At 38.6% G+C, this 125,859-nt stretch overlaps 3 protein-coding genes across 3 annotated transcripts; all 3 read left to right on the top strand.

Annotated features, from left to right (window-relative positions):
• The first annotated feature begins 4,703 nt into the window (after positions 1 to 4,703).
• Positions 4,704 to 59,824, top strand: MAP3K2 (mitogen-activated protein kinase kinase kinase 2). Its single transcript, XM_065637528.1, has 17 exons — positions 4,704 to 4,955; positions 24,675 to 24,744; positions 27,266 to 27,384; positions 28,883 to 28,923; positions 31,329 to 31,428; positions 33,480 to 33,593; positions 34,200 to 34,299; positions 35,262 to 35,392; positions 38,210 to 38,289; positions 40,180 to 40,247; positions 43,105 to 43,200; positions 45,880 to 46,086; positions 46,828 to 46,976; positions 48,440 to 48,571; positions 49,783 to 49,912; positions 51,076 to 51,253; positions 52,988 to 59,824. Exons 2-17 carry the CDS (start codon positions 24,741 to 24,743, stop codon positions 53,211 to 53,213), a joined length of 1,875 nt encoding a protein of 624 aa, XP_065493600.1. The 5' UTR covers positions 4,704 to 4,955; positions 24,675 to 24,740; the 3' UTR covers positions 53,214 to 59,824.
• Positions 59,825 to 60,355: 531 nt separating this feature from the next.
• Positions 60,356 to 81,938, top strand: ERCC3 (ERCC excision repair 3, TFIIH core complex helicase subunit). Its single transcript, XM_065638086.1, has 15 exons — positions 60,356 to 60,414; positions 60,526 to 60,731; positions 62,034 to 62,270; positions 62,924 to 62,973; positions 64,312 to 64,447; positions 64,655 to 64,819; positions 66,144 to 66,348; positions 67,297 to 67,611; positions 68,769 to 68,953; positions 72,076 to 72,278; positions 74,492 to 74,588; positions 74,774 to 74,891; positions 76,067 to 76,185; positions 80,180 to 80,332; positions 81,147 to 81,938. The coding sequence occupies exons 1-15, from the start codon at positions 60,396 to 60,398 to the stop codon at positions 81,279 to 81,281; spliced, it is 2,343 nt and encodes a 780-aa protein (XP_065494158.1). The 5' UTR covers positions 60,356 to 60,395; the 3' UTR covers positions 81,282 to 81,938.
• Positions 81,939 to 90,919: 8,981 nt separating this feature from the next.
• LOC135990458 (cytochrome P450 27C1) lies at positions 90,920 to 110,835 on the top strand. The gene is made up of 9 exons (XM_065638156.1): positions 90,920 to 91,240; positions 95,845 to 96,035; positions 97,689 to 97,888; positions 100,380 to 100,589; positions 102,315 to 102,478; positions 105,769 to 105,935; positions 106,737 to 106,815; positions 107,787 to 107,990; positions 110,719 to 110,835. Exons 1-9 carry the CDS (start codon positions 90,920 to 90,922, stop codon positions 110,833 to 110,835), a joined length of 1,653 nt encoding a protein of 550 aa, XP_065494228.1.
• Positions 110,836 to 125,859: the final 15,024 nt, after the last annotated feature.

The raw sequence follows: 125,859 nt of genomic DNA on the forward strand, positions 1-125,859 counted from the left end.
TGTAATACGCAAAGAGAAGAATGTTAGAATGACAGTTACTTTTCTATTAGAAATCTGTTTTCAGGTGTTTTAATATTTACCTCTGGCTAAACCTGTACCTATTCTGCCTACCCCTTAGTAGATACTCTGATAAATAGGTGCTCATCAACTGCAACTTTGCTCCACTGTCTGGTCTTATATCTGAATATGTGTTGTAGAACTTTATGAAAGCTGTGTAGTTCCATGAGGGGAGTTTTTATCAACTGTACTTGCCTGATGTTTTACAGATACTCTTTGTGTTAAGCAGAATATTGATTATTTGGGGTATTTATTTAGCGTAAAATGAAGTTTGATTATTCAGGGGGTTATTTAGTGTAAAATGGCACCTGTTTTGTAAAAATCTTCATTCTTTAAAGGTCAATAGTCATCATGTTTGGTAAAGGGAATACAGTCTGTGCAGTGTCATTCTGCAGTCAGGTCCATTGCCTGCCTTAAGATGTAAATGAACGAATACAAGGCAACAGTTGCTTGTTACAAGCTGTTATGGCTATGTTTAGTCTTCTGAATGGTTGTATAGAATATCCTGTATAATCTTTAAGAAAGCCAGGTAGTGTAATTTCATATACTTCTAATCAGTATCTCCTAGTTTACTCTTGCCATCTCGAATAGCAGACTTGTGTTAAATGGCTGAGTAATGTAGATATTAGGGGAATAATTTTATTAGTAAGGTCAACAGTGCCTGTGTTCTGGATTACTGAATATGGCTGAGTCCTAACAGTAAATCAGTTGCTTCATAAAGTTCAATGATGGGATGGAGCAGACAAACCTACCAGTGCTGCTGCCCAGTTTCTTTTATAGTGTGCTTTTTCTAGAGAAGCAGCTCCATACCTGAATGACTACTGTATTTTTTCCTATACTTCGTTCTGTTTCAAGTATTCTAGACAAGTCAATGGCTAGCTGCTCTTTATTTATTTTGTTCTGGACCTGAACTTAAATGTCTTGGGCAGTGGGAATGCATCCTGAAATGCAAAATACTAAGTTATGATGGGAGATTCCAGTCTGGGTAAGAAATACAGTTGCTGGGAGGGAAGATGAAGCCTCTTATCAGAGAGATGAGCCTGTTTGAAATAGAACTACAAACAGGATTGTTGATTTTAGCGTTTTTTTTCTGTATCTTTTTTTTTTTACCCAAGTCTCTTAGTTTTAAAGTGTTTGTAGATAAAGGCTTACTTAGGTGTCATCTCTTAAAATTAAGTCTGTCTGGCTTCTTTTCTCATTTTCCTGTAGAAGTTTAATTTTTTTCCTGCTTTTGGGTGATAAAGGAATTGGTTGCTGTAACTGCTAACCATAGCTCTATGTACTCTGAAGAATCCACTTTTTGCTTCAGATCTGTAAGTCTGGGGCTCTGGCTGGAAAGGTATAATGAATCTTCCAGCAGTGGTTTAGGGCTGTCCTCCCCCAGCTGTTTGCTCTTCCTCTCTTTTGACATCAGCCTCGCAGTGATGGTGCATTTGTATCGGGAGGAACTGGAACTACTGAGATGCAGGCACGTTTTCCTTCTGTCCTGGAAAGGCAGAGGAGCATAGCAGACAGAACTAGCAAGGGCTTGAAATAAAACTGTTGTTTGCTCAATGCATGTGACCTGGATTTAAATTTATGAACAGAATATTGGCCCACCTGCTGGTGAGGAAGGACTCTTGATCATCATATAGCATCCTTGTGTCACAAAATGTACTCTACTGCTCTTCCCAGAAGAAGCCATTTTGACTGCCCTTACCTGCTCTGTCTCCAGCAGCTTGTTCCTTTGCCAGTTAACCCCTCTTTTGATAAAAAAGCACTTATTTAATCACTTATTGAACTATATCCTTTTCTGGATGTAGTTCAAAACATGATAACATGGTAAAATGGTGCCAGCTATAGGGAAGAGTGGTGGGGAGGCAAAGAAACTTGAGGAGGAAAAAGAGGATGATGGCATGGCCATGAAAAGGGGCTGGTTTGTTCCCATTTGAAGTGTTTAGAAGCTGTGCCTTTAGTGTTAACTAATACAGGCACTTGTTTGCCTCAAGCAATAACATCTAGAAGGTGAGAACCTCTCACTGCAATGAGGTATTGATTCTGGAATCCGGGGAGAGCCATACTGCCAGATTTCAGTCAATTGCTTGAGTAGACTATCCTAAGATGTGCTTACCCTATAATTTCCACCCCCACTCCTCCCAAGTTTCATCACCTGTATAGGTCTTGTACTGAATGCATAAATAATATGCTTTATTGCAACTTCTGTCATCTGTACTCTTTTAGATCAGCAATTACACTTTTCCTATAACCTTTATTTTGCTTCAGTAGCGTGATACATAATGTTGGAACCATGCCCCTGGGTTTGGGCTGAGCTTAGTGTAAGCCAGCGTTGTAAGTGCTCGTCCCTGGTGTTGATATTTTTTATCTCAAAGTCAATATTTAGCTGTTTATCCTGCTCCTGATTCTGAAGATGCTCTGTTTTAGGGATTATGGCACAGTAATGCTGATGCCTGTCAGGATGTACGTGACCTCTGCAAGGCACTCTGGGGATGGTGCTCATAGTGCAGCAAGAGTGCTCCGTGCTGTGTGGGCTTTGTGCAGAAATACAAAGAGCCGCATGGGCAGAGGAATGTGGGATGATTTCCACAACCCTTCTAGCTTCTTGTGTAGTGAGGGAACTCCAGCTTCAAAAGCTGCTATTCACTAGCCCTTCCACCATCAGTGAAATCCATTTGCAAGATGCTAAACCTGACAAATGGCCATGAACTGGAACATTAAGGCAAGGGAAACACTGGATGTGTTTTCAAAGCTGTGTAAGCAGCTGTGGCTCATTGATCTTGCTTGATGGTGCAGGCGCATCACACAATGTCAGCATTTTTCTTGGCTCACTATCATTTAGCAGAAAAGGTCACCTTTTAAACTTTCTAGTTATAGACTTTGTCATGACAAGTGTCTCACGAACATGGCTGACAATTTTGCCAACTGTGGAACAAGGGGTCTTAGCTTTGAGCGATGACTACATCTCCTTCATGTTGGCTCTGGAGTTCTTATTAATCATTGTGATTCAGGGCTTTCTACCATTCTTGGATACGCTTCGTCAGTTGGTCTTCCTTTAGCACAGTCCTCTTCCATCCATTTTTTTAAAAATATGACATATTTTCTGCAGCGTATTTCAGTGGATGATCTCAAAGTACTCAGGTTGTGGGCCTTGATGTGCAAATTTTTAGTTTCATATGTGGTTCCCAGTGGAAGTTTACTTGCCTGGGTATGCAGCTCAGGGTTTTGTCCCACTGAAGGCTTGTCTGTTTGAAAGAGCTTACCAGCATAATTATATATGCATATAATAACGATGTAAGTCTTAAACTTCTGTTCAAGTAGGTTTTCCCCAGGCTTGTTTAGAGTGGCCAAAATAAACCCCCAACCCTTGCTTTGGATAGATTTTGAGGGCTTGTCCAGGCTTTACAAACCTCTGATTGTCTTAAAGATTAAATGCCCCTGACCACAGGGCCAGAAAACAGCACGTGAGTCACAGCTCACTTGGGATTACCGTGGAGTCCGGTGCGGTGGCACAGATCACTGCTCCCTTGGTACGACTCTGAACACGTGTTACCTGTCAGCATGTCCCTGGAGGGGGTTTGCTAAACATACACAGGTCATTTGTGAATCTTGTACACCATGGTTCCTGCCTGTAAGCTTATTTTAAAATCTGTACAAAACAGATTGCTATGATAGTATTTACAATGATCTGCTAGCTAGACTTTGAGGGCAGCGGTAACAGCTGTCCTGTTACATACTGGAGGGTGCTTCCTTGCCGATAAAAGGTGGTCCTGCAGAGAATGGTCAGCCTGGGCTGGGAGAAATGTGCAACCTGAAGTCAGCAGAGTGGCATTTTGGAGTGTCCCAAAACGTGTGCTCTGCCTCCTCAGTGTGGGGACAAGGTGGCCTGTCCTGCCGCAGGACTGTTGCTCTGAGCTTGGCAGGGCCAGGGGTTTTTTGAAGTAGGCAGTGGAGGAGACGTGATGGTAGCGAGGTGAACGTTCACATCCTGTCCTCGCGCAACGGAGATCGCACGAACGCAGAGAAGCAATGGGCTGGGCCTCAACGGAAATCGCCTGACAGAAAACAGCGGCTGCCCGCCGCTCCGATGGCGCAGGGCACGGAACTTCAACAGGATTCCCGGGGCCGTTTGCCCGCCGCGGTGCTGCAGAGGTCCCGAGCGCGGGCAGCTACCGTGGCTCCGGCTGCGTCCCCCGGTACCGCCGCACCAGCGGGCGGGGCGGCAGCGCTTTTCCGCAGCTGCACCGGGGAAGTCGGGGCCGGGCCCCGCCCCAGGTCTCCTCGCGTCAGCCGGGCCGCCGAACGGGCAGGCGCCGCCGGGCGTCTCGCAGCGCCGGCACCGGCCCCGCGCACCAGGGGGGCGGGGGGCGCCCTGCGCACGCGCCCCCGCAGCCCGCCTTCCCCCTCCTGCTTTTGCGCGTGCGCAGAGGCGGGCCGTTGTTCTCGCGCCGCCCGTGCGCCGTGACGCGGCCGCGGTGACGTTTCGCGCTCCATCTCCCGGCGGCGCGGGCGACGTCACGAGTTTCGGCGGAGGGGGAGGCGGAGCTTTCGGTTGGCAGCAGAAGCGGCGGCCGCCGGCGCCTCACGCCTGACGGGACCCGCAGCCCCGGCCCGGCCCCGCCGCGGCGCCAGCGCTCCGGGGGCACCTTCCCCGCTCCCCTTCTCACGGGCCCGCCCCGGCGCGCGGCTCGCTCCGCGCCGGCCTCGGTGCCTCTTGTCACCCTCCCCGCCGTGCCCCGGCGCGGGCAGGCCCGGGCCCCTTCGCCCCCTCCTCCGAGGGGGTGGGCTCCTCTCCGGAATCCTGGCCGCTCCCTCCGCGCCGCCTGCCCAGCCGGGCCTGCGCCCGCCGCCGCCGGGCAGCGCGGGGGGTCCCTCGCGGCCGCCCGGCCTCCGCTGCGACACAGGTCTGCGCGGGCGGGGGGCTCTGGGGAAGCCGGGCGGGGGGCGGCCCTCGGCGGCCCGGACGCGTGTGTGCGTGTGTCGGGGGTGGGTTTGTCAGCGCGCCTTGGAGGGCGCCGCGGGTGTGGGGGGGCGCTTGGGGCAGCCTCGGCGTCCAGGGGCTGCCCGGGCTCGGGGGAGCACGACCCGCGCTGCCGGGACCGCGGGGGCACCGGGCCGGTGCGGATGGAGCTGCGCGGCGGGGTCGTTGTTTGAGGTGTTGGGGGGCAGACACACGACGTGTTATTTGTGTTACAACTGCAGAGTCTTAAGGTTTCTACGAGCTTTACGAATATTTATATGTCGCTGTAAACCTTCCCGTGATTGCAGTACTGATGCTGTAGTCCCTTGTCTTTAGATTGCTCTGCAGTCATGGCAGTGCCATGAATTGGGTATGTGGGTCAGATGCTGCGAGATATTTTTGTCGAGGGGGAAAAAGTGAATGTTAGATTATTTTTCCCCTTATTGCTTTTGAGGTGCATTGCAGCAACCCACGAGTTTGGTTTTTTCTGGCTTCCTCTCTTGCTTCATAAATCTGGTTTGAGTTTTTGGCTGTGGAATTACTGAAGATCAAAGCGTTAAATAAGCTGAATGCTTCTAAGCTGTATTGTATCATCAAATGTCCTCTGAGAGGGTGGTAAAAGATAATAGAAGCCTGCTATCAAATAAAGGGGATTTCTAGTCCATGCAGAAAACGTTTCTCAGCTACAACATTTCTTTAAACAATGCAGCACATTGCAGAATGTAAGAGGCCTTCAGAAATGTGTTGCTATGTCTATGGCAAAGACGTAGTATCTGCAGAATGAATGTCTACATGCTTGTCTTGCACATCTTGGATTCTCTTGTGACGTAGCACTTATTAGCAGAATACCCTAGAAAGTGTTCTTTCCTATGGAATTCCCTTATGGATAGCTTTAAGGGAACGAACAGCAATGAGTTAGTACTTATGCTACACTGAAAAACCTTAGAAGAATTTTCTTGGTGTTTGTTGTTTTGGTTTTTTTTTCCCCCCTGTACCCTATGACTAAACCTTTCACTGTCATTTGAAAGTAACAGAAATACTGTATGAGGAAATTTTACTTTCATGTATGCCTTTGCATACTGCGGCTTTGTAAATAGCTGCTTTCCTCAGAAACATAGTAAAAAATCAGAACTTGCTATAATTCCTGTGTTCTTTACACTTTGTGTTCCATCATGGTTGCCACTGAAATGTATTGAACCAGAACATTGATTCAGATGATGAGGCTCTATATAATTAATTAGATTTTTTTTTAATCAGGGTTTTATTGTAAAGCAGAATAGCAAACTAACATTTGTCAAACTGGCTCGTTGCTGGAGAAAAATCTGTGTACAGTTTGTCTTGATGAACTCCGTGTCAGTGGTTTACCTGGCGCTAACAGAAGACTACGGTGAAGAAAGCAGATATTTCTCAATTGCTTGTCTTGGCTTGCTGAGATTTCTAAATGGTCAGATGAAACTTTTTCTAAGGTAGCTGTGGGAGTTGGTAATCTTCAGAGCTTTTATAGTATATGTGAGTAGGCAGGTGTCTGTGAGAAGTAGAATTTATTAACAGAGTGTAACGAGCATTATCTTGTTGTTTAATATCATGGTAGGGTTTTCTTTTTTATGTTGATAAAACTCTAGCTAATTTATGGTAAAAATAAATAACCTTTCAAATTGGTCATAGACTCATCAGTGGTTCATTGCTGTGGTTCTTAGGAAAGCCAGTCAATGGGCAGGCTGTGGAATTTATAGCCAATTGAGGCTAAATGCAGAAGACTCAATGTTTTATAATAAAAGATAAAGTTTTCTTCTGGAGAAAGCAAGAAAGTTGGTCATGCTCTAAATTCATGTTTACAGTTTTTACTTTACTTTTTTTTTCTTACAGTTACCTAAAATACAGAGTTAATATTTTGGTATTAATCAGAATTATTGTTTTTTAAAACCATATCATTATTAATAAGCATTTATGCAGAAGTTCTTGAGAAAAGCTCTGCATATTAGCAGTCTTAAGTTTAAAGTTTTTGTCTTTTATCTGTATTACTTTTACTGCAGACTGACTTTTTACATCAGCAAGCTAAGTCAAAAGTAATGAGTAACAGCTAATTTATTTTTGTGACATGTTGTTCAGTGGCTCTCAAACTGATCATTCTCTGAACTGAAATTAATGTTTTCTTATAAAATGCAACCTGAGAATGATAATAGAGTGATTTCCTTCATTGATTCCCTCTCCCCCAGCAGACACAGCCAAAGGTGTTCTGATCTATTGAGAGGTACAAATCTGGTCTGGAGTAATTAACGTATTTTTCTAATAATTCCCTTTTAGATCTCTGCTGTTAAGATTATCCTCTGTTTAGATGACTATTTGGAGAAAAATAAATGAATGATGAAAATATGGCTGATCAATGTAATTAAGTACATGTTACTTTTGCAGAGCTTATTTTCATACATATGACAAACTCATGTAAATAGGTATGTTGACTAGTGACTCTACCTAGGTTTAAGCTTTAAAAATCCTGAAGTAGAACTGACATGGTATTAAATTAAAAAAAAAAAAGTTCTATTAAGCACACTAATTTTTCCATAGGAGAGAAAAAAATCTTTTTAGAGAAAGAATCAATACTGCAATTGCTATTTTAATATTCTGGTATTTGTAGTGCTAATGAATAGGTCAAAATAGATCATGTATGCTATAATGGCACATTTCTTGCAAAATAACATTGTAAACACAATTGCTTAGTGGGAACGTGTTCAGAATGTGGTGTGTTGGTCGTGATTCTCACTTCTGGATCTTAGCATGAGGTCTTGGTTTACTAATACAGTAATAATAACAAATGCGGCTTATGGCTGTATGTTAACCTAATTTATTAGACTAAACATGCTTGTTTGCAGTTTTTTTGAGATTTTTTTAGTATATTCACCTTAAATGTATTTTTTTAGAAGCTGCAGAGGGTTTGGTGGCAATAAGTGAAGGAAAGATGGAGTTCTGTTAGGATATCTCACTGACTTCCCTCTGTGGGAACCACTGCTCTAGAGACACTTGACCCACAGATGCACATATGGCATAGTTCAGAGCCCAGCTTAATGAGGTCATCTGAAGTTGGACTTGAGCAGGGCCAAAGCAGTGGTATCTGCAGTGTGCTTGAAAAACAGAGTGGAGAATTGGTAGTCTAGGGAAGCCTGTAGAAATGTGACTTTTTCCTGTCCATTTACAAAGTCTCTTACTTAGGTTTACTTCTGTATCTCAAATTATTACATATTTTTGAAATTAGACCAGCGAACTGTAACTTAGTTTTTCACATGAGAAGAAAATAATTTTCTTTAGGCAAAAGGTGTTTTTATTTGCTGCAGTTTTGTTTTCAGCCACTTTTTTCTTTGAGTCCTTCACTGTTTTTCCCTCACTTGGTTCTCTTTCTGTATTTCAGTTCAATATTTTATCAAGTTCTGGGGATTATCTGCAGCAGGAAAAGATGCTGCTTTTGTGTTCTGAGATGTTTTATGCTAAGTATGCTAACAGTCTGACAACAGCAATGTAATAAAATTCAAATGTTTCAGACATTTATATTGCAAAGATCGTACTTTTGAAGCTCAGGTATGATAACAGTTTTCATTTGGATAAATGAAGAAATGATAGATGTGTAAGAAGGGAAGGGACTTAATTAGGTCAGTCTCTACTCTGAGGCAGGAGCAAATACACTGAAATCATGTCTGACAGACATTTGTCTGATCTGTTCTTAAAAAAAATCAAAAGAGGGGAATGCCACACCCCTTCACTGGTCTATTTATAGCTAGTACATAGCTATCATTATAGTTAGGAGGCTTTTCTTAATATTTAACTTAAGTCTGTTTTGGGGCTAGTTAAGCCAGTTAGTTCTTGTCCAACTATTATTACTCATGCAAGATTATGATTTCTGTAGTTTTTGCACCAACTGTTTGCATATGTGAAGACTGTTCCTCTATCTCCTTTTATTCCAGACCTCTCCTTACTAAACTGTGCAAACAGGCCTTTTCTTCACAGGTCATGTTTTTTCAAGACTTTTGTTGTCCTTCACTATCACTGGACTCTGTGTGATTTGTCTGTATCTTTTTTCAAAGTTCCCCAAAGTCTTACAGCAACAGATAATTAATTTACTCTGAGTTGCAGCAGAAGTGACATGACAGCTTTGTTAAAATGTCATTCTTGGGTGTGTGTGCGAAGGTATGGTTGGTTCTTGTGTGGTGGTTTTTGGCTCCTGCATTTGTTAACACTGGAGTTTGTGCTAGTGTTTGTTAAATCAGGTATCTCTTCATATATACGAGTTTGAGTTATCTTTCTGAAGAATAGAACACTACACTCCATTTATTTCAGGTTAGTTTTCTTATATTCAGGATTTCTAGATTCAACAGGATTGCTGTTCTAAAAGTGATTCTGCAGCAAAATATGCAGTTTCTGCTCTTCCCAGCACATACAGTCCCTGTGGCTTTTGAACATGAGCCTGCTCTACAACAGGAAACTTGATTGAGAACAAGTTTTCCTAGGGTTAGATGCAGCTTCTGTCAACAAAAATGTGTCTTTAGCAATATACTTTGTACATGTTCTGCCTTTGAAATAAGTAATATCACTGAGATAACTTCTGTCAGTGTAACTGTACCTGAACAAGCCTTTTGCCATTTTGAGATGTCATACAGTTCAATGACATAGTAGAAGAAATTCTTATCCTATAGGCATGCTTGATTGGAAGAATTGCAGAGCCAGCTATGAAGCAGATGTGTTCAACATGTTCACTGGCTTTACTCCATTTTATTTGACTTATGTAAATTATTTTATCCATAATTTTTGTGGCTAGATCACAGATGTGACAAATTGTGTGATTCTTTCAGCAGTGCTGCCTTCACAAAATACGAAACAGACACCAATAATGATTACTAAAGAAGGCTTTTAGGTTCTTGCATGAAGAATATAATAGAATACTGGATTGGAAGGGGTCACAAGGATCATCTGGTCCAAACTTTCCTGGTAAAAGCATGGTCTAGACAAGATAGCCCAGCACCCTGTCTAGCTGAATCTTAAAGGTGTCCAATGTTGGAGAATCCGCCGCTTCCCTGGGGAGATTATTCCAATGGTCGACTGTTCCTATTGTGAAAAATTTTCCTCTTGTGTCCAGTCGGAATCTCCCCAGGAGTAACTTGTACCCATTGCCCTGTGTCTTCTCCATGTGACTCCTTATAAAAAGGGAGTCTCCATCTTCCTTGTAGCCACCCTTTAAATACTGGAACACTGTGATAAGGGCTCCCCTAAGCCTTCTTTTCTCAAGGCTGAACAAGCCCATTTTTCTGAGTTTCCCCATACAGCAACTTCTCAGTCCTTTGATCATCTTTGTGGCCCTTCTCTGGACCATCTCCAGCCTGTCCACATCATTTTCATGTAGTGGAGACCAAAACTGAATGCAGTATTCCGGGTGTGGCCTTACATGTGCTGAGTAGAGCGGGATACTGACGACTTTATCTCTGCTGGTGATGCCCTTGCTAATGCTGCCCAGCGTGCCCTTGGCTTTCTTTTCTGCAACAGCACACTGGTCACTCACATTGAGCTTGTTGTCCACCAGGACCTCCAGGTCCTTTTCCAAAGAGCTGCTCCCCAGCTGGATAGATCCCAGCCTGTGCTGCTCTCCTGGATTATGTTTTCCCAGGTGCCAAGACCTTATACTTGTACTTGTTGAACTTCATGAAGTTCTTGTTAGCCTACTCTTTGAGTCTATCCAGGTCATCCTGCAGGATGGCTTTCCCTTCTGAAGTGTCCGCTTCCCCACTCAGTTTGGTATCATCAGCAAATTTCATCAGGATATGCTTCATTCCATCATCCAGATCACTTATGAAGATGTTAAAAAGTGTTGAGCCCCATATTCATCCCTGGGGAACCCCACTTGTGGCAGGCTGACAGTTTGAAGAGGAGCTATTTACTTCCACACTCTGGGTACAACCTTTCACCCAGTTCCCTATCCACAAAATTATTTTAAAATAATTTAGACAAGAGAGTTCTGTAAATGCCAGCAGTTTGAATGCCATGTTACCAAAATTATAACAATGGGAACTATAGTCTCACCTTTGAAAACTGGAAAACATCTGGATCAAGCTGTTGTTTGAATTAAAAAAAGAAAAAAAAAGATAAATACTGACACAAGCAGTAATTAAGCTTCTGAAGAAGACATTCTATTGAAGAATGTGAGAATTGTCACCCTAAATATTAACTGCTGAAAACTGATTGGTAAAGCTCAACATGTATTTTATTGTTGTTTGTCACAAAGACTGTGTATATTTTTAGCAGTGCCACAGATATTTTAACTTCAGCGTGAAAATTTGTATTAAAAAAAAAAAATGGCAAACCCTCAAACCTTCAGACACTTGTGTGTGTGTATGTGTGTAATGGCTTGATGATAACTGAATGAGTAGGAAGTAGAAAGAAAAGAGTTTATTGTGCTACTGGTGCCAGTAAGTGCAGTAACTTCTGGCAGGGATGAGGTGGATAGTGTAATGAATGACTTTTTAAGCTGCTGCAGCAAGTTCCTTTAGAGAATATCTATTAAGACTCTCTATGATATTGATGCTATCATGAATACCAAATGAGACTTTCAAGTGAAAATGAAAATGGTTTTGGTGAAGTGGCTGACAAGTTTTAGGTAAAATCTTAATCTGTAATGAAATCAGACAAAACATAATCCAATATTCTTCCTCTAGTGGTAAGCATGAATGCTTACAGAAGAGTGAGAACAGGACTTACATATATAATATGTAGCTTGAATATTCTTTCAATCCCTAACTATTTTCAGTAAAGTTCTGTTCTAAATCTGATCTAATTTCTCTGTAGCTAGTAACCTTTGGGTTTTTATCCCTCCTTGTGCCAACACCAGCTGTGGCTGTCATATGTTTTCTATATTTTAAGTGATTTATTCCTGCAAAGGTCTGTCTTTTTTCCTCTGCTGTGTCTACAAGAAAGCCTTTGGCGAGACTTTTCCAGCACTGAAAATCCAAGTAGACCGTGATACTGAGTTCAGCTCTTATTACACATGCTCAGAATGCACCAAGAGATTTGAAAGTGGGGATCTCTTACTGGAACAGCCATATTTATTCTTCCCTGCTCTGTCACAATTGTCCATAAGTCCATTATTTCTGGTTTATTTGTTACAGGTCACAATTAACTGTTTACAGTTCCATGGAATCCCTGCATTACACATGCCATATTTTAAAAAGATCCAAATCTGTGCAGTGGCCAAGAGGGTTTGTTCCAGCATGAGTTCTTGTTCCTTTCTTTGTGTTGGTGCAGTACAAGTGTGAGATCAGTTAGATATGCTGATGGTTAGTTAAAACATAAAATTATTTTTTTCAGCTGGATCATCTGTTTGCTCTATATCTCCTGCTTGTCATTGAGGTTCAGCTGGAAAGCAGCAGTTACTGTGGACAAGCAGGAGCACTCTCTTAATAGAAATGCAACCTTAGCAGTGGAACTGTGGTCTTAAAGATGATGATTAGATGTGGGCATGTGCATAGTAATCTGCCCTCTGGAACTTTTGAGTCTGTAGTTAGTTTGCTTTATTAGCTGTATTTATGAGGATTCTTCCATTTTTATCACTTGAGGGAAAAGTATAATTGTATAGCGTTGTAGAATGCCACAATAATGATTTGGTACCCACTGCTAAGGGATGTGCTATGGGAGGTGCAAGAAGGAAACCTTATGAGGATACATGTGTTTGTGTCTTTGCATTTGATTCTTGAATGTTATGACAAAGCTAGGTTTTTGTTGTTGCATTTTTGATTAAATATGAGGGATTGAGGTGTTGTGTGTTTGTGTTTGTTTGGGGTTTTTTGGTTTGTGGTTTGGTTTTTTTTTTTTCTGGTTTGCAGGAAGCTTAAGGTTGTTACCAAAACACAAAGTGAAAAAGAGCTTCTGTACTTGGTAGCTTAGCAATATCATAATGTGTTGGCCTATGTGTATTATCCAGTTTAAAAACAGTGCCTATTGAATATGGATAGCAACTTACAGTTTTGTATGTTTAGACCTCCTCAGTGAGACCTGCTGGCTACAAAAATGATGCACAATGATATCATACATGTTGTAAAAAAAAATTTGGATTTCAGATATCTTAAATATTCTGTGTTAGTGTATTATGAGATTCTTTTGCATTTTATGTTGTTATTATTGGTGATAGAAATAATTGAATAAATGTCTGAATGAATGTACAGAGTTAATTTGAGTTACAATGGGGAGAGAGCACATGGGGTATTGAACTAGAAATATTGGAGTGCAAGCTGGGAAAGGCATTTTAGGCAGGAGCTCCATGTTATGGTGTGTTAATGTGGTGGGAAAACTTGGTGGCAAGATAGTGGAAGAAGATGAGAAAAATCAATTATATTGTACTCTGGATTTCATCATTGTTTCACTGCTTTATGTAGTGTGCAGGAAGAACTGTGCTTTGAGGAATGAATAAGACTATGTATAGTGAAGGCTGTTAACTGAGGATTCCTCCTTGATTTGTTGCAAAATGTGGAAGATGTATAGCAAATGAGACTGAGATGTCTTCACAGTCAAGACACGAAAATGTCTCTAGAGAATTAGATTCTGTCCTTGCTGGTGTCACAGTAAGATAGCAGGCAGATCATGTTAATCAGAAATGTTCATATGTATTATATTCAGTTTATTTGGTACTTGATTTGAAATGATAGTAGTGTGATATGTGGCTGTGATTAAAACTCCCAACTGTGAAATCGCTCAGTTTTGCTCTGAATGGAAGATGCTGACAAATGTGATAGTCATATTGAAGAAAAACAGAGTTTCTCAGTTTTAGCACCTGAAGATAGATACTGAAACTGGCTGTAGAAATAGAGAGTGTGTTTGTTTCTCTGGCTTATTTTCCCAAAGAGTTGTCTTTCAACCCATCATTGTCATTGAACTGGAAGATGAACTGAAAAGGAAAGAACTGGTTACTGGAGTTTAAGGATGTCCTTTCTTCTGTATGTTCTCAAAAGCAGAATCTGACTGAGTTGTATGTAATTGCTCTCTTACATTAAGTGAAATGTTCCATTTGTTTACAGTAGTCAGTTACTGCTGGAAGCCTGCTTTTTGCTCATATATTTTATTTTTTGCTTAAAGAAAAATGTGCATAGATTGTAAGTGGTTTGTGATAGGTTTACTTTTCTAGTAATGGTTACTCTTAAAATTTGTCACTGGTTGTGGCATGGTCTTCCATTCTAAAGGTTGTGATGATTACAGGAATCACCAATGCCAGTAGTGCTGGTAAGAATAAGTTTGCTTACTGTGTACCATTAGTTCTTTGGCTTAACTGAGATCTTGAATTCTGTCACAAGGAAGAGAGAGATACTACATTCTTCTAAGGTATATGCTGTGGACTGTCTGTGATACAAAAAAAAAAATCCTCTTGTATCATCTTGGATAGGGGACGTGCAGTTACATTTGTAGTGGGGAATGGTTTTCATTGTAACACCTTTAGCTGATCTTCACAAATGTTTTGACTTGCCAGTTTTAAGTTTGGAGTAAAGCTTACCTTGATGCCACTTGTAACAGTTTCAGAAGGGGTCTCCAAATGACAGCAGCAGGTGCTGAGCTGAGAGCGCTGCTGAAATTTTTAGGAGAAACAGAAGGACCTAAATCCATCCGATTGTAACACTTGATGTAGTGCATGTTTCATTGGATTGTATGGATTAAAATTTCATACACCTGTTTTCTTTGGGAAGCCTTTTATGGGGCTACTCATTTCACATAAGATAGTAAATTAGGAAAAAGTTGTGAACATCACAGAAGTGTGTTACTCTGTGTGTTTGTGGGCACTATAATGTTATCTTAATATACTGAGTAAACCTTAAACATTTTTAAGATGTGAATAGCATTCATCAGTTTGTGTAGCATATAGCTTAGTTAATGGTAAGGAATTTGTTCTTCCTAGTATTGTGATGCTCTGAGATGTTCCACTACGGTGATGGTGATAAATTTCCAAGACTCCAGAGTGATTTGGAGGCAGTGATGCAGTTATTTGTAGCCCAGTGAACTGTGTCTATTACTTTTTAACATACTTTTGTGAGAAAATCTGGTCTTAGATAAGAGTAGAGGAGTATGAGCAGTTGATTTCTAGCTAGTATGTTCTGTTGCAAAATTGGCAACACTAAAATATTTTGCAAGGTGTCACTGTGGCATCTGTCCACAAGTTTCAGATGTTGCGACCCTTCCTCAATTTAAAATGCATGTGTTTGTTTCATAATATATTTTTCTTGAAACCATGAACAGATCTTAAGAAAGCATCAAGATTTTGAAGGCAGATTTGCTTGATGTATCAGCAACGTCATTGTTCAGCCAGGTCGAGCAATGGGCTGTCAGAAGGAGTGCTTTGGCTGCTGCTGAGGCAATAACAGATACAGGAAATTGAGAGGTTCTGTAAAACTTGAATTAGCTGAAGAAAGATCTTGTTGAGGAAGGTAGATGCTTTTTGGTTTTGAGGCCAATTACAGTCTTATCTTTTCTATGTACTTGAAGTGGAGTGGTCTTATGAAGGGTTAGCCAGTAGAGGCTCTTGATGCCATTTGGAAAGAAGAGGTTCATTCAAAGCAGGAAACTTGCATTTAAGTGCCTTAAAACTCTAAATATGCTTATCTCTCCCTATCACCTATAAAGGAAGTGTAGGGAGATTAGCTTTCCTAGACTACAGTTACTCTTTGTGAATATTGCTGTGTTAAGATATTTATCTCCAAAGCATAATTTTGCTATAAACTCATCTTGAACTAAATTATCTGCTACTTTACATTTTTATTAGAACAGTCCTTAAAACCTGTGTCCTTGCATTCTCAAACTTGCCAGCACATTTTAACTTTTTCAGGTCAAGATCATTGTTCATCAAGCTGATAAATGTTATATGAAAGTGTCAAATTACAGTTTATAGAACAGCAGGAACTAAAGATTTAATCTGAGTAGAGTGAAGTTTTACTTTTGTTACTGGTTGTGTTGGATCCTTCAGTTCATTCCCAAGTGTATTTCTCAAAGTACTTGGAGGGATAAGCTGCATTTATGGTGCTAGAACTGACGGCACTGCTTTTCAAGGTTTTATCCTCCCTGTAACTGGGAAGTCACCATCCATAATTAGAAGTTGTATTTTATGCAAGTCTGGTGTGGTTGGTCTTTTGGTATTGTCTTTTAACTTTGGAACGAGTACAGCTAGTAACCATTCTTTTCAGAAAAATAGACAAATATCAAATCATGTCTGTAGCTGTACAGATAAGGTAAAAAAATCAATGTGGTCTTGTGTGCTAAATTAGATATAAATTAACTTTTTTTGCTTGCAAGGAAGATTTTGATAAGTTTTCAGTTTAAGAAATTTCAAGTCTGCACGTTGTTGAGGTACCTGATACATCTCTAACAGCAAAGGTACTGATGCTTCAGCCATCCCGCACTTGCTGCCTGCAGTCTTTCTGATACTCTGCACTGAATGCTGTATCTGTAGGTAGTGTACAGAAGCAAGATGGCTTCTGCATACACTGCATTTTTATACACACATTCCATTATCCCTCTTTAATCTTGTATTGCACTTATGTTAGATAATTACACATTGCGATATAATAAGTCTTCTGAATTGTCTCTTGCTAAGACTGTCCTGTCTTGCAGCTGCAACTTTTTTCCATTTTCCTAAATAATCTTGTTTATGTCCAAATGCATTCCATGCAGAAACATTATCGAATACATGTAATAAAACACGGTATTTAGACGTATATAAAGTACAACTTCTAATTATGGGTGGCGCACTCTTGGTTGCAGAGAGTGTAAAAGTTCAAAAAGCAGTTCTGTCAGTTTTAGCACCATCAATGCAGCTCATCTCTTAAAAAACCCAATTATTAAACACACTAAAAATTAATATTAAATGGGGGAAAAATCACGATAAATAGTGATATTTATTTAAAAATACTTAACTGTGTTTAAATACATTTTGTTGGACTGTGACTGCATTTAAACATGATTCAGGTCATTTGCCTAAGCTGTAACTTGTTGCACTAGGAATCATGCTCATTATTTTTTTCTGTTAAATAGGAATATGGATCTCAAAATATTTTATTTTAATCTATCAATTGAATTTTCTGTTAGTTGATTGAAACTTTAAAACAAATAATTAAGATGTCATGATATTTAGGAAAACACGCTGGAAAAACTTAAGCAAGGTAATTTCTGTTCTGTTAACTAATCTGTAATTATTTCAAGAAGCCTTATTTTACTGGACAGTAATAATAATCTTTGAAATCATGGTATTTACTGTGTGTTTGCTTTTAAGTCCATGGTAGACACTGAGCTAAGAATTATATTATTTTAGTTTCAATTGATGTGGAGGTAAATAATCAATAGCTCTTTCACCCCTTCCTTTATCTTTCTTAGTTATTTATACAATAGTTAGAATCCACTAGAACCTTGTTTTCTAGGTATTTCCAAATATTTGCAAGAATGGTTCAGAAAACTGAACCACTAATTTTATGAAGAGACTTACTTAGGCTCTTAAAAGTCCCTGGATCTTTAATTTAAGATGTTTGATCTGAAGTATATTACAAATAGCGCACTGTATCTCTGTGTTGTTGTTGTGGATGGTGAAATTTCTATTCCAGTAACACTGTGCTGTGGTTTGGATACATCCTCTTGGTTTTTTTCAAAACCAGAACAAAAAAATGGATGCTGGCTATTTCTTCCTGTTTTTCATCACCACTTGCTATTTCACCATCTAAAGTCAGTAAAACACATGTATCAGAGTTTTCCCCGCCCCCTCCACCCCCCAATGTATTTTTATTAAAAATAAAATTTTTTATTAAAAAGTCTGCTAGCTTTGAACGAATCATAGAATATTTTGGGTTGGATGGGACATTCAAAGCTCATCCAGTCCAACCCCCTGCAATGAGCAGGATTATCTTCACCCAGATCAGGTTGCTCAGAGCCCCGTCCAGCCTGGCCTGGGATGTCTCCAGGGATGAGGCATCCACCACCTCTTTGGTCAGCCTGGGCCGGTGTTTCACCACCCTCATTTTAAAAAATTTCCTCCTCATGTAGCCTGAATCTCCCCTCTTCTAGTTTAAAACCATCACCCCTTGTCCTGTCATAACAGGCCCTGCTAAAAAGTCTGTCCTCATCCTTCTTACAGGCCACTTTTAAGCATTGAAAGGCTGCAGTAACGTCTCTCCAGAGCCTTCTCTTCTCCAGGCTGAACAATCCCAACTCTCTCAGCCTGTCCTCACAGGAGAGGTGTTCCAGCCCTCTGATCATCTTGGTGGCCTCCTCAATGAGTTGGATGACATTGTTTTATGAAGCTCATTATGCTGATAGACGTAGCTGGCTCATGCTGTTATCTGTGTAAGATTATTTGGTGTCTGTACAAGACGTTAAAATAACTTGGGGTTCTGAATAAACTGGTTTAATTACAAGAGACTGAGAAACTCAGGGCAAAGTTTAGAAGTATGTTGACCAAGCTACGTAAATCAGAACAAGACTTAAAATAAATAAACCCAGGAAATAAACCAGAAATGTTCTTTCTGCAAAGGAGTATTTTATGTGTTTATGTTCCTTAATCTGTGGTAATTCTAGTGGTAGAAGGCTGTAGTTCAGCTGTTCAGGATAGGATTGTTGAATGATGGAAAAGCAAGCAGTAAGGGGAAAACCAGAAGATAATAGAGTTTCTATCTGATACTGGCTAAGTCCAGGACAGGTAGTCAGTCCTGAATTACTGCCCTGGTTGTGAGAGATGCTGCTCCAGATTGTCTCTCTTCCTTGCTCTGGGGCATCAGCTGGCAGAGCTTGATGGGTTCTGCTGGTTTGCCAGTTTTTCCTAGCACAGCAGAATTAGGTGGACCCACTCAGTGTATCCTGTCCAGTGCAATTAATGTCCATATCACAATAAATTAAGGGGAGAACGAAGTGCTTCAGAATAGAAGGAGGCACGTGACAGAGGAAGAACCGAAGAGGAGAATATTAATGGTCTGTGGCTCATGCCCTTACTGTTGTGCTGTTGATAGGCAAGATCCCTCCCTGCCAAGTTTCAGACCTTAAGATTCCTTGAGGTGTGCAAGAAGGCTGGAATCAGATGTTAAAACATCTTTTTTCTAAGAATCTTTCATCTGTTCATTCCCCTCCAATATATTTTAATTTCAAAAGATCCCTTAGTACTGTGACAGGAAGAGTATTTGTTATTTTATTCACCAGTTAAACTTAATTTCTTATGTTCCAGATTTGAGTCACTGAGTCCTATTTTTTCATTTCTTTGTTTTACAAATGCTACCTTAATTTATCAATGTGTCATTGGCTTTTGATTTGGACTGATTTAATCTCTCCCCTTTCTATTTTACCTGTGAACACCTTTTTTATGTATTATTACAATATGTTAAAGATTTGAATGTTTCTAAAACTGAACTCAGGTCTGTGTTTTTATTACACACTAATTATTAACAGACCTTTCTGTTACCTGTGTAAATATTTCTCTTGTTACTGCACTTTCTTCTCTTTATTCTGTCTTTCATGATCTTGTGTTACTGCTGCTGCTTTCATACTCTTTGAAAGGGGTGGCTTTTTGTCTAGTGTTCATTTGTGCCTATGTCCATATGAAATCCTCTCCTTTATGCCTGTTTCTATGGAGTTACCTTATTTTAGGTATCCTCTAATGTCTCGTAACAATACTGAATTTTCTTCTATGCTTGCCACATTATGTTAAGTTCCTGTCATTTATGCCAACAATTGCTTTGAGCTTTGAAAAAGTCTTCTATAGAAGTTCAGGTTTAGGTATTACTGTTTGCTCTCTTGTTCACAGGCACTATTTTTATTTGATTTTAAATAAAAGACATGACAAGCACTGCTGCACATTATTTTGGTTAAAGGTTAAGTAGGTGTATTTGACTAGGTGATCACTAGAGGTCTTGTCAACGTTGCTTACTGTGATTTGTAAGAGGTTGGCTGCACAAGACCAGGCATTTCATTGTTTAACAGTAACATTTTTGGGGTTAACCCATTTTGTCTGGCTCATTCTTCTTGGTATGAAACAAGTTTTTATAGTCTTACTTTATATTCTCATTATCCATTCCACAGTCTGAAGAATTACCTGTGCGTGCTCACTCGTCATGTTTAACTGGCTCTTTGTTTCATCTGGTTTTGTATAGTCAAGTATGTCTCTGAGTAGCAATGCTAGCAAATTTTGATTTCCTGTCATTTTGGTTTAACTTGCTTATGCCTAATATACTACAATCTCCAATTTAACCTTTACCTGTAATTTGAATAATTATAGTGCATCTTAACTCTTTTGAGTTCACACTGTGTCATTTTACTTTGATGCAAGAATGGGGAACTATGTATCCTCAGACTGATTTATTTTAGTGAAAATTTGAATGGAATGAACATCATTAAGATTCCTGTCCCACTATTGGGACAAGTTTGGACTCCAAAAGTGTAAGGCACCTTTCTGTGTAGGTGAAGTGTTGCTGTTTAAGTCTGGTTTCCTTATGAAGTCAGGTTAAAACAGATTCCTTACTTCACTGTCTTTTTTTGGTTGATTTTTAACATACTGCGCAGCATGAAACCTGGCTTATGTTCTTGAGTGCTTTACTGTTCTCATCTGATTAGTTTATGCTCTCATTGTAGCCCTAGCTAATTTTACTCTTTAAGAATTGGACTTGTGTTATGGAGTTGGATGCTGTAGAAGCCATTTCATTTCTGCACATTATATGTCTCTGTATTCCACAGAACTAAACCCCTCTTTCTAGCACACTTAAAAAACATTCACCTCATATAGCATTTGCTTGCTTTCTTCCTCTGCTGTGTGGGAGTAAAGCTTGCTTTTTTTCTTTTTTTTTTTTTAATCTAGCTGGCAAGTTTTTCAATGTGACCAAGTCGGTCATGAGAGACAGTGTAATATGTGTGCTGGTGTTTGTGTACTGTAATCTCTTGGTAACTGACAGGCAGCTTAACCCTGTTGCATTTATTATAGGAGAAGTGTGTGCATATGGACAACTAGCTCGGAGTATTTGGACAGAGGGGTTATTGGCCACGTGACTTATTTGCCCTCAGGCTTCTGTTTCATTTGTCAGGAGAAAGCCAAAAACAATTTCCAAGAATTGCCTAGATATTTTCTTCCTTCAGCGGCTTTCTCAGATCCTGAAAGACTCTGAGGAAGGTGGCTGGCGGGAAGTGATCATGAATATGAATCAGCATCTCTCCACCCTTATATCCAAAATGCTGTTGCTAGGATATATTTTTCTTTGTTTGCTACTCTTATCACGTCATCACCTTTTTGAAATTCACCCTCTGTCATCCTTTCTTTAATTACATTCAAATTGAAGCTGCTTGTGTTTCTCTGCAAGACCTTGACATAATCTCATTCTACCTTTGCCTCTGCTCTTGTGTTTTGTTGCCTTTGCTTCTCCTGAATCTTTCTGAGTTCCAGATTTCCCTGTTGTTCTTTGTTTTTGTCCTGGATTGTCAGCTTCTCTGTGTGTGTTTTGCTAACGCTACTTTATAACCAGGGATTAGGATATGCTTTTTTCCCTGTCCACTGAGTGTATTTTGTTTTGTTGCTTAAAAAATGTTGATTTTTGTCATCTTTTTTACTCCATCACCCTGTTATTATAGTCCACTGCAAAAATAAGCAGTTAAAACCAAAAGTGTTTTCTCATTTCACAGAGGTCAAATCTTAATAAAGTTTGATCTGGGTCACCTGTTTAATTGAAGTTTTAATGCTGTTAGCTTGGTTTGGAAGTCACACGGAATGCTAGCCAAAAGATTGTTAAGATGTTTAGTTTGCGATTAATTATACTTTATACATGAACAGAAAGAATTTTAGTTAAAAGGGATGATAACATGGGAAGTCCATAAGTTATTCAGAGAAATTCAATTTTTCTAGGTTTTTATTTTCTTTCTTCTAATTAATAAGAAGGACATGGAAGAGAAAAGTGGTTGCTCACTCAGTAGCTTATGTTCTTCTAATAAGGGATGCCACAGAGTAATACTAAAGAATGAATTCTTGTAGCTGGAGGAACTTGCGGAAGATGTTTCCTAAGATATTTCTTTTTTTCTTCAGCTTGCCTGTCCTGTATCAGCTGTGTAGCTCAAATATCCTGAGCTTCCAAGTTTGGTTATTTCAGCTAGGTTGAGGAAGGACATCTGGAGTATTTTTGTTTGGAGATATAACTTGTTCTTCTTTTCTTAGTGTGGCAGAAGATTTAAAATGCTTCACAGAACTTTTGTATTTCTTTGAAATGCTTACAAGGAGGTATTGCAAAACTACTTTATCTAAAGTCATGAAACACATTTTTATGTTTAATGTATTAGACAGCTAATTAAATCAGACATTTATGAAAATAACACTAGCTCTCATTTTAAGACTGTTGGATCAAATACAGAATTAAAATGTTTTATAAGCACTTCAGTGAATAATTCTTTGGAAGATCCTCCAAAACTACTGCTGATACAAAAAACATGTAGGAAATAATTGAATATATATTCTGTTTAGCTTTTTTGACTCTTAGGGATGCAAAAGAAGTAAAGAATCAGAGGTGGGGGGAAAAGTTAGTTGTGTTATTTAAGGCTATAAAACTAGACCCAGTTAACTAAGTAAACCAGATCTCCTGGCATCTAGTGTGAGAACAAGGCCCGAAGATTGTGTCCCTATTTTGAGTGATCTTGGCTACTGTCATTTGGCAAATAAATGGAAATCCAGCCCTTGTTTTCATCTCTGAAGATTAGTACAAATCCAATTCTTTTGTATCTTCATAGTTTTCCTTTTCTGTTATGGAGCAACAGAAGCTTTTTCTTTTTTAACTTTTTTGAAACAGATTTTTCTGTTTCTTCCTGGGAGGAGATGGGTGGCATCGAAGGGCTGGAGACGATGTTAGCAGGAAAAGTTCGGGTTGTGTCTTGAGACTGCGAGTGGCCCTGACCAGATGCACTTCTCACACTTTTGCAGACTTTAATACTTTACAAAGCATTAGACGGGAGGTGTTTTCCCCACACTTGGAAACTGTTTCAGGTACTGTTTTGAGGCTGTCCGTAGACTTGGGAGTATATAACACTGAGTACACTTGAGCCATATTTTCAGCTTTTTTTTAGTTCTAATGCACTCTCAACTGATTTCTGATTGCAGAGTAAGGAAGGGACCTCTGAGTCGTCTTTAGAAGCCTGATCTCTCCTTGTTTGTTATGGAGCTCGAAATAGACAAAAGTAGATGAGCCATCTGATATATAGCTAAAAAGCAGTGTACAGCAGAGGGCTTTATATGGCTCTCAAGTCCAAATTTCTTTCTGAAAAATGTGCCAGAAGTACTTGAAGCTTTCTGGTTCTACTGGTGAAGTGAATGCTGATTAAAAGGTTACTCTCGAAATGAGTATATGAGAGACATGATGCTAGAAACATATGCCTAACTGAAGATGCTCAGAAATCCTTTGGAAAATTGTAATTTTTGTTAGCCAGAAAATTGGCAGAATATTCAAGCAAGGAAATCTGGCTGGTGCCGAAAGAGCTGGCTCACCTCTCCTCTGTTCTCAGCCATGTGCTCCCACATGTGGACCTGTGCTGGTGTCAGGGGTCATTTGACATTGGTAGGGAACTAAACCGTGAGAAAACAAATTCTGTTTAAAAAAAAGAAAATAATTAGTCATATTCTGTTGGTGTAACTCCTTCACTGAACTTGCAGAGAAATGGATCCATTTTATCAGAATGGGGTGGATCTTTCGGCTCTGAGGCAGGAAGATGGATGTTCCACTGCAGCCAGGGAAAGGGAGGAAGAAACAGGCTCTCCCTGCTTGGTGGCAGTGACGGCTCAAGAAATTAGAGAGTTTTCTTCTATGATCTTGCATTGAAAAATCCTGAATTCTTCTTGTGGTAACCTGTATCACAACAAATCTCATTGTCTATTTAGGGATATGTCTTTAGTTTTTTGCTGTTAAGGTCCATAATAGCATACTATAGAAAGGTTATTTTAATTGGTCCTTAATGATTGGGGTTTTTTTTTTTTCTATTTGCTGATGTTCAAGATACTATGATAAGACAGGGTTTGTTCATAAATGTACCTGCTATATTTCTGCTTTTCTGGTTAACTTATATATTAAAAGTTAACGCCTGCTGTCTACCAGAGGCATTTGCTTTCAGAGGTGTTGGGATATCTGTGTAACGGTCTTGAATTATGATGAAGAAAACTTATCAATTGAAGTTTTCTAATTTATGTAATCAGTAGGTATTGATGCCTCTTGATTTGTGCTGTGAGTATCATATGTATTTATATATATGAACTATATATATGTAGTTCTGAACATGGAACTTTGAGTGCCAGGTACAGGAACCTGTAGAAATAGAATCAGTTCTTAATAATCTGATGTGAGTATCCATGTAGTAGAGTGATACGGTTAATTAAGCAACTAACCATAATTTGGGAGCGTAAATAGAGACTAAAATCAGCTTAAGTCTAGCAGAATATTTAATTTGGGCTTTTTGTCTTCTGAAAGTGTATGTTGCTCAGAGCCTAGTGAGGCTTTGGGGACAATATCTGTTCATGTTGTATCTGCATAGGCAATCTTATTTGTAATTTTTATGCATATTTGATATGTAGAATATTAGAAAAAATGTCTGTGAACAAGGAAGAGTTGACTGTTTTGCATGGCTTTCACAACTTCAATAATTGTGTGTTTTTGGTTTTGCATTTTAGGAAATAAAAGAATGCTAATGAAGCAACCATTCCCCTGAAGTTCAGGTTTTCAGGCTCACTGCCATTATGGGTAAGTCTCGTGTGTAATGTGTATAAAAAATTTAATACAATACTTTTCATTTCTACTGAATACTGAAACCATTAATGCAATAGCATTTCTAGGAAATGTGCGCTTTGGCTGTGTAACGTAATGTGACATCTACATGAAAGGCAGTGTTCAGCTGCTTTGCTGCTATTCAAAATACTCCTGTTTTTTTCCATTGGAATATAGCTTTTCTCTCACTATGTGGTAGCTTAAAAATCCAAACATAGGAAATTGAAATTCATGGTATTAAGGTACTGAGCAATATTTACTGTGCTCTGGATGGTAGTGGCTATTGGGGGAAAAAACCCAAAATATATAGTAAAGAATTTTATCGTATCATCATGTGTCATTGCAGTGCAAAGCCAGGACTGTGTAGATTCTGTAACTGGTTGTGTGTGTGTGTTTGTTTTGGGGAGGGGACTGGCTGGTTTTGGTGTCAGTGGGGTTTTGTTTGTTTGTTTGTTTGTTTGTTTGTTTTTCCTAAACACATAGCACGTTTGTTTTACTTGAAATTTGATGTTGATTTTTCAAGTTGTACATGCTTTTTAATGAGTTGACTATGTCATTCTTGTAATCTCTTACCACTCTCAAAAGAAAAACCCCAAACCAACCAACAAAACACACACACACATTTTAACTTTTGTTTATCTTTTATTGTTATACTCGTTTTTTTCCTAACCTCATCCCTAATAATAAAGTAGCTGAATCTAGGAATACAGCACTGTTTAGATTTGTGATATTCTTCAACATTTTGTGTGAGACAGGTGTCTATTGGGTCATATTTGTACTAAAAACAAAACCCAAAACCAACCAAAAAAACCCAACCAAACAAAACCCCACAAACATTTTTTTTTTCTCACTGAGCACTAGAATAGGCTATAACACTATGAAATAGTTTAGCCTTTTAAATTGTGGCAAGTTATGAAGAGTTTTACTGCAAGAAAGGAATAACTGAGAGCTCCAAGAATGTCTTCGGTTCTGACATTAAATATTCCTATGAAAACTCACTTCTATAGATTTGCATATCCCAGTAGAGTTATGAATAATGATAGCATGAGTTGTGATCAGAGTTACTCTTTTTCAGACCAACTTTCTCGTCTGTTAGGAATCTTTTAAATGAGAACACTAAAATCACACCATTTCCTGATTTGACAAATATATTTGGTTACATTTGAATAGAGTGTAAAGGAATTCTCATAATTGCTGAATCCTGGGATGCTTGCTTGCTGATTTTAATGTTGAGTTCTTCTCAGGTCCATGTCTGAGAAATACTGTTCTTAGTAAATCGCAGCACTTAGCTATTGATTCCTCAACAAACATATCCATTGTGAAGTAGCATGAAGGTGTACAATCACCTTTGTAGATAAATTTTGTTATCCAGTGTTCTAGATGCATATTGAGCGTAGTACTGTTGCTGTGGCAAGGAATTAACACAAAAATATTGGTGACAAATTTCCTTTAGTGGTGGATGTACAGGCTTTTGGGCTGTTAAGTGCTTCCCTGTCTTAAGGAGCATCCGAATTCCAGGCTGACCTGGTCTAGCGTGGCCTCTGGCCATCGCTGCTGTGGCAGATCACCAGGATTTAGGTTTTTGTTTGAACTTGAAATCTAAGCTGCATAGCGCTCCTGCCCCTAAATTGTCCTCTGGGTTCAGTGATCCTGTTGCTCCTTGTGAATTACACCTGTAAGCCCTAAAAACCCCTATATTTGCAATCCTGGAAAAGCTCTGTGGTGTGTTGGTGGGGTTTTTTTTGGGGGGGGGGGGGCGGGGGTTGGTTGGTTTGGTTTTGGTTTGGTTTTTTGTTTGGTTTGGTGTTTAAAAAAAAAAAAAATTTTTTTTTCTTTTTTTTAATGCCTCTGTGGGGCATCAGCAGATGCTGTAACAGTTGAGGTGGTCCTCTAGGACAGGGGTGTAACTACTTCCGCATTTATACAGTCCTAAAATTACATTTGGCCCTTTGAAAACAACTGCGAGGCTGATGCAGCCCCCGGTTAAAATGAGTTTGACACCCCTGCTCTAGGAGTTCATGTGTGCTTCCAATGTGCATGACCATACCTGTTTAGGACAGAGGAAAAATAATTCCAAAGTACTTGCTTTTATTTTTCTTTACTTTACAAACTGGGGGGAAGGGTGTATGATTTTTAGTTAACATCTTATAGGTTGACATTATTTGAAACAAAGTAGATAAACCTTTTTTTCCCTTCCTTATTAATACAGACCGCAGTTCTGCAGAGCTGTCAATCTTTGTTATGATTTCAGTTTTTTATACCTGTCATTTAAGTGTGTTTACTGATGAAGTTTATTTCCTTAAGCACTGTTAATGATAAATAAAATAGAAATGTTTGCAACATGGCAGTAATCTTTTTAATTTGGCAATTATGTGTTGATGTGTATGGACTTTTAGATTTTAGAGTAACGCCTGCCTAATTGTGAAATGAGACAGTAATGCCTTTCAAATGTAATGGTCATTTACACTTCTCTTATTTGGTCTTTTTCTCTGAGCAGATGAGCAGCAAGCTTTGAATTCAATCATGCAGGATTTGGCTGTGCTTCATAAGGCAAGTCGTCCTGTATTGCCTCAGCAAGAAACAGGAAAACCAAAGTCATCTTCACCTAAAAAACAGGTAATTTTTAATATCCTTACTAACCCACTGAACACCGAATGTCCTGCTGTGACTTCTGTAATCACTTTTCTTGCCAGACCAGTGAGCATACCAGAATGAGCTATTAGTCTCCCACACGTGCTGCCATTTTCTTTGTTCATGTTCTTAAATTAGCAGCAAAATCAAATGATGGCATTTCAGACTATATCATAGTATATGCTTAAATGACTGATCCTGATAAATTGAAGATCATAGGGGTGTCTATACACTTTTTCAAAATTGTTATTATTTGATTGGTACTAGACTACTTTAGAATATCAAGGTGTGCAAATGTTCCTTATTTGGAATGCTTCTTTAGAATGAATTTTATAGGTATATTAGATTGCCCAGTTGTCAGCTATTCCATTCTAAAGAGTGTCAGGATAGCAGCAGAAAGATACTTAAGCTCCTTTACTGCATCTTTGGCCTCAGTTTTTTGTTTGTTCATGTGCTGGAAATGTGAGTTCTTTTCAGCTGGTGTTTTGGTTTTGGTTTGTTTTGTTTGTTTTGTTTTGGTTGGTTGGTTTTTTGTTTGTGGTTTTTTTGTTTGTTGTTTTTTGTTTTGTTTTCTGTGGATACTGAACATAGATAGAAAAGTAGTAAATACTTACTTTGGACTGCTATATGGAGAGGATGTGGATTTTTATCCGAATTGTTGTAATAGCCCTATTGACTTAACTGTATGTTTATTTGAATATAACAAGTGTTTAGAAAGTTAGAAGAAAAATATTTAAGCCATTTCTGGGTTTAAATGTGACAGTGGTGAGGGGGAAATACATGCCTGTTATTTTGTTTAAATTTGAGAATTTTGAAAGTAATCACTTGTGAGTAGAGTAATTCTTTTGGAAGATACAACATTATTATTTGGCTACAATCTCTGGTGGAATGCATTTTTTTCCTGCAATACTTGCTAATACAATTTTATTATTAAAATGATGATTTTTCTGAAGCAATTTTATTTCTATGTTACTGCAGATATTTACAGGTACTTTGATTGGATGAATGCTGCCATAATTACATGTGTGGGTTTCTATGGTAATGCTTATTAAACAAGATATGTTTCTTAAATCTGGGATGCTCAGCTCCAAGTGTCCATAAAAACCTGTTCTGGTAGCTAAGTCTATCTACCTGTTCATAATAAAGAAATCTTTGGTAACCAGTTCCACACTGAATTTGAAATCATGAATCTCTTAAAATATTAAAATATATTAATAGAAAAAATATTGTGTTTACTTACAGAAGCATTCATTATAGTTCAGAATATTTTGTTTGTTTGTTTTACACACTTTAAGCCCCTATCAAATACCTCAGCAGAAGTAGCTTGTTAAAATGCTGGGTATATCAGAAAGGACAGAAAATTACTATGGACCACATAAGGATTTTACTTCTAGTGTAGGATTATTGAGTGGGATTTCATGGCCTTCATTAAAGGGAGGTAGTAAGTAACTAATAGTAGTTCCTTTATCTCTTTTGTTTACAGAATGATGTTAGAGTCAAATTTGAACATCGAGGTGAAAAAAGGTAAGGTGGCAACACAGGAAACAGTCTTGTCTTCTATTTATAGAATTTTCTTGGGCTCCTATCATAAAGTTTCAAATAAACTGTTCAAAGTGTTTCAGATATCTGCATGTATTTGATTTGAGCTTAAATTTCATTTCAATATGAACAGAATTTAAGGAGAATTAATCTGTTTAAAATGCCTGATAATATATTGTTACTGTAACACCCAGAGGAAGAAGCCGAGGTCTTACAGGTCAGTATTGGATTGTACTTTGGAGGAACAAATCCAAGAACTATAATAGGAAGAATTATTAGAATTTACAATTGGATTGTTTTTGTTGGTAATTTTGAATAATTAGTTGAAATTTGCTTTCGTTTTGTGTGTGAGGTAAATTATGTACATGCTCAGAGTATACAACATTTATCTCTATGTATCTCTGCTCTGGTGGCTGCTCAGAAGCCTTCACAGAAGGCAGAACTAGTTTGTGGACAACTCATTTTGTCTGTATCTGTCTGAAAGCATAAATCTCTAGTGTACCTACACAGACATAGTTATAGAATAAGATCTTTGAAAATACTTAACGCAAAAGTAAATAATATCCTGGTCACGCTATTTGTCAATAGAAATGGTAAATTCCTTAAGTAAAGATTGCTTTAGAATGGAAGCTGTGCTGCTCCTTGGCAGTGCTCAGTGAGCTGGGCAGTAGATCAGTGTGTGTCCATGCTGTCCAATCTGTGCCCTCTCTTTACATGGGCTAGTGAAATAGCAGTAAGTGCGCTACCTATTAACATTTTTCAGCTTCTTTCCATCACTTTTCTGAACACCACTTGTAACAGTGCTTCGGTAATGGTTAAGTACTGTAAGTAATTTGGAGGAAATAAGTGTTTTCAAAAGCTTTGAAAATTGAGGACTTTTCTGCCTAGAGATTTCTTGTGAAATAAGCAGAAGACAGAGAACTGTTTACTTGCTGCTGGTTTGCAAGGACAGTTTTTGTTTTTTGCAGTTTGTCTTAATTCACTTTCATAGTGGACTAAGTTTTAACAGTTCAGAATGAATACAAGCCTAAAGTAAGCTTGTGGACAGACCCCTTTCCCAAGCTTTTATGCTGATGGGCCTCGCTCTGTTTTGGGTTGTCCCAAGTAACTTGAGCCCACTATCCTGGGGGGACTGGGCAACCAAGGCTCATTGCTCAGCATAAGTTATAATACTTCTGTTGCCTGAGCACGTAGATCTAAAGATAAAGTAATGAAATGGTGCAAGAAAAATAAGTTATGCAATGACTTTTTTCACTAGTTTTTAAAAAGGGAAGTGGAAAAGAGAAGTGATTCCAGAGTTTTGTTCGGTAGCGAGTGTTGTACTCTGTACCAAGGAGTGTGCGCTGTCATGGGCAGAGCTCCAGGCTTGCTAAACAAATTGTTAACTGCAGTGGGAATTGGTGTTGGGGTTGTTGTGTGGGGTTTTTGTGTTGTGGGGTTTTTTTGTTTGTTTGGAGAGCTTTTTGTTTGTGTGGTGGGGGTTTTTTGTTGTTGTTGTTGTTGTCGTTTTTAAAGGTTGTTTTTTTTAATAATTTTTAATTGGAAATGGCCTGGCTTCTAGCTTCATTTCAGGGAGAAATATTGTTCCCTAACCAGTGTACCAATTGAAACACTGATGAAAGGGACAGGTATCCTTTGCTAATTTTTCTGCTTCACAAAATTTGAGTGCTGTTTCTTTTTTAAATGTGAACAGAGCATACCTCACTAGATCAATTGCTTCTAAAAATGTTTTTGTTCAGTGGTGTTCTGTCACAAATAAGACAACATTTTTCTATAGTAAAAGGTCAGTTACAGACATTTTGGGCTATTTGGTTTGAGACATTCAGATGAAGGAAGATGAGTTGTTGAGCTACAACTGCCTCATTCTTCCAGGAGCACACGTGAAGCACAGTTAGTGATAGACTCAGCAGTTTGAACGTGTAATTCACTATGGTAAAGATGGTGACATTTAGTTACTTTCTCAGCTGACATAGTCTTGGATTTCCAAAAAGTGGGGACTGTAGGAGTAATTCCTTCCTGATGCTTATGTTTGTCAACCTGTGGTACTTCATTGTCTTGCTTAGTTTTCTAAAGGAGAAAACTTTAGAAGTTTCTAAGGATTTGCCTCTGGAATGGAGGCATGCAAAGCATTAGGTTAAGAAAGAAGCCATGGGCCAAGAAGTGAAATGGTCACAATGAGATCTAATTTTAGGCGTGATTATCCCTTATAACTTTTTCACTGCTTTTTTCTCTTTTTTTTTTAATGACTCAAAACATGGAGGACAGGGAATAAAGAGTAGCTTCTTACGGTCTTTTTAGTAATAAATTTATTTCCGAGAGTGTTCTTAAGTAATGAGTTGCCAGATTTTCATAATGGACAAAAATTCTTTGTAACTTAAATTGTGTTTCAGGATCCTGCAATTACCAAGGCCTGTTAAACTTGAAGATCTTGCAGCTAAAGCTAAAGTTGCTTTTGGACAGACTATGGATTTACATTACAGCAATAATGAGGTAATATTCTACGTCTTATAAATTCTCAGTGACTTGTACATTGATTACTTCAAGGCTGAAATTTGCGCTCATAAGGAGTGAGAACCACTCCTGTGACAAAACTCCAAATTTCTAATGTGTGTGTTCTCAAATATGTAAGACTTGTGTAAGGTAGGATAGGCAGATCCATGAAATGTTTTGTGAGGAGTCGTATCTTAATGCATTGCATCTCAGACTTGCCTGGGAATGGGTGAGTTCTGTTCCTGCTCTGCCACAGTCCTGTTGCGTGACTTTGGGAAAGTCATTACATCTTTGAAATTTGTCATGTTTGTGAATTTAAAATAACATTTATCCTTTCTTGTACAGATTTTTTTTTTTTGTCTTTAAAGGTTAATCCTTTTAGGTAATAGCTAGAATGCTGCATTTAGTAATGTTTAGATTGGAGAACTAGGCCTAACTGTTGCTCCTCTGGAAGTGGATGATTCAGAAAGATTTCTTGGAAACAGCGCTGGTGCCATCAAGCTACTGACAATCAAGATTACTGATCAAGAGTGCTTCCTGATAGAGATTACTTCCAGCTTTCCTCTAGAAGTAGAGATAGAATTATTAAGAGGATGGGTTTTTTTCCAGATGCAGGATCCATTCTTATGAGTTACTTCTGGTTTTTGCTGTGAGTCAGAAAAGTGTGTGGAAGATTATTTGTGTGTTTGGTTATGCACAACATAATTACTGTATCTAACTGCATCTTTGCAGAAGAAGATGCCTGTAATTGCGGTTTGCTGGTTATTCACTGCCTTACCAGGCACTTCTGTGAAACTGATCCTCAAAATGAAGATTGTTAAGATGTTTAGTTTGTGATTAATTATACTTTATACATGCACAGAAAGAATTTTGGTTTAAAGGGATGATAAGGTGGGAAGTCCGTAAGTTATTCAGAGAAATTCAATTTTTCTAGGTTTTTATTTTCTTTCTTCTAATGAATAAGAAGGACGTGGAAGAGAAAAAAAGTGGTTGCTCACTGACTAGCTTATATTGAGATTACTAGCTTATGTTGAGATTATTATGAGATTACGAAGGTCAGAAAAAATGGCCATTGGTGATGTTTTAGCCTCAGCTCCTTCCTCTGATAGATTTTTAGGCATTTGAACAGGTTTTCTACTTGTCTTCTGCACTAGTTGGCAAATCGTCCCATCACCTTTCAGAAATGTGGTGATAATAACCTGTCATTAGCATTAAAACTGCAACTTAAAATGGAGCATATTATCAAGATCTTCCTCCCTCATTCTCATTTCTTTTTGTATAAAAGTACTGTATTGCAGCTGATGTTGCGTTTGAGCATCACTGACTGATGTTTACAGGTAGAATAGATATTTTTTTTAAAGATCTATGTTGTGCTGTTCCTTTTTTACAAGAGAAGTTGTAATTTACACTCCTGAAACATAAGCTCAATTTTAATCATTATAGAACTCAGATCTCAAGTGCACTTTAATGGTATGTTTTCTGTTCTAAAGATACCTGAATGCCAAGTTAATTCTAATTAATTACATCAAAGTAAGATTCTAGTGAGGTCTACAGTTGTTCCATGTGGACACATCATACCTGAAACACTTCCTTAACAAATTCTGTTATTCAGTGGAGAAATTCTGTTAGTGATACAACTTCAAATAAATATAGTTGTAATATTGTGAGCTACAAAAATGTGCTTTATAATCTATAAACCAGAACTTATTTACTTTACAGACTTGCATTAATTTAGGCAATGGCAAATACCTCAACACTGTTGCACGTTTCTCTGAAACTTGCAGAATATTAAGTTGTTCATATGTAAAATGGTTCCTCCATTGTGAGGACTCGTTCCACCATGCTACACCTGTTTAAGCCATCTGAAGGAAGAGTTAAGGTTGAACTTCAGACATTTTGGTGGCAACTTGAGGCATCATTTAATTAATTTTATTTTCAAGTTGTTTGGAATGTAAGGAAAGATAGGATCAGTTTGTGTCTCTGCACTTGACTTCCTCATTTCTTTCTTGTGTCCTGTTTAAGACTTTTTTCTTTTTTTCCCCTTTTTGTAGCTTGTAATTCCATTAACCACACAGGACGACCTGGACAAAGCTGTTGAACTGCTTGACCGTAGTGTTCATATGAAGAGTCTCAAGATATTACTTGTAATACATGGAAATACAAAGGTACGACTTGTCACGCTAAATGTCTTTTTCCTCAGTTTTAATGTTGAAGTATAATTTGTATCTTTTCTTAAAGATGACATTTTTCCAATTGAAAATATTACTGATTGCTTCTTCAGTTCACTTTAAGCATGTCTTAAAATTTTGGTTTCACTCGGTTTTAACTTTTTCCTGGATACCTTTCCTGTCTCTTTGTGTGCCTTCCCTACAGTGCTAGAAAAGGGTTCCTTAGTAGGATGATGATGTAATACAAATTTGAGAAGCATATGCTGGTGAAACTCCTTTGTTGCAAGTTAAATGTTGTAATAAACTGTAGCAGTGGACTATAGGCTAAATACGGAATTATTTCGATATTATCTATCACAACACAGCCATGATGTTAGTAGGATTTGCATACTAGTACGTACTGAAAATTATTTTAAAACATTAAGAATGAGCTACTAAAATAGATGAATATAAATTTGATATAAATTTGATATAAATTGACAAGTTTATTTTTGACTGCTTGAAAAAAGGAATGTGCACAAAGCCTTGTAAAGTTTGTGAAGTATTTTCATTGTCAGGAGTACAAAGTAATAATTGCAGTTTCTAATATGTATGCATTTTCAGTCACCCAGTGTAAATAATGTGGAACCCTTGCCTTCACTGGAAGATTTAGATAATACGGTGTTTGGTCTTACAGACAGAAAAAGGCGGCTGTCTGTAATAGGTAAGCTACATATTTCAATAGCTTTAATTGTAAAAACTTCTGTAATATTCTCTTAATGAATACCTAGTTCTCAACACAGACTGTTTGAGTTTCTCTTACTCGTCAATGGCTTGCCTCACTGAGTTTGCACGCAGGGGCTGGATTTTGAATTTTAAGTCAAGGGTGGTTTAAAAATATATATATATAGAGAGAGAGAGAGAGAGAGTACAGAAAATTAACTAAAAAATGTATGTAAATAAATTTATGTAGAGTTATTTGAGGTTAACTGATGGGTATCCTAAAAAGTTGCTGTTAGTACTCCCCTTCATTTTCTGATACAGGAATGAGTTGCTGAAAAATCTGTTTATATGGCAATGAGTTTCCTTGCTTTGTTTAGGACTCCCATATTTTTTAATCTTAATGCGTGGAAATTTGTTTAAGATACTTATTTTGGCATTGATATAACATTTTTGCCTGTTCATGTTTTAAAGTTGGTGTGAAGTTAACTTCCAAATTTAATTATAACTAGATAGTTTTTCAGACAATTTAATTAATGTATTATACATTTATGGTAAATAGAGGTATTCATGTTCTTGCAGACTTAATGTTCTACAGAGAAAAACTGAAATTCACAAGAGCTGGAAAGGATTAGTTGATATGGGTGGAAGGGTTTGGATTTTTGTTGTTGTTGTTGTTTCAAAAGAAGAAATGTATCCAGTTAGATGTGCAAGCAAATTATATTTCTGTTCCTGTATAATGAAAGTTCTTTTTAATGCGATTGAAGCAACCTTGCCCCAACTCTTTCGTAATTCCTGGATTACAGATTTTGAATGCTGTATGTAAGTCTTGTGTTGCATAGGCATTTGGGAAATTTCTGAAGCACAAAGTGATCCAGACAGGCTCAGTGCCCAAGAAGTACTTGAATAAAGCCCCTGGATTCTGGGTTAGTGAAGAGACTCTGACTTGCCCTTTTCTATCCCAAGGTTCTAATACTCGTGACAGGAGTTCACCTCCCCCAGGTTACATTCCAGATGAGCTGCATCAGGTGGCCCGAAATGGCTCCTTCACCAGTATCAACAGTGAGGGTGAATTCATTCCAGAAAGTATGGATCAGGTATGTGTGTGATTTATTAAAATTAAAGGTTTTGTTAGATTCATTTATGAAATAGCGCAGTTCTAGAAGGATGTGGAATTGTTAGAACAGCTAAAGAAATAATGACAATCCTAGAAAACATGATCTGTGAGAGAAGGTTAAAATAATTATGGTTGTTTAGTCTTGTAAAACCTGTTTTTCTCTGTCTCTTCAATTACTTGAATATATTGCTACAAGGAGAAAGTTGTTAATCTTTATTTCCATGATAGCTGAGTGAGGTAGCGATAGATATAAATTACAGCAAGAGATATGTCTATATTAAAGAGCACAAAAACCTTCATTTTAATTAGAAGGATATGTAAGCAAGACCAGTTTTACAACTTCCCCAGAAAATCAAATGAGATTTTAAATAAAAGTTTGGATCTGTCAGAATTAGACTCAGTTGATACTGTGTTGGGGTAGAGGCAAGGGGGTGGCAGTGGACCTGGTGTAAATAAGCTCGGAAATACTTTCCACAGTCACGTGGGGTTTTTTTGTGGGAGGGGAGGGTCACATCTATTTTGTGTTCTCCATATTCACCTGCATTATTGGTGTGGGATATCAGCACACTTACCACGAATAAAAATCTTGCACTCGGAATATCAAAATTGCCCTTAAAAACAGCAAGAAAAGCTGGAGGAATGTATGGCTCACAGAACTGGCAATAGGGAAAGAGATATTTTAGGGAGGAAAAAACAATCGTGCTGCATACCCGAATCACTTCAAGTCCTTGTTGACATTGGCAGTGTATTCACAAATGGCAAGAAGCAATGGTTTTTATGAGCTGACTAAATGAGAGACAGATGATAGAATAAAAATAGAGGCAAGGAGATTGTGCAATTTGTTGCACAACTGTAGTGACTGAGCTGTGAATAGAGACCGAATCTCCTAATTTCCACCCCAGGGTGCTATTCATTATCATAGCCGTGTAGTCAGATCCAGCCCAGGCCTGGATTCATTCAGCGCAACGGTTACTTTTGACCTGGGTAAAGGCAATTTTGGTCACAGACTGGTCAAACAGACAGGTGGTCTCTGAGGCCCAGGATGTCCTTTCACTCCAGAGTATTCAAGAAACATGTAACCTGTCATTGCTGTGTAAGCTGTCAGCAGGGTTTAAACACAGGAATTTTACTTTCATAGGAAGCCAGGTTAGTTCAATCTAAGCAGCCTCGAGGGCCAAGTTGGAGCATTGAGAACTCGCCACGTCTGTTTGCTCCCTTCCCCAAGTTCCTACATCACTTCAGCAAGTGTTGGCCATCCTGCCTGCGTCTGTCACAGCCTGCCCCACAAAGACAAGAAGGGAATTTGGGAGTGGAGGGCTTTGCTTTCAGGACTTGGCATGGGAAAAGAGGAATATAATTACTGAACCTATGGTAAATGTCCTCCTTGATACAGAGTTAACTTAAGTGTCTGAGTCTGCAGAGTGCAAACTCACTTTCTGGACACTATTTCTGTGATAAGTCCTTGACGTGCTCAGCAAAGTATGTGCTCAGGACCTTTAAGATGCAGCACAGACTGTAAAAATTGGAAGAGCAACTGCTTAATTTACAGCAAAAGACTGGCATCCAATTCAGAGAAAATAATAGACGTTATCTAATATACCAAAACAAACTTTATTTTAGGAAGGAGCTCATTTTAAGACAACAGATGAGCTTTCCACTCCTTTTTTGAGAGGCAGGCTGGTAAAACTCTCACATTCAGTGATTCAGAATTTAGATTCTGTTTCCACTTATTTTGAAAAATAAATCTTCAAAATATTTCAGATTGCTTTACTGCAAAAGAGAAAGGAGTGATGTTTGCCTGTCATTAAACTTAGGACTTTAAGGGTGCTAGTGCAAGAGAAATGAAATTAATGTCAGCCAACAGAAATAGATGGTAGTCAGGAGGATGCTCTTTACTATCAATCCATGTCTTTTTCTCTGAATTAGAATTCGAGCAACAGAGAAAGTGTTGTTTGTTATTTTCTTTATGTAATAGATCTGGCTGAAGTAGTTTTGACTTCTTCAGACTGATGCAAGGCAGATTCCACAAAGCTCATGAGCATTGATTACTAGGTCGCCAGAAGTGTTTTAGGGAAAAAAATATATCTGTCTTCGGTGTTTTTGTAAACTTCGGTTTCAGATGAAAGTTAATTTTATTTTGGGTTGAGTGGAGAGTGTTTATAAATTTCTGCATTCTCCCTCTTTTCTCCTTCCATTTTCTCTTCTATTTAAATTATTCTATTAAAAGTTTTATTTAAAATTTTGTATAACTTGGTTGGAGCCATGACTAGAGATAAATATTTAAAAGCTTTTTACAGTATTTAATTTTAGCTGTTTTCTGTGATTTCCAGTTGGTCAAACTTAAACCATTACAGAGATTATGTAAACTGCATTCATCACAATCTGTGTCATGTTTGAGATTTTTTATTTGACAACAAAACCCACATTTTTTTTTTAACTCTCTCAGCTTTTTATCCTTTAGATGCCTTATTTTTGGTATTAAGCTGTTAAGCTACTGATATACAATATTAAGAGACAGTTGAAGAAGACTGTAGCAGTACAACTTGCTAGGTACACAGCATGATGCAAGGTTAAATACCTTAACTACATTCTAGTTAGATGTGAGAAAAATGACAAAATGATTTCAGGAAAAAGAACGTAATGCAGGTTCAACTATGGCAGCTAGCTTTTTTTCTAGTAATTAATATTTCTGGTTTGGTTTTGGATTTTATTAGGTGTTTTCCTTCAAAGGAAACCTTCAAGCATTTTAAAAACAAAAATTGAACTTGTTGGTCTTTCTCTGCTCGTTGTGTATTAGATGCTGGATCCATTGTCTTTGAGCAGTCCTGAAAACTCTGGCTCAGGAAGCTGTCCCTCACTTGACAGCCCTTTAGATGGGTAAGAATTATTTACGTTCATTATTTATCTTTATTAGATTGCATAATGTATCAGTTGTAACATACCTCTCCAGCAACACCTATTACTGAACTTCTTCCAGAAATTCATCTGTAAGTCATAGAACATTTATAAAAGCTTATTGAAACTTAATTCCTTACTAATGCACAGAAAATAGAAGTAGCTTTTTTTTTCTTTACAATTAGCATTTGAAACACAAAAATTTAGACTTCATATCCTACAAAAATGTACTGAAGATTTTTACAAAATTTTGCCAGTCTTACATATATGTGAAATATATTCCCTGGCAGTGAGCAGCCCCATCAAATTTACATTTCTTAGGTACTACTATATGAGCAAGCTTCCCCTTTCCAAGGCTGAGGGTACCCAATTCAAGAAAGAGGGTGGAATCATGTAAAGACTTGAACAGACAGTCCCCTCCTTTTCTTTGCAGTTACTGTCCATCCCTCTCCCCTTGTTGCCATTGCAGACTTTCTACTTTTTCTTGTTTAAACTTGTCAGTTAGCAAGAGGCAGTGTGTGCTGTGGTGGGTCTGGAGATCTGTTTTGTTTGATCTGTTAGGAGATTCATGGGTTTTGAGAGGGTCTCTGTCCAGTTTCTCAGCCACCAGGTAAGCCAAAGAGAACATATGATTGATCAGGCTAATAACCCTGGGCCTTACGTTGCTCAGATTGGCTACTCGTTTATTTGGAACTGCTCGACAAATAATAAGTATTTAATTGGTAGAAAGGTAAAAAGTTGGAAATAATTGCCTGCGATGATTAATCAGTATTCCATAGTACCATTTCATTTGAAAATATGTGATTTGAGGACACACAAAATCCAACAAATAATTTTTTGAGTTAAGTAATAAATCTCTATTTCACAAGCAAGTAAACAATAGACATGAAAAACATTTTCTGGTTGGAGTGTGATAGATTATACACACAGTGTTTAATATAGCTACGTAGGATAGAAATCCTACCAAATGCCTAATTTTTAGGTTTTTTCTGGGGTAGGTATGAGTGGAAGAAGGGGAAACAAAGTGATCTTAATTTGACTCATGTTTCTTCTTCAAAACTTCTTTTGGTGGTTGTTTTTATTTATTTCATTTGTCATGTCTACTTAGTTTGTTTTCCCTTTTCTTTTTTTTCCATTCACATATTTCCTACAAAGATGTAGGTTTTGTGTCTCCATTTAGCTTCTGTTACCCATTAGAGAAATTCTTACCAGAAAAAGGAGGACATTGTTTTGGCATGTTTTTGGTATGTTTATGGCAATATACTGTAATCGGTTGCTCTGACTGGCAATCCCATTCATTCCTTTTGGTGGCTGGGAGTTACATACCAACTGTAGGTAAGAAACAATGTGATCATAAGAACCAAAAAATTCTTCATCGTTCTATAACTTGAGAAAATTACTCTCTTAATCCTATGACTTTAATGGAGAGAAGGAAATACTTTGAGATGTTAAAAGGTTCTGCATTTCTTTGGTTAAATTTCCTCAAGAGTTTTTATAGGTTGTATAAGATAAGAGATTTTGCCCGTCTATAAACCTTTGTGTTTAGCAATAAAGGTGTTGAACATAACAGTGTTCCGTTGTGGCTGTACTTGTGATAATTCATGTTTTTACTTATATCATGGCTCATTAACAGAGTCTGTTGCTTTCTTACTGTGTTAGGCTCAATAAGCAAGCTTGTCATTGTTACTGATCTTGACTTGTTATTGATGCCTATTAGAGTTGATTTCCAGAATTGGGTTCCATATTTGTAAACTGTGACTTGTATAGCAAGAACTTCTCATCAGTAATAAAGAATTGTGAGACAGTAAGATTTAATGTTTAAGGACTAGATTAACAGCAGTTTTTAGATTCTGTATGTTTTTACACTTCCAGAGACAACTATCCCAAGTCTCGGATGCCAAGAGCACAGAGCTATCCAGATAATCATCAGGAGTTCTCAGGTATGCAAAAATCACTGGACATACTAGCTTTCCAAAACTTGTTCTCTTGCAAATAATAAGGCTTAGAAGGGAATTTCATATTGAGAGGTGTTATATTACACAAACAATATAGTATAAGAAAAAAAGTAACAAAATGTAATCCAAATGCACACAGTTAAAGACACAGTGAAATATAAGATCTTCCAAATATTTTCTTCTAGATTATTGTGCGTAACACCATTGTTAGTGTCCATAGTATAACTTATCTGCTTCTCTGAAAAGAACAAATGATGCAGTGGACAGGGGCACGCAACAGTTTGTTGAACTGGACTGCAATACCCATCTCTACTTTGATGCATAACCTTGGTTAATTTATTTAATTCTGAAGTGTTGTGGTTTAACCTCAATAGCATCGCACAGCTGCTTGCTCACTGTGGGTTAGGGGAGAGAATTGGAAGGGAAAAGTGAGAAAACTCTTGAGCTGACATAAAGACAGTTTGATAGGTAAAGCAAAAGCTGTGCATGCAAGCAAAGCAAAATAAGGAATTCATGCACTGCTTCCTATCAGCGGGCAGATGTTTAGCCATTTCCAGGAAAGCAGGGCTCCATCACACCTAATGGTTACCTGAGAGGACAAACACCATAACTCCAAACGTCCTCCCTTCCTCCTCCTTTCTTCCAGGTTTTGTTGCTGAGCACAACCTCATATTGTGTGGAATATCCCTTTGGTCAGCTGGGGTCAGCTGTCCTGGCTGTGTCCCTTCCCAGCTTCTTGTGCACCCCCAGCCCACTCACTGCTGGGGCAGTGCGAGAAATAAAAAAAACCCTTGATGCTGTGTAGACACTGTTCAGCAATAACTGAGACATCCCTGTGTTATCAACACTGTGGTCACAAATCCAAAATGTTAGCACCGTAGGAGCTACTATGAAGAAAATTAGCTCTATCCCAGCCAAAACCAGCACATGGAGCCTTTGTTTTCTCTTATGTGAAATGGGGATCACTTTGAAGTGCTCATGACTTCTGTAATTGAAAGCTCTGCAAAGCAGACAGATGAAGAAGAACCGTGTGCTGTGCCTATAAATTAATCATCACCACTGATGTTGTTTTCATACGATACTCTGGCTTGAATCCAAGCTGTTGTGTGTGGTTCAGGATACAAAGTACAGTGGGTAACCTTGACAGTGCTTTGAAGTCTCTCTCATGGATGTGCCTTGCTACAGAATTTTGCAGTTGAACAATAATTAGCTTCCAGTGAATTTGGGATATTTTATGGTTTTTGGTCTGTTATATACTTGAAAGCTTCTTTCTATTTTGTTTATGAAGCTTTATCTAGATAACCGTGTGGTGGTGGTTTTTTTTCTTTTAAGCGTTCTAGAGTGCTTAACAGATTGCACCATTTTAAAATGAAAATACAACTCAAACTGTTTATAAGAAGCATTTAAGTGGCAGAAATAAATACCAAAAAAGTTGGAAATGTCAGAAATCAGTTTGCCTTTGGTAATCTTAATCTAGTTTACTTGTGTTTGTTTATTACGGTTACTTTTCTAATAAGATGATCTTGCAATATCTTTTTTCCCTGTGGGATGCTCTGGTATTTTAACAATGGGATATTCAATATTTATTCTCATTATTTGATGTGTAACAAAACCAGAATAGTATATAGAGTCAGAAAAAATGTCCAGATAGCCTAATCTTTTCTTCTGCCATAACCAGTAGCAGGATTCTCTAGAGGAATGTGTAATATTCCTTCTTCAGAATATATTCCTAGTCGTGTATGACTTGCAAGATGCTCATCTGTGATTTGAAGGATTTTTTTTTTTCCCCTTCCACAATTTTTTTGTGTTTTATGACAAAATATGACCTTTGTGATTTTCTTTTTTCTTATTTTCTTTTTAATAGACTTCTTTGTCTCCCTTTCAGCTGTTGCTTTTCTAATCTATGGAGGCCTACATTCTTTATGGAGAAGCAATTTTGTATCTTGGGTCATCTCTGTACTTCAAAATCTTTTTCAGTTTTACTAAATCCTTTGAAATGGAGTGGACCAAAACTTAGTTTAGTATATCTTAATGATTTATAGCATTTAATTTTCTTTTTAGCCAATACATAGAGTTAGGCTGCTGCTTTATTGGAACTCTCTATCACAATCCTTCACACTGGCCTACACTGAATTTCATCTGCCATATTAATATCCCATCACTTAGACTCTTATGGGCTTTCTGTAATTCTTCTGTTGGCTTCCTTTCTCCAAATGGATTTTGTCACCTCACTAGTCATCTTTCTATCCATACAATTCATGCAGAATTAAACTGCATGAGTTCTAGCCCAGATTCCTGTGGAACTGTTGGCCATTTACTCCCATTTCTTGTATTTACCATCTCACGACTTATTAATGCATGAAGAGCTTTTCCCTTTATCTTGTGAATACTTTTCTCCTTTAACAGTTTTTAAAAAGGACCTATTGAATGTGTTTTAGTAATTCAAGCTGTGTCGACTCATTCACCAATTTTTCATATTCACCAATTTTATTCTTTGTAATAATTTCTGCCAATTTTCCTGATGAAATCTAATTTCTCAGAATTGCTCTATAAACTATTTTTAAAACTGCAGTAGGTGGCCATGCTGGAGTCCTCTGACATTCTTTTAAACAAGAGGTTACAAACCCTCGAGCTATTGAATGCTTGATCCTTTGGAACTTTTGGCTGAATGTCCTTTTAGATTGTGTGATTTGTTAGATTTGTAGCTTTAGTTCTATAATCTTTTATGTTCTGATGCTTCAACTGGAAGCATATCCTCTGATATGTTACCACGTTTAAGCTTGTAATACCAAACTGGTTTTGCCACATTTAAAATTTTTGAATGTATCTTTTTATTTTATAGTAGAGTATGATATCCCAATATTTGAGAAATTTGGAAAGGGGGGGACTTATCCCCGAAGATACCATATTTCATATCATCAACAAGACTACAACGACGGTAAGTGTGAATACTGAAAGAGTGCTGCTTTAGTAATCTGTTTTTCTCTTCTTAGAAGTGAACAAGAAAACTTAGATTGTAAAATCTTAATGAATGAAAATATTGAAGAAACTGAAGCTCAACTTCTTTCCCCAAACTCACTTGCTAAACTTCTGATGATTGAAAGCGCTGCTGAATAGTCTTGCCTCTGGTAAAGTTATAGATTACAGAGTTCATGACTCATGCACAGCTATTAAAATGTTCTCTATCTTTAGCCATGCACGAGTCATCCAGTGTAAGCTTTTGACCTTTTTGACCCTTTTCTGTCCAGTGTGGGTGTGTCAGTTACTTTGTCATTTCTTGTTTTGCTTAGGAAAACACCGAAAACATAAAAAGCCCCATAAACAAAATGAAAAACAACCAAAACCTACCAAACAAAAACCACACACATAACCCACAAACAAGCCAGACAAAAAATAAACAAACCCAAAAAACAAATACAGTGGCATTCCTGTTAACAGTTCCAGAAATTAAGAGAGTAAATAAAATTGAAGAGCAGTAGTTTAAACCGAGAATTAACAATTAGCTGGCAGAATCAATTGTTGGAATGCAAGACAGTGCCTGCTGATGTGGTCACAAATCTGATTTGGACAGTAATAACATTGATGTAAATTCAACTAATGTTAAATTTCCAAAGGAAGGAAAGAGGAGCAGCGGAAGGGTTGTCTGACTTCTGTCAAGCACTAGTTGAGAAGTGCTAAGAAGAAACTTCTCCAAGACCAGATAGTTTCCTTTGCAGTGTGGAATGAGCACAGCAATAAACCTGTTACAGAAATCACAGAAATCCCAAATTCAAGGACTGCACAGCAGATTCAGTCGAGTCCCTTGCTCCAAGGCAAGATGGAATAGGCAAAGATCTGTCGTACTGACTTTTAAGTAAATCTTTCTCTGTCTTCTAAATCATTTTTCCTGCAAATGAAACTAGTAACTATTTACTCCATTTTGACACAGTGTAAAATGGGTCACTGCCCATATATGACACTACATCACACACTCATCTGTTCTCTCCTTAGTTTTCTTCTTTCAAGCCTTAAGTCTTAATGTCAGACACTTTTGCAAGCCTCATTTTTTTTTCCCTGGTCTCTTCTCCATTCTTGTAGTGGCCAAAACTGAATAGAGTGTTCTAGCTGAGGCTTTTCTCATAGCCACTTTTTGTTTAACATAGGAAATAACCATGACTTGGTATGTAGTAGTCGTGTTAATACGTTCTGGAAGGACACTTCAGTTTTTTAACAGTCACTGTACTGACTGCTGTTCAGTCTGTGGTCTCTTATGGTTCCTATGTCCTTTTCCACGTGACTGTTAGCCAACCAATTACTTGACATGTTGTGGTTTCTGCATCTGATTTTTCTTTAAATGTGTATATTGCACTTCCTTACTGAATTTCATCTTGTTGATTTCTGAATCATCTCCAACTTACTAATATTGTGAATTTTGATTTTTGTCTTTAAATGGACTTTCAGCCATACTTTACTTGATGTCATCTGCAATATTTTGGTGTATTATGTTCCATCATATATACATTGTCACTTAAAGTAGTGTATGGAAGTGAACTGAAGGTAAACTGCTGTTGATGTCCACTCAAATTATTCTCCTCTTTGAGAAATCACTGATAACTGCTCTGAATCTGTCTTGGCCATACTCTGCATAGTAGGTTGGTCCGTGCAACGCTTGAGCTTATGACAATGTTCCAATGAAATGGGGAAATTGGATTAGCTACATGTGACAAACTATTTATGGCTGGTTTATCACCTTATTATCATCTCAGTGGTTTATAAAACTGGTTAATAATTTGTTTGCGTATCTTTCTTGGAATTGAAAGTGGCCAGACTAGTATATAAATCTGCATGTACTTTTGCAAAAATATTTCAGCTGCCTTCTTGAGTCCCCTGGGAACTCCTTCTGCAGTGTAATACCTAATGAATTAGACTCCTTCAGCTGTTCCTATGAGTTCTGTGGGATGAAACTTCATCAAGCTATGCTGACGTAAAAATGTTCATGTTATCTGAATATACTAACATGAATTGTGTTAATCATCTGGTTGTAAGTAACCTTTTTGAAGGTCAATGCCATTTTTATTCTAATGTTGTAGCTATCTCTGAATTATGCATTATTTGTGATTATTTTTTTATTTTTAACATTTTTGTGGTCTTCTGTTGATTCCATATGTAGGTCTTTCTTTGCATTCAAATATTATTAGTTTACAGGGTGAAGATACCAGCCTGGGCACCACTGGAATGTAAACATATCTCTTATCATATTTATGAGAAATTTGTTATTTACACATTAATAGAGCAATAAAAGTAGAGGCAGGATATTTTCCTTCCTTATCTCACAGCCCTGCAGGTTTCTGAAGTATGTTGGTTACATTTCTGAACAGTTCTAGAATTCAGTCCCAGTTTTGGTCACTTAAATGTAAACTAGTTTTGGATTCGGTCTAATTCTTACATACATCTGTGATGAATATTTTCTTCTTGTTGGAAAGTTCAACCAGTGAATTTCATGATCATTACATCATATCACATGCTGTGGAAGATTTAAACTAAATTATGTGAAGTCCATAAAGTAATTGGCACGCACACATTGCATAGCAGTACTTTTTTGTAGTGTAACATTAGTGTTGTTTGTGCATCACTGAAGGTCGTAAAACTTTTCCAAGAGCCAGAAGGACTCAGGGGAACAGCTTCCGATCACCAGTTAGTTTCAGTCCCACCGATCACTCGCTGAGCACCAGTAGCGGGAGCAGCGTCTTTACGCCAGAATACGAAGAAAACCGAATGAGGAGGAGGGGAAGTGACATCGACAATCCTACCTTGTCAGTCATGGACATCAGCCCACCCAGTCGCTGTAAGTGAAGGCACTTTGTGAACTCCCTGGTAAAACTCTTATCTTTCAAACACATCATGTCAAAACTAAGCATCATGAAAGTATCTGCAATTGAATAATATGTTTTTATCTCTCTGGTAGGAAAAAGTCAAGGCTGTATGCTCAGCAGTTTTCTCATTGCTTACTGTGCCCACATTCATGTAGATTTTCACATGGAATTTACATCTGTGATAACAAAACACTGTAAAATGCTTTTGATGATTTGTTAGACTCTCAAGGACCTGAGAAGGCTTATGTAGGTTGCAGTTACTATTTATTTTTGCAGATGTTGGTCAAGTTTTGCAATAAATTGTAGCCCTTAAGTGATACTGTTTTATATCTGTGGTGCCATTTCAGGAGCAAATATACTTTTAATGACTTTGGTTGACGGTACATTTTAATCATGCCTTGATTATTTAAAAAAAATAATACTAAGTTTGCTTAACATGCTTTGTCTTTTTTTCAGATTAGCTATTACTAGTTGCTTTAAGTATGTGTGTCTCTACCAGAAATTATTTTGTGAATAAATATAAGTAGCTCATGTTTTCCATCTTACATGAAGTTTTATTGATCTTTGTAACTTTATATGGGGAGGTTTAGGACGCACAGTCTCTGTTGTTGAAAAAGTAGTCTTTTAAAAAATTATTTTCTGTGTATTCCAGTTATTCTCGATCAGCTGAATAACAAGCTCATTTGAAAACCAAAACATACTTATATTTTCAGCACCACGAGCTCCAACTAACTGGAGACTTGGTAAACTGCTGGGTCAAGGTGCATTTGGCAGAGTGTATCTGTGTTATGATGCTGATACCGGAAGAGAACTGGCTGTTAAACAAGTTCAGTTTGATCCTGATAGTCCAGAAACCAGCAAGGTGAGTGATACCAAAGAGAGAACTCGTAAAGGGCTTCTGCTGAAGTGCTGTGTTCCAGGCTAGACTGTGGTTCCCTTCCTTGAACAGGATGATGTTTTAAAAGACGTTGTGGTTTCATGTCCTTGTTACAAATCTTCTTTTGTTAAAACCTCAGAGAATTAGTTTGGTTACCTGATTTTAGTGTTACATCCTATTTTTTAATTTTCAGACATATCCTTATGCAGTGAACATACATAAGTTAATTTGGTGCAGTCTCAGCCTCTAAAATTAAATGATCCATTATTAGCTGTGCTCTGAAATGGATAATTATTTATACTTAAACTAGTATAGGAATTAGAACGAGTTCAATTTATAAACAGAAAAATCTGTACTAATAATGTAAGTGTTCATGAAAATAAATTATTGAGGGTATTTTGTTTGGCTATGAAGACAGTTTGAGAATCTTGTCCTTTTTCTTTTTTTAAAAAACAAAACAAAAGACATAAGGAACCAACAAACCCAAACAAACAAACAAAACCAACAAACAAACCCACAACATTTTGGACATCAGGGCTAGCTACTGTTACTCTCACTGTATCTCTCTCTGAAGAGTTTAATTGTCAGTTTATTCTCTCTCTAAAGTTTAACTTGCCCTTCTGTATATACTAGACACTTGAGGAGAGAAACTTTTAAAAAGTAGCACCAATCTTCCATTTCTTTTTTCCCAAACCATACTTGCTGCTTTTTACAGGATGGAAAAAGAATTATTACTTTTCCCACATTAGGACTGTGTGCTGCACTGTGGGGAGCAAGGCCGGGGAGACAAAGGTTGTAAGCGTGATTGCGAATTGAGTGGCTGCCAGTTACAGTTGCTGCTACTAGTGATGTAAGGTCAAGGAAAAAGTCAAAAATCATTTGTGCTGTAGAATTCTAGTGTAGTTGTTGCTGCTACTTCTTGAAAATGTAACAAAACAACTGAATATGCCTTGAAAATGTTAAATTTAAAATACTGCAGTGTCTCCTATAGCAACAGTCTTGTGACCTCACTTGCCGTAGCATTTTGTAATGTGTGCCTCTCAGCATCAAAAAATCTGTTTTCCTTCTAAGCTCAGAAGTATAAGGGCATCAGTAATAGTCTGTGACGGATAAAATGTAAGTTTTGACAAGAGACTTCTTGGAGAAATTTGGAATCCAGTCAAGTATTGATATCTGCTGCGCTCTGAAACAAACATAACTTCAAAGTAAGAGAAAAAATGAAATAACAGCAAACTCTTTGCAAAGTCAATTTTTAGTAAAGCCATGGTGATATTTTCCTGTTATAAAATGTAAGCTTTACATAAGCTTCAAGAGTATTTTGTTACCCAGTTTACATGTCCCTTTAGTGTGTGCATACTGTCCTGCTTAAAAAAAAAACCCCAAATCTGAAACTTTATTATTACTACATCAAGCATGCTACTACATCTTGTCTGTTTTTTTCCTTTTAGGAAGTAAATGCACTTGAATGCGAGATTCAGTTGCTGAAAAATCTGCTGCATGAAAGAATTGTTCAGTATTACGGCTTCTTGAGAGACTCACCAGAAAGAACACTCTCTATATTCATGGAATACATGCCTGGGGTAAGCAAGAGAGCCAGTCCACTTCAACCATCGTTTCTATGCAATGTGATGAGCACCTGAGTAGACAGCATTTCCAGAGTGCACACAGATATTAATGAATTGTCCAGCTTAAAAACAGTAGCCAGAGATGGCTGCTGGCAAGCGCTTACAGTAGCCCATCTCCATTATTTGTTTGGGTTCTCAAAATCACAGTAGTTTGTACAAAAGTTCTTTGTGTTTCATGTTGACATGAGAAGTGCTTGGCAGTGCCTTCGAAAAGACAATATTATCATTAGTACACTCTTGAATCTTCCCGTTTTTGGGGTTTTTTTTTCCCTTTTTTAAATTTTTTTTTCCTGTGGTCCAGCTCATGCTGTTGTGTAGTCACCATGCCCATGCTGTTGTGTAGTCACCATCTTAAGTGCTCAATCATTTTGGGAAAACAAAAAGTAGCTAAAATGGGTGTGGGAATAAGTGCACACAGAAAATAATCTTAGTGCTTGCTTTTTTGTGTGGCATTTTGGTACATGCTGAACTGTCTTTCTACTGTTTTGTTAAGAAATATTATAAGGTCGGAAAACTGTAGATTTTCATTTTTTTACCAAGTGAGGTGGCTGCAGGGAGTGCTGCTTGAATTTTTGTGAGATTTGGCGGACAGTGTCACAGAAGTAATCTTAGCAGTTTGTAACTGTGTGACAAAGGTTATACAGAAATAGTTACAAAACCATGAATTTTTGATTTAATGTCATTTTAAGCCGAGACTTATCTATTAATTTTTACATAAAGCACCATCCTACCACGTGATGGTTTTTTTTCTTGACAACCTTTGTTTTTTCCAGAGTATAAACTACCCAGGATAAATGGCATGTGTTTTGTTCAACTTGAGTATCACCATTTAACCATCAAAAAAGTTGAAAGTGGTGGTTGAGTAAAAATACTGCTGTTCTTTTTCTGTACATCACACTGGAGCTATTCAGCTGCTTGACAGTTTTAAAGTTAACAGCTTAACATTTCAGTATATGACTTCTCTGTGAAGCCTCTTTTTTTGACAAAGTTCCTATTTTTCTCAGTGGAGATAAAACTATACCTGTGCTTTTACATTGATCTAGAGAAGTATTGCAACTTCAAATGTCTACATTTCAGGCATAAATCTCATTGAAGTTGAACTGTAGTTTAAGCCTACTTGTGATTATAGAAATGTTACAGTGTTTTATACTCCTTGTTTTCCATAGGGTTCCATCAAAGACCAACTGAAATCGTACGGAGCACTCACAGAGAATGTGACTCGTAAATACACGCGGCAGATTTTGGAAGGAGTTCACTATTTGCACAGTAATATGATTGTCCATCGAGACATTAAGGGTAATGATATGTTCCATGCACCGTTCAGTGCTCTTAGCTACAGATGATTGTCTAGTCTTGTGTGAAATGCTGAAATGTAATTAAGTTTGAAATGCCGAAATACTGACTTAAAATCAATGAGATTGCTTTCCATAATTTATTCTTGTCACGGTTGTAACCTGAGGTAGAAAAAAGAAGCATCTTTTTGATGTTCTAGCAGACTTCTGAAAATGTTTCTGTAGTCTCTCTCTGCAAAACAATAATGATAAATTTATTTCTGATTTTATTTTAATATTAATAATTTTGAATATATCAAAGGATGATGTCGTTACAAATAAATTCAATATGCTGAGGAAAGCATCATTACTCTGAAGTTTGTTTTTATGGAGTTTTGTTTCATCAGTTATATAGAAATTACCCAGCACTTCACTGGTACAAGGAATGACTGGCAGAGGTGACTTGCCTGACCAAATGACTCGGTTTTCTTCCATTTTACTGCCAGGAAACCTGAGGAAACAGCCCTGTTTATGTTTTGCAGATAGATACAGGTGACTTGCAAGTGCTGCATAAGTAAGTGACAAATATGTGGGAAGATGGTGACGTGCAAAATAGGTGTGTTGAACACAATGCTGTGGTATTTCCTAAAACTTTTACAATTTTCCTTTTGCTTTGTGTCAGTAGGATTTTGTTGCAAAAAATGTTGAGATGTCTCAGTCAATTTGTACATGCTTATGCAGATAAGTGTTTTAAACAAATGTGTAACACAGTTTGAGTTTGTGCTTTAATATAGTATGAAGACTTTTTCACTTGTGGGGAAACTTCTCTCTCATTTATTTTTATTTCCCACGTACAGTACATTCCTTATTTTGTCAGGAAGGCTTTACAAAGTGACTGGCACTACCTGGAAAAGGCCGAGGATGCAAACCAATGTGTACAATTCAAGAGGATGCTACGTATTTGTGGTGTTTTAGTAGCTCTTTGCTATTTCTTGTATTCCTAGAAGGGCACGACTCTGTAACCCTGGAATAGGGTAATAAGAATGAGTAGAGAAAGTAAATTCTCTGGCTTGAAATACTTGGCTGATCTTGCGTTGTATGACTGAATCCAAACTTTTGTTACCATTTTCCACACCAAAATGTTAACGGGCCTTTCACAAACATAACGCTGTGTTTCCTTCCTTCCAGGAGCAAACATTCTGCGAGACTCAGCAGGCAACGTGAAGCTTGGCGACTTTGGTGCCAGCAAACGACTGCAGACGATCTGTCTCTCTGGTACCGGAATGAAGTCTGTCACAGGAACTCCATACTGGATGAGTCCAGAAGTTATTAGTGGAGAGGGGTATGGCAGAAAAGCAGATATCTGGTATGTTAAAAAATAACTTCTCTACTGAAAGGGCTTGTTTTCAACAGAGTGTAGGTGTTCATTATCTGAAGTTGAAGTGTTTCATTCTGGGGTTTAAGCCAAAGAAGGTGGCAGGTGTGAGCACTGACATGACTTAAAACTGCAATATGGGAGTGTTGCATTTGACAGTTCCTCAGCCCATTGATTTAGGGATCACAAGAGAATCGTTTGAACTAACGTTGCATGAAGTTAGGATTACCAGACTGTTTGTTAATCATGGAGAGATACTGGGTGAAAGCAACGTGTCAAACTTTGAAGCATCAGTTAAGTCACTGTCCTGTAATGAAACTTTATCACTGCAATACCTTTGATGCAAGGCAGAAAATGAAATGGTAGTCCTTGAAAAAGTGAGCACATAAGAATGAATTAGCCAGATTAAAATGGGAGGTATCAAAAATTATTTGGTTTAAGTTGTTACTAAATATTTAAAAATTAAGAGGGAAAGGTAAATTTCAAAAAGGAATGTTTGTGGTACGGCGTGTAATGTGACATAGCTCCAGCTCAAAGGACAGGTGATTTTAGCGATTAGACACCTTGCACTGCAGGTGATCTTTGAACACACAGAATCGTGGGTTGGCATCAGTAGACATGCAGGAGTAGAAACGCTTCGTGTGTTTAAACAGGAACCGCATTATATCCAAGCAATGGCAATACTTTTAATGTCAGGGAAACTAATTTAGCCTATTTTAGATTACTTAGTAATTATGCTGCTATACTTGAGCAGCCTTATAGATTTCAGGCAGTTGACTTGTTCAACTTTGAAGCATGTGTATTGAGGTCAATACATGTTTTTGATGGCGAAAATCCTAGTTAAAACTAAGAAAAAATACTGAAGTTGGACTGTCATTCGGTAAATCATTATTGTATAAAGAAACATACCTCTGTCTAACCATAAAACTTCTTGCAAGCATCTCGAGAAACCATAAAACTTCCTGAAAACTGTGAAATTATTCCAGCTTATCCATTTTGCAGTATCAATTTTCTTGTTATTGGAAGAGGCTGATCTCACAGGACTCACGGAACGAAGTTTTTCTGGCCGTATGCGCGGCCTTTGGCCTTCCAAATCCTTTAAACATATGCCTTGTATTCAAAGATTGCTTAGGATCTTAAAATTTTGTTTGGCAATCTAAGTCTATCTTCCTCTTTTAGTTAAGAACACTAAAAATACCACTGAAGTGTGGTTTTAAACTTATCAACTTCCATGTTTGCACATTATTCATTGGTGATAACTTGTGCATTTTTAATGAACTAGCAGAACACTTGATATACTCTTACTTCAAAGCATTCCTGTTGCTTTGCATTTCTGTTTGGCCTTCATGAGCATGAATGCTTTCAAGTGCATTCAAATCCTGCAGGTCTGTGAAGAGCCGGGGACAAGGGTCGTGCGGCGCGGTCCCTGTGTCAGCCTGCTGGGCACTGCACAGGGCAGGGACACAGTGCAGGTGGTACCGCCCAGATAAATACCTTGTTGTTGCAGTAAAGTGAAGGTGTAGGCAGGGTTTGTGTAGCTTTGAGTTAAAGCATATAGCAGTACATGCAGTTTTTATAAACACCTGTTTTCCACTGAAGTCACTCTGTAGAGTTAAGCAGATGCTACTTATTTGTGGTGTTTTAGTAGCTCTTTGCTATTTCTTGTATTCCTAGAAAGGCACGACTCTGTTGTAACCTGCTGTTTCACTTCTGCCTCTGTTTCAGGAGCGTAGGTTGTACAGTGGTAGAAATGCTCACAGAGAAGCCCCCGTGGGCAGAGTTCGAAGCAATGGCTGCCATCTTTAAAATTGCCACTCAGCCAACCAACCCCCAGCTGCCACCTCACGTCTCCGACCATGCTCGGGATTTCTTGAAACGGATTTTTATCGAGGCCAAGCTGCGACCATTTGCAGATGAACTGCTAAGACACACGTTTGCACACTATCACTGACAGCCTGCCTCAACTCAGCTTGCATCTACTGCATTTATTTTCTATTTGACTGCACTTTTATTTTTTATTTTTTATGAAAAAAGGAGAAAAAAGACAAGAGAGAATATTCTCTTGAATCTTTGTTTCACTTAGATTGTAAACAGTCTAAAATTTTGTATCTAAAATGAGAATCTTCTCTCCCCCGCTCCCACCAGGACTAGAACTTTTTGTTTCTATAATGTACTGATGTGGTTCACGTAGATAAAGCACTTTAGTACATATTTGTTCCTTATTTAAAGGGAAAAAAAAAAAAAAAGACAAATGCTTGGACAGTCAGGAACTGTGTGACTTTTTCTGACACCGCTGACTGACTCAGGGTGCAGGGAAAAATAGACATGCAGCTAAAGAACAAGAAGGTTACTTCTCTGTGATTGTTCTTTATATTGTCGGTACTTGCAGCAGAGAGTTCTAAGTTCTTGTTATATTTTAGCATTTTAATTGGTTTCTGGATTTTACAGTTTAATCTGGAACATGTGGTTCTGAGAGTTAATGATAAAGCTGGAAGAACTTGGAACTCTTTGTGCAGCACCGTGTCTAACCGGTACTTCTATGTGACCAAAAGAAAATAACAGAAAAAAAAGAACTCAACACTGATGTACTTGTTAGAGGCTTTGGTGTAGATCTATCATGTTATCTTAATAGGAAAATAGTTACAGATAAGCAGATTATGGACCCAAACTCGTAGAAAGTACTATACTGCAAGGGAAAAATTTCCAGAATAGACAAGGGTCATCTGTGGGATGTAAATAGTGAGGAGAAAGTCTCCTGCTGTATCTGCCAAAGAGAACCTCTGTTGCATAAGCTTGGAGGGAGACGGTTATCTTAGATAAGAAAAAAATAGTGACACTGGGAGTCGGTTCTCCACAATCCCATGAATGGCTGGGGGGGAAGGGGAGTGACTAATCCTTGTGCAGTATATGAGTTACTTGATTCAGAATGAGCTGTAAGAAATAATGTTTTCAAAGCTGTCGAGAGGCGCTGGGATGGAATGTATGTCAACATCAAGTGCCTGAATAATATAAAACTCTTCCCATTATGCACTGAAAATATTGTTTTAGTAACACAATTCAGTCATCTAGGATGTGTTGAAAATTCCTGAAGTACAGTTAAACATCTTTTAACATCAGGAATAAGTCACTGAGAAAGATAAGACTCCAGTTATATTTTTAATAAGGTAGCGATGATGAATCCACATGAACAAGGAGGCACGGCACGAAAGACTGTATGAATAACAGGCAAAAAGCGCAAAGAGAGCCAACAAATAAATAACATGAGTGTGATTACTCCAGCCTGATAATCCAGATGATTGGTGTTTGTCAGATTTCCAACTGTCATAAAAAGCGTGTTGATCACTTTTTCCATTTCTTAAAGGGTATAATAAAAGAACAAAGGTAAAACTCTGAAATAGTGCTTCTCAGTCGAGAAGCCCAGGTACTGATCAGGTGTAGTGAATAAACTGACTTTTCACAATAGAAAAGTCAAACTATCATATTTTTGTAGAAAAACACAACATAAATAATTTAAAAGGGCATTTGGAAATAAACTATTGGACTACAGAACTGAAATAATGTATATTGTTTTGGATGATTCATTGCTTGCTTTTGTTGTTTTGTGAAGGCAGAGCGGGCTGGAACTGTGAGCCGTGTCTGCTCTGACTGGGCTCTACCTGTTTTGCATCTTTGGAGGACTATCAGAATCATGAAGTGCATGGAGACAGAACAATAAGCTTACCCATTCCCATGGTAGTTCACTCATGAGATTTCTGAATTTATGCTGCTAACTTGCAAATTTTGTGCCAGAGCATAAGCAGGAGTATGGATCTGTCTGAACCACTTTACCTGTAGTGGAGTCAGAATGATTTTTTGGGGGGGGGGGCAGTGGAGGCGCATCTCTCCTTGAGACTGAGAGTGGTGGCTTCTTTGGTTTATGTGAGTACTTCACCCAGCCTATACTTTTCTCAGTCAGGGTAACAACTGTGCAGCGTTTCCTGAGCATGGGAAGAACTAATCAGACTAGGGAAGGGTCGGAAGGCTGCAAGAAAAGTCACCTTGGACTGACTTGCATTTTTTCGCGTCTCTGCCACTAGGTTAAAGCTATGAACGCAGCCTTTGAGAGAATTGGTATACACTCTGCTGTAAAGGACCTTTGCTTTATAAACAAAATGTAGTGACAGCAGGGATGGGAAGCTTAATGTAGAGCCTAATAGTTTATGTAGGTAATTTAAAGATCATATAGTTTAAATGACTGATTTCAAACAGTTTAAGATGGTACCAAAACCAAGGTGAAAGTGAGTGTAAAACTCAATAGTGGACAGTGATAACCTGAAAAGGTAAGGAAACCTTATATTACCAAAAAAGGACATTAAAGGGAAAATGTAACCAGGTTTATCTGTAGTGTTCATAACATTTAAATATATTAATCTAAAAAGAAACTGCACTTCTCTGAAGCTTGAAAATTTTCGGAATCTAGTTTTCTTATAATGTGTTCTTTTTGTGAGACAGTGCTGGCTCATGTATAATGCAATATCACTTTCTCATTGTGATTTTTAATTACTGAATAATCGCTTTTGCTGCTTTTGTGCCTTTTCTAAAAAACGGCATTTAGTCATGACAACGGTAAGCATTTTCGTGCCAGGAAAAACAGAATTTGCAGAACGCATTTTCCTTAATTTCTTTGACATATCAGAGGGCTGCCAATGTAAAGATGGTACTTCTTAAAATTAAGATGAATTTGCCAGTTCAAATGATTCTAGTAAAATTGTATTAATTTAACAAAGATTAGGCTTGAGCTGGGGTTTTTTTTAGGTTTTTTTTTTCACCCTATGGAGAATTTGTGTACTGACGTAAGCAACTTAAAATAAACTAGATGGTTATTAACATAAATGTTTTGAGCTAGAAATAAATATGAAGGTAAATCAGACTTTTACCAAAAGGTTAGGTAACGTTTATCCCCTGTAGGGTAATGTAGTAAAACAAGTTGCATTATGTAATTAGTCCCTTTGTACACAATGTCTGTAAAACACTTACATTGACTTCTGGTATAATAATGAGTAAACCTTATTTCTAGAATTTAAGAGGGTTCATGGAATTGCATGTTTAAAGCTGTGTTGGAGGAGGGTTGCGGAGCCAAGCTTCCTGCTCGCAACTTTTTGTCTCTTACTAACAAAGACAGCAGCAGTTTAGAATCATGAATTATTCTTAATTGTTGAATCCAGTGACTAGAAATTGCCAGTAAAAAAAAACCCAACCAACCAAACAACAGCAACAACAAAAAAAACCCAAAACCAAAAACCACAAAACTACCCCAAACAAAAAAACCCACACAACCAACTGCTGCAGGATTGTTTTGCTTTTCTGTAAATGCAGCTGTGCTCCTGAAAAATAACGGTCACTGTTCACAGTGAGTATGCATATTTTCAAAGCACTTATCTGCTAATGCATTCATCACTCTGTCTGTTGCACGTATTAAGTAACAAAAGTTAAGCTACTTCTGCAGTATGGTTTTAATGGTGTAACTAACAGTCCTGTCAGAGCATGACTGAAAGTTTCAGTTGTGTTAGAGCAAGTTGTTTGATTTGGGTCATGGAACTATCCATGCGAGGACTTTAAAAAGTATTAATCTAAAAATTGCAAAGTTAAATCTACATAGACTTTTTTTTCTTGACAGTTTAAATAGTCTTAAAATTTTAACTTGATTTGCGATTTGATTTGTAGCCAATCTTTTCAGTATAAAAAAACCCGAAAAGTTGAGGTGTTTTTATAGCTCGTGCCTTTTATGTGTATGCCTTAATTTTGTTCATATTTGAAATATGTCATACAATTCCATGTCACCAAAACAGTCTTAAGAGTATGGGATTTTTCAAAGTGCCCAAACCAGAATTCACCTAACTGCATTGGAAAGTGTACTTTTGTTATAATCTGTTGCAGAGATTAAATTGAGAATTTTAAGTAGTGATCTTTTGGACCACTTCTTGAGGGCTCCCTGTGCTAATACTGGGTTGGCATTTGCAGTTTGGGGGTGGTGTGCTGCTGTGCATACCAGAAAAAGGACTTTTCTGCACACTCAGAAATCCTGTTAGTTGAGATGCAGCTCTGGGTACCGGACTCCGGGTTTGTGCAGAGATGGCAGCAGAGTTCTTAATGGACTCCAAGTCAGAGTCGTACATTTGTGAGCACGGTTCTGCATTAAAAGCTGTTTACTCACAGTACACAGGAGTATGATGTGTCTAAGGAAATCAACAGATTTCTCAGCGAAATTGTGCCCATTAAATTCTTTCCTGTGCCTTTTGGATACTCCTAATCCTGCCGTTGTCTTGACTGAACGCCTCACAGCGCCTGTAGGCACAGCGCAGAGCAGCCAGTCGTTCCTTGGGACGGCACAGAGCAACGTCTGACTGCAGCTCCACAGACATGAGCAAATTGGTCAGATCTACCGGTATTTATAACTAATTTCTTTTTAAATCTTGGAAGTCTTAGTCACTCATATAGCGAAGCATAATATGTGTGCTTGAACGCAAGTCCCTATGGTGTTTCTAGAAGAGCAAAAGTATTAACTGCCAGTATCATTTCTTTTTGCTGGTAACTTGCTGTCTTGTGTTAATGACAAGTCTGCAGTGTAAAATCACATAAAATTACCAAAGCTTTTCTGTGCCCATATACATGTAGCCAAAAGTGATGTTTCATGGATCGGTACTGTTACTTAGAGGTACATATATATCCGTCAGTAAGCTATTGCTAACTGGGTAAAGCAGGTACTAGTAAAAAGTGATAGACACTGCCCATATTTAAGAGATTTGGGTGTTTATAGTTGTTGTGTGGATGTGCAAAATTTATGCCAGCGTTAAAATGAAGACTTTGCTTTTTAAAACTCTTTTTAACTTAATCTTACTGTTGTCATTCTAAAATTAATGCATAAGCTTGGTGACTAAACCTGGTGACTTATATAGCTAGGTTTGAGCTTTGGGACATTTAAGGAATGCCATGAAATAGATCTGTGACCTGGGTTGCTGTGTGCTGTAGTAAGAACGTGTCAAAGCTGCTGGGAAGCAGTGGGCTTGACATGACAGCCAAGTGTCACCCACAGTTACCAGGGTGTCCATCCTGCTCTCAGCAGAGGGGACAGGCAGAATCACTGCTGCCCTGGGGCTTCCGAATCAAAATTCTTTATCAGAAATGAAGGAGCTCCTTTCTCTTTTTATTTCCCCCACTTGGCTCACACAGTCTTTCTTTCTAGTTGGCATAACTTAAATACTGCATAGGTGGTGGCCATGGATGGCTGCTGAATAAGATGTGAGTTCACGTACAGCTTCACGGCAGGGCTCCGTTGCTTGAATCAGTGCACTGCAGCTCCCCACTGGCTGGAGCAACCCTTGGGTTTTCTCAGGCAGTAAGTACATACAGGTACAGATTTGAGGGGTAGATGGGGTGGAGGAAACAAAATCTCTCATTTCAAAGCGCCGATGCTCGCAGTCACGCTTTGGCTAGGTCTTTGTATTCATAAACCTACTTTAAAGGGAGAGGAACTGGATTAAAACACGTTAAAATTGTTTCTGATGGTTCAGCCCTTACATTGAGTCCACCAGTGAGGATCACTGGAGGTCAGGGGTTTCTGTCGAGACAGAAGGACAAGGGCGCTCTAACTCCAAGAGCTGGATCGTCATGGGAAATATTTCAGAGGTTTTTCATGTCTTTTAACCCAAAACTAGACAATCCTTTTCCCCAGAGGTTATAGAATGTGGAATTAAAACCAAGGGTTGCGTTTTCTTTTCTGAACAGGCGTTAGACCGTTGGTTCCCTAGTGTTTGTTTCTCGTTGATACTCATATAAAAGGTGGTGTCATCCTAGAAGTGGAACGGTTTGTTACAGCGCAGGGACCTGGCAGGAGGCAGATGACAGAATATCACTGTAAATACGTGGAGGAGACTTAGGTGAGTTGGAGCGTAGGCTTTTAGTTTTCATGAAGCTATGGATAAAAATTTGTAAATTTACTCTTAATCTAATGTACATTTTTATGTAGCCATTAAATTCTCTATTTAATCTATCAGTTTCTCACTGTAAATGTTTTTACTCTCAGTTGGATGCTGGGCACAGTTTGTAATGTATGTACACAAAGGTGTTTTTTTTCTATCAACGTTGACTTTTTTGCACATTTTTGGAAATATTTAATTTGTACACTGATTTAATACTCTGACCAATTGTTGATGGATGTATGAGAATCACGTGTGTGTGCAATGTACTACTGTCTGGATGTATGGATTTTTTTAATTACTTTTGAGATGTTGCTGCCAGTAACTGCACTGCTGTTGCTGCTTTACATGGAATATCTTGTGTATAAAAAGATAAAAGATAAAAACAATTTAAAAAAATTAGCCTACGGTTATCTTGGTTGAGGAACTCAGGAGTTGAGCGTTGCTTACTAGTTCCATTGGTCTGACAACCTTACAAACCTAAAAAAAAAAAAAAAAAGGCAAAACCCCCTTGTAATTCTGTGTATGCATTGAATGTGTGCGTGTATATATATCCCAGTAATCTTATTCCACAATTTTGTTTCTACATTTTTATGAACTTGTTTTTTAAGGGTACTATGTTTAGTTAGAATAATTAAATATATAAAAGCTTTGAGAGATGATTTACTAGATAAATATATTTTCAGCTGGCTGATGTTCAAAATATTTTTTTAATTTTTGTTTTTAACCATTCGAAATGTATTTGTATTTCCAAAATCAGACACGAATTGTACTTAGAAATATATTAAAACACTCTGTAGGGACAACAGTGTGATTTCTCTTTTAAGAATTTTGTATTTTAGAACAATGTGGATTGTCAGTCTCATACCGGAGTTTCCTACTGGCTTTTTTTTTTTTTCATTTAAAATGTGCTTTTCCGGAAGCCTGTATTTTATTGGTTTTTTAACCAGTTTCTCCTCCTCGGCCCGTTCTTTCCCGCCGGTTCGCCCCGTGTCGGGGTGCTGCTGTCCGGTGCACCCCAGCCGCTGCTCCCCCGCCCGCCCGCGCGTTCCCCCACAGCGGGGGCGGCCCCGGGAACAGGAGATCGATGGCGGGAGGCGCTCCGTGCCTCCTCCCCTCCCTCGGCGGAAGTGACGCTTGGGCAGGGCGCTGGCCGCGGCGGGCGCTGCGCGGCGGCCATGGGCAGGAAGGAGCGCGGTGAGCGGCGGCGCGGGGCCGGGGCGGCGGGGCCGGACACGGCCCCTGCGGGGTGTCGCGGGCCCGGGGCAGGGCCCCGGCGCCTCCTCACGGCTGCGGCTTCGCTCGCAGATAAGAAGAAGTCCAAGAAGCGCCATTACGATGAGGACGAGGAGGATGAAGACGAAGCTCCCGGCAAGGAGTCGCAGGAAGCGGTGCCGTCCGCGGCGGGGAAGCAGGTGGAGGACAGCGGCACCAAGGTGGACGAGTACGGCGCCAAGGACTACCGGCAGCAGATGCCCCTGAAGGCCGACCACGCCTCGCGGCCCCTCTGGGTGGTGAGTGCGGCCGCGGGGCTTCGCTGCGCGGGGCGCCGGCCGTGCTGGAGCTGCCCCGGGCCGTGCTGGAGCTGCCCCGGGCCGTGCTGGAGCTGCCCCGGGCCGTGCTGGAGCTGCCCCGGGCCGTGCTGGAGCTGCCCCGGGCCGTGCTGGAGCTGCCCCCGGCCGTGCTGGAGCTGCCCCCGGCCGTGCTGGACGCGCTGCGGGCCCGGGCGGGCGGCCCGGCTGCTGCGCTCGGTCCGCACCGGCAGTGGGGAAGGGCTCACGGGGACGCGTTCGCTCTGCGGGTTTTCCCCTGTGAAGAAGGCGGGACGTTGGCGCAGGGCGCCCGCTCTGCTCTCCGGAGCCCGGCGGGGCCTCCGGCGGAGCGGGTTCCCGGGGCTGGCCCGGCAGCGGGGCGCTGCTGCGGGTGGGGGTCGAGTGCGGGTCCTGCAGCCCCGCGGGGGCCGGTCGGATGTGAGCGGCCCGAGGGGACGCAGGCGGGCCTGCCTGGAGCCCCCGGGGTGCCCGGAGGAGTCGCTCCCGTCCCGGCAGCTGCCTCCGGGTCCCCGCTCCATCGGGCACCCCTTCCTGTGGGTCTGCGGTGGAGCGGCCGGGGCGGTGGAGCACTAAAGCCCTAACCCGGGTTAGGGAGGTAAAATTGGTTGTGGATGTGACTGTGCTGGGTAACGACACGAGTGGGATCTGTTGTTGCGGTGACACAGCAATGAGGTTTGTGTGTTAGGATGGAGCAGCTTTAAACCAGGCTGGTCTCATCTTCTGGAGCTTGTACCGTTTGTTTTCTCTGCCCTGAAAGGGACATCGATAACCCTGTGCAAGACACAGCCAGTAGCACAAGCGCATAGAGAAGAGGTGGTTGCTGTTATTGAATGCTGTGACACGCAAGTGTCATCTCTCCTCCTCTGCTTGCTCTGCATGAGATGAGTGAGGAGTTCTGTTTTGTTTCAGGGAATAGGGCTGGAAGCTTGCTTCTGCTCAAGTAGTTTGCTTAACATTAAAAAAGAAAAAATACCGTAACATGTCAGTATGGAAAAGCTAAATCAATCTGGGTGTGGTTTCTTCTTAGTGCCATAGAAGGGACACAGACAAATCAATGTCTGGACCCTTTCAGAAGACTTTCCTATGTCGTCTTTCTTTTTCTTGTAACTTCATTGTTAGGGCAGATATTTTTTTCAAACCCTATTACATGTTACTATCTAAATAGTGGACTGTCTTTATGGCATAATACCAACTTTATAGGAAATTCTGTGTTTTTCTCAACTAACACTGTTGTCCCTTCAGCATTTCTTTTTGTTTCTGTAGGCTCCTGATGGGCATATTTTTTTGGAAGCCTTTTCTCCAATTTACAAATACGCACAGGACTTTTTGGTTGCTATTGCTGAGCCTGTGTGCAGACCGACCCACATTCACGAGTACAAGCTGACCGCTTACTCGCTGTACGCTGCTGTTAGCGTGGGCTTACAAACAAGTGACATCACAGAGTACTTACAAAAACTGAGCAAGACTGGTGTCCCAGATGGAATAGTTCAGTTTATCAAGGTAAGACTATTTTATCGGCATTGGAAATATGTTTTCCGCTACTAATGAAAGCCTTCTTTCCTGCTTCTGCTTAATTGATTTCTTTTTTAATCAGTAATTCATTGAGTTTGCTGTCTTATCTTGTTCTGTCACTGTTCCAAGAAAACAGAGGATTTATCTTATTTTTTTGTCTTTTTTTTCTGTAGTACATTATTGCACAAATACTGTTTCCACAATATACCTTGGGTGTGGTTTATAGCTTCTAAACAAAAATAAGTATACCACGGTGTCTCCGTACACAGTTTCAGCCAGTAGGAATGCTGTGTGAGGAAAGTTTCCTCAGATTTGCTCTGGAAGACTGAACGTGGGAAGCAGTCTGGAGTGGTCAGGCACTATGAAACATAGTTGACCTTGTCCCGTGAGTATGTTCATGCAGTCATGGAAGCAGATTGGAACTGGGTACAAAACCTGAATATCTGTGACTGATCTCCTGTGTGAGATGTGTGTGTGTTCTGCGAATACCTTTTCAGATTAGTTCCCTAAGCATAACGGTGTTGCAAGTAAATACTTTCTGATACCGTGCTTCTGAGACCCAAACTGCACTGCAGCCTTTGGTCCCAAATCTGGAATTGCTGTTTTGCATATTCCTAATGACTGCTCTGGTTCGTTTGCAGCTCTGTACTGTCAGCTATGGGAAGGTGAAGCTGGTGCTGAAACATAACAGGTAAGTGGCTTCTTCCTTAACAAGAGGGCTGGGGGGCTCTCCAGTGGCACAGCTGGGCACGAGGGAGCGCTCCCAGGAGCTGTCGGGTCTCACAGCTCCCAGCTGAGTGTAGCATCTCTCAGGACACAATCACTTTTTCAGCTGTTGAAAATGTTAGATACATTAGTCAATGAATGCAGTTTAGCTGTGCTGAGCTACTAGTGGTTATCATTACATTTTTAAAAGTAGGTCGCAAATTTGATATCCTATGTTGTTTCTTTATTGCTTTGACTTGTAAGGCTTAAGGCTTTTAGATAATTGTTTCATGTATTCATGCCTAATTTACGTGAGCCTGGTCAGGCAATTTTTTCTACAGCCATCCTTTAGTCATGTGTGTTCTGCCCTGTATTTCATTATTCAGGAAGAATAAGCAAATCCATTGGCAAGAGGTGTGTGCTTTTTCCTGGGTTGAATCTGTTTTGTTTTAAAGATACATGATAACATTGGAAGGGACCTTGAGAGGTCAGCAAGCTTAGAGTTGACCAGTTTTATCTAAACCTGTGATTCTGCAATAAGGAGAGGGAAGAGAGAGACAGCAGAAACCTGAAGCCTGTGTCTGCACCTTGCCTGTGTTTTCTTTTTCTCCCTTTATTTCTTTTGCAAAGTTCTCTGTTGTCTGACAGCCACAGATAAAGCCAGGGACTATAACCTGATGCTTCACTTGTGCTGCTGCCTTTTGAACCTGCTGCTTTGGATAAAACTAACACTAGTATTACAAGCAGGTGTTTGCCTTCTTCTTAACTGTTTTTTCCTTGTCAGTTCATACTTAAATCTCTTTAGGTTCACGTTTTTACTGTGATCTCCAACCAGCATCATTATTGATGAATCTTCAGGGAGATAAACAATTTCAGGATGCATTAATTTAAAATTTTTAGATGGTTTTCGGTTTTTGTCTTTTGGGCTTTTTTGGTCCTCTGGACAGGACTTTAAAGCACCATATACAGTGTTTTTACAGACTCGCCTTAATTCAATCTCAAAAAAATTGACTTATGTCACAAATAGGGCATGTATGTGAGAGCTCTGTCTCAGCAGTTCTGCTGGAGTTTTGTCACTCGTGTTACGTTAGAGAACATTTGGGCAAGATGGATGACTGCAAAGTACGTAATGCTTTTGGTATGAGGCATCTTTTAAAAATTTTGATAGCCATAATTTCTTTATTTTTAAATTACCATCCTCCAGATGTGATACTTGAGAGTGCACCTGGGGTAGCTATATATATTTAAGTATCTATGCCACTCTTTCTGTAAGTTATTCAGGTGTTTAATTCATAAGAGTGTTTTTCTTTGTTCTTTAATTTAGGTATTTTGTGGAAAGTACCCACCCTGATGTGATTCAGCAGCTTCTGCAAGACCATGTTATTAAAGACTGTCGCCTGCGAAATGCTGAGGGTGAAGAAACAGAGCTCATTACAGAGACATTCACAAGTAAATCAGTGGTATGTTTGGGCAGGTTTTAGCGTGATTGCGTGAACATGAGATAAACTGTTGTAGTTTGGACAGGTTATTGGTTGTTTGTTGTATCAGCAGTTGCTTTGAATTCTGTCAGCAATGATCTGTGTCTCCTTAATGAGCCCAAGTTTGGGAGGGGTTGGTGTGTGTCTCTAATGAAACCTGGGGTGAAAATTCCTGTCCATCTATTCCAGATTTCCAAATCCAGTGAAGGTGGTTCGGCTCCCTCAACATCGCAGGGAACAGATGCTCAGAATAAGCCAGATGTCCCAGCTGACTTATTTGAGTTTTATGAACAGATGGACAAAGATGAGGAGGAGGAGGAGGAGATGCAGACAGTGTCTTTTGAAGTCAAGCAGGTATGAGTATTTTAGTCTCTGCATTTGTTGCTTTGTGGGATGTGCCCAGGACTTGCAAATAAGCACAAGAACTTAATGTAGAGTACTGTGGCTCTTTCTTTGGTAGGGGAGATCACAGGGAGTCATTGATATTTCATAGAATCATTTCAGTTGGAAGAGACCCTTGGGATCATCGAGTCCAACCATAACCTAACTCTAGCGCTAAACCATGTCCCTAAGAACCTCGTCTAAATGCCTTTTAAACACCTCCAGAGATGGTGACTCCACCACTTCCCTGGGCAGCCTGTTCCAATGCCTGACAACCGTTTCCATGAATAATTTTTTCCTAATATCCAATCTAAACCTCCCCTGGCGCAACTTGAGGCCATTTCCTCTTTTCCTATCACTTGCTACTTGGGAGAAGAGACCTCCATGCTACAGCCTCCTTTCAGGTAGTTGCAGACAGCGATAAGGTCTCCCCTCAGCCTCCTTTTCTCCAGGCTAAACAGCCCCAGCTCCTTCAGCCACTCATAAGATTTTGCCTTCCAAAATCTTAAGATCTTCCTCTTCGGTACAGAGGGCGGCAGATTGGGCCTTGTTCCTTCCCTGCCTGCAAGACATAGTTCTGTTTGGGTTTTGGTGGGGATTTTTTCTCTGTTTTTGTTTTGTGATTCATATTTGCAGAAGAAACTCTTGATGGTTTTGATTCCGTAGCTGGAGGTTGGAGTGCAGGCCTGGCTTGACCTTCAGAGAGCTTTTGTAAAATTCCTCAAGTTGATTTTGGACTTGGTGATTCTAATGATGTCTTACTGCGGAAAATGGAAATTTTTTTAAAAGATAACTTAGTAGCTATTTTGTTCATTAAAAAAAAAAAAAAAAAAGACTAAACCAACAGCTTGGTGGTGATTGAATCAACCTGTCATTGTGGTAGAATAACTGCGTTGCCCACATATGGAGATTTTCCAGATAAGAGATGTAGAGTTTTGGTAGGTCCTTCTGTGTAACAACACAGAACCTTTTGTGTCTGTTATTGAGCTCTTTGCTGCAGCACTTCAGGGTGTGGTTTAGTCACTGCCAGATAAACAGCATATATGAGATAAATGCCTCATGGTCTTCCATCTGTCTGAATAGCCCTCTCTAATATTGACTGTTACTTAAAATGTTTGAAGGAGGTGAGGGTCATCACAAATAAAGATTTGTGGAACAAACTTTAACTCTAGCAGACTTCATGAGCATAAAAGATAAAGGTAACTTCACATGGTGCTATATAATGTATTTGTTTGGAAAAAAGAGAATTAATTCAGACTTGGAGAATTTACCATCTGAAGCTTTGTTTCCTCTTCAGGAGATGATTGAAGAGCTCCAGAAACGTTGTATCCATTTGGAGTACCCTTTGCTGGCAGAATATGATTTCAGAAATGATTCTGTGAATCCCGATATTAATATAGATCTGAAGCCTACAGCTGTCCTCAGGCCCTATCAGGAGAAGAGCCTGAGGAAGATGTTTGGGAATGGACGAGCCAGATCTGGTGTTATTGTCTTGCCATGTGGTAAGTTGCTGGGTTGATTTTTAGGGATTTTGTTCTTTTGTTTGCCTGTAGTAAAGTAACTTCCAAATATGGCAGCTGCTTAGCTTTCAGACAGAAGTGAGGAGTGTTCTGGGTACCAGGATTCAGACTCCTGTTGGTTTTTAGCGAGTGAGGGGTGAGGCTGTGGGGAGAGCCCAGCTGAAGAGCTGGCAGTGTCCCTGCAGTGACTGAAGAACTGGGCTGTGGTAGCTTCAGGTCACCGTTTGTGCTTCCACTGCTCCCTCTACATCACCTGTGCTGATCTTCCAGTGAAATGGAAAGCTGTTGGCATTGGAATAATTTGTTCCATGGTTGGGAATAGAGAGACTGGGGGGAGCTAGGAATGCTAATGAGGAATGTGCAGATTTGGACAATCTATGGGAAGCAATGGAAAAGGGAGAGAACAGGAGACGGCACAGCTGTGCCCTCGGTATTGGGGGTGGAGAGGACGCACGGGAGATGTGGCGAGGGCCTGAAAGGCCATGTGAGGGATGCTGGGAGGAGTGTGAAAGAGGAATAGAAAGACCGAAGGGCTTGCTGTGTAGGGGAATGAACACAGCTGACAAGGGCAGCAGGACAGATCACATCTAGGGGAAGCTTTCTGTAGCCACCTGGAATTTAACATGATTTTGAAGTGAAGAAAGCCTTAAAATGATCATTTCTAATTGGCAAAGCCATTGTTTACAGTGATTTTCTTGAGAAAATACAGTTCTGTGTCCAGTAGACAATTCAGCTGTTTTTTCAGAAGTGAATACCGTGTTTCTTTAAGACTACTGTCATAAAGAACCAACAAAGAATTTGCCCTTACATGACTTAACAAAACCTCTCATGGTTTTCCTTTTTTTCCTTTTCTGTTTTTTTTTCTTTTTTCCTCCTAGTCCATTGATACCTGAGAGATGACAAATGAATATCGCTGCTCTTCTTCTGCAGGTGCTGGCAAGTCTCTCGTTGGAGTGACAGCTGCGTGTACTGTCCGCAAGCGGTGTCTGGTCCTTGGGAACTCCGCCGTGTCTGTAGAGCAGTGGAAGGCCCAGTTCAAGATGTGGTCCACCATCGACGACAGCCAGATATGTCGGTTCACTTCTGATGCCAAAGACAAGCCCATTGGCTGTTCTGTTGCCATCAGCACATATTCCATGTTGGGACACACGACAAAAAGATCCTGGGAAGCAGAAAGAGTAATGGAGTGGCTTAAAAGTCAAGAGTGGGGCCTTATGATACTTGATGAAGTACATACTATCCCTGGTAAGGAAATGGTTTGCAAACCTTTCATGTCATGTACACGTTAATGTTACTCTTTTAGAAGTGGTGGGGGTTTGCTGTCTTTCTCATGTTTAATACAGTGAGTAAACCTGTGGCTTAGGGTTTTAAGACAAGTAAACTGCCTTGTACTTTAAATTTTTTTTTTTTCCTGATGCTACAGAGTTTAACTGATCTTTAGTTTTCTGAAATCCTTCAAATCAGACTCTGTTTTCTATAGTGGCAGTGTAAAATACAAGTGCCTTCTCCTTCTGTGTAGTTTGATAAAGTGCTCTTAAGACACCTGAATTACATCTGTATAATTTTGCTGTACACAAATTTGAACAGGAGAGCAATTCCTCTGCCTTCTTTTCTTTTGAAATGTAGTGGCACTGCAGACAGGCTTTTAATGTCTATTTCTACTCAATAAAATATGAGTAACCATAGTGATTACTGTCCAGAAATAGCTACTATATTTGAAATTACTATGTAATTGAGATCCATACTGTTGGAAAGCAATAATGTAGTATTGAAGTGTCTATGGAATAATCCTGGCTAAAAATACTACCCACGATTCTCTTAGCAGCTCTACCTTGTTCTCATTATTTCATTTGAATACAGTTTGGTGTCTACAGAATTGATGGATTTCAAGAGTAGACCTTGATGTTTTACTGCCATTTTATCAAGGTTGCATATTGTTGCCACTGTTCTTTCGCTTTTGTTCTTTCTTGTTTTTATAAAAAATTAAGGTATAGAATCTCCTCTGTGATCTCTAGCACTACTAAAGATGAGTAATTCTGCCATACGCTAGAGGGCCTGAATGTGGCAGAGTCAGCCAGGAGTCCTTGTGTCATAGTTCTTTCTGTGAAATGCTGTATGACCTAAAACAGGACATGTAAACTCTGAGTATATTGATTTTCTAACTTGGGAAATACCGAAGGTTTACTGGGATTTTCAGAGTACAATGAAGATGTAAAATAAAGCTTCAATCAGTGTGAAGTTTTGCTGTAGCACAGATTTGTTAGAAGTGTGTGTGAAATGGGGTAAAATTTCCCAATGCTGTGCTTGCTTTGTGTTCGGGAGTGGTTTTTTGTAAGTTGCGGCTATTTGTCTTATAAGTCCACTCAGGAAAGTAAACAGAACATTTGTCTTGCATTTCTTAGCAAAAATGTTCAGACGTGTGCTCACTATTGTGCAAGCTCATTGTAAACTGGGGCTGACTGCTACCCTGGTCAGAGAAGATGATAAAATTGTTGACCTGAACTTCCTGATCGGACCAAAGCTCTATGAAGCCAACTGGATGGAGCTGCAGAACAGTGGCTACATTGCTAAAGTCCAGTGTGCTGAGGTGATGCTCTGCTTTTTGGTACTACTAGTGTTTATTTAGTATGCTTATAACTTTTAAGAAAGAAGTGTAAAATTTGAAGTATTAATATTTCACTGGGAAAAACAGTTGCCATTAGGGCTTTTAATTTACTTTGTAGCTTAGGCAAGGCTGGTGTTGGTCAAACCCAGTAGCTACATGTTCTTCAGAGTGGCTTCAGTGCTCTTTCTCTTTTCGGGGATCGTGGTGCTTGATCAGCTGTCTCTTAGTCACCGTTTGGAAATGTGAGCAATGGTTGCAGCACTGTAGACCTTGTTCGATGCAGTTGACATTTGTGTTGTCTGACTTGGCTTCGTACCTTAAACTCAGTTCTCTGTGGTAGCGTCACGTCATGTTACGGTGAGTGTAACATCAGGGTATGCTGAAAGCTGCTTTTTAGAGACTTCAGCTGGTAGATGGTCTGTGGTCATTTAAGGAAAATTCTTGTAACTCTTAAAACAAAGGAGGATAGCAGAAAATTAAAAAAAAAAAAAAAGAAAACACCTGCTTATTTCCAGCCTGAATGCACAAGGGTGAAAATTGAAAACATAAGACTGGATCTTACTATTTCTTTCCAATGTATTGATGTGAGCTCTTTCCAGTATATGGATGAGAGAAAAATCTGATATCAGAGAAGCAGAAACCTTTCACACAGGCACATTAGAACATTAAAGTAACCTTTCTGGGTCAAGCTAAAGCTCTAACTTGATAGATTGTCTCCAGTAATTGTCAAGGAAGATACTTAGGGAAGAGCATAAAAACAGGACAAGCATATCTGTTGCTTCTCCTGATACTTCTCCAAGCACTCAGTCATTTATGAGCTTTATGTGGTTCCTGTGTAACCATCAGTTGGTTTCTTTTTCATGAACTTGTCCAGACTCCCATTGAATGGAAGTAAAATTTAAGCAGCTACAACTTGCTATGGTAGAGTTTCATAACTTAATGCCGGAAAAACCCAAGAGACAGTTGTTTGGGTTTGTGGGTGTGTGTTGTTTGGGGTTTTTTGTTTGTTTGTGTTGGTTGGTTGGGGAGGGGGGGCATTTTTGTTGTTCTTTGGTGGTGGTTGAGTTTTTTTAAAGACTTGTCCTGCTAGTTTCATGGGCTTGTTCCTGGCTCTGGTACTGGAATAAAAGATGCAGATACAGGTCAGCAGCTGTTCTCCTTTTGAACTTTGTGCAAACTGGAGGTTGTATAAGGAAAAAACCCAACACAACTATTTTTAAGTAATAGAATGCAAGTGAACAGCATCTAGAAAATAACTAGGTTGAAGGGAGAGTAACCAGTCTGCAAATTCAAATTTGACTTTTCAGGCACTTTGGTTAATTCTGCCTTGGGAGCATAATTCTTGCAGTCCCTGAGCTGCCCTCTAGACATTGAATAGTGAAGCATGGGCGGCCTTTCTTCTGAATGATGTGAAAATTCTGCATGTTTATATTCTTTAGGCCAGTGTTTTGAAATAACATTCCATGGGCCTACCAAAAGCAAAGAATCATAACCAGCAATGTTGATGGCTGGTAAATAACAGTCTAATACATGCACAACTGCGTTGCGCATTTGTTTGGATTTTCTTGCTGGGTTGTTGGGAAGTAGCATCTTTGATCACCCTGCTTTATTGCCCTGGTTTGCCCGTTGGCTGCGGTTCTTTGCAGGTGGCCAGACGGCAGCGCTGCGGCCGGCCAGGGCAGCTCACGGTCACTGCAGGGACTCCAAATAGAACAGGCAGCACAGCTCAAAGAAGTTTTAAGAAAAGAGAACAAGCCTGTTCTCAATTTTCAGAGTTTTGTAATTTACAATTTTTTTTTTTTTTTTTGGCCCGCTGCCATGCAAAGTTTTTGGCTTGGAGTGCATGTCTTGCAAAATGTAAAAATGAAAAGATCATTGGGGTGAGAAGTAGATTTTATCCATTTCCAAATCCAGAAGAGAGTGCAAATACCAATCAAATATATTCAGTTTCCCATGTAGTCAGAGGCATTGAGCAATAGATTAGTTGTTTTACTACAATCAAATGTTCAGTATTCATATCTCATTCTCACTTTGAAATATTCTCTTCTGATTTAAGAATTTTAAATCTTCCGTATAGACAGTGTACAATAACAAAGCAGCTTCTTCAGTGCATAAATTTACTGTTAATGTAGACAAGGGATGAAAAAAGCCTCACATAGCATTTAACTCACTGGAGAAAATGTTTTTAAACACAAAATTAGTTCTTAACAGTACAAAACAATTCAGGTTGTTTGAATAAACTCATATAAGTTGTCACATAACTTCCTTAGCCAAACAGTGGTTATGAAAGAGACTTTTCTTCTCAGTGTTCTGTTAATTTGTACTGTGCAGTGGATATGGGGGAATCACCCATGTACAGCAGAATGAATGTCTTCTAAATTATATACACTATAGATTATGCCAATGCAATGAGACTAACTTTTAAACTTCATAATACCTTCTTTTTTATGGTACAGTAGAAAAAATATCTCAGTGAGCGTAGCCTGTGCAGTGCTCTGATATGTATTTACATAAGAAAACCATTGTTTAGGGAAACCTAGCGAAAACTTCTAATCAGCCCTAGTCTTTTGGAAGTTGTAGACTCAATAGCTGTTAAAATAAAGGTCACTGTGAGTATATGAAAAAAAGACTAGTAAATTTGTTCTGTCATGAAGACTAAATGTGTCTTTGAGCTTTCAGAATGTGGATGAAAAATAATTTTTATGGAAAAAACTTTGCTGTGACAGGGCAACTACACAGTTCATTCTATTAATTATTCTCTGTAAAAAGTAGTAACATTCAGTAAAATTATTAAGTATGAAACACAAAGGAAATATCTTCCAGTCCTGTTCCAATCTGGCTGCTTATTTCTGTCCTGGATCTCGCTGCTAAAGCATTTTGAAAAGTTACATTAATGAGGTTAAACAGAGCTGGGCAGTGCCAGAGACTACACCAACCTGTAGCTTTCACTTTAGTATAGAAATTACTGTGTTAAATTTTGTAGCCTGTGCTATACAGAAAGTTATAATGCGTTATCATCCCCCCAATGTCTTTTCAGTTCCCATGGGAATAAAATAAATAATCGAGCATTAATTTTTTTGTGTGTATGTATTTTTTAATTCTAGGTTTGGTGCCCAATGTCACCTGAATTTTATAGAGAATACATAGCTATCAAAACAAAGAAACGGATACTGCTGTACACCATGAACCCAAATAAATTCAGAGCCTGCCAATTCCTGATTAAGTTTCACGAGCGACGAAATGATAAAATCATCGTATTTGCTGACAACGTGTTTGCCCTGAAGGAGTACGCAATCAGACTCGGGAAGTAAGTGTTCACAACCAGCGGTGGTGCTGCTGTTTTCCTCCTTTCTGCAAAACTGCCTCATAATCTCACAGCTTTCAGTAGTCTTTAGATACTTCTTGTAATACTTTGATTTAACTCCAGTCCTCCTGTATAAAAACCAGTGCATTGCCTAGAACTACTGTAATCATTTAATAAATGAAAGGATATTGCTCCCATGAGCTCCTCAGCTACCTTGAATGATTCTAAAATGAGTGTAGCTGTGGCAGGTGGTACAAACAGAGTTCCATGAGGAATTTAGCATCAGTGTGTTTGTAGCACTTGGGGAGGGATCATCAGGGAGAGTGTTTGCCAGGATCAGGCATAGAGAATTGTGCAGAATAAGCACAGAAGCTGGCCTCGTCCTTTCTTCAACAAGCCCAAATAACGCCTTGCTTGCTGCAAGCTGCAGGGCATTTTGACTGCACGCAATTTCACATCGAGGAATTTCAGCCGTGCTTCTTAGCAAAACCACAAACGAGCCCTGCTCTGCAGAACTCGTGATCAGTTTTGACTGTAGTTTAACAGCCATGTTGCGCTGGCGCGCTGTGACATCAAGTAGTGAACAGAGCTAATGGTGCTGGATAAATTCCAGCACCCATGATCTCTTTCATCATTTTTTTTTTAAAATCTGTCTGGACAGAGATTAGCTGTAATGATGCCTCTGGAATGTCACTAGCAGTGTTCAGTGCACCACAGAAAAAGCCTTTAGCAAAGGCGATGCTGGGAAGGGGGTGCTTGCTAAGTAGGAAGTTCTAGGTTATTCTGTTCTTAATAAAAAATGTGTTTGAACCCCTTCTTGGTGGGTTTAAGAAACAGAAGGCTCACAAATGCTTTAGTTTCAGTTTAAATCTTCCTTGGGGATTAAAATTATCATAACTTAAATATTAAAAGAAATTCCAAATAAGGCTTAAAAATACTACTGAATGCTACTAATTGAATAATAATGGTATTGTTTCAGAGTTGACTCATTTGTCACTTTTATTTTTAGCTGTGTTTTTTCTGAAAATCCGGTTAAATACACTAAATAGAAGAATTAGATTAGGGGTGACTAGGATTATTTCATACATGAAAAACTAGAATAAAGTTTGTAGTGAAGAAAGCAGGAGGAGCCAATGCACAGGAATTGGTTCAATAAGAACAGCAAACCTTAGTACTGTGCCATGCATGTTCGTGTTCACCTGCTACCCACACATGTGCAATATTAAAAGTTAAATGAAACATTTGAGATTGGTTCCTTGTGTTAGAAATAATGTATGGAAATGTGAACAAAATAGAAATTGTATTTGGAGAAGCTTGTTAACGAGCATTTGGAAAAGTAGCGCAACAGATGGAAAAGCAGTGGCTGTGCACTCCTCATTTTTCACGTGGGCTTTTCCATTTCTAGCTGGCTTGCTGGGGGGTTGGTTTGGTGTTGTTTTGTTTTGTTTTGTTTTGTTTAAATCTGCTTAGATGGGAAGAAAACAGCCAGACTCTAGGGAGCATCTTGGAAAATTCTTAGTAGCCCAAGTTACCCATGAAGTCTGTGGATGACTGAGAATTTGTGTGAGCCGTCTGGATTGAGACATTAAATGTTCCGGGTGATTCATTGTGATTCATTTCACCTTGGGTGAAATGCCCCTGTGAGCTGCTCGTGGCCATGGAATGTTTGGGACCTTGTTCTCATTTCAGTAGGTCCAGAAGGTATTAGGAGGGGCAAGAGTTCAGCTGCAAAAGCAAAAATAATTTTCCCAGAACAACATCCAGCAACCAGTTTGTGACACTCAGCACATCATTGCTAGAGAAGCCTGGCTTTTCAAGTGTTTAAATAGGAAGCAAAGGTTGCAGCTGTCAATGTGCTAACTCAGTGGATTTGAGGGGAAAAAAAATCTCTTAACAGCTGCTTTCAGTCTTTTCATGTAGGCTTAGCAAATGTATTCAGTCTGTTGATCTACAGCTTCATTGGTGCACGTAATTGCAAAACATTTATAACTGTCAGAATTTCGGTCTGGTTTGCTGCAGAGGGTTCCACAAACACTGGGTAGCTGCCATAAAGAGCCAAACAAGCTAAAAGTAAAATGTAAGCTGTACCAAAATGTTTTGGGTTTTTACCAATTCAAATATGTGCTGTGCTGTGCTCCCTGCCATGGTGAATTAGTACCTCATAAGGAATGACTGAGAAATCTTGAAATGATTTAATTTGTGTATGTTCTTTTCAGACCCTATATATATGGTCCTACTGCACAGGGAGAGAGAATGCAAATTCTACAAAACTTCAAGCACAATCCAAAAATCAACACTATTTTCATTTCCAAGGTGAGGACATTCAGTGTGTCATTGTACCCAGCTTCAGAGTGAACTTTATTTAAGAGCGAGCTATACGTGTGTGTTATGCATCAGATGTCTAAATGTCGCAGCTCACAAAGGTGTACTTTGTATTAAGTCAGTCTTTATGATATATGGAGATAAGACGCTGCTCAGAGGCTGCTGCTGTGTTGCAGGTTGGTGACACGTCCTTCGATCTGCCGGAAGCCAATGTTCTGATTCAGATCTCGTCCCATGGTGGGTCTCGAAGACAGGAGGCTCAAAGACTGGGACGAGTGCTGAGAGCCAAAAAAGGTAAATGAGGTGATTGTTGGGCTCTGGGCCTTGGGTCATGGTATCATGTTGCTGTGGAGAAATTGGATGTTCGTTATATTTCTCGATATTGGCCTTGGACTATGTTTTAGTCAAAGAGAATACGCCTATATACCAGTGAATGAAAATGAAGCATGTTCTGGGACAGTAAAGCTTTGTGTTGGGAAAACTTCCAAAGGGCAAAAAAAGCTGAAGGAAAATGAACTTTATGTTCTTTGTTGGTTTCTTCACTTTTTAATTCCTTGATAATTTCCTCAACATTAAGTAGTTTTAAAATCCCATAGTATTACTCTAAACAGCAAGTCTCTAGAAAGCACATTTTTGATACTGCTGATTATTTTCTTTTAAAAATAGGACTTGGTTTCCAACTAGTTTTGTTTTTGCAAAACATAACCAAGGAGCTTTTTGTTTAGAAAAATGATTCCTAAAACACTTTCCAATTGCACTTAAGATCTGCATACACTTATTTTCTAGTGCAATTTGTGCTTGCTACAACTGAGGCTTCCTTTGAAAATGCATACAAGCCACATGCTATTAACAAAGTCTTAGTGAAACCTTGGCTTTTAGAACAGATATTTGGGTAATAGATCTTTAGGACTTTAAGTTTAAAAAAAAAAAATTATACGCAGCCTGGTATATCCTGGGCTTCAAGTAGTGCTATGAATTCTTAGCTGAATATCTTTGTCTCACCCTTTTTTTAATGTCAAAACACTGCAAACTCTGGTTTACATTGATAAAACTTTTCCTTTGTCTTTTTGTATTGAACTTCTCTGACATGTGTTGCAATCCTTGCTCCTGGCTTTTTACATCTTCTTCACATAACAGGCTTAAAAATAATTTTATCTTTCACCTTGCCTAGCATAATAAAGAAGCAGGTTCTTCTCAGAGCATCAGTGTAATTGTGTTAGTCTGCATTGCTTTTTCCATTTTTTTTTTCTTTTTCGCCCATTCTCAAGTTATTACAAACAAGAGGAGAAATTTCCATGCTGTGTGCTTTGTCAGTCAGTTTATGTACGGTCTGGGTGCAACTAAACTTTGCAAATTGTTTTTGTGGAGAGACAACTTATTTAAACACCTGTTTTCAGTGTGCGGTCTTTTTTTGTTCTTGATTGCAGTGTTCCAAATGGAACTAATCACTCAGTGTCTTTGTCTCCTAGGCACGGTTGCAGAGGAATACAATGCCTTTTTTTATTCTCTTGTGTCCCAAGACACTCAGGAAATGGCATATTCAACAAAGCGACAACGGTTTCTTGTGGATCAAGGTTATAGTTTCAAGGTAAATTGTAAATTCATAATTCTTGTGGCCTAAGAATGTAACTTTGATATTCGTTCATGTTAGTATTAGGTCAAATACTTGAGAATTCTGGTTGTGGAATGTATTAATGAAGGTTTTGCTTGCAAGCAAGAACTGTTCTGTTGTTGTTTTATCATCTGTGTTACTGTGAGGGTAGATACAAGTAGCTTAGTACAGCTTTTAGGAAGGTAAGGATTCTAACTTCTAACCAAGCACTCACTGGAGAGTGAAGCAGAACTTTACTTGCATGGTTGGGTTATATTCATGCTCTTCAGTGGTCCACCCGTGCAGGGCTCCTGTTGCACATTGTCATACTGGTTGCGCATAAAGCATTGTTGATGGGTGTTCGCGTTGCAGTGGCCAGCAGCAATTCAGAAAACTTCTCAAGCATCACAAGTCACAAATAATTTCCAAAGAACTCCAGTCTCAGACCAGTATTTCACTATGGGGAGAAAATATTTTTCCTTGTGGCTGAAGACAACATATAACAGGCAAGATTCATCTGTCCTGCATTCATCTGTATGACTCTGGGAATCATCAAGTTAGGGGTCTGAAGTGTCCAGCAACCCCTTCCAAAACAAATACCTTTCAGGGATCTTTGTCCACACACTAATGTTGTGGACCATTTCGCTGCCCAAAGCCTGCAGTGGTACAGAAAACCCGTCAGGCTGACACGGTGACTCTGTGTTAGCAGATAGAGGTGTTCAGACTGTGCTTACTTAGCCTTCACCAACAGTTTGACCTTCCTCTTGGAATTTTCTCTGCACAGAAGAAAGTAGATCACCAAAATCACTGGGTTGAATGTTAATTGATTAAGAAATGACAGAATACTGCAGGAAAAGACTGTTACTGCAGACTAGAAATCTTCTTACCTACAACTACAACATGCTCCTCAAAATAGAGAACATTTTCAGTGTTGACAATGTAACAGCGCCATGACTTGAGAGTCAGAAGTCTCCCTTTTGTAAAGGAGTTAGTGCTTTCTCATTTCTCCAGACATACCTGAAGATTGATCGTCCCTTGTACTTCAGTTTATTATGGATCTCTGTGTGTCATCTTCTTCCAAATATAAAATCTCATTCCACCAAAGCTCCTCTATTTTATAGATTTCATGGTGTATCTCATTTATTTTTCTTTTAATCTGTGGGCTGCCCTATATGCTCATCTGTTTGGTTGTTAAAGGCAACAGAGGTCATGACAGCTCTTGCTTTTAGGTAAATAATTCCTTTACAAAACTGGAGTTTACTGCTCTGATTAGAAGCCTTGTCAGTAAGTAACATGGCATAGAAGAATAATAACAGATACAGCTCCCATAGCTGGATCAGGGAACAAGCTCAAGCTGATGTTGTTGACAGACTCATGCAAGGACTGGACGAGGCACAAGGGCAGGCGGCTCCTCTGGGTTGCGCTTGGGCTGGTTAGTTCAGAGCTTTTCCTCCTGAGGCACACGGGGAGTGTGGGACATCCCCGGGGGTAAAACCTCTCTGAACTGCAGCCGTGCTGAAGTTAATAATTGCTCTGTAATCACTGGCCTATTAAAGAGAGCTTTAAGGGGGTCCTTACACCCTGACATGTCACAGTCTTTATAGGTAAAAACCTTGTTTTGCTTTGTAGTGAATGTATTTTGACAAAATTGTAGATCAATACTAAGCTGCAGCTAATTGCAGCAAAGGCATCTATGTGGGTATAGCCAAGAAGATTAGAGAAATCCCTTTACTTTGAATGCCTTGGACTTTAAAATTAATAAAGAGGTTAAAATAGAGGGATTTTATTTTGCAAGGAAGACCAAGTCCTAGGAGCTTTGGTGTAGTACAGCAAAATAGCAGAGCAAGTGGCAGCTGAGATTCTGGAGTGACATTGTAGCTGACCACTACCAGAATGTTCTTTATTTGCAATTTAAGAATAAAATATTAGAATGTCTATTTTCTTCTGTTTGCCAAACTTTAAGCTTTAGTCATAGCTGCCAGCAAAGAATAATAGGGCTGGAAGAAACTTCCAAGAAACCATCTATTGTTTCTTCATTCCAAGCCAGGGTCAACTGTGTATGTCAATCTCTGCAGATGTTTGCCACCTTATTCTTCCAAATATGGAGACTCTACCTCATCTTTAGGTGATTATTTCAGTGCCGATGTCCTCTCCTTCTGAATTTTTGTTCCTAAAATACTAAAAATTCATTACAGTGTGTTTTTGTTTGGTTTTCCTAAGACTTAACTTTCTTTTTACCCATTTCTCAATTCTGTGACTTTCATCAAAGAGAACTGAAATAGTATTTATTTGTTAAATCATATTTTGTCTTTGCTTCTTAAAAAGGAGCCTTGTCATCACAATTTACTGCTTGGAGTCTAATTATCTACTGCGCTTGTTTTTGTTAGATAACTGTAATTATTTACTATATTGCATTTTTATTTAGAAGTTGAATGTAGGATATATTAAATTTTAAACCAATAGCGGAAGAACTCACTACATCAAAGAATTGGGGATAACTTTAAACTTGCCATCTGTTGAACAGCTTAGAAAACTGACGATGCAGTGGGAATTCTTTCTGTTCTATGAATCAGTTAGCACTGTTACGCAACCACAACTAGAAACAGGCTAATGCAAATTCTAATTTTTTTCTTTTTACTCCTTTTTCTTTATTTTTGAGGTGATCATAGCACATGTGCTTCTAAATAAACTCAAAAATAAGGGTGACCATAGTGTTCCTTAGCTATATAGGTTGCTTCCCTGAATGGATTCCTAAAGCAAGGACATCTCAGAAGCACGTCCATTTTCCAGTTAGACATTGCCATTGACAGCAGCCCACAACTCTGGTTATTTGTTCTAGTGTTTTACTACCTTGTTTTTAAAAAGTGTACTTTGTGTTTCATGTGGATTTATTTCACTTTCAGCTGTATTTATATTGTTTTATCAGCCTTTGTGATCAGATCTAGCACATTACTGGGGTAATTAGTTTCTAATTGTATTGACTCAAAATAAGCTGAAAAAGGCAGATGAGGAGGGGAAACACGACATCATCAAGTGAAGTGGCCGAATTAGATCAAAACCTCTTCAAGTTGGAAGCATAGTGGGAAAACTGAGGTTCTCATGTACAAACATGTTTAACAGAATGCATTTAACTGCAGGAAAAATACTCATGCAATTTTCAAAATACCTCTAATTGAGAAAGCAAGCTGCCAGTTGTAAGGCTTTATAACAGAAGCTGGGGAGCTTTTGAGTCCTTCAGAAGAGGCTTTTCAGCTAGTGGGGTTTATGGCATTGTATTGCCAGTAGATGGCATGTGCCCTGCATCCGTGGTTGTCAAATGAGCTACTAAGAATTTCAAAAAGAACAAACGGAACAGCAAAGTTATCTTGTGTCTAAGTACACGGACATGGAAAGAATCCTTTTGCTTTGCTCCTGATGCTTTGCTGCAGGTTGCTGCACTGTCTCTCAACAACTGATCATACATCTCATTTTTTTAGGTGGTTTTTTTTTCCCATATTCCTCAATATTTGTTGCCAAAATTCTCAGTGTCTGGAAAGCTAGTGCATTGGTTTTGTTAAATATAAAGTACTAATTCTTAAACTAGGCAAACCTAGAGCCCACAGCAGGAAGGTGACTTTGCAGTAAGTTGAATGTGTGTCTGAGCTATTTGGGCTTTGGCCAGGTTCTTGGTCAAGCCCTACAGATAGAGTTTGGCTGATATTCTCTGTCCAGAGCTGCTTTTTTGTTTTCTTTTTTTTTCTATGTTCTTTTTTTTTTTTTCCTAAAGGTTTGTATTTCCAACTGTACTATAACAAGGGATGTGTATATATGTGTACACAACTTAGCAAGATTTTATATGCATCTTTGCTATCTGTAGTGTTAAACTGTTCAGACCATTAATAAAAGTCGAAGGCAGTTCCAACATGACCTGGAATTAGAAATCCTTGTCTTGGTTTTGAATAGCTAACACTGAGCAGGAAGAGCCCTCACCTTGTACTGTGCTGTTTCCTAGGTAATAACAAAGCTTGCAGGCATGGAAGAAGAAGAACTTTCATTTTCATCCAAAGAAGAACAGCAGCAGCTTCTCCAGAAAGTCCTGCAAGCATCTGACCTGGATGCTGAGGAGGAAGTAGTTGCTGGAGAATATGGTTCAAAGTCAGCTCAGGTAATGAAGAATGCTTTGAAAAGGATGACCACAAATGCAACAGAACTGGACCATTCCATTATAATTCTAAATGCGATGCCATCATTGATGCCCTGGTATCTTTGTGAAACATTGAAGAACAGATAGATTTTTGTAAGCTGCATTAGCACTTAGCTATTTGAGTAATTCAGTTGTTTGGCACTAGAAAGAAGTTAGACGTGGAATTCATGTCCTCCATCATATTTGCGGGAGAAGATGACACATCTATTGTTACAGATTTTGAAGTAAATCTTCTAAGTCACAAGCAATGAAAATATTTTAAAACATTTTTATGATGCACATATGTCACAGCACATGCACCTTTGTGGTGGCACTGTGCTCCTTGAGTCATGCCCAGAAGACAGAAGCATAAGGGCCACTTCGGTTAATTTTCAAGAGAAGTACTGTTATTGTACGTTGCAGTTTGACATTTTCAGCAACAGATATGAGAAAAATAAATAGCCCGAAACGTTTATTGATGCATAAGTTAAAATCAATCAACAATGTGGTCATTAATTTTTATAGTTAATTTTTAGCTAAATGGCACTGTGCTGAAATGTATTAGGAATTCCCACTCTGAGGTATCTTTCCATATTAAACCTTACATGTTTATGTACTTATAGTGAGTGGCTGGCAGCAACTTTCTTTGTAGAAATTCTAAAGAGAAAAAAAAAACAACTTGGAAGGCTCTTTGGCAAATGAAGAGTGCTGCCCAGCAGCCAGTGGGCATCAGCAGGTTAGACTTGGTCTGTCTGATCACACACTAAGCTCATGGTTTTTCTCTCCTTACTTGCAGGTGTCACGTCGTACGGGCACAATGAGCTCCATGTCAGGAGCAGATGATATGGCTTACATGGAATACCACTCTGCACGGAGTAAAACATCTTCAAACAAACACATCCATCCGCTATTTAAACGCTTCCGGAAATGATGTCCCTCATCTGTGCATTTTGTTAAAACTGTGGATCCATGCACCTGTTTCCATAAATAAAAATATAGAGTTGAATTTCTGACACGTCCTTTAAAAGACTTTTTTTACATGCACCTATGTAGCCACATATTTACTTAGTGATATATGTGCTCTCATGGGTGAATGCAAAAGGAAAAAAGGAACTAAATCTTATCACAGGAAAGACATTATCCAGTAACTGGATCCTGTTCATACCTGTCTGGTTTTCAGGGTAATGAATAGAATTTATTTTTGTCAGCTGAAGACCCTTTTTCCGAAGAATTCCGGAAATGTTTTGTAAATGAAGTTTGTACTGATGTTTGATATATTATTTATCTGATTATAGTGTCTCCTCAACAAAATATTGTTTTGAAATGCTTAAAAATAATTCATTGAGCTGAACAAATCCTAATAGGAGCACTTTACATAATATTTTTAAACTGGGAGCCAATTTATACTTAATCTGTCTTAAAATTGTTTGGAAATACTTTGAAGTTCGAAGACAAGGAGAAAGAGGGACTCTGTCTCCAAAGTAAAGTCAAGTAAAACATTACTAAACACAAAAAAATTCTGTGCTGCATTTCCCTCATTTTTCTTGCCACTGCTGAGAAGTTGCTGAAATAAAAGCTGTTTCCCTTATCATTTGTATTCTATTTATTAACCATGCAATAAAACCATCATAACTGCTAAACAGTGCAATGTCACTACAGTGCATCAAAAAGCGTTTTGACCTGTCATAAGGTGAGTTGGAAGCAGAGGTGTGAAGGGACAATTTCTGAGTTTGAGGCTTTTTTTCTTTATGAAGACTGAACCACATTTCTAGAAAATTTGAGGAAAAGTGGTAGTGGTTTGTGGTAGTAAAATGCTGTTGAAATAACATCTGCTTAATATTGTAACAGTTATGCTGCTTGGTATTATGACATGGGGGTGTTTTTGCTGAGGGTTTGTAGAGGTTTAGGAACAACCTATGAATTAATATTGATGTTTTGATTCAAAATAGGTTATTAGAAATCTTTACCATACTGGAAGGAGTATGTATGGTAGAGGCATCCTGGTTATACGACAAATGTGCTTCAGCAAAATACTGATTCTGTTTCTTACGAGCATAAATTCACAAATTGAGAATATAGAAATATTGGAAGCATAATTCAGAACACATGCTTGTTTTTGGTCTCTGTATTGGAGTCAGGTAATTTTGAAAATGGAACTGATCTGGTTCAGTTTAAACTTACGTTTAGTCTCTGAGCCCTATCCTGTAACGCATGGTTCTTTCTCTTCTTCCGAGTCTTCTGCCTCACAAACTGGTACCAGCTGTGACAGTGCTCGAGCGGCTTACATGGAAGAGATGAATGTGCAGTACTCTGGTGCCACTTTCCCAGTTTTAAAGCATTATCTACTTCCAATAGTAGTTTGTACCAGCTCTTGTGGCAAGTTACTGGAAAAATAGTCATTTACTATGATGAGAGAGGTCTGTGATAATGGGATAGCCGAGCAAGTCAGGAAGCGTCCCTCTGCATAATTCTTTCTAACACGCTTTAATAATTGCTTTGGAACTGTTCTCCACTCTTCAGAAACTTGTAAAAAATACCCTACTAAATGTGAAAATCACGTAATAGTAATACTAATTGTTGCACTTGCAGTAGCTGGATTTAGGACAGTGCTCTAGTTCTCATGTAGTAAATCTTGGCTATGATGAGTAATGATCTTATCTGCTAAGTAATGTGTCTGTGGGATGTAGTACTTTCAGCATCAAGCAAAGCATAATAATTTATGAGGCGAGAATGACACTGTGCTTCAGTAATAGTATGTTGGTATTCAAACTTTAGATTTAATTACTTTGATATGATTACTGCAGTAATTACTGCCTGCTACTACTGCAGACTGTAGCCGTGAGTGGCAGACGCGCACGCATTTACTCACTACAAAACAGTTGCTGCTGCACATGGTGTAGCATCTGCACTGGAATATGGTCGGTTGGTTCTGCTTTCCAGGCAGAACTGCTGCTTCAGTCGCTGAGAAACACTCCTGGGGCTGTTGTGCTGGCCCCTCGCTGCTCCTGCAGTGCTGCAGGTATGACTCCTCATCCAACCATTGCAACAGGCTGCCCCGCAATCAGTCCGTAATGGATGGAGCTACGCTCTTCTCGGTGACAACCAACAGTAAGACAAGGGGTAATGGGTTCAAGCTGGAACACAAGAGGTTCCACTTAAATTTGAGAAGGAACTTCTTCTCAGTGAGGGTGACAGACACTGGAACAGGCTGCCCAGGGAGGTTGTGGAGTCTCCTCTGCAGACATTCAAAACCCGCCTGGACACATTCCTGTGTAACCTCATCTGGGTGTTCCTGCTCCAGCAGGGGGATTGGACTGGATGATCTTTTGAGGTCTCTTCCAATCCCTGACATTCTGTGATTCTGTGTAATCCCAGCCCTCTAGGAAAAGAAATTGCTTTGTTGAGCCACACAACTCAGCATTGGGTTTTGTCAGGCGGGTCAGTCAGTCTCTATTTGGAGCAGTACTGTAGACAGCAATCGTAACGCTTCACTGTGAGCAGACAGCGCATGGTGGGCTCTCCCTGCCCTGCAGCCTGAATCCAGGGAACCTGGGCCCCGGCTCTCGTGGAGCGCAGTCACGTCTTCGCACGCTTTATCAGATGCTCTTGTTGGCCAGTGCTCTGAACAAATAGATAGTGAGATCCCTGCTAAGTAGACTGTGGAAGCAACATGGCTGAGAGCTCCATGGTTGCCTTGAAAAAGTTGCACAAGAGGCAAATCTTGCTTTCTGCCATTGCATTGCTGCACACGCACCTTCACCTTTCTGAGACGCTGCCTTCCCACCGTGGGAGCGTCCCGGCGCAGCACCGCGGCATTCCTGCAGCAGCAGCAGCAAGGTGCCATACGGGTCATGGGTCCACGTGACTTGCAAATGAACAGTGACCACTACATGATTACCCAGACAGGACTCGTTTGCTGTCGGACTCTCACTAAACTGGGGGCAAAATAACATAGAGTGGTGTGCAGAACTGTGTTCCACCCCATGAGTGATGGCAGAGGCAGGTGAACTTTGGGGTAAGTACGTTATTTCTGGGAAGTCTGTGGACAGAGGAGTTGCGATTTTCTTGGATGTAATTCAGGTTTCCTTGCTGAAATAAAAGCTTTTACTCTGCTCCCTGGCCACCTTGTAGTTAGGCTGAATTCTATAATGAGGAAATTTAAGCTGCTTTAGGAATTGCAATTATTTAATAGCTCTTTCTTTGTGTTTCCAGTAGGCTGCAATACTGCAACTTACATTTCTGTGCTCTTCATTCTCATGGCAAACCACCAAGTGGCTATTCACAAAGGGATTAATTAATTCTCTGTTTCCTTATGCCCTCCTGATGGGCACAGTTTTTAGTAGTGCCTTCCTTTTTTTTCTAGTGTGTTTAAAAACTTGGGACTTCAAGGCAGGTAGGTCTCAGGATAACTTGATGTAATACACAATAAGAAGCATGGGATAAGGATCTAAACCTGCTACAAAAGCTCTGCCAGCAGAGCTGAATTTTTTATTTTTTTGCAGTCAATTCATGGGGTTTTTTGTTAAGGACTAAACAGTAAATCATGCACAGTGCTATTAACACCCGGATTGGCTAGTTTGCTCTGATTTAATTTTTTTTTTTGTACAATATTCAAGTAAGATTTTAATTGTTGTCACAGGATAAAGCTCCTTCAGTAGTACATTACCTCTAAGTTCTGTTCTCACCTCATTGCCTGTTAAGCTCAAATTTGTCCTCTTTTCAGGGAAAAGCCATGGGAATTTCGAAAGCATTTAAAATTCCAAAGAAGTAAATTCACAACTTGAAAAAGACAGGTTTGTGGTCAGTCAGAAAAGGCAAAAATCATGATTAACTGTATGGCTTTTTCAGTGAAGACATGTTTCAAACTACACTGAAATTTTTTGCTTACATTTCTGACATTTCAACACTGGTTTTCAGCTTTTCTTCCTTGCAAACGTTCTGAAGAGCCTATTTGTACAGTCCTAGCTGAAGGTGTTAACTGAGCAAAGTTAAATGCCTCTGATCAGTCTCTTTCATTTCCATAAATTATAATTATAGACGCATTAGGTATTTAAACAGTTATATAAAGCATACAGTACAATATTTATTATGCTGTATATCATAAAATTATGTTGACATAATTACAAGACAGATATAACTAAGACTGTTAAAAAATTAGAATAGGTCTAAGAATACAGAATTCCTGGTAAGACGATAATGTAACCATTGACTCTGAAGACTGATGTTATTAGGACACAAAGAAAGCTTCAGCTGAACTTTGTCAGAGTTCACGCGAAGAGGAAGGGACGTTTAAATTGGATTTAGAAATAACTAAGTGAAGGTAACAGAGTACAATTAATGTGACCCCACTAGGGTCTCTAGACTGAAAGAAGAGTATGACTGTGGATTTGGAGACAAATTACCACCCAAAAAAACCCCATAATCTAAATTATCAATAGTTATGTTTGGTTTTATACTGTGATCCTGTTACATATCAAAAGATAACTAAAATTGAAGCACTTCTATGAAGAGGCATGTGCTCCAACTTGTTTGAAATAACAGAAGTCCAAATGGACTAGTTACATAAAAATTTTTCAAACTCAGCAGACTGACAGGTCGGGACAAACATCATTGTTTAAAGAACTGTGAGCATGTTTTTGTGTCACTGTTAAGACATCTGATAAATATTCATGCTGGCAGATTGTAGAAGTAGGAGAAAAGATTCATCTTCCAAGCCACACAAATGTGTTTTGGTTGGCTGGTGCTGATGGCGTAACTTCTCCCTTCTTTACAGTTTAGTGGGTTTGTGTGGGTTGGAAGAAGGTTTTGTATTGTGGCTGCTACAATCACCATTATTCCTGGGATTTCTATGCTGATACTACTGTCTTCTGTTACTTGAAACAAGTCTGTGATCGTACTTGGGAGGAAAATGGGATCAGGGAATGCTGATCCCTCCACCAGTCTGGGTTACACCCTTAACCTTTCACTGTGTAAAACCCTCTGCTGCTCTTTCAAATGTTTGTTGGTGTCTTTCCGTTACTCTTCCATTCTCTTTTTCAGGTCTAGGAAACTGTTATTTCAGCTTAATCTATATTGTGTAGCATAAATTTTGGGTTTTACTCATAAAGTCAGTAAAGCAGCAAACTTAGGGGCACATCCATTCATTAGTAACTCTAATTCGAAAGTCAAACAGAACCACATAATTATGATCTGGCACAGCAAAAAGAAACAAATAGCTTAATTACACATCCTGTGCTGTGGTAGCCCACAGGTATTCATTCACGTTCATAAATATTCCCTTCCCATATCTGGCTATTTAACTACCATGCAATTTGGCTATTCTTGTTGGGAGTATTCTTTTTCTACAGTTTACGTAGAAAAACAAACTTGTATCAGCATTGATGGGTTACTATATTTTATTGATAATTATTGTATAGCAGTGCTGTAATAGCATATCTGAAGCCTGCACCTCCATTCCATCTAACAAACCTCCTAGAAATACCTATTATTTATAAATATTTTTGAATATTAAAACGAGGTTATTTGATGACCTATTTTGTGATCCTTCTGTAATCCGCTATTCACTTCTGATAAACTACAGTATGCCAGCCTTTTAGGTCCACTGGTCCTCAGACCTACTAATGGTCCATCACCTGCACTACATAAAAATTACGTTTCTGTGGAAGCCAATCCACTCAAATCTCCTTTTGTACAAGGAGCTCTCTACACAGATTTGCAGAACAGCATCTTTATTCTCTTTTAAATCCTCCTTCTATTGCACCCAAGAAATATGGCAACTTTCATCATTAATGCATTGCCACTTTGTGCTTTATTCATTTATTTATTTCTGTTATATTCAGCTAGTGCCTTTAACTTACTCTCGAAATTCTTCAGGATGGGCCATTTTTGGTTTTGTTTGTAAAGCACTGATGGCACTTTCTAATATAAATACAAGATAGTAAGTAGTAATGGAATTGCCTCGTAGGTGCTTCTTGGTTAGGACTCTTTTCTGAAATAGCACGTACCTTCCACCACTCCTTTAAAAGCAGATAATAAGTATAAAATCTTATTCAAAGTTGATTATTTACTTTGAGGTTTTCCTGTAATTTTTGTTTTTCTTTTTTTAGATTCATACATATTTGCATGTGAATAACACGAGAGACTTTCTTAAGAGACTTTCCACTGTTGAGCATGATCTTTAAAAAACAACAACAAAGACTATCCAGACAGCAGAAAGAGCATCAAATTTCTCAGGAGACTTAGTGCAATGGACAGCTAGAATTTTTTCCTGAAATTGGCTTTACTGTGATTGTATAAGCTGCAAAGATAAATGTGACAGCTGGCAATCATAGAATATTTGATTAATATCAAGGATTTGCTGAGGATTACCGGTAATTAGATCTGAAGGTCTGCAGCTATTTTACATTTCACACCAGGTGAGCTAGTAAACAGGGAATATATATAAACATATACAAGTAGCCGTTACATTGGGGGGTTCATTAGTGAGCGAGGTAACTATTTAAGAACAGCTCGGCAAGGTAGAAATTATGTAATGAATAACACTCCAGGGACACTACAGATGTGAAGGAGCATAGCTGCCTTGGCTGCAATTAATGACAAGACAGCTCTGCTTTATAATATTAAACTCATAATCCCGTTCTCTGTCCCGCATTGCTGCACTGCACATTGTGTGCAAGTCCTGTGGTTTAGTGTCTCCTGAAGTGAGGCTCATATGGATGATAGAGCTGCCTTCAGCTCCCTGTCCTACTGAAATGGTGAATTCTCTGTTTATGTGTTTATTTTAAATGGGATCTCTCTTTCAGACCATTTTAGTGCAAACAAGCAAAACAAAAATCTAACAATAAGTAAACTGCCTAGAAGACTGAGCAAAGTGAGTTATACAACAGTTCCTGTGCTGGGACTCCTGCCACCTCCAGAAATTCCTCAGAGGGATAACAGGTACTATTCTGGTTAAGTACTTACAAGGCAAAACTTCTGAAACTTTTCAAGTAGCTTGGCTGGAAACGCTCTCTCCTACGATGACTTTCTTGGAAAAGAAGTAATGGTGGGAAAAAAGTGAATGGCTAAATAGGGAATTAACTGCAAAAATGTACAACCGCAGAAAGCTACTGCCACTTGTGAAACAGTAGCCTTTACCGCATAATGTATCTGACTTCATCTCACCAGCATATTAATAGAAACAGATGCTTTACGCTATCTTAATGGTGTATGACTTTAAAATAACTTTTAAAAACCTACCATAGTAATAGCTGCAAGCAGCAGATTTTAGGAAGGGTGCATATATTCCCTCCATCAGTCTAGAAATTACAATATGAATATAATTTTTAAAGCTGGAGAATTGCATAAATTTTGGGAAAAAAAATCAAATTATTAGTACTGAGATTAAGGGGTTTTTTTTAAATACTGATACTATATTTAACATGTATAGCTAAGGGATTATATTGGCATTCATTACAAAGTGAATTCATATTCTTTCTATTCTATTTGTTGATTTACAATCTAAGGACATCTGTTGTTCAATAGCTTTAAAATTTTGTCGTTATTGTTCTTAGAATATGGCAAACGGAACTTAGTGTGGATAATTTAGATAGTCTGGATTGTTCTTTGCATGTTCTAGGACTTCTGTCTATCTTTCCTGTCAAACAAATAAAGGTTCTGGTTTAAAATCCATTTGCAGACATCTCATAGTGCATCTGCTTGCTCTGGGAGATATTCCTTGTTGTTTTTGTCCTCCGCTGTCCATAAGTGAGACAAGGAATTAGCCTTTCATTTACTTATGGTGATAAACTTCTTCTGAATCTCACACTTACCAGCTGTTTTTAATATTTTTCCCTGTAAGTATTTTCTGAGTAACTGTGTCTCTCAAAGCTTCTTTAGATAAACATTAAAGAAATAATGTAGCTAAACCATATAGAAATGGAGGAGGAAAAGGGAAACTCCAGAGGTAACCCAGACCATGATATACCCAGATGTGCCTGACAGATGTTTCTCAAACCTGTTCTTACGAAGTTCAGTGACATCAAATACATATGTTCTGAGACACCTTGGCTATCTGAAATATCTGAGATATCCCAAAAATATCTGCGATAGCAAGGCTACTTGAAAATCTAACCAAGCAATCTGTAGCTGCAAACGAAGCCCATTATTTTCTGCCTTCTCTCTCTAACGTGCATCTTTTTTTTAACCAAAGATGTACACACCTGTAGGCTGTTGTCATGCTCCTGGCAGCCATCTTTCCCAGATGAAATAATTCTCTCAATCTACTCCTTATGTAATTTGTTAAAAACTTCTAATTTTCTCTGTTGCTGTTCTCTTGAGTTGACTTTAAAGTATGATGAAGACTATTTTTAAGACACTATTTTACCTTAAACCAGTATGTACTTCACAGATTTTAAGACTGTTTACCATCTGCTGCTTATTCCTGTAGTATTTACTTCTGTATCTACATAAAGACTGATGCACGTGTCTAACTTCAGAGGCAGACTTATTTCAGTGGCGTTATTTGTAGTAAGATTAAGCATGTACACAAATCTTCATTGGATTGCAGCCTCAAAAATATAAATGTAGAAAAATAAGTAGAAGGAAAACAAAGGCAAATAACTTTGAAGCTCACTAGACTTGCTTTTCCAGCAGCTTCTTCATAACTAAGTTCCAGAATGTGGATCTTCCTTGAGACTTTCCTCTGTCCTCAAGTTTTGCCTGAGCTGATTCAGTTAAAACCAAGGTCAGCTCCTTCACATAATTTCTGAAACTAATCAACATTTTACAGGTTATTACTAACACCTTCAGAATTGTACAGAAATAGGTATGAAGACAGCACAAACACTTCTGAAATTGTGCAAAACAAACTGATATACAGGTTGGATGAAGCTAAAGTACTCTGTGTGTGATTATAGATCCATGCAGCCAAATTGAGGAAAAACCAGGGTTATAGGGCACTGGTTATTTTCTACAAAAATTGACCCCAGCTGCTTACGGAGTCTATCCTGTCCAAAAGATAAATCATTCTGCAATACAAATAACATCGCTGGATGTCGTGATTTACAGGAACTGTTTTGTAAGGTTAATGTGTAAAACCATTGCAATTTGTATGTGGATGCCCAAATGTTTCCATGTATGTTACAGGATGTTGAACGGCACTAGGAGTTCTGGCAGAAAATACAGCATTTTTTGACATATAGGAATGAATTAATGCCACAGAAAAAATAGCTCTAAACCCACCTTTTCAATGAAGGAGAAAGACGGGGATGATCCTTACGTGAGCTTTTTGCCAAGCCAATGGGGAAGGAGAGAAAAAGTAAACTTTGGCTGCATGTAAGCATGGGTAAATTTATCTGATTTGAATTATACAAAATAATAGGTTCGTTCTATTCAAGTCTCATCCCAGACCCACCCCCCTTTTCCAGCCCTAGGGGAGGGAGTGTTAAATAATGGTCTGTGTAAACTGATGCTCGTGCAGTAAGAGTTTGGAGAAGTGCTGCTTGTACAAGTCAAAGCAGGCAGCGAAAGAAAGAGCAACCAAATAAAAAGCAGCTGCAGGAGCAAAGTGGACCTTTCCGAAATTAAGACATGTCTTTCTTCACGAGAGTTTTGACAATGAAATGCAAGCGGGCGCTCGAATCTGAGAGGACTTACATTTACCATGCGGTTTTCGCCAGCAGGTTTCACCAGCTGCCCAACCTCGCCGGCAGCCAGACCCTGGAGCTGCAGAACGGGCCGGCGGCAGCGGCGGCGAACAAAGGCGAGGAGCCGGGGGCACAGCCGGGGCTGCGCACCCCGCGCCGGCGGGGCAGGGTGAAGAGCCTGCACGAAATGCCCGGACCCAACACCCTCTACAACCTCTACGAGTTCTTCTGGAAGGACGGCTTCGGCCGCATCCATGAAATCCAGGTACAGCTTACTCGGCTTCGTAACGTCGCGCTCGCGGCGGGGTTACCCGCAGCTTTCCTTTCCGCCCCTCGCACACGCCGCTCAGCCAGCGGGTGGCCGGCCCCGCCGCGCTCCCGCTGAGGGAAGAGCCGAGATTCGGAGGGTCCCCGCCACTCCGCCTCCCTGTCCTGTAGCACTTGGAAGTTTTAGCATTTTTCTGTCGGCGAGGAGCCCGCGAGGTGGTGGTTTGCCCCGCGGCCCGCCTCCCCCGCGCCGTGCGGTGCCTGCCCGCCGGCACCCCCGGGCTCGCAGCGCTTCCTTTCCCTGTTTATGCGTATTTTTGACTTTTAGATAGGTGCCTTCGACTGGAAAAAAAAAAAAAATCTAATCTCTTTTGAACTGGTTTGTTTCACAAACTGATTTTTTGGCGGGCAGAGGTGGGAAATGCCGCTCCCCCCGGGCCGCCGTGCGGGACTCGCGCCGCTGCCCTCCCTTCAGCTCAGCCCGGGGCTGCTCCGCTGTGGCCAGAGACCATTTTGCGTCTCCAGCCTTCACTTCTACCCTGGCCTCCCCTTACATAAATACACTTCGCATATGCAGGTCCCCTGAAGGGGCGGTAGATGCGCCCGGCCCCGCTGCCGTCAGCGCCGGCCGGCCCCCAGCCGCCGCGGCTGGGCTGTCCGCACGACCCCTCCCCTCGGCGGGAGGCGGGCGGTTTGAAACCTTCCCGGGGGAGGGAGCGGGGGGAACGGTGGCGGCTGGCGCTGCCCGCCCCTGCCCGCCCGCGGCCGCCGCCGGCCCGGCCGCCCCCTCCCCTGGCGGCCCCATTGGCTCCAGGGCGGCGGGGGGGAGGGGAGGCGGGAAGCGGGGCCCGATGGCGGCGGGGGGGGGGGGACAGCGGCTCCCGCCACCCGGTGTGTGGCAGCTCAGGGGTACGCGGTGGGGCGGGAGTCGGTAAAATAAATCTGACCCCGGGTGGAGGTTGGGAACTGGCGTCTGTGGTTCGGGCGCCCCCCGTGCTGTGGTGGGTCCGTCCCCCGGCGGAGGGAACAGCGGCTGGTGCGGGCGTGGGGGGGCAGGAGCCGGGAAAGAGCCCCCGTCTTCTGAACCGTGTTCCTGCGTGGGCAGCTGTCTTGCCGTAAGGCTGTTTCTATCCGAAGATGTGGGTTGTTTTTTTTTTGTTTGCTCGGCCAAACATGTGGGTCTCATTCCTAAAAAGTCACCGTGCATCTCCAGGGGCCCTTTCCACACGTAGTCAGAGTGATTCTGAAGCGAGCGCTTGTGTTTGTGGGAGTAAAGCAGCTGTTGTCACCGATCCTCGGCTGTGGATCCTGTGCATCTGTAACACCACTGGCAGAACAGATCTCTTTGGGAATGCCTCAAATGTGGCTTTTATTATTTTGCTTTCTGTAGTGGCCTTTTTGAGATTGTTAGCACAGGATTCACAGGCAACCCTAAGAGGTTCACTGCCTGAAAATCACAAAAAAAAAAAAAAAGTTAGAAAAGGGAAACCGATGAGAGCAGGACAGAACTTTAAATGGTTAGAGGATAAAAACTTCAAAGTTGGAATTTACGAAGGGCCTAAAAACACCAGAAAGAGGCAGGAAACAGAAAAAAACCCAAACCAAAACAAGACAAACCTAAACAAAACATGCAACTTGCTTGGTTTTGTCTGATTTTGTTGTATTTACCATTTAGATTTGTAGAAAGAAGTGTTTGGCTCCTCAGCGTGTGCTGTGTTCGTGTGCTGTGTTTGATGGCAGCCAAACTAGATTGCTAATGATGAATTGCTCAACTTAATTGCTTGTTAACAAGATACACGCAGATGAAATGTCATGATAGCTACAGCTGTTTGTTACATTGTATTTTTTCTTTACCTCTGTGGTGGTGCACAGAATTTGACTCACCATAGTTTCATAACACTAAAAAAATACTACCATTGAATTCAAGTTCTTTCACTGTCGAAACAGTGAAAGTTATTCAAAGTATTGAAAGGAATATAAAAAACCCCTAAATAATATATGCTTTTCACTACCGTTAGCTGATATGGATATTTTCTTCTTTAATGAATGTAATTCCTAGAAAGGAAAGCGGGAGGAAGGATAAGCAAGACTTGTAATGTGATACTAGTTTTTATTCTGGTTTGAGTCTCAAAAATCGCTTCACAGATCATGGATGCCCTGCTTGCATACACACTGAATGCATATAGGCATTAACCGGATTAATAACAGTCTGTTAAATTTAACAATACAGTGAACATCAGGAATGAATTAATCTGAAACCCTTTGGTAACAGGCACAGCTACTTAAACGATGTCCTTCGGCGCACACAAATATTCGTACGCTATATGCAGAAGGGGTGGGAAAGCTGAGCACTTTTTCACAAAGGAGGTTCTGTTCTCAGTAACATGATTCCGGTTAGTCCTGGCCAAAGCAGTAATGCCTACAGCAATTATGACAAAGAGAAAGTATTTTTAATTTGATGAGCTTGGCTCTCTTTTGTCTCATCGATGCTATGCAAGTATAAAGAAAAGAAAGGTGAGGGGGAAGGGTTTGGATGCCAGCAGTTTGAGTTTATGATGTGTGAAAAAATGTCTGGTGTGAGAATGGTATGTGAGACATGAAAGTGCAATATTTTTAAGGTTTGGAACAAGGGAAAGAAAATCTATGTTGTGATAGAAAATATAGAAGAGAAATTCTGGGCATTTCTTTAAACATGAGTTTAACACACTGAACACCACCATTCTGTTCAAAGCAAGAGATGTCCAAATATCTTGTCCTTGTCTATTTCTGGTTTAAAACTAGTACTTCATTTCATTTCATGGCTTGACACTTCCTTTATTTTCTGTTGGAGTGTATCCTCCCATGTAAACCTCAGGATCAGTGGAAAAAAACAAGCTGATACGTAAATAGCAAAATTTGTTGAAATTGTTTTCCTGTGACTGGTGACGTGCATCCCCCTCACTCCACCACTTTCTCCTTTCAGCACTTCATCTCCCAGCTCATGCATTCCTTTGAAGACACTTGCTCTCAATTCTCTCCAAGTTCAGTTTCAATATCTCTAAAATAACCTCCGGAGCAAGAGGTACTTTGGGTTTAGAGAGTGCTTGTTCGTATGTGGGTCTGCGTGTGGTGTTTGGTTAGCAGCAGACCAAGCAGAAATGATCACAGTTGAGTTCCTACTGTAGCATTTCCCTCATCAGGTTGACTAATACGTGTGGCTCATTTGAATCGAGGTGCTGATTTTTGAAAATGTTAAGAATATAGTTGTAGGAGACATTTAACTGTCTGTTAAACTTGACTGAAATCGGCCATTGTGTTCCAAAAGTAGTTAAGAGGAGCCTGACAGAGGCCACAGTTGCACAACTATTGTTTTATTTGGAAACCAGGCAAAAAGAGTTAATTTTTTTATAAGCACTTGGTTCTATATGCTGAAGAGCCATTCATGTATCTTAAACGTGCTGTTGGCAATTAAACAACTCATCATATAACCAAGACTGATTAAAAAAATCTTTCTCGTGAGTTAGTTGTAGGTCAACCGTAGACTTTCACTAGTGTAACTGTATCAAACATCTTTGATTTATAGTCAGCATAAGTCTACAAGCAGATGTCTTTAGATGCAGGTAGTGTGCCAAAGTTAAACTTTGGTCAGCTTAACTTGTTTTGCTATTTTAACCTGAAATAAAGGCTTTAAAAATTAAAGATTTCTTAAATCTGAAGTCCTAGTAATGTGTCTTTAACAACTCCTTTGCAGGCTTTTTTCTTTCCTAAAATGGTGATGTACCTCTACTCCAAGTTAATTCCCTGGGAGTTGGCTGTTTAATTTCATGAGCATTTCAGAATGAGATTTGTTTGAAATAATCAGTAAGATCTCATGGGACAGTGATAGCGCAATCTTACTGGAAATCTTTTGGGTTTCTTTTTATACATAATTTAGTGTTTTCCAGTCCTCGATCACCTGTCCCTTGCCTCCAGCTCGAATCACACAACTTGTGGATCAGCCATTAAATAAAGCTCACTGCAGGAATAAGAGCCCAACTTTTCCTTCCTTTTGCAGAATTGGCGTATACCTTTCTAAAGTTCTCTGCTGATGAGGCTGTCCCAAAATGCATTTTTTCACTAGGTGCTGTGCTGTCATCTTCCTCGATTAGATGTGAGAAACTTATAAGTAGTTTTTTGTAAAGAATAAAGTGGTAGAGTAAGTCTTTACTTACAAAAGACATTACAAATAAATTATATATTTGTATGATACTGTTAATTTCACCCTATTTACCTTCATGTTTTTAATTTTTCCAGATATTCTTTCTAACCTCTTTGATCTGAAAAGATGTGTTTTTAAGTGCCCCAAGTCCTTTCATCTTCTAAGTATTTGGTTTCACTCACACTTTGTGCTTTAGAGCTTTGGATCTTTTCAGTCAGAGGTCCTGGACAGTGTGACCTCTCTGTTTTCCTTGTGAATATTTCACAGTAATGCTTAGATGCTTTCTCCTGACACTTCAAACCATTCTTGACTGAAAGGCGGGGGACCAAGATTGATGCACTTTATGACAAATTGATGGTTTCCTTTCGTGTTATTTTTCGTTAGTAATGCTTTACTTCTGTTTCTCTTTGTTGGTGATATTGTAGCAAAAACACACTCAGGAATATGGAAAGATCTTCAAGTCTCACTTTGGTCCCCAGTTTGTTGTGTCCATTGCAGATCGAGATATGGTTGCTCAAGTCCTCCGGGCAGAAGGTAGAGCACCACAAAGAGCTAACATGGAATCCTGGCAGGAATACAGAGACTTACGAGGGAGAGCCACGGGACTTATTTCTGCGTAAGTGTTGTTATTTCTTAATTTTCTAAGTTTTCTTGTAAAAGCTTAGTGATTTTTCTGAAGGACTGTAGAGGTCATCTGGGAATTCAGGCTTTCCTGTGTGGGTAAATTTGTGTGTCCAGTCGGGGGAAGAGGGTAGGAATTTATGGTGATTTGTCTGTTCTGCTGTAAATTTTCAAAGCGATGGTAATGATGCGTAGTTTGAATGCGGAGTAAGCTACCTTGCATAAAAACATTCTTAGGGAATGTGTATCAATTAGAGTTGTCTGAGCTGACTCGCTGATCTGGAAGTGGTATTGCAGAACAGGGCTTGCCAACTTTGGCACAGCACGGTGCAAATGTGATTTTATTGCTTCAGATCTGGACTGTTGCATCCAGTTGCCAGTGTGCCGCGTGCGTTGGCTCAGGTTGACTTTAGCTTTGTCGTTCACCAAAGTGCCCCCCTAAGTAGATGAATGCAGAAAAGTCACTGTATGGTAAATTCACACTGTAGTGCATCCCTATGCAGGTATTTTTGTACGTGTCTGATTCTAGATGAGATACCTGTCTTTAAAGCTTACGTAAACTGGCAGTGCATGCGAGGGTGGTTAGTTGTGACTGGGAACTACTCACAGTCCTCACTGACACAGAATGTTTATTTAGAGGGAAGCTATTTCCTGGATTATGAATATGTGTTTTTAATATGTGTTTCTTTCATGGTGGCAAAAGGTGTTTTGTATTGCACTGCAGACTCAAATCTTCAGCTGCAGTTCAGAGTCAAACTAACAGTTCCTTGAGATCTTGTGCAACGAGATCTTAAATCAGGAAACAGAAAATATCTGCTAAAGATATTTCATTCTTTTGCTGGCCAATAAGTTTCTGTACCTTGCAGCAACATTCCTTGAGGTAAAATAATTTAGTGGGAAATAGTTACATAGCAATGTAAAATAAACTCATAACAGCAATTGCCTGTCTTCATAAGGAGTTGAAAGACATCCCAGCAACTACTGTTCCCAAATACTCCACTCATATGAAACATGCAGGTGCTACAATTCAGATTTTTAGTTTTCAGCACAAGATTTCAATACACAGCTCAGCTAAAGGAGAATCTAGCTGTAAATTGTTTCTCTATAGCTAGGTCTGCTATCCTGTTCCTTTCGAGGTTTAGAATTACGGTAACTGAAAGCGATGTATCAGTAATGGCATTTCTAGTACTGGCTCAAATTGTGGATTTGTCAGATCTGGATGTGATACCTTTGGTATAAGTACCAATCCTAGGTAAAAGCAATTTGGCAGACTATCCATTCAGATATTTATTTAAAGTAATTTTAATCAGAAAAGTTTGCAAATTTCTTGTGTTAGCTACTACTAAAATACTAGTACAGAGACACTTGTCAAATTCAGAACACTGAGTGGACAAGTTCAGTCACTCAGACCAGAGATTGACTTACATATGTACATCAGCGTTGCAACTCTGAAATTTAATGAGGACGTGCAATAAATACAGGTTAAAATGTAAGAGCATAATATCAAATACACATTATCATCATTTTAATTTCACCACTTGCTTTTATTTGACACAAAAAATCATAAACAGTTTCATTGTGGAACCCTTACCCAGCTAATGATTGTTAAGGAGAGTTGTGTATAGATGTTATTAATAATTTCTTCTAGGGAGGGGGAACAATGGCTAAAAATGAGAAGTATTCTGAGGCAAAAAATTCTGAAACCCAAAGATGTGGCTATTTACTCTGATGGAGTCAATGAAGTTATCACAGACTTAATTAAAAGAATCCACACCCTCAGAAGTCAAGAAGATGATGGGGAAACAGTGACCAATGTTAACAACCTTTTCTTCAAGTATTCAATGGAAGGTAAGCACAGATTGTATAACATCTCTAAAGAAAATGGATGTATAGCAGGGTGCTTGTGGTTGGGCATTTCTGTCAAATGGCTGGTGCCCCATTGTGATGAATCTTCCTACCTACTGCAGTAGATATCAGTAGAATTCCATTGTAGAGTCCAAAGAGATGGTACCTTGTAGTAAAGGGCAGTTCCTGCGGAAATGCTGGTATATAGGTAAAATGTACAACCAAGGCCTTGAGCAGTTTCAGTACTCCATATTTCTGTATTAATTTCTCAAGAATGAGGGTGTTGACCTTCTAGCAGCGTGACTTCTAAGACTTGTTAATTTAACAATGTACTGGCCAAATTCCAGGTAGGGAATCACTGTGTGATGGACCTAAATTGTGTTCATAGCTTAATGTAGGAAAAGACGCTGCTTTCCCCTCCCTGCACATGGCAAGCGTGGGATTGTTACACTTGCCTTAAAACCATCTGCCCCTGGCTGCCATTAATAAGGGAACGCTGAATGGAACTCCAGCAGAGCTAGCAAGGCGTTTCCTGTCTTTTTATGGAAATCTAATGGTGATTCGTGTTTTATGCATTCCTTGAACTGACTACATACAACCTGATCTTGTTATGTGTAATGCCTTTTAAAAACATTGGTACTCTTTGCTGACAGGCAGCTGAATAATTAGAGATTTGCAAGAACTTCCAAATTGCTCACCTATGAAGATGCCATATCAAATGGCCGTCTGGCTGTTTGGCAAACTAACCCGAGTCTGTTCTACATTAATAATGTCTAAAAATGGCATTCACCTAAGAGTTACCAGTTTTATGGAATTTTAAACTCTGAGCTTACAGATTCACTTTAACTGATGGGTTAGTTTAAATTCTTCACATTCTTGTAGCTTTTTGTTTTTAACTTGTGCCTGGCACACGCTTATTTCCTATATGAATTGCAGTTTTAATTAACTTACACTGTCAACTCTTCAGGGAACCAAAGTGTAAGGTTTTTTTGAAAAGACCATGTAAAGGGCAAAAGAATGCAATAAGAACTAGCAGTTGCTGAAAGAGGCACAAGAGAAATAAAAGGCACAGAAAAACATCTCCTCAGGGAGGAAAATTAGGGAAGGAAGAATGAGATGAAAATAGCTAGATTTTAAAATTATTTTTGTCAAAAAAGAAGAAAAATGAAGCAAAGAACAGGGAAAAAAGTTCCTTAAAATATATTTTTATATATATATACACACTTACTTGAGAATTTATGGAGATCAAGGTTAAATGTCGTATCTATGAACCTGTTTTTAATAGGCAGAACAGAGGAAAAAGAGACTAGAGTGCTATTAGACCAGTTACTCTAATTATCTAGTTAACGTTTTTTCTAATATTTCTAATAATATTCTAATATGATTCTATGATTCCTAGAAAGATGTGGACAAACTATTAACTAATGATTTAAAAGCACAAAATTTATTTAAAATAATTTCATTTGATGCAAATGCCTTTGAGAAATTACCTGAATGCCTTTTAAAATTACTTGATAGCCCCACTGTATTTTAGAAAAATCATTAAATAAGATTATTTTGATAATAGGAATGCTTTTTGTAGCGTACTATGAGATATTTCATAAATAAACTGGGTAATATGATCTAGATTTTGCAAGTTGGGGGGAAAAATTGCTAGAAAGCTGCATTCAGAAAGTAATAAAAAATGGTTTGCTGTCAAGCAGAGAACATTTGGCTCTCTCCAGTAGGGCAGTTTCTGGCTGAGTTTTGTCTAATATTTAATGATTTGGGTATGTTTATAAAAACTGAACTGAGAGATTGCAGGGACACTAATGGATAAGTAAGAATTAACTTGATAAATGGAAGAAATGGTCCTGAGTTGAGAAGAAGGAAATTTAATAAAAATATATAGAAGAGGGGAATGGTATTTCCAGTGGGGATCACTGCAATATTGCGGACAAAATATCTGAGGAAATTTTAGCAAGGCAGGAACAAGTGAGGGGTCAATATTGTAATTTTCAACAGTGTCTCACACTGTTTTTCAGGGCCACATGAAGTATATCGTGTGCAGCAAAATCACTGTCTAGTGTGCAAGCTCTTTAGCCATTTATGCACACTCATTATTCATTTACTACCAGCTTATCGTGACAAAGAAAGGTACAGCGGCTGCTGGAAACCCCTGCCTTATCACTGGTTATCAAAAATGTCTTTAGACGTGTCCCGCTGTGTTCCGAGGCCAGCAGGGCAGGCTCGGGGTTTGGGGCGCAGTGCAGAGCCCCCCCAGATGCGCTGCAGGGTGCTGGGCATTGTTGACATAGTAGTCACTGTCTCACTACAATATTGAGTTGGGATTTTTTACTGTGTTTTAGATTTCTGTTTTACCTGCTCTCAACCACAGTGGTAATAACCAAACAGTTTTGGAGAGTAGTTTCATTATGTTAGCATATTAATTCCTTAAATTATTAATATGTATATATGCATGTGTCTAGCAAATTCTTTGATTTCGTATGTGCAGGTGTGGCAACTGTTCTGTATGAATGCCGGTTGGGCTGCCTGGAAAACAACGTCCCACAGCAGACTGTTGAATATATTGAGGCTCTGGAGTTGATGTTTAGTATGTTTAAGACCACTATGTATGCAGGTGCTATTCCCAAATGGCTTCGTCCACTTATTCCAAAACCCTGGAGAGAGTTCTGCAGATCCTGGGACGGACTCTTCAAATTTAGTAAGATGTAGTAGTAGAAAAGTTCAGCTGTATTTCTGCAGGTTCTGTGTGTGTTTGAACAGGACTTGCTGCATTTCTCTTCTAAAATTATAACAACACATTGTGGCAGAAGTAAGTTTCATATTAAATGCAGACTGGCCAAGGGAACCTTTTTAAAAAATACTCTATTGAAAAATAATTTTACTAGTACACTTTAAATAGTCCCCTATTTTATAGTGCTGATTCTTTATTTATCTTCATTTGTCTCAGCACCCAGTCCTCACTCCAGGTCCGAGTTCTTTGCCAAAGCTTTATCTTAAGCCACTCAAATTTTAATGAGAGTAGTTTTGTTGACTTCAGCAAGTTTCAGTCAGGCACTCTAACAAATAATCACCACTAAAACTGACTAGAAGGTTTAATAATGACACTCTACCAAATAATTAAACTCTTTGTGAAGTTTATATATACACATACAAGCATGCAAGTTGACGCAGAAGTACACTGCTATATGGGGGTTTTTTGTGAATAAAGCATTCCAGGCTAATTTATCGATCAGCTTTCATGTAAGTAAGAAGTTGTCTTTGCTATATATATATTCTAAATACTCTGGAGTGTTTATAAAACCTGAACCCTCTTTTTCTGTCTGGTGTTAGAATGGTGCATGCATTTTTAAGTTTATTAGCACTGTTTGTTGAGGTAGGTCTGTATACGTCTTCTTGAAAGTAGATTCTTTAGTTTCTTAACTTTTAATATGCTTAATTTTTAATATGTACTGATCTGTACCTACCCTAGGCATTAGGGAATCCATTTAATGCTGATACAGGTGTGTTTTCTGTGAAACACATACTTTTTTACACTGCCACTTTTAAATTATTTCCCATGATAAGGCATTCTTGTTCCCTTTTGTGGGTTAAAAGCAACAGCAGACTTCAACTTTATCCTAACAGCAGCTGCAAAACTGTTCTTGAGGATTTTGTTCCATTTGAAACTTGTTGTTATGCTGCTTCTTTGTTTAATCCCTTTGTGAAAAAGGAATTAAGTGGTGAAAATTACTGTATGTGATGGGTGTGCTTGTGTAGGTTTCATAAAGGAACATGTTGCTTCTAGTTCTTTTTTTTTTTTTTTGTAAGCTCCTTCTGTGAGATATTAAGTTTCTGAAGAATTTTCCTCTTTTTCAAGCCCTCGTTTCACTGAAGATGCAGTTTGTAGTCACTAAAGTATAAATGAGACTGTGAGTGAAATTGCTCAAAATATCGTTAACTGAATTTTTCAAGTTTTGATATTACTTGATGCTCCTCGTCTTTGTCTTCAGTGTGATTCAGTTCTGTGGCTTTGACCTTCTGGTTGCTGCCAACATCTTGTGGCAGCTGCCGTGTGCTGACTTTCAGCAGGCTCTGCAGAGTTCCCCACTTCTTGCAGAGTCACCAGAAAACAAGCCAGGTGGGCATAAAAACTTGACCTTGAGCTTCCTTCACTCCCAGTCAGAAACTTACAGTCTCTCATGTCCTTCTTCATGCTCAGCATTCTCATGCTGTGAGCTACCAAGGTTCCTGTCAGCTCTGTCTCTCCTTACCATGAGTACCCAAGGACCTCCATAACTCTTTTATCTCTTCCCTGAAAAAACAGATTCAAATATTTTATCTTTTTATGGCTGTGTAGTATAGTGTAAGGGAGAAATGCCATTATTGAATGGAACCAGCAGAACAATAAAAATGGAGGCTTAACAATTTTTTTTGAATCCCAAAGGTCAAATCCATGTTGACAACAGATTGAAGGCTATTCAGTCTCAACTGGACCAAGGAGAAGTGGTGAATGGTGGGCTGCTTACATACCTCCTAGTGAGTAAGGAACTTACCTTGGAAGAGATCTATGCCAATATGACTGAAATGCTTCTGGCAGGAGTAGACACAGTAAGCTTTTTATCATTTTTCTTGTACGCAGTTGTTTTTGTAAACCAGTACCATTTGCAGCTATCTTTGGGGGAGGGGGGTATGTTATTTGTAAGGACATAATTTCTGGTACATTTAAGTCATGACCTCTTTAAAACAGTAGAAAATACGGCGCCGTGTATTCTGTCTACTAGACTGAAGTCAGTGTTGTTCTGTTCTAGCTGTGGTTTACAGGAACCCATCATTTGAAAGTCAGTTCCACGCTTTATTGAACAGATAACACAGCAATTGTCTTTACATTCAGCTGGAATTTCATACATTTTCTTTTCATAGTTTGAATATCAGGTTGGTATTTGTGCTTCTTTAAGTAAACCATAATAGGAAAGGCTGCTGAAGGTTATTGTGAAGAAATTGATCAATCAACTTGTATCTATAATTTGATAAAGGATTTTTACATATGGCTAATTGAATCAACTGGGACACACGTGATGGATCAGATACCTGGTTTGTGCTCCTCTATTAGGAGGGGGGTGTTGGGCCAGCACTATTGTGGGTAAGCCCTAAGTTCACTACCCTGCTTGTGCTGGCAACAGTCAGGTCCGTCTGAGGCAAAGAGCTGTGGTGGTGGGGCTCAGCGTTAACGAGGGATGTTAACACCTGCCGAAACATTTTCAGTGGCCATCTTTCCTTGTTCTTCTGTTCTGTCATCTAGAGCATTTGAAGAAACATTAAGGTCATGTATGTATCTTCCCCTCCTCTCTTCCTATCATCTGAAATCAGTGTAGCTTAGTGTTCACTGCAGTATGACAGTCAGAATAAGAAGAAAAGATAAAAATTAGTTATTGTATTGTATATACAATGTGTATGGAGTTATTTAGAATATCAGTGAACACTTTTAATGTAAATGATTGTAACTGAGCAATTAAAAAAAACCCCTATATTAATTTGGTAAAGAAAGTGCTATGTAGAACTGTGTCTTGCAGTAGAAAAGATTAAAATAAATAAAAAAGTAGAGTAGCCTTAAAGTAAAAAACCCTCTCTGGATAATTGAATTCCAATTTTTTTTTATTTAAAAGCGTTTGTAAGGTCTCTAAAGAAAACAAAAAAAAATCCCAACATTAATGCTTTTGAATTCCAAAATAAGGAGCCTATGCAAAGCTTATTTATGTGCTGAAGATTATTCCATTCGTTAAATATTGGTTAAATATTCCAAGGGCTTACAAGTTTGGAGAGTGTTTTGATATTTGGTTCTTAAGTAAAGCACAGTTATTCATCCCATTCGTTTTCTAATCTTTCAGACCATTAATTTTCCATTTTTAATGTGTGACAGAGTTTTAATCAAACTAAAAGGACATTGTTCGAGTTCATGCCAACAAGAGTTTCTGTTTGACTCAGCTTTCTCAGCTGGCAACAATAATTTTGTGAAGAGGACAGTACTTCTGATTTCCTCGTTTCCAAGTACCAGACAGAAATTGAGGGAACCTTTTTTCCTCTTACCGCTGTCACTTCAGATCTCATTTTATCATAGAAATTGAAAGAGGTTTAGAGGATTATAAAAGCTTTCAACAAAATTGTAAGGCAGGTTTTGGCTGCAAAGCATTATGGCTGTCCCTGGAACTGTGCTAATTTTTAAGAGGTTATGAAGGAGCTGGGAACCTGGGAAGAAGTTCTGTGTGCAGCTGGCACAGTTGCCGGCTCCTCTGCGCTCTGAGGGCAGCGCTGCATTTTGGCAAGGGACAGCCACTCCGTATTACAAGAAAAAAAGAAATGTTCTGAGAATGATACTTCCAGCATTATACCCAAGTTTGAAGACAAGACATAAAAGGTCACCGTCATGATGAATTTGCATTCTAACTTGATCTGAAATGTAAGCCCAAAATAAGACATTTCCTGAAGTTGTGGTTTTTTACCTATACATTGTTTATAACTTTAAGCTTTGTTGTGCCAATAAATGAGAAGCTGAAAATAAAACTATTTCCTGCCTAGAAAGTGAAACTGGTTGTCTGCCTTCATTAAGCAAGTTGAAAAAAAATACATTTAAAAATAATTCAAGAAAATTAGGGTAGAGGTTACAATTTTTCTCTCAAAATTCTGTAAGATACTCAGAACAACACAGGTAAGGAACAAAATTATTACATTGTCACTTTCTCTGCCATATTTACCCAGGAACACTGAAAATACTTTTTTCATGGTAAACTTTCTGTCTTCAGTGATGGTTGTGAGGGCAGCAGGCTCAAGTAAGGCCATTTGCATGACCTTAATGTCTTGGGTGCAGCTGATAGTAGAAGCAAAATGTCCTGATTCTGTCTAGTATTTGAATGAGACAGTCCCTGAAATCCAGATAGCTTAAACACAGGGGCTCGTGGTTAAATGACTGGTAAATATTACATCACAAAAATTTAAAGAGTTGAAATACTCTACTTAGTTCCATATTAGTACAGATAGAGTGAGTTCATGCTCTCACAATGTATCCTAAACCACAAATGTCTGTTGAAGTGCAGTTTTTCTAGCTGAAGTGAAAGAGGATTAGATGATGGGTTCAAAGTGAACTGTCTCCTGCCTTCATATAAAATATTTTAAAATGATTTTTCATACAGTACCTCTTTTCTGGAGCCTCGATGATTATTAGAATCATAAATTGTGGGTGGTGTATGGTATTTTAATATTTTGGGGCCACTTCAAAAGTATATGCTCCTCTTCGAGCTTTCTTAAGAAATGTTTCAGCAGGATGCTGAATGACAGTCAAGTGGGAATTTTCAAGAGGTAGAAAGTGCCTATTATTGTGTAGTATTGCTTACCAAAGGATAAAGTGTGATCTTAGCAGTGATAGTATCAATTCTATTGCGTGGATGCTATGAGGAGACCACTATATGCTTAAAAGTGGCTGGTAGTGTTCTGAGTTCTCATGTCTTGTTTCCTCTGAAATGTTTTTGTTGGGAAGAAAGGTGAAACATATTGAAAACTAACACTTAACTTAATCTGTTGCTGTTTAGAGTGTTTATGTTTCAGTCTTGTTTCTGTAGTTTTGTTTGCATTTGGTTTTTTCTGTTGTTTTTTAATATTTCATTGGGGAAAATATCAGTATGGCTCGTTTTGATACATGGGGGATTTTTAGATGGAAAAGGGATGAAGGAAGGGATGGTGAAGTCTGACAACATCCCATGAGTCCAGATATGAATCATTGCCAGTCTGGTTTATAACTTTAAACGTATAAAACATGTAGTTGAAAACTGATTGTTCTTCTTGGCTTGAAATTATTTTTAATCTAATCTTGTTGGACTTGATGATGATGGTTGTGGTTTCTTCCTTAGACTTCTTTTACGTTGTCCTGGGCAACATACTTGTTGGCAAAGCACCCCGAGGTTCAACAGCGTGTTTATGAGGAAATAGCCAGTAAGCTGGGGAAAGAAAAAATTCCTGTTGCTCGTGATGTCCCCAAATTGCCTTTGATTAGAGCTGTGCTGAAAGAAACCTTGAGGTAAGTAACAGACAACTGCAATCATTCATTAAAAAAATTAATTTCTTATAGTTGTCATGGATTTTGAGTGCATGCTAATGTTTGTGTTTAGTCGTCGTTACTGCTATTTGCTGCTTTTACTTTCATTTATTGTAGCTACATTATGTCGAAAGATGCCCAAGCAATGAAATATGATAGTTGATATAAAGTTTAATGTTTGAAGCATGGTAGAAGTAATATCACACATGTAGGACTTGCATGTTAAGGTAGGTAACTGAGAGCTTGATTTTTGCCTTTTAAGTATTAGTCTGTATGATGGGCTGTAACAACCTCCTCCCCCGCACACTGCTGCAAAGTGGTACTTTGCAGTGCCACTACAATAATTTTAAGCTTCTTGACTTAAATTGAAGGCATGTGACATGCTTTTTTTATATGTTTATACCAAACGTTCATAGCGAGGTGAGGGGAGTAAGAGGATTTTAGAGAAGGCGTCAACAGGGCTTTTTCAGCTCCCAGTAGTGCTAAAACATCTCCAGCTTGACCAATTGATTGCATATTTGCTCATGCGTAAAGCAAATAAATATATAGACCAAATAGCTCAACCTCCACTTACTGGTAAATAACTTTTCTCAGATATTAATCATATTCTCACAGATGATTGTAGGTCTTTGAATCTCCAAGGTGTTCTGTACTTTTGAAAAAGCTTTTTGCTGTGAATGCATATTGCATTCGTATAGCTTATTTGTGAATGCAAATTGGGATCTAAACTCTTAAGTTGCATTAGCTGTTACTGTTGAATTTCTCATAAATATTTGTCTCTAGGTTATATCCAGTATTGCCAGGAAATGGAAGAGTGACCCAAAAGGACTTGATTGTTGGAGGTTACTTGATACCTAAAGGGGTAGGTTCTGTTGCAGTCCTCCGCAGAGAACACAGTGTAATTTTTGTGTATGAAATGGGATCTGTTACATATATACACTTCATTGATTTCAAAAGATTTCACCAAGCTAGAGTATGAAGAGGAAAGTATTTCAGTTATATGACAAAAATGGATTTTATAATTGACTTGTTGCTTTTGGTATTTTTAGATTTGGGTCTTCATCCGCTAATGAAATTTACTATCATGACTTGTTCTTAATATTCTTGAGGGTGGAGTCTATTATCAACATATCTGTGCAATGTTACAATTTGATTTTAAAAGCATGAATTTCATTCTTCCAGTTTTCTAATTCTTTGCCTTTTAATTTGTTTTGTAGAAAGAGTTTAATTTCCTTTTTAAATTACGAATATTTCCTTTATACTATTCAGAGATTACACAGAAATCATGGTAGAGCTGTATGGCTCTGTTTTAAATGATAGCACTTCTGTGTTAGAGCAACGTGGCTTTAGAACAGTCAGGATTCTTAATTCTTAATATACTTATTTAAATATTCCACACACATCCCCCTCCCCGGATTTATTTGGAAACATCATCACATCAATTAATGCTGGTTTGTTTTCCTGAGATGTTGGGGTTTTTTTTTCTTCCCATCCTCCATTTTTTCCTTTCTGTTGACTTGGATCTCTTTTCCCTTTCTCTCATACTAACTTCTTGAGACAATTCCCAATACTTGTGACTTTTATTCTCATCTCCTTCCCCACTGCATCATCTTTAAGATATCCAGCAGCATTTAAAACAATTAAAAGATTATTTCATTTGACCACTTGAGAAAGGGATCTGATTTTCTAGGTATCATTTTTTCACCTAGAATTATTCAAAGGTTCTTAATTTTTGTCACCTCATATTGCAGTAATTGCCATTATTACAAATGCTTTTTTATTTTGTTATGTGTATTGGAGTTAACTAAATATAAACATTATTTATTTCCTCAGACGCAGCTGGCACTCTGTCACTACACTACTTCATACAGTGAAGAAAATTTCTCCATGGCAAATGAGTTCCAACCTGAGCGCTGGCTGAGAAAAGATAATTTGGACAGAGTAGACAATTTTGGTTCCATCCCCTTTGGTTACGGCATTCGAAGTTGTATAGGAAGAAGAGTTGCAGAGCTGGAAATTCATCTTGCACTGATTCAGGTTAGAACTATGTGACAGCATTACAAGAGGAAAAATATATTGGTATGATTCTTTCCTATGTATACTGTTTCTGGATATCTTACAGTGCTCAATAACTTTGTTTTAGAGTGTTGTCTAGCATACAATACATGGAGTGTTGTCTAGCCTGCAAAGGCTTAAAAATTGAAAATAATCATGCTTGAAATGTAGCGATCTAGTTAAACTACATTGCAGAAGAAAAAATCTTTAGAGTACAAATGAAGTAAAACTAAAGGTAAGATTGTTAAAGAAATACATGGAGTTAGTACAGAAGTTTTTTGTAAGCAAATTGAAAGTCTTTCTTAAGTGCAATGGTTACCTGCTCAGTTTCAGTATTTGTTTGAAGAATTCAGTACTTACAAGGACATAATATAGTTTTTATATCCTTGTTCTGACCACAGTGTTATGACAAATAGTAGAGTTTTTCTATGTTCTGTGGTCCTCTGTCCCTTCTTGTTCTTTCTTCTAACTTTATTATCATTTTAGATATATATAATTTATGTGTAGTAGTTAGTAGTTAGTACACAGTGATATATATTGTTTTCCATTGTTTCATATCATAAAGAAAGCTTTCCCAACAGCTGCTACATTTTTTGTCATTTATAAGACAACCTTTAACTCAAATACTGAGATCAGATTGTGCAATCAAAACTCAAAGATTTGGACACTGTAGTTACTTACCTATAAAAATGCTTAGACCCTTATATCTATTCAAAGCAAAGCTTGATTGAATTTGCCTTAGAATTTCCTTAAGTAAACTCCTAGAGCAATCTCTGAACAATTAGCATCTGTCTTTCGGAACTCAGAGCGAGATAGCTTTCAGGAGGCTGGATGAAACAAACATACTTGCATCTTTTTGAAAAGAAGGATCAAGGAAGTAACAGAGAGCCTGCTTGTCTGTTCTGGAAAGAAACTAGAACAAAATAGCACACAACCTATTTACAAGCATCAAGATGATATTTAAGTGATTTAAAAATAGAAACACGTGAAGTATGGAGCTGATCAATGAGAAATGGTATCAGACCAGTCTGATTTGTTTCTTTGACTTGATCACTTACCTGATGAGGTGGATATAAAACAAATAATGTATTCTGACTTCAGCAAGTATTTTCACATGTCCTATAGATTGTTCTCACTATCAAATTAATAAAATTTGCTCCAGATGGAAGTACCTATAAAATGCATGCACAACTGGCTGGAAAAAAGAAATAGCTGGAGGCAGTAGCTGTCAAATATTTGCTGTTGAACTGGGAAGACGTTTAATTAAAATTCTGTGAGAGTCTGTCCTGCATTTGATTTAGGTTAGTATTTTCATTAACAGTGTAAATGATGGATTAGGGAATACTTTTAGAGTTTACATAGGATATCAAGCTGAAGTGAATTAGGTTAAAATCAGAGGATGTGAATATAGAATTACGAAAAAATGAAGAAATATTCCAGAATCAACACGAAATTGTTCACTAAGGACAATTGCAAGTTACTGATCTCGACAAGAAATCAAATGCATAAATACAAATCACTGACCAACTGTCTGGGTAATTAGTACCGTAGAAAGAGACTGGAAGGTTTCAGTAAAAAATCAGTCAACAATAATGATGCTAATTCTGACAAGGCAGTGTAATTCTTGGGTATATTGACAGTATTAACAAGCATGTTGTATGTCAGAAAGAGGAGCTCAGTTACTCAGTCTTACCAAACACTGGCAAATTCTCAGCTAGACAGTGACAGGCAACCGACCCTGTGTGCTGCATTTTAGGGACAATATCATTAAATTGGAGGAAATTCAGAAGACAGGGAAAATAACAAAAATGAGAGGTTTGAAGAAGAACGAGGTGAAAATTTCATTAAACATCTAACACTGGAAAGGTAGTTGTGTGTCAGAAAATAATGCATTGTTCACCATGCTTTCTAGGAGAAGGGCAAAGGGAAGATTGCTTAGTTTATAAGAAAAAGTGTTTGAGATTTAATATTAGGAAAAGTCGAGGATGTTGTGGTATTTCTTCTTTAAAGTTTAGAAATAGGTGGCTGAGGTATAAGAAATAGGTGGCTGAGGTATTCTATGTTCAGCTTTGAAACGGGTGAAAGTTTGTTTTAGCCTACAATTTCTGTGATTTATGTTTGCAACAGATTCAGTTAAAACATGTGGAAATAGAAGTTTAATGTATAGAGAACCTGTGTGATTGAATTACAGTGATTCTGTTTTGGAGAGGTTTCTAATATTTGACTCCTTGAATTATGATGGTTTAACTTGGTGCACTGGACAGTTCCTGCCTCATGTTCATTTTGTTTCCTTCTGCCCAGAGGAATGTGTGTGATGTGATTGGGACTCTTTTATTGCTTTGTTTTGTAATTGTACATATTGATTTATATTAAAGGAAGCGAAATAAAAAACACATGGAGAGGAAGCTCATGAGGTTTTAAAGAGACCTTAGTTTCTTTGATAGCTCAGACTATCTAATGTAGATGTGTGGAATTCTTCAGAAAGGGCTGGCTCAATCCTCCTTCTGTCGGGGGATGAAGAATTTAAACTACAATCTCACCTTGTAACAATTATCTTTTCTTTCTTGAGTGGGAATCATGGCATTCAGACTCCACAGAATTGGCAACAGAAAGTTTGTTTGTGACAGCCTGTTATGTTCTCTTTTCCAAAGTCTAATCTTCATCTGTAATTTTACAGCTTTTCTAATACTTGTCCTGTTTATCTTCACAGTTGCTTCAGAATTTTGAGATCAAAATTTCCCCCAAAACCGTACCAGTTCGTGCCAAAACCCATGGACTTTTGGCTCCTGGAAGCTCCATCAATGTGAGATTTTCTGACAGAAAGTGAGACTCAAATGTTTTGGAAATACCTGTGAGATTTTCATGGGAACAGACTTGCATCTTATGGATGTTTAATCATGCTTGTTCTGTGGTTTGTAGGTATTTGGCAAAATGATCAAGTATGTTCTGCCTTAGTTCTAGCAGCACATAAAAGAAATTACCTCTCCTGTAATAGATAATTACATATATGAAAATATATACTGAAAAAAATTCCTTCTTGCATTGGGAATCTCCTTTTACCTGGAAAGATTTCTAGTAAAACAACACATGCATTGAAAAAAAAAAAATCGGACATGTCGGTATTCAGTGGTTTTGTTACACTGATTTGTCATAAAAGCCAACTACTTAGTGAGTCTATTTGAGTGCAAGAGGATTACTATATATTATGTGAAAATTAGCTGCATTTATGAATTAGTGTTTTCCTGTTTCTTGTCCTCCAGTGGTTTTTAAAAGGTTTCACCCAACATTGAAATTATGAGATCATTTTTGTCTTGTCTGTGAAAAAAATTACGTGTATTCAAAAATTAATACAGTAATCTGAAAAGTAAAGACAGAAAAAAATCCAATTTATGTCACTTCATTTAGACTCAAAATCCAGAACAGTTAAAAATTTGTCCATATATGATCCCCATAAAATGTTTCTATATATTTTTTAATTAAAATTCTTAAAATAAAAGTTTAAATGTCACATTTTAGAGTTATGAACCCAGACACAGTCCTCATCACCAAAGCATAAGCTGAGTGGAATAGCACAAGCCACTTTCACTGTTCTAGTTAACATTATGCCAAAAAAACAAATGTAGCAACTCCTTCATTTTTATTTACATTTTTGTAACTTAATTACAATACTAGTATTAACTGTCTTTACAGTTCTTCAACAGTAAGAGCTGGAAACTTCCCACTGTAACATGCTGAACCCACAGGCAGGTGCACAGTTGCCTTCTGTAGCATGGAAATGGGACTACTGAAGTATTTGGAGATTTTTTACTATCTGGTGTCTAATACAAAGAGTGGACACCTGAAAGGTTGGGGTTTTTTTAAATTATTATTTTATTTTTCCTGTAACAAGTAACAGAAAAGTCTCTCTTGGTGATACTTCAGTCTTCAGACAACTTTAGTATCACTCCACTAACCTCACATTCTCATTTTTGAGAGAAACCTTATACCTTGGGACCATGTTATGCCTTGAACAATGCTCAAACCTGCATATCAAATATGAAATGAACTATGTATAGTTGACTGTTTACATGTCAGGCTCTGACTGTTGTTGGTGAGGTAGTTTACAAACTGGTAATTGTAAACTTTCCACACATATGCAGAGTTAGAAAAGAGTTGTGCAACTCAGTTTTTAAAATGACTGTATTTTTCTTTGCTCATCTAGCTATAAAGAGTCAGAGACGGGTTACAAATTAAATAACACACTGTAGTTTTAATGGTGTACATGAAATTCCACGTAGCTAACTACTACAGTCGTGTTGTGGTATTGTGGTTACTTTTTGTAGTGCCTTTTCAAGATCTTGACAAAAGAAATAAAATTTTCCTTTGTATGGATCTTGTGTATAAAATAACACTAAACAAAAATGATGTGATCTGTGAGAAGAATAAATGTTTACATGATGACTTTAAAATATTAATCCTGTATTGAGCATATGTATGGAGTACAAGAAAAACAGGTAACCTGTGGAGGGCTTTTTCCTTGAATGAGCTTGCCTTCTTATTTCCAGGACTTCACATTATTCTCTTTCTTTTCTTTCCCATTGTTATTTCCATTTGTCCCCATCTTAAATAGAATGAAGAGAGTTGTATTTGCCAGAGCCAGCTTACATCCCAAAGATGTTTTGCGCAGGTCTGTTTAGAAGTCTGGGGGTTGAGTATTTGACTCTGTAACTCTGCCTGTTTTTGTAGACTTGGGGACCAAAGAGCCCAATGCTTGAGTCTAGACTTGGATTCTGTATGGTGCCCTCCTTTTGAATCGTCATAGCATCGTTAGAAACACCAGCCGTTGCTGTGTTGCAGGACATGTGTTACTTATTACCAGTCCCTAAGTAATACATCCCTGTCGAACAGGGAACAGGCTCTTTAAGGCATTTGAATCTTTTCATGAAAACAGAAAGCCTGTGATTTGTTTCAGTAGAGCATCTATCCATGTAAGTTGTCTTTTATACATAATAAAATATTTATACAGAATTTACAAGTCCTGGTTCTCATTTTAATTGCTATTTATAATTACATTTTTCTTTAGCATCTCAAAGTTTTTAGCTGGGTGGATAGCACTGGAAGACTTGCTGCTGCATGGAAAATTGCCAGTTCAGATAAAAAAGATGGAGATCCATACAAAAATTTAAGGTGTGTAATGACCTAGATGAAGGAGCGATAATATTATATTCAAAGTACTGTCATTCTGGAGGAAAGTTACTGGCAAGGTTACACAAGAAAGGACCTAGGACTGATTCTAGTGTAATGTTTTGTTTAATGATACTTGCCTAATACATAGAAGAGTGTTAATGATATGAAGAGTGAAGGCACCGAGTATTAATAAATAAATAAAACAACCAAAACCCAGAACCTAGAATGTCATGGAAATGGTATGGAATTTAATAGCAAAAGACGTGTATGTACAGAATAAAAATCATTTATTTGAGGAGCTCACCAGTTGAAAATGAAATGTGTAGAGGAAGACCTAGGTAATCACAGATGACCAGAAATGGCAAGTGTGTTGGAATAATGAAAAGTACAACCTAGAATGTATGCGATTAACTATCTCTGATAGAGATTAGGGAAAAATAGTTGAGACTGCATGTTAAGTGCCATGTACAGTATGGTTATATGTGTTCAAGAAGGTGGAGCTGGATTTGAACAGGTAAGGTGACTACTAGGACTGTCAGATTAATAAAGCTTCTGTGAGTGGAGAAGGGGTTATACTATGATGCCTTTTGCTCTGTATTCCTGGGCTTTCAGCAGACCACAGCTTGCAGAGCAGGCCCTGGCACATCTGGAAGCCACATAACCATGGGCTTAGGAGAACACAGAACTCTGCTGACTTGATTATGCTCCTTTCAGTGGGCTTAGATTGCGGATAACGGAAACATAGATGTCTGCAAGACACTGAATGTATCCTCAGAAATATTCACCTCGGTAGTCTAGAAAAATTAATATTGAGAGAGAGGATAAATGTTCTCTTTAAATACCTTCAGGTTAAGGTGTTTACTCCTGAAGGTAAAGGGTAATGCTTGCCCAAAACACGTTTTTTTACCAGCTAGCAATGGATAAATGTGTAGAAAGTTTCAAGCCATCAGGAGGATGAGAGTTTAGCATAAATTTACTGTGAGAAAGGATGAAGACAAGAAAAATCTCCAACCAGCTATAAAATGATGGAAAATGGTGAAAAGAATTCTATAAAGTGATTGTTTAACTAGAATAACTGTATTCAGTCAGGCTGTGCTCTATTTTTTCTTATTCTGTTGTAGGTGCATAGGTGTGGAAGGAATCTGTGGGGCCAATGGTGAAGTAATCACAACTCCAGCAAAGTTACGCCAGTGGTGACAGAAACATACGAGCTTCTTAAACAGCCCAGCATTGATGTGGCTGTGAAGATGGAGAGTAGGATGCGTGTCAGCTGTGAACAGGAGAGAAGTAGGCACTGGGGGGGTGTTTGGAGCTAGAAACAGAGGAGCTGGGCTGTGATGCACAGGACTGGGGAAGAGGAGGAAGAGGGGCATGCAGAGTGGAGGTTTTGAGTATACCAGATAGATACTCTGAAAGCATTCATTAGATCCAAGTTAAGGAACTGGAGAGGTGAGCTGTGCACTATGTAGGATGGGGGAGGATGAGAAAAATGAGGCAAGAACATTTTGGGCACCTGATGTGTGTGCTATTTGCACCATATACCCCCCAAAAAGGGCCACTACTCTCTTTGATAATTGATTTTTCTTTCCTTCCTATGTTACATTGTCACATCGTGTTCATAACTAAAAAAACCTGTGGTATAATTACTAAATATTTAGATCTTTAGTAGTGCCAGACTTCCCCTGTGCATGCCCAGAGAAAGACTCTGAAGGGATATAACAAATCATTAATTCTCATTTTTCCAGAACGGCATTAGTTTGCACTGACAGGCTCCTATGGAGGCAGATAGATGCATTGGAGGTTTTTTCACCTCCTGAAATATCAACAGTGGATTTACAGGGTCACGTGAAAAGCAGATGCCAAGATGATTTAAAATGCTACCAAGTTATAGTCATAGCACTGTACAGCTACTTAGGACAGATGTAAATACATATGCCAGTACAAACACTATGGAAGACAAGTCCAGTGGGAGTTACATATTGGATCCTTCTGTTTATGCAAGGTGTCATCAGTGTCCTGGACAGTATATATTGAAAAAAGATAAACTGGGGTTCACTGGAATGCGTGTTGGAAAATATTAGGGAATAGGTCCAAAGTTGTTGGATGTTTCTTATTCATATATAGGTTTTCATCTAAATTTTACATCAGCAGTAGTAAATAACAAAGTTAGATGGGAAGGTGTGAGTAGTAACTATTTTAATACCCAATTATTTAAAAAAATATATTTATATATATATATCTATGCACCAAAAAAAAAAAAAAGAAAAATATCTCCTGTGACTAGACACACATTCACATATCTTTTTCCCTTTCAAAGAAAATAAGTAAATGGTTACCCAGAGCTTGCAAATATTATTTGTTCATGTTCATGCTGAATTAAAAAAAAAAAAAGTAGATGTCATGGGTATTTTAAAAATAATTTCATCTGAGAGTTTCCCCTGTGGTTTCCAAAGCAATATTCTTGAAGGAAACCACTGAATATACTACACTGTGGGTTTTTTTGGTACCACTAGGTGGTGCTGCCTTTATAGTATTTCTTAGTATCTAAGTCCGTGATGATCTATCTATGGGGAAAAAATAATAGCTAAAAGCAATATACTTACTATAGCTTCTTGAAGATAGCGGAGTTTTGTTATATTTGTTTTACAAAGACTCCCAGCCCTTGTATGTGTAAATGTGCTCACTTTGTGTTCATCTTTTGCATCTGCTTGCTTAAAATAGCGATTTGCCCCCAAGCAACAGTACAGAATGTCCAAAGTTTGGTGTAGGCCTCTGCAGAGCTGAGATTGATCCTTCACCAAGCTGGTTAATCACTGAGCTTCCACACTCCACCTGTTACCATGCAAAATTCAAAATACAGTTCCTACTCTGAAGAGATTACAGTCTAGATGAGATAAGGGTGAAGAAGACAGGAAATAGTTGAGGGGGGATATTTTCCTTGTTTCAGGCACTATTGTGCACTTTGGTCCTGCATTGCAGTGAACGGTGGGTCTTTTGACACCGTTTAAGGGGTTTTGTGTCGATCTTGGCAATGTTTGAAACTACCTGGTTGCTGCCAAGTGTTTATCTGTTGGGAAACAGTTAAACTGAAACGTAAACTCACTGGAGCAGCCCACTTTACTCAGATAAAAGGAAGGATGGAATCAGGGATTTTGGAAGGAAGTGTCTAAAGGATAAACAATGGCAAGAGAGTATTTGACGCTGTTAAGTTTCAGGATAAGATCTGCTTTTACAATTTTATTGTCTCAAATCAGTCCAATGTAGAATTGGTGTCTAAACCAGAAGCTGAAAAGTGTGAGCAGATTGTTCAGATTGCATTGTTTCTATGTTTTTGAGAGAAAAAATGGAAAAAAAATTGGAGTATGAATGAAACATTTTTCTTAAAAGGCAAAAGTTGAGTGCTTTCCCCTGCACAGGACATGAGGTATGAAGTCACCCAACTTTGCTCAAGTTAACCACTATTTTTTTCAGAAAGCAAGTTGCTGAGGCAGCTTGAAGAAACCAGTAAGCAATAGTAGCTGTTTTGTGATATATTTACTGGAAGTTAAATTTCTTTGTCTGCAAAATGCAGGTAAGGATTTGCATTCAGGTTCTCACTTGTCAGCTCAACTGCAGAAAGTTTGTGGAGGCTCTTAGCCCCTGACAAATAAAAAATAATGCAAGAAACCTCCAAAAAAGAATACTTAAACAAAGTTGTATTGTCGTGAGCCAGGAGTATGCATGTAGGCAATTACCAAACTGACCTGATACGCATAATCTTAATAATTGGTCTGAATATTAGCATTTATGGGAGATCTTTACAGTTTAAGGTGCTTGCTGGGACACAAACTGGAAAAGGTATAATATTATGGGGTAAAGCAATGCCCATAGGAAAATATTTCATACAGGATGTACATTAAACCAAACAAAACCAACAACCTGAAAATACAGAGGCAAGTAACTGTTACAAATGGTCTGAAAAATATTGTCATGTGATGTCCTTCCTAATAGCAAATGTTGATGTTCTTAAAATGAGAAATAGTGCCAACATACAAAGGCCATTTTTTGAAGTGTTTATGGGAAATGACAAAGAACTGTAGGCAGAGAACATGACTAACATCATGCTAAAGGAACTGTTGATAGAGAAATGTATAATATAGCAATGTTGATACATCCGCAATTACAGCAATCTAGCCTTAAAAAAAAATTCATCATAAGATTTCAGACATGTTTACATTAGCAGCTATGTTGCTTTTGACAATTGGTTATCAGCTGTTTGTTTTTCTAACTGAATTAGTGCTTAACTTCGTTTACAACTGCAGGTGTAGACAAGGAGAAGATTAAAAACCATCTAGACAAGTGTCTCAGTAGCTCAGCTTGTGAAGGTCTTTGTCTCCTTTATGCAAACAGGGGTAACCACTTGAATTTGCAAGAGGATTTCCAAATAGTGCAGAGATACCCTCATCCCAGATGGAAAAAGGAATCATTAACTCTTGATGGTTAGGGAATCAGAAAGGTATGTGGGAAATTATTTACACATATTTGGAAGGGCTTGGTTAAAAATCTTGGTCTAAGATACCACTGAAAAGGCAATATTTCACTATCACATTTATAGATGCTTTTTAAATGTTATTGTCACAAATTGATAAATGCATAGTAATCATGATAACTATCAAACACCAGTTATTTTCAGATTAAGTTGTATGAAATAACATACAATTCTTTTCACACAGAATGTAAGCACCAAAATCATCCAAGAAAGAATACTCATTGCTAGTCAGCTTAGCTTTGTGATATAGATAGGTATCAGTGCCAGGAAGTGTGGAGAGCCATTTGTCTCAGTTCTATCCTACGTTGTGTTTTAAAGCAACTGTCGCTAATGTTTGTATGTTGTCACATTTGCAAGACTGTAGATTTTAAGCCCACAGTGAACAGTGTCACTGTGTTGAATTCCACTTTCTGTATCTTCTGATGTTGGGCCGTCTTGGTTGGTAAGCATTATTGGTGAATGTGTAGTAGAGATTAATGTTTTCATCTGTCATGACACTGGGCCACATTGGAGTGCAGGAGTAGTACTTGTAATTACTACACTTATGTTGATGTATAATTTGGAATTTTGTACATTTATAACTATTTTTTGATGTTTGCATTTCACTTCCTAATACTGTAGGAGGGGGAGAGGGCAAACAAAATTAATGCAATTATTCGGCTAGAAAAAAATTACAAATAACACACTATCCTCATTCTACTGGCACAGAAAATACTGGTCTATTAATGAGGTTTTGCCACACGAAGTGATAAAGTATCCATCATTCAATTCAGGTAAAATTAAAATAAATTAAATTACAGAAAAATGTACAGTGGATGGGGAATAATTTTATGTTTCCTAGTTGATGGGTTAGGTCAGGGTCCTAAAGCTTTTCCACTGTATTGGCTACTTCTCAGTGCAGTTAATCTTTCCTAGGCCTTTGCTTCACTTTTACGACTTTCATATATTTTCTGATATTTGTATGAGAAGATGAAGACTCGTTTGCTGTGAGTTTTGTGAAGAGGATAATTAATTAAATATCTCCAGGAAAGATTTCATTAACAGCAAGGTCAAACCTTCTTGTTCTCTGCCCCCCCTTAAGGAAAGCTTCCTATTTAGAATGGGAATATGTAACTTCAGTAGGAAAGAACTGTGTGGTTTCTAGGATTATCACACCCTATGAAGCTATGAGTAGATGTAGTATTGGCAGGATTTGCAGCTGACTTGTACCTATTTGTTGCTCTGTCCAGGGAGTGTAGGATTGCTTGCCTTGGTAAATATTTACTGTATAAGTCTTGGTAAACTTGGAGTGCGTTGGCATGCCAGGAAAAGGTTTTTTTTCTTTTTTTTTTTTTTTAATCTAGTATTTCAGAAGACCTGTCAGCATACATACATCCAGAGGATAAGGCTGTGCAAGATTATTCTTCTCCAGGCAGTTTGTTTTGTCTTGCCGTGATGGAGCTCACTAGTGTTATGTAAACAAAAAATACTGTTCTCTTACAACAGTTGCCCTTTGGGTTTCTGTTTGGTACCAGTCTCTGGAAGCTAAATATGAGTAGCTACAGTACACAGTGGTTTATTTTCTCATATCTATCTGTGGGTATGAAGTCTACTATTGCTCACAGTAGTGTGACCTCCACTATATCAGAGCTATATCAGAGCTATAAGCAAGCTAATGACCTCAGTGAAGCAGGAGTAGATGAGGAACAGTCTCTTCCAAATCCCCAGAGCTAGAATATAGAAGAACTACATCCTTTGGATTTGAAAATATCAGATCATAACTGAGATTTTAATTCCTTTTTTTCATTCTTTTCATAAGAATAGCATCTGGGGAAAAGAAAAAGTAAATGCCAAAGCCACACAGACAGAGTAGGAGAAATTTGATGTGTTCGTGATTTTGCTGGGTTTTTTGTTTTGTTTTGTTTGGGGGTTTTTTTGTTGTATTTTTTTTTTAAATTAAGACAGACTTTTCTGGATGTTTATTTGAAATAAAATATTTGCAATAAGAAGATTCTCTTTCATTCATCTCTTTGCATATAAGATGGAATTACTGGGTGGAAAAATATCATTTTCACAAAGGGGAGGGGAACGTGAGCAGTAGTTGGAAATTATAGCTTGTTTTCATAGTTTCAGGTTCCCATTTCAAGCAAGAATATATTTGATGTATTTTCATGCAAGTTCCTTTGTTTCCTCAAAGGTATCAGATGGTGACAGAGAATGGAAATATTGAAGCCTTTCCTTCGTGGCATGTGAAGTTTGTCTATTTGGGTATTTCTGGTTTGTTTCAGTTTGTTGTTTAGATTAAAATGTGTATGTGAGCATTGCAACACAGGAAACTTTCTTCCTTTATAGGGACTGGCCTTTGGGAAGTTCAGGAAACTTCCAACTACTCAAACTCTCTCCCTTTGGCTGAAGTGTTAGAGGCTCAAGCTTCCAGCATAGGCACACCCAGGTTTAGTTCACACGTTCAGCCCACGTTTGTGCACAAGAAGTTTGATCTGGTTTATCAGAATTAGCTGGTTAAATGAGGTTAGTCCAGCACCATGCACCTGTTTTGGACTTGGTAACTTGAGTTCTGTGGAACACGTGCCTGGATGTGGAGATGTGGGAGTGCCTCCTTGGTTTGTGCTGCTCTTCCTTGTCTTTCTCATCACTTACTGACTTTTTGTCACATTTTTGCCAACTCTCAAGCCAGGTGATGCTGATGGTGACCACATTGTCTTGTCACTCTTAGGCAGGAAAGAGGTGCTCACTCCTCTTAAACTCTCTTCCATTAGCTTCTGACTCAGCGTAACTAACACCGAAGTATGCAGGGAAAGAAGTTATCATGAATGTCTTTAAACTGAAAACATTGATGCAATGGCTTAATTCTCCCTGCCCTTCTTTGGTTTTGAGTTTTCGGGATCCAGATTTTGAAGTTTTCTTCCTGTCTGGAATTCCTGTCTGTGATTCCAAAAGGTGGGGTTTTGAGAGAACATCCTGTATTGCAAAATTCCTAGTAAAGATATTGAGATGCTGCAACATTTCCAGACTTGTTCTTTGGCTTTCAGAGTAAAGTAGTAGGAATAGCATGCACTTCCACCACTTGTACACTGACATGTTAAGAAAAAGTTTCACACTTTAAAGATGTTTGGTTGGTTTATCTGGTAGAGTCAGCTTGTTTCAAAATAGAGTTTGGAAACAAAACAGAAATTTAGCTTGACATTTATATTTATACCTTCTAGTTTGCTGATGACCCTGATATCTGTATACACAAGGCTGTGACTCATTAAACCATCAACAACGCTTGCTTGAAGACTCTGCAAATGTCTTCTGGTAAATTTGACAGGGACACTTCAAGATCTCAGAGCATTGAATGACATGTAAAAATGTCATATAATTTGTGAAGAGAAATGTATTGATTTTAACTAGATGACCCTTAATTCTAAGTCTCTATAGTATTCCATTGTCAATCATGGATCAAGTATTTGTTTATGAATAAAACAAAACTGGTAATGTACTGAACTTGGAAGCAGCAAAGCATCTGTAGCAATTGAGTAGTTAGAATTCAGGTAAGAATCTAAGTTGGAATAGCAAAGAGCTGTTCGCATTAAAAACTGTTCTGATGGGGTTGTCTGCTCTTTTTCTTCAGAATGGCTTGTGCTTCATTCCTGGTTTTCTAAGTGTGTACTGTCACAGTGCATGGACCTACAGCATTTTTAAGGTGGAATATCTGAGTGATGCAGCTGGCATCTAGATAATATAAATGTTTCCAATGCATGAAGGCTTACATACAGTAGACAACTATTTTAATTCTCTTGAACCTGTTCTTTTCTTTCCATGATAAATTAACCGTTTGGTGTGCACCAAATAATGGTATCAAGAATAAAGCACATGCATAGTTTGAAAAATGTCTTGAAGTCCCTGTAATATTCAGAAGCATTGTTTTCCGATATCCAATTTGTTTGACTAGAAATGCAAACATATGTATTGAATTACCTTTAATAAAAACTAATGACTCTGAGAGTGTTTAAATTACTTACTGTGGATCTTTAATTCTTTTGAGGTCTTCACTGTTTTTCACTGAATCTTTATGAAAATTTTTAACAGAGAGAAAGCCAGCTGGTGGAAATGGCTGAGTTATTGCAGGTAAGAATCATTTTTTTGCATTCGCTTGTGTTGTATTTTCTGCAGTTTAGTCCTGGTCCAGGGCTAGGAAAACATAATTATAAATGTCAGTAATTATTAATTAGAATAGATTGTATAGTGATGGTGTATTGAATATGTGCAGAAAACTGCACTTGCTCAAACCAGAAAGTTACTGTCCTCATTTTCTGAAAAATCAAATCCCAAACATCAAAAGCAAAGAGCTGGATAATTTGGAAAACTGAACAAATCTGAAGTGACAGTGAGCTTCCAGTACATGAAGGCGAGATAGCTCTTGTAAATCATTTGTAGTGAATGAGTCACTCAATTTTGTTCCCAAGGAAATGAAATGAGGCTATCAGTAAAGGGACGCAAGGAGGAAGACATTACAACTGGCACAACTGGTACCATTACATAAGTCTACCTGGTATGGTTATCACCAATGTGAAACCTTGTGGAGGTATGTTTTTCAGAAAATATTTTCTGTATTTCGCTGATGTTTTGTGCCGTTGATAGGTATCCTGGTGGCATGATATCCTTTGTGTGATTGCACCAGATGGGCCATGTGTTCCACCATAGCCACAGACAGAGATAAGCTGGCCAATCTATTAGGCTATATAATTAATTAATTAATTAATATAATTAATTTTTAAAATATTTTAATAAATAGTAGAAGACTTCCAGAATTCTCAGAATAATTTCCAAAGCAAGTACATGATTCACTTACCTGCTTCCTTGTTGATGGATGATAATTAAAAACTGAAAAAACTGTGTTTCATATGTGCCCAATCCATTCTTTCCTTGCACGATGGGGCACGTAGAAATTTTGGTAAGCCTCTTGGAAGTGTATTAACTATTCCCATTTTTCACTCTCTTCATTTATTAGTGAAGGGTAACTAATCTGTCACAAATTCAGGGCCTAAGATGACTTTGTGGTGGCCAAATCCACACAGACAGAAAACAAAAAATAGCTACATGCAACTGAATCAAGCATCCAAAATGGCATGCAGGTGGAAAATAAATTTGATCTGAATTTTGAAATTCTGTTAAAAATCTGACAAAGTCTTGAGGTCCCAGTAAGTTGTATCATGAACACCACGTAATTCTCAAGAATTCAAGCAAGCTTGCAACCAAGGGACAGTCTTCAGTGAGCCGTGAGACAAAGTTTTCATGTCATTTTATTTCTTGCCTCTCCCCTTTTCTAAGTGGGTGAATCTGAACCAGACTGGCAAAGCTCTCAGCTTTGGAGCCTTCCCTGTGCTCTGGTATTAGGTATTTACACTCAGGTGTCATCTTCTGTTTCTCATAACAAGATACTGAAGAGATTCAACAGAAGTTGTGAGTTTGAGAGATGTGGGAGAGAGAAAACACCTTCTGGACACCATTTTTAAATCAAAGTTGTTTCATCTTGCTTTTGTTTTAAGATACAGACCAAGTAATCAGTAAGGTTTTATCTGTTATTTTATGGCAGAAACTTCCCAATCCTTCCCAGCACCTCTCTGTGGGAGAACAAAGCAAGAGTTTGCATGAGAATATGGTCGGTCAGAAAGGAATTATCAAAATAGATAATGGTGGAACTGATGTCTGAATTACCCTGGATAATGTTATCAGGTTAAAAGCAAAGCCAGAAGTCACCTTTGCAAGCTCCTCCTGAATGTTTTTCCAGAAGAATGCATGATCTGCAATGGAACGAAAAAGTGAGCAGGCTGTTTAAGGCAAGCAAGGTTGGCGTCACTCGATTAGATTTTTCTACATAATCTATTTTGTGTAATTTGTTGTTTTCAAGGTGTTGTCTTAAATGAATCCTTCGACTGCCATCACGGAAGCAATGGAGTGGTGCTGGCTATGGGTGAGGCCAAATGACCTGTAGTGTTATGGCTGAAGTTACAGCCAGAACAAGACTGTGGATCCAAACAACCAGAGGCTTTGGGGTTGTTTAAATGTTAACATCAACTTTGAAAACAAACAAGAAACTGTGATTGAAATAGACCTGTCTTGCATTATATTAGTACTTGGGGAGAAAGGCTGTAGAGTTCATAGAATAATTTATTATAAATAATATTTAGAGTGAATATAAACAGTTTAATAATGCAATAATGATATATTTATAGTTACCATAAATGTCTTTATTGATTAAGCTCTATTAATGTTTTAAAAAAAATAATAATTATAAATTTAACATCAGAATTCCTTGCAGAAAAGAAACAAAAATAAATTTTACTGAGCTTTGATCTTCTCTGCAACTGGAAGAGAGATTGTATACTTCTAGTTCCAAGAATGGTAGAGACTGCTGCTATTGTAATTTAAAAATTATTTTATTTAAATGAATTAGATTATACATAAAAGATTTTGCCACCAGTAGCAGGGAAGCAGACACATTTTGATTATCATAGCTTGTAGCTTTAAATACACAAGCTATGATTAAAAGGTTCAAGTCAGAAAAAATAAAGCTATGTTAATGGGCACATTGCTCAAATCAGTCTTTAAAAACTAAAATTTTATACCAACTTAAATAGGAATAATGAAGAAAACATCCTGCTCCCAGATGGACAAGCTTGGCAAAACAGGAGTAATAATTAAAAAATAAAAAAAGGTAACAACAGTTTGTGCAATGAAGGGAATAAATTGTACCTAAATTATAAAATAATAGACTCCAACCCAGCAAGCACTTAAGCATATGCTTAATTGTAAACAGGTGAGCAGTTCATCTCTCTTTAATAAGACAACTGAGAAGTGAAATGCACTTATGGGGCTGAGACCTAACATACGCATTATTGACTGGAGTATTAATCAATTAAGAAAGCAATAAAAAACCAACAGTAGGTATGTACATATTAAATATGTGTGTTTGTGCTATTGTGTTTGACAGATTAGTTTCTTCCCTATGACCTGTGTAAAGGAATCACACTGTCACTGGGGGGATGGACTACAGGTGGGCTTCACAACCCACCCGGCTCTCTGCACTTCAGGTTTTTAAGCTATTCATCTAATTTCCCTCTGCAGCTAAGCGGGGAGGGAGATGCTTCTAGAAGCTGTTTTATCATCCTTTGGAGATACTGATTTCTCTCTTCTGACTATAAAAGAAGCCTAGGTGACTCAGCTGAAATTGAACTAGATACATTTGGCTGGTTAGAGTAAGGTGAAATGAAGTGTCCTAGGATCTAGTGTTAGAATAAATGAGACAACTATGCACATATTGAACTTAAAGAATCTCATTGCAAGAGATGGATATAAGCATCAGGTTCTACTTCTTTGAACTCCAATTGTACAGAATCTGCCACTAACAGCTTCTAAAAGGTTAGACAGCTCTGCCTTACAATGCCACAAAGAACAAACGAATATAAGTTTTAAGTTGCTAGACTGTATGTTTATTACTACCAGCAGTCCTATTGACAAAAGAAATTATTTACATTCATAAGACTGCGAAAAAGTGTAAGCTTGAGACCAGAACAATGGTGAATAGATGTGAGACTGAAACCTCTCATGTCCACAAAGCAACAGCCTTCAGCGGATATCACTTGGCTTAAATGGCTTATATGTTCATTAAAATGCGTAGCCACTCACAGTATGTGATGTCTCCGGGGTTGCGCCAGGGGAATGCCTTTTGCGGCACACCTGGAGCCTCACAAATGCTTTGCAGCTTTGGTGCTGATCCAATCAAGCACAGAAATAAGTGGGAAGTGACTCATGCTGAGAGGTGGATGCTTGCTGTTAATCCCAGCTTTTAAAATGTACACGGTTTGTCATCATTTTTCATTGTGTTGAATGTGTGTGTCTGGCCACTTGTGTTTCACAATTGTCTGATGTTTGCCATGGACTCCCTTTCCAGCTCATGTGCTGCAGTCATTTGCTCTTCACTCGAAAGGACGTAATCAGACAAAAATCCCTTTAAAACCAGTTTCACTGAAGAAAAGACCTAAACAGAAGAAGAAAATATATGAGGTAGGGTGGAGAGGAATGTGTTCTGACCCTGAAACATCTGCTCTTTTAAACGTGATGTTACAAATGCTTAACCACATGTGTGTCTTTCACTCTTAAAAGCTCAGCTAAGGA

The sequence above is a fragment of the Caloenas nicobarica genome, chromosome 6, assembly GCF_036013445.1.
Source record: "Caloenas nicobarica isolate bCalNic1 chromosome 6, bCalNic1.hap1, whole genome shotgun sequence".
NCBI lineage: Eukaryota > Metazoa > Chordata > Aves > Columbiformes > Columbidae > Caloenas > Caloenas nicobarica.

Coding starts and splice junctions, on each gene's coding strand:
- ERCC3 (XM_065638086.1), top strand. Junction 64,820..66,143: donor TGTCTTTTGAAGTCAAGCAG/GTATGAGTATTT, acceptor TTTCCTCTTCAG/GAGATGATTGAAGAGCTCCA. Junction 74,892..76,066: donor AGTGCTGAGAGCCAAAAAAG/GTAAATGAGGTG, acceptor TTTGTCTCCTAG/GCACGGTTGCAGAGGAATAC.
- LOC135990458 (XM_065638156.1), top strand. CDS start 90,920: ATGTCTTTCTTCACGAGAGTTTTGACAATGAAATGCAAGCGGGCGCTC. Junction 102,479..105,768: donor TTCTGGCAGGAGTAGACACA/GTAAGCTTTTTA, acceptor TTTCTTCCTTAG/ACTTCTTTTACGTTGTCCTG. Junction 105,936..106,736: donor GTGCTGAAAGAAACCTTGAG/GTAAGTAACAGA, acceptor ATTTGTCTCTAG/GTTATATCCAGTATTGCCAG.
- MAP3K2 (XM_065637528.1), top strand. Junction 34,300..35,261: donor AAGGCGGCTGTCTGTAATAG/GTAAGCTACATA, acceptor TTCTATCCCAAG/GTTCTAATACTCGTGACAGG. Junction 51,254..52,987: donor GGCAGAAAAGCAGATATCTG/GTATGTTAAAAA, acceptor CCTCTGTTTCAG/GAGCGTAGGTTGTACAGTGG.